The sequence below is a fragment of the Patella vulgata genome, chromosome 9 (assembly GCF_932274485.2).
Source record: "Patella vulgata chromosome 9, xgPatVulg1.2, whole genome shotgun sequence".
Classification (NCBI taxonomy): domain Eukaryota; kingdom Metazoa; phylum Mollusca; class Gastropoda; family Patellidae; genus Patella; species Patella vulgata.
Genome location: NC_065887.2, coordinates 16,571,934 through 16,707,350, shown reverse-complemented (window position 1 = coordinate 16,707,350; position 135,417 = coordinate 16,571,934). Strand labels below are relative to the sequence as shown.

The 135,417-nt window shown below is 33.6% G+C and overlaps 4 protein-coding genes across 6 annotated transcripts; 2 read left to right on the top strand and 2 right to left on the bottom strand.

Annotated features, from left to right (window-relative positions):
* Positions 1-3,970: 3,970 nt before the first annotated feature.
* Positions 3,971-23,548, bottom strand: LOC126832697 (kinesin-like protein KIF28P). Its single transcript, XM_050563564.1, has 22 exons — positions 23,359-23,548; positions 19,938-20,153; positions 19,452-19,566; positions 17,978-18,089; positions 17,450-17,557; positions 16,662-16,795; positions 15,893-15,963; positions 15,687-15,747; positions 15,184-15,363; positions 14,357-14,472; positions 12,084-12,198; positions 11,691-11,754; positions 10,777-10,905; positions 10,092-10,264; positions 9,618-9,766; positions 9,065-9,202; positions 8,337-8,472; positions 6,528-6,613; positions 5,940-6,008; positions 5,395-5,514; positions 4,474-4,644; positions 3,971-4,021 (listed from the first exon to the last, which is right to left on the bottom strand). Exons 1-22 carry the CDS (start codon positions 23,509-23,511, stop codon positions 3,971-3,973), a joined length of 2,667 nt encoding a protein of 888 aa, XP_050419521.1. The 5' UTR covers positions 23,512-23,548.
* An 11,845-nt stretch (positions 23,549-35,393) lies between these two features.
* Positions 35,394-92,910, top strand: LOC126831716 (transformation/transcription domain-associated protein). The gene is made up of 89 exons (XM_050562362.2): positions 35,394-35,491; positions 35,701-35,750; positions 36,478-36,588; positions 37,020-37,124; positions 37,643-37,726; positions 38,918-39,112; positions 39,583-39,749; positions 40,130-40,226; positions 40,682-40,820; positions 41,102-41,180; positions 41,610-41,814; positions 42,482-42,573; positions 43,073-43,241; positions 43,874-44,012; positions 44,257-44,401; positions 44,928-44,985; positions 45,373-45,426; positions 45,854-45,989; positions 46,396-46,490; positions 46,789-46,954; positions 47,370-47,536; positions 48,007-48,096; positions 49,036-49,146; positions 49,473-49,562; positions 50,242-50,393; positions 50,731-50,831; positions 51,380-51,475; positions 51,835-52,010; positions 52,322-52,519; positions 52,904-53,089; positions 53,761-53,910; positions 54,565-54,651; positions 55,491-55,587; positions 56,075-56,196; positions 56,454-56,624; positions 57,172-57,255; positions 57,827-57,946; positions 58,579-58,698; positions 60,829-60,921; positions 61,193-61,327; positions 61,710-61,769; positions 62,041-62,108; positions 62,820-62,931; positions 63,116-63,205; positions 63,913-64,160; positions 64,877-65,030; positions 65,460-65,567; positions 65,805-65,878; positions 66,505-66,604; positions 66,837-66,926; positions 67,875-68,003; positions 68,482-68,790; positions 69,208-69,440; positions 70,024-70,190; positions 70,820-71,001; positions 71,139-71,281; positions 71,745-71,847; positions 72,100-72,210; positions 72,824-73,006; positions 73,753-73,902; positions 74,314-74,433; positions 75,055-75,198; positions 75,514-75,654; positions 75,826-75,984; positions 76,405-76,496; positions 76,863-76,998; positions 77,381-77,482; positions 77,674-77,769; positions 77,989-78,107; positions 78,689-78,806; positions 79,445-79,563; positions 80,150-80,261; positions 81,434-81,645; positions 82,150-82,338; positions 82,929-83,077; positions 83,521-83,661; positions 84,187-84,377; positions 84,746-84,845; positions 85,435-85,642; positions 86,028-86,117; positions 86,559-86,652; positions 86,863-86,970; positions 87,240-87,347; positions 87,829-87,945; positions 88,288-88,503; positions 89,044-89,185; positions 89,661-89,857; positions 90,340-90,445; positions 90,820-92,910. The coding sequence occupies exons 1-89, from the start codon at positions 35,398-35,400 to the stop codon at positions 90,927-90,929; spliced, it is 11,676 nt and encodes a 3,891-aa protein (XP_050418319.1). The 5' UTR covers positions 35,394-35,397; the 3' UTR covers positions 90,930-92,910.
* An 869-nt stretch (positions 92,911-93,779) lies between these two features.
* On the top strand, positions 93,780-101,755 carry LOC126832330 (glycosyltransferase-like domain-containing protein 1). Of its 2 annotated transcripts, none has more exons than XM_056103496.1 (8): positions 93,780-94,013; positions 95,085-95,252; positions 96,105-96,752; positions 97,632-97,741; positions 97,999-98,143; positions 98,993-99,063; positions 99,850-99,941; positions 101,668-101,755. In XM_056103496.1, the coding sequence occupies exons 3-8, from the start codon at positions 96,145-96,147 to the stop codon at positions 101,734-101,736; spliced, it is 1,095 nt and encodes a 364-aa protein (XP_055959471.1). In that variant the 5' UTR covers positions 93,780-94,013; positions 95,085-95,252; positions 96,105-96,144; the 3' UTR covers positions 101,737-101,755. The 2 variants fall into 2 exon arrangements, with proteins under 2 accessions (XP_055959471.1, XP_050419042.1); XM_050563085.1 differs by having other exon boundaries at positions 93,780-94,039.
* A 1,852-nt stretch (positions 101,756-103,607) lies between these two features.
* LOC126807998 (WAS/WASL-interacting protein family member 1) lies at positions 103,608-127,204 on the bottom strand. Of its 2 annotated transcripts, XM_050533026.2 has the most exons (7): positions 127,041-127,204; positions 124,800-125,001; positions 122,411-122,512; positions 113,180-113,347; positions 110,958-111,659; positions 109,033-109,137; positions 103,608-108,262 (listed from the first exon to the last, which is right to left on the bottom strand). In XM_050533026.2, exons 2-7 carry the CDS (start codon positions 124,972-124,974, stop codon positions 108,219-108,221), a joined length of 1,296 nt encoding a protein of 431 aa, XP_050388983.1. In that variant the 5' UTR covers positions 124,975-125,001; positions 127,041-127,204; the 3' UTR covers positions 103,608-108,218. The 2 variants fall into 2 exon arrangements, with proteins under 2 accessions (XP_050388983.1, XP_050388984.1); XM_050533027.2 differs by lacking the exon at positions 122,411-122,512.
* Between the last annotated feature and the right edge of the window lie 8,213 nt (positions 127,205-135,417).

Genomic DNA, 135,417 nt, shown 5'->3' with positions numbered 1-135,417 from the left:
TTAAAAAATAAGTTCCTTAAACTAAAGAAGAAGAAACAAAACTCTTTAATTGCCCATTGATTAAGAATACTTGTGTATTGCAAATTTTGCTTAACCCTTTATGTACCAGAGTAAAATAAAATGCAAATGACGTGAAAATACTGAAGCATATTCAATAAGGCTCATATCCATTCCTTTTAAAAGATTACATGCTTTGTTTATAAAAGGGTTGTAATACAATATAAACATATTGTAGATGCTGCAATTGTGACAGTAAGTTGCTAAAGTAATGGCATTCATTCAACCTTGAATTTCAATGTCAATTTTCTCCAAAACTTTAATTAGCTTGCAAGTCAATTTCAAAAGCCCATACAGAACCTGTAGCAGACGTTAAATTTATCTGGTTCTTAATGTCATCAAATGTAGCGGTGATCTAAATGATTTAATGGGTTGATTAATAAATATATGAATACCTGCAACTTAACGATATTTCATCATTAGATCATAGTCAAGATAGCTTTACACACCTTTTTGTTTTGTTTTTTTTAAAAAAACTGAGTTTGACACGAAAATCCCATCCCCTAACCTGATTATTTTAAAAAAATTATTCAGTTATTGTATAATACATGCTTTAGAAGTTTTTGTTGCTCCTCCATCATTTTTGTTGTTTGTATAGTTCTTCTGCGTTTTTCCTGCCGTTGCTCCATTTGATTCCAAACTCAGCATTTTTTCAATATCACTTATCTACAATCAAACAATAAAATCAATATAAAAATATGGATATGTTAATAAGACATTTTCTCAGTTTCGATCAGTGTGATAAACCAGGGACTGTCCAGGAATGGCCAACCTCTGGAGCATAAAATGGCACATTGGATTATCAGAAGTGGCGCATTGTATCAATAGGATAATAATAATAAAGTAAGCCTACTTTATAGGCTTCACAAACAACAACAAAAGAATACTCTTTATTTTTAGCGATTCTATTATTTCGTGCACACACATCTGTTTTTAGAGTATTAATCAAATTAGGAAAGACAGACTTTTGTAAATTGATATAGACAAGGGTATAAGGGTTGACTAAATTTGGTTTGCTTGTAATGCTATGGTAAGTCACAAAGATGATTTGTTTCTAGGAAATACTTATAACTCCTTATATTTATACTTTTTGAAACATTATCTATAAAACCCCTTTTTATTGACTTAGAAATATGACAAAAGATGAACGATGTGCAAGAATATTTGGATTCTGAAGAAGTAAGTAAATTTTGTAAAATATGCAAGACGAATAGATATAATACACAGTTTCATACAGTACAAGTAAACATTGTTCAATGTCATTTATGTAAGTCTTCAAAACACTGGAGTTATAACTTATAAATCAATATTACATGTACCATAATATATATTTTTACACATTATTAATTTATTTACTCAGCAACACTTTATATAGGGTGATTTTTTTTATCTTAGAAAAAGCACAAAAAGACGATTGAGCAATCAATCACAGCACAGCAGATAGTGAAATAAAAGAACTGTGGTTTAATATTCACTGAATTAGGTCAATTATGGACTAACTTATGGTACATCTATATTAACCCTTTGGCACTTGGTCCACATGTAACCAGTGCTCCTTAGATCATCCTAAACTGCCTGAACCACACAAATAGAACTAGTATATAAAGCCATGAAATAAGGCACCTGTCACTGACAATGTCAGGCACAAATTTGTTAGGCACTATTCATTTGATTCTAGCCATTTTGTCCAGTACAGATTAGTCTATTTTCTGTAGGATGTTAATAATGTCAGGTCCAACTAAAATCATTATTTCCAAGCCTGAATATATGCTCCAACACTATGGAGAGCTATTCACTCGGGCAGTCTAAGAACCACCATTTCAGACTATCCAGAGGTATACCAGTATGAACTATATCATTTTTTTCTAATTTTCTTAAAGGATTTCGGGTGATCAATATTAACATGTACCAAGTGCAAAGGGTTAATTTGAATATTTGTAAAAACTAAGAGGTAAGGCAAAAGCCCAAATTTTAATAAATACAAAAAAAAAGAAAATCAATTATTCATTGTAGGACATCTTTTGAAAAAGATTTCATAAAGAAAAAGAATTTAAAAATATGTATTTGATATTCAATTATTTATTTTATTTTTTTTTTGAAAAATAAAATTGAAGTAGAAGAATATAAAAGTTATGTCTCTAGTTTTAAGAATAAGGAAAACTACTTGTTGTTATGGTTGTTAGTAAAAGCAAGGCAAAGACAGTCACTTCATAAAAACATACTATATAGTTACAATAAATCCTTCCTATAGAATAGCACAAGTTGAACTACTCTTGTTGCCACGGTTACCAGGATGGTTTGCTAGTAACGCCTCTAGATCAGATGCCTGTTAAAATTAGTTTTAAAGGTAAGCACAATACTCCACAACCATTCAGAGAAATAAGAGCATAAGCATACTATTTATGCATAAAGTTAACACACGCTATATCACACTATAATTTATCTAATCTCAGAATACAGGGTTTGAAAGCTCTAATGCTTAAATTAGTCAGCTACCAAAACAAATTTGTTTACAGTAACTGATATTATAGTGATAAACAATGGACAATTGCAAATACTGGATTTAGAATTTCTAAATTGATATACTATATTTAAAATTCAGTATGATTAAAAGCTGATTTATGATGACAAATTATTCTGACTTGCATTGACTTATTGTAAGTTTAAATTGATTAGGCACAAAATATATTTTCTAATTTCTCCATAAACTAAAGTTCTATTGAATATATCAATAAATCAATTATAAAAGAGAATAACTCTAAACTTACCTGTATTGTCGTTTGTCCACTAGCTTTTGCTGAATCTAAAAATTCTTGAATCTTGTGCTAAAAAATTGTACATTGCGGTAAACATTATTTTGAATTAAAATATGAAGAGATTTTTTCCAAAATGTTTTAAGGACAATTAAAATCTCCAACTTTTTAAAACCGTATTTATGTTTTTTTACAACAAAATCACCACATGTACATTTTAAAAATTATAATTATGTAACCATGGAATCTCTACTGCATATTTTCTTTTAGACTTTGATCAAATTGTCAGGGTATTTCAACATGTCATGTATCTGTTAAATCGGAAAAGATTTAAATGAACTATACATCTCTAAAAGTTTATCATTCACAAATTAAAAACTAGTATGAGTCGATATATTAACTATATTCAGTAGTTGTTTAGTCAGCAAGTGAATTTGTATGTACTTTTACTATTTGATCAAATCGTTGGGGCATTTCAACATGCCATTTCTCTGCTAATACGGACTGCACTGATATGAACTATACATTTCCAAAAGTTTAATCATCTACAAATCAAAAAGTAGTACAAGTGGAAGAATTAAATATTTTGGGTAGTTAATTAGTCAGCCAGTGAACTTGGTAGACCACTGAAAACAACCATCCAACAAACAGTTTAATTCAAACAATATTTTATTCCATAAACTCCATCGGATTGAACAACAGGCAAAAAGAGATCCATCTAAACTTTATTTTACTTACAATTTTTGCTTCTTCCTTTTCTGCTTTCTTTTTATACATATTGACCTCCGACGCCGATTTGTATTTTTCTTCTTCCTATAAGTACCGATATATTTCAATCATGCACAGTCAACAATTGTTCAATATAAACCAGGATTTAGGAAATAGTTTTTACATCAAATTCTGTCATTTATCACGAAAATATAAGACAACAGAATACAATTTGAAATCTATATAGTGGTGGTTAGTTGTCCCAGGCAACTCTTGTAAAGCTACTTGTTTTGTTCTTTTGTGAACTCTTCGGTGACAATGTTTGGCAGGGGACACGAATACAGGTGACATCACTGGTGGACTGGAGTTGTTTTGCTTTCAGCAGACTCGCTGCTTCTGTGAACAGAAATGTGACTTAAGACTTGCCATAAAGAATACAACCAACTTGAAATTTAAATTATATCTTCACAACTTACCTCTTTAATCTTCTCATCTTTAGATACCTAAAATATTTAAATAAAAAAATTAAACTCAATTATTGTTTCAGCAGGTCATATCAGAACTGTAAAAAATTTATGGATTGTAACAGATTTGAAGTTTATGCGGTTAAGTTTGGTCTAGAGGATTCAATCTTTTTTAGGAATCCTTTTTGGGCTTTATTTTGACTGAGTAGTTCACTCTGATCTGATTACCACTACAATTTAACCTAATAGTTCCCTCAATCTTCAACAACTGGCTTTTGGTTATTGTTAACGTTGGATAAGAATTTTTTTAAAAGAATATGACAATTTTGAGGTATTTTTACACAAAAAATATAAATGTAAAATTAATAAAATCACTGAAAGGGTAAATGGTTAATTTTACTGCCAGTTAATCAAAACTGGTCAATATGTCTGAAATAAGAGTCCTGCTTCAACCTATCATGCTCATACAATTTATATGGAAATAACCTTACCGTAACAGTTGTAGGAGAATTTACTATTGTCTTTTCTCTCTTCATCAATGCTTTAGTTTTATTATTTTTATTATTCTTATTATTAGTGGAGGCTTTAGACGGCGAACTGTCACCTTTCTGCATGCCCCATATTTCTATGACCAGTGGACTGTTTGCTATATACTCAATTAACTAAAATAAACAACATATTTAGAAATATAATATCTGTAACCTCATTATATAGAACGGGCCACACTGTATCTAAATCTTACATAATGCATCCTTAATTTTAGTTCTTGATGACTGATTATATATAACTGTTTGCAAAAACTATACTAAGTGATAAACAATGCAGTCTTCATTTATAAGCCAATGTTTCCCATATTTTTAAAACTATAAACATATGTTAAATACTTTACACATGCACCATTTCCAATATCATGTAGACAGATATTCTATCTATTTTTAAGAGTAAAATAAAATGGGGCTTAACGTCCTACTGTTCTGCTCAGAAGACAGGCATACAGTGTGCTATGAGGGAAATTTTGCCCAGACAGTGGTGCTATGGCCTACTCTTATGTCGAATTCCAACAGCCAAGGGTTCTTTTAAGTGCACGATAACATGTGTACACTGGACCTTGAATTTTCGTCCCTTGCCAGACTCTCTGTCCTGCACCACTGATATGGTTGAACAGTGCCAGAAAATCCCAATGAAGTTTTTAAGAGCAATGGATACGTTTTAATTATGACTAACATTATAAAACTAATATTATAAGCTCTTTTAAATACAATGTAGTATTCTATTCAATTTAAATAAGGTTACGCATTATTTTTCAGAATGCGAGTTTCAGTAAATCTGGCTCCAAACACACCTATGTTTTGATGTTTCACTATCATCATATACAGGTAGATCTTATATAATCAATGAAAACACTATTATACCTGTTTAGTAACATCTAATTGATATTTCTTCTCATGTCCAAAATCTGGATTGATTGTCCCCGAAACAACTTGTGTCTGAACATTTTTATCTTCTAAATAAAACTTATATCGACAAAAACTCTGAAATAATATAAAATAGCAAATATAAATCACAAATGAAGTCTCGAAATGAAGTGTCTCTCCCATTACTTCAATATACAAGGTCTTCTAAGTTTTAGTGTACTAATACGGTGTATTGTATATTAGTTAATAGATTCAGTGTATTGGTTTTCTGATTTGGTGTATTGTGTATACTACTCATGAACACATTTAAAAGTTGCACATTTGATCCCTTTCAAACTAACAACATACATGTGATCAATAAGGACGAGGACTGAAATTGGTGATAAATTGTTGATGATGGCATGTAATATACATTTTGGGTAGCTAATGGAATATGTTTGATAATGCCATCAAATTTGGTATTTTATCTGATGAAATATTCTCTAAACAATAACATAATAACGATATTAATTGGCACCAATAATTGGTAATTCAACACTCACCTGTACAAATCTTTGAGGTAGACCTCTAGCAAATGGAATCTTTAGTTTAAAATAAATCTTCTTACCAACCTTAAATTAAATAAATGATGATGTTTCAACATAATTATATGTAATAATCAGTGGGGGACCATTACAGTGATGCTAATTTTCTTACAGATTCAATCTCAAAATAAACAGACGACACGCATTAATTACTTGCATATTTATCTTTTTATTAGTAATCAAATTGTTCATCACACTGCTTACAAAATGTTCATTGTTGAACTTATATTAGTTACAGTACTGATGCAATAAACAAAGACACCAAGTGTCACCCCTCCCCCTCAAATGGTAGCAGAGTTAATGTGTTATAAAGTCTCAGCCAATCAAATTTCTTAGCTTGAGAACAAAATTCCCAATCAATTTCTTAGCTTGAGAACAAAATTCCCATTACAATCATTCACCTAAAGAACAGCTACACCAAATTTGAACATCATGGCTCAAGCAGATTTATAGTTTCCCCAAATGAGCGACAAATGGACAGTTTGTGCGTAAAAGTAGGATGTTAAACTTGTTTCATTTCATATCTTTCCTCACATCATGACTTACCAATTCAGCTGGATTATCAACAAAATAGTCTTCCTCTATATTGTCCCATTTCTCACTACATGGTTGTACCTCTACAGTTAAATGACCTTTAAACAAAAATCAAAATTAGCATAATAGTTAAATAAGTTCAAAACATCTGATCTCCACATGCGTGAATTAATGGAACAAGTTTGAGTATGACAACCCTGTGGGTTTCGTCAAGTTATGGTAATAAACAGCTTATTACAGTCATGAACTGTTTCTTTCGGAAACAAACTAACTGTCCATTTGAAGAGATGAGACTCTGAAAACCATGAGGCTAAAGGGGCATTATGTATGATTTAGATGAGGAACTGGTAGTTCTCCTTATATTTTAAAAATAGATAATGTTAAATGAATATATTTAAAATTATATTCAAATTGCTTTATTTTGAGCAAAGTTATCAATGTTTGCAGTTTTAACAAGATATTTGATTGATCATAACCACCGTACTGGTCATTCGAGTCTTAGCCTTGCTTCTCCATTTTTAAATTGAATAATTAAATGGCTGAACCATTCTAATCTACTTAAAATCAGAACCATCCGATGGCATTGAGAGTTGATTATGGTCTGGTCATGTTAATAAATGTTTAATTAATAGTTTATATAACATTTAAGGCCCAAAGAAAGACCTGCAATAGGCTGATTTTTCTCTTAAATAATGCCTGTTTAATCATATTTCAATCTAATTAGAAGTTCTTGAAATTTAATCTGGTTTCGGGAATGCAAATCACTATATTTTTCTACAAATCTATCAATATGGTGTCAAATCATGATACCAGCGGCTGCCAGGCAGGATACGCCCACATTTTCGATAGATGGATAGAGAACAAGCTAAAAAGAAAGTGATTTTTCCTACAATCAAGGGCCATAATTCAAGAAATTACAATTCGATATGCGCCAACATCGAAAGGAACCGAGATCTTTGTGTTATAAACTTACAAATAAAAATTGTGACCTCTATTAGTAAGTGCAGGGGAACAAGCTAAAAACGCGATTTTTCTTACAATCAGGGGCCATAATTCAGGAAGTTACGGTCCAATATTATTATTATTATTATATGCGAGAATATTGAAAGGAACCGAGATCTTTGGGTTATAAACTTACAATTCAAGTTTCAACAAAATCGGATTAAAATTGTTACCACTATAGGGTCCACAACCTTGATATACCATATTTTTACGCTATTTGAGAACGAGCGGTGGCCATTTTGTCTGTCAATTTTGGGCCGATTTTCATGAAATTCGAACTCAGCGGTCCTTGGGGTGTAACGGTGATATAATAATATGGTTTTTTAAATCGGATAAAAATCATGACCTCTATAGTGTCCACAAGCTAAAAACGAGATTTTCAGGGGCCATAATTCAGGAAGTTACGGTCCGATATGCACGAATATCGAAAGGAACCAAGATCTTTGGGTTATAAACTTACATTTCAAGTTTCAACAAAATCTGATAAAAATTGTGACCTCTATTGGGTCCACAAGCTAAAAAAGTGATTTTTCGTACAAACAGGGGCCATAATCCATGAAGTTTCGATCCAATACATGCCAATATCAAAGGCAGCCGAGGTCTTTTGGAGATAAACCTATATTTCAAGTGTCGTCAAAATCGGATAAGAATTGTGACCTGTAGAGCGTCCACAAACAAATTGTGGACGGACGGACGTCCGGACCGATAGGGGCGACGACAATATACGTCCACATGAAAATGTGGGCGTATAAAAACTACTAACATCCTGATAAACCCATTCTCAAAATACGATGGATTTTTTGTTGAGTTAAAGTTTACCTTGTTCCACTCCCTTGTAATCAGCAATGGCCAGATTTTCCTGCAGTTCAATCATATAACCTAACGACTGTAAGTAAACATGGACAGTACCGATCAACGTCTCTGTATCAGCTGGCTCCCAGAATGGATCTCTTTCCTGGTAAAATAACAAATATATAGAAATTAGATTCAAATTAGCTTTACTTTTTTTTACCAAGCACTCACTCCCAACAAACTTTGTTAAGCTGTGTCAAAAATCCAAACAGATACTTGTCAATATCATACCCATGACGTGTATCAAACAGTAGCATCTTATTACATGTCAAGTGTTTTCTGGCAACTCAGATTGAAGGGACCTGAGTTTTTAAACATCTTATAAGATGCTTATGGGTATCTAGCATCAATTTCATTATAGCCAGAAGATATTATCACATAAAGTAATGCAATTTGGAAATATGACAAGCACATTTCATTCATGCTCCAAACTAAATCGTGATATTAATCCTGTAAAATTAATTGTGCTTGATAACAATGAAAGGATAATTATCGAAATGTCATGCTTGTATAGTAAACCAGTGACTGTTGTCCTATATAACTTGTTTGTTTTGTTATGTTTCCAATCGACAAATTCCATTAATTGATTTACTACTACTATTAAAAACAAATTAAGATAAATATGTGTTTGGGAAGAAAACTGTAGACAGGCTATCCCAAACTATTTTCCAATATAATCAAGCTCTTTGATTTACCTTAGGTACATCCCAGTCTGCATCTCCTTGCATAAAATTTGCATACATTTCTTGCATGAGATATTTTCTATTAATAAAATCATTTCTAGAAAACATCCATTCATTTTCATTCTCCATATTCCTCATCTTAACCATTACCTTTAAATATACCAAAATGATATCAATTAAATAAAAATATCAATCACATAAAACATATTAGGCAATATCAATCTACTTTATTTGAACAAATCTGAATATGCATAGGTCAACTAAAATACCTACCAAATTTGGCTGCAGTAATTCAAGCAAAATATGAGAAAAAGACTAAATCAGCAGCATTAAGACAAGATGCCCCTGCCTTGCCACCAACACAACACAACTTTAAATAAGCACCACATAATTAAGTCAAATCCCTACCGAATTTAAACGAAATCCTTTAGGGGAAAATTTCCAAAGGGTACGGTAACAGACAGACAGGAGGTTTGGCTCAAGCCCATTAAATTGTTGGATGAAATTATCTAGATGAAAAAGAGTAACAGATTGTTGAATGGAATTATCTTGTTGAAAAACTTACCTCTGTTTTGCCATCTTGAACACCACGAGCTTGTGAAGATACTAAAGCTATTTCAAATATAACTTTTTTATCCAATTCTTCAGACATGGCATTAGCTTCATTGATCATAGGTAATAACTGAATTAAATCTTCTTGTAATAACAAATCCTCTACAAAATAAATAAACAATAACAATAACATCCTGTTTTCATAATAACACAACTCTATGGATTTACTACTCCTTGGTTTATTACATGCAACGTTTCAATACTCTTACAGGTATCTTTATCAAGCAATGTTTATTTGTTTAAAGTGGAAATATGATAGCTATAAAAAATCACGTTAAGAAAAATTGATTGTTGTTTTAATTGAATTTGTTTGTTTTAACTGTATGATTTTGTTTTAACCATTGTGTGTTAAAAATAATATTCCCTTTTTATTTAAATTCATTGAATGTGAACAAGTTTAACATTGATATATATAAAATATTTTTACCTTTTGATTTTCCATCAGCCCCTCCAATATCTTTCATCAATCCAGATTTTTGAGCAATTTCTTCTTGAGCTGAATCATAAGTTGGTGTTTCTATCTTAATTCCTTCTTTAAGCTGCTTTTCCAGTTCTTGTGGATGATGGAAAGCAAACAGTAAATTTGACCCGAACATAACTCTGAAGTAAAACAAGGAATAAAACATTAGAATACTTTGTGTTATGTGAGATGTTATATCGTGTTATGTGAGAGGTTATATCGTGTTGTGTAAGAGGTTATATCGTGTTGTGTGAGAGGTGATATTGTGTGTGTTATGTGAGAGGTTATACTGTGTTCTGTGTATGAGATAAGGATCCTTTTAATATACTACAAACATACAGCCAATATTAAAAAAAATATAACCTTGGCATAACTCAAAATCCAAACTATATTGATAGATTTAATCACAATTTCTCTTATTTGCATTCCATCTTCTTTTTCAATTGGTAGCCAAAAGTTTTCAATATGGTTTCCAGTTGTCAGTAGGACAGAAAAGTAGGACTTGAAACTGAATTTCATTTCATTTCCTTTCTGTGTCAGTTTCGTAAGCCATACTAGTTTCTTTCAGTAAACCTTATACAACATCCCACCACATTTTCTGGAAACAACTTTTTGGTAAAACAAAATGTGTGAGGTATAATAAATAACTTACCTATCATTATGGTGTAAAGTTGTCTCCGATTTAATCTCCTGTCCATTAACCATGACTTTAGCTGACACTTGTGGTCGTATTTTAACTGTGTTATTTTTATTGATGATTATAGCATGTTCTTTTTGTATACTGTCAACACATTAAATTTGGCATTATTTACAGAATAAATGTTACATCACACAATTTCTTGTATGTAAAAAGGTTAGAGAGAGAGAGAGAGAGAGAGAGAGAGAGAGAGAGAGGGAGGGTTTAAAGTCCACTCGACACAAACTAGGTCATTTCGGGACTAACATATGGTTTAATTTTATTTCAATAATTCGCTTGCGCGTAGGGGTCTTTAGCAGTGGGAGGAAACCGGAGGACCCGAAGAAAACCCATAAGGTTGGACAGGCGACCCTACTCCTTGTCACGTACAACCGGGGATTCGAAACCACACCAGTTGACTCAATGACAGGCTTTATGATACAGCGTGCACATGCTAACCATTCAACCATCCAACCCTCCCAAAAAGGTAACAGATTCAGGTGATTTTAAATTCTGGACACAACATAAAAATAACTAGTGTCTATATTTATTGTGTATGGATTATATAAATTCAAGACTGTGTCTAATCAATAGAAGGGTGAAAGAATCCCTGTACAGTGCAGGTAAGATTAGATCTCAGTCACACGATTTGGGACCAAAATAAGATATAAATAAAGTATAGGTAAAATTCTTTGTGACCTGTTAAAAATGCATGGTCATTCTTCCATTTGTACGATTTTTCTGACTGTCTCAGCATGATACTTTACATTCCAATCCAGGCACATTAAAACAAGATGGACAAAAAAACCTGACAAATTCTTTGTGATGATTTTCAGCCCAAGAATTGAACCTAACAACAGTAATTATATATTCATAATATATCAACTAACCTTAAACCATTTAATAAAATTTCTGGGGCTGGATCAGCTTTTCGATTACCTATTTTTGATTCTCCTAAAAAACAACATAAAAACAAATGGATAAAAAAAAAGGAATGAATTGTCTGATGTTAATTATCTGTTGATGTTGGTTAAGACAGTTTTATTTTCATTTAGCCATTGTTGCACAAGAAAGTTCCACTGGATTGTCCGGCATGGTTTCCCCTTCTCACTGGTGTAGGAGGGGACTGTCATAGATTGCTATCCAGTCAACACTGGGGTACCGGTACCATGAATTTAAAAATAGAAATATAACTCTTACATAGCATTTTTTAAAACAACGTATATATAATGACATGTAGAATATATAAAGATAAATATAGAGGTTTAATCATCAAAATTTACCTGCTCGACAAAAATGAATGATCATGCGGGTAAGGGCAGGATCCTCATTCAAATTCCAGAAATGGGGTGTAGTTTTCATGTCTTCATGTTCTTTGTTTTCTTGTGCCATACCAGCCTAAAAATAATACATAAACAAACAATGCACCATGTTTACTAAATGAAATGTGTCATATAAATTACAACTTTAGGCCATATAAAAAAAAACAATATTCTGGTTCTCAGATTAACCCACATCACTTCAAAAGGGCCGCATGACTTGTTTTTATTTATTACATTATTTTCCAAACATAAATATTGTACCTCGATTACAGGAAATAAATCTATAAAAAAAATTTGAATACATCCATGGGCTCATTTATCAAGTACACAACTCTGATAAATGTTATGACAATCATAAATGATACTGGATAATCATACATTCCTATAAGCAACGTGATGTGATAAATGCAGTCATTTAGCCCAGTGGTGATCTTTTGACAAAATTAAAAACACAAAAATAAAAAGCTCCAGCCCACATCAGATGTTTGGTAAAAGATTGTCTGAAAACAAGAATATTTTTATGTATCGCCTTAGATTTTAGGAAACAAGTTTATCTGAAAAATCTTAAAATTTTAATTGAAAGACAAGCCAACAGTGAGGCTGATGTCCCCCGCCGAAATAGGAAAATAATTAGAGAGTTATTGTGTTCCAAAGTCTCAGCAAATCAAATTGCTTATCGCTCTGCTTAATCTGAGCAGAAAATGCTCATTATCGATCTTAGTCAAGGTATTACTGTAATGAAACTATACACCAAGTTTCATCACTCTCACTTAATTAGAACTAAAGTTATAGTGTCCCAAAGCATCAACCAATCAAATTGTTTATCTCTGCTTACCCTAAGCGGAACGGACAGACAAACAGACAGACGGACGAACCCATTTTAATAGTTCCCTGCTTTCTTCGAAAGGCGGGGGACAATAAGCATGAACATTTACTCAATTCGAAGATCAACCAATCAAATTGTTTATCTCTGCTTACCATAAGCGGAACGGACAGACAGACAAACAGACAGACGGACGAACACATTTTAATAGTTCCCTGCTTTCTTCGAAAGGCGGGGGACAATCAAAGTAGGAGAGTTATTGTTTTCCAAAGTCTCGACCAATCAAATTGCGTATCGCTCTGCTTACCCTGAGCAGAAAATGCTCATTATCAAACTTAGTCAAGGTATTACTGTAATGAAACTATACACCAAGTTTCATCAATCTCACTTAATTAGAACTAAAGTTATCGTGTCCCAAAGCATCAACCAATCAAATTGCTTATCTCTGCTTACCCTAAGCTGAAAATGCTCATCTTCGAACTCCATCAAGGCATTGACCTAATCAACACATACACCAAGTTTGAACATTCTAGCTCAATTAGGAAGAGAGTTATCGTGCCCCAAAGTATCAACCAATCAAATTGCTTATCTCTGCTTACCCTAAGCGGAAAATGCTCATCTTCGAACTCCATCAAGGCATTGACCTAATAAACACATACACCAAGTTTGAACATTCTAGCTCAATTAAAAGTTATCGTGTCCCAAAGCATCAACCAATCAAATTGCTTATCTCTGCTTACCCTAAGCGGAAAATGCTCATCTTCGAACTCCATCAAAGCATTGACCTAATCAACACATACACCAAGTTTGAACATTCTAGCCCAATTAGGAAGAGAGTTATCGTGTCCCAAAGCATCAACCAATCAAATTGCTTATCTCTGCTTACCCTAAGCGGAAAATGCTCATCTTCGAACTCCATCAAGGCATTGACCTAATAAACACATACACCAAGTTTGAACATTCTAGCTCAATTAGGAAGAGAGTTATTGTGTCCCAAAAAGTGTGACGGACAGACAGACGGACAGACAGAAGGACAGACAGACGGACAGACAGACAGACAGACAGACAGACAGACGGACGAACCCATTTTAATAGTCCCCTGCTTTCTTCGAAAGGCGGGGGACAATAAAGATCAATGATAATATACTATCATTAATTCTGCAATTTAATTAGAATATTGGGTCGCTGAAATCAAAAGTAAACAATGTTCCCAGAAATTTCAAGACTAACATGGTACAATTTTATTTCAATAATTTGCTTGTGTATAGCAGTGAGAAGAAACTGAAGGACCCAGAGAAAACCCACAAGGTTCTCAAGTACAAGCTTATGATCTAAACCACACCACTTTGACAGACCTTATGATATAAAGTGTATGTGTTAGCCTATTAAATAGAAAGAGATAAATAACTACCATAGTTTGTTGTTGTCCTTCCTGCATTTTTTCTGCCCAAGATTTCTTCATATCTTCTAATTCTTGTGCATTTTGTCTGACTTGCTCTTCCAAAGCTCTCTTCATTTCGGCTACCTCTGTTAATTGATAAGTCATCAAATTAATATTGCTACAGATATTTTTTGAGTGTTATAGAAAAAGAATATTCATGTTTCTTCTACTCTGCATAACCGATAAATTTATTTCTATCTTAAAAAAAGATTCCTTCAGTGAAGAATTAAGTCCTAATTAATTTCAATAAAGAGTTTATTTAATCTGATTGAAGTCCTAATTAATTTCAATAAGGAGTTTATTTCATCCATTTGTGTATATTTATAATGTCACTGAGCACAAGGCCCAATACATGAGAGGTGTACAATCAAGGAGTTGGCCTCAGACATCACCGAACTTCAAGAGTAGGGAGAGAGAAACAAATGGGATTTAGCAACCACTTGACAGAAACTAGGTAATTTCTGGACTAATACATAGTACATATTTTTTTCAATAATTGACTTGCACTAAGGGGTCATTAGCAATGGGAGGAAACCGGAGTACCTGGAGAAAGCCCACGAAGTTGGGCAGTTAACCCTACTATTTGTCATGTATAAGCGTTGCGACTGAAACCATGGCACTTATCTCAATGACAGACCTGGTGATCTAAAGCCTACACATTAGACCATTCAGCCACCCCCCCCCCCCCCCCCCCCGATCAGGAGTAGGAATATTCTTCTGTCCAAGCTGCTCAGCTATCGCAACTGTCAGCTTTTAAGTGACACATGTTGAATAAATTATATTTGAATGAAATTTACCATCCTCCGAATATCCACTTTTTTCTTGACCACCACCGCCCATTTCTAAAGAAGCCCCTCCTCCACCAGATTTTAACATATCCATTAATCTTTGATTTTCTTCTCTTAATTCTCGGATCAACTTGTCTGTGGGACTTTCATTAACAATAGCAGATGTTTTGATAGCCTTCGCTCTATCAGCTGAAATGAGAAATTTAACAAATAAGTATTTAGAAATAAGGATTTGATGCTTTACGGATGAGTAATTTTAGTCTTTTAATATCATATTTGCTTTCATCTGTTTGCAAATTGATAACTTTTACAAATTTACATAGGACTGCAATCTAGTACACTGTTGAATATTAAAGACAATTAGTGATACATATTTTAGTAGATAAATCCGTCCTTAAAGCAAATTTAAAATGGAATAAAAAAAATTCAAATAAATCAATACCTCGTTTACTACTACGATTCGTTTTCAAAAACTCAAAATAATTTGAATAACAAATGAAAAGGGTAATTACCAAATCTAAGAGTCGAAAGTGTTTCTTCATAATTGATGTCTGCAGGACTCAAAGCAGCAATCTACAACCAAATAAAATATACTCTTTATTGTAACACTCATAATGATAACCAAGTTTCAAAATTTTCCTTTAAACATTTAATTCTAATGAACAATAACATTGAATATGACTGATCAGTGATTTGAATTAAAATATGAATAACATACCATGACAGTTTTACTGTTTCCACCCAGAGCATTTTGTAATAGTTTGGTTAAAACTGAATCACGAAATGGTACTGTAAAAAATAAAACAGGCATTCTTTAATAGCTCTCTTTACAGATTTCTGGAACATGTAATGTCAGGCTTGATAACCATTTTGTTAAAAAGAAACCATGTCTTCAAATGATTGATAATAACAAATGACCTAAAGATGCATTATGTACAAGCTAAATCTGCCTATTGCAGGTCTCTCTTCTAGCTTCAATTGTTATATAAAATATTATTTAGACATTTATTCACATAATGCATCATACAGAATGCACCTTTAAGAATTGGTGAGATCTTCAAAATCATAATATTATACTAGACTTATCATTCAACATCTTGATTGACATCAATTGTAGTTTAGGTGTTCCTTTATTTTATTCATGACCTCAAAAAAATTGTTCAACTACAACTATATGGTCTAAGGGGAGATAATATTGCGTTTAGATCATATTACAGAGTTGTGCCCCTTTATTACATATTGGTATAATTGGCCCTTGCAGATGAATGGTTGTGTCAATGCCTCTGATCGACAGCTCTGTTTCATTGGTTGGAGAAAGAAGACTACAGCTCGATAGAAAATGACATATATTTTATCAATGACGTAATGAACATTAAAAAATATGCACAATATTACCAAACCCTTCGAAGCTGGGGTGCTGAAATCCACCGCTGTTTTAAATTGTAGAAAACATATTATTTTTAATAAAGAAAATCAATTTAGCTTACCAACAACTTTTTTCTTGCCCTGTGATATATCAGCTAAAGCTTTAATACAGTTACCAAGAGAACTGAGAGATTGATTTATAGCTGAACCTTCCTTTAACCTATCACCCGTAGCTCCAGTAGATTCTGCTCTTTCACTAAAATAAATAACATTCAAATAATACTTCTCTATTGAAATTTACAAAAAAAAGAAGGGATAAGGATAAAAAAAAAAACCCTTTACCAAATATTTCTAACATCTAAGCAGCATCAGATACATATAGGAATCAAATCAAAACCCTTTTTGCCCCAACCACAAAAATTGTCACCATTCATTTATAAAATGATTTTCTTATTACATATAGGTCTCTTATACTGCCAGTAGGACATATTAACATGTGTTTACAGTTACAATGAGTAAATCACACGTGTTCTGTGACATGAAATTTTACATCCCTAGTCAAATACACTCAGACATCAAAATAAAGACGGGCATATTTTGAGACGACATTGTTTTTTTCACCTGTTCTTTATCGAATTCCATCTGTCAAGTTTTCTTTAACATGCATGCCTAGCTGTTCATGGGACCTTCTTTTTTCCATCCCATCTGAATGACTAGACACTGTTCTTGCATCATTGGCAATATCGAGATCACTCCCCCAAGAAATAGGAAGCAGAATTAAATGCTTGTTCCAAAAGAACAGAAATTCAAATCGGTGTAGCCTTTTCACTACAATCAATATTTTCACACACCTTCATGTTAGAAATTGTATATATGTATATTTTTTATGTTAATTAAGTATAGTATTTACCTGCCAGCTAAATCAACTAAGTTTATAACAGAGGTTTTTGTCATATTCTGTCCTGCTTCATTAGATGATTTCTGTACGAATGATACGGCTACAATAGTGTGAGCTCGACTGAAATAAAAGTAATAGATTACGGTAATAGTCAAAAATCGTCACCCTATTTAATAGATATTGAACGCCTTGATGAGAAGGCATGCTCAAAAACTCTTCATTCCGTTCCACAGATTGCTTAGTTGTTCCTCCATGCGTAGGCGATTTCTCATTAAAATCTATTTTAGAGAATGCAGTCATACATGGATTTACGACATACAGTTTGCTATGAGCTAAATGTTGCCTGAAAAGCAACTGAATTCCAATTGTCAATGTTAAAATGTTATTTACGTTATGCACTTCTCAAAGTCTGATCCCAATGTTACTTGATTTCACTTCCAATATAAATTTATCCATCACATCTGTGCCTGATTATTATCAAGGAGGATAACTCTGCTGTAATATTTGTACTCTTTAAAAAAAAAAAAAATTTGAATGTACCTGCTAGTTGCATTCATGTTGGTAGAAGCCACAGTACGATTTCTAGTACCCTCGTTAATCTTGTTGTTAATTTCATCATAACTATCAACTGGCCAGTTTGACTGAGATTCAACTGAAAATTATAGAACAGAATCGATAATTCAAGGAACATTTTCAAGGATTCTACTTGTTTTAAAACTGGATAACAGTAAGGCTAATTTCCCTTGCCTTAATACTAAAATAAAAGACACTCATACTTGCACATTTTTTCTTTTATAAAGCTTCAAGCAATCAAATTGCTTATCACTCTGCTTCACTTAGCAGAAAATGCTTGTTATGAATAATACAGCTTGTCTTGATTACATGTAAATGAATAAACTTTGAGTCTATGCCTTAGTGAGTCTAAGAAAGTTTTATTTCCTAGCGACTTTGTCAAACTAACGTACAGTACACCAATATTCTATGGTTCCATTATCTGCAGGGGAGTGAATCCTGAAGAATCTTTCCACTTCTAAGCACATTATCCAAGCATGTAATACACGCTTTGTTAAATTTAGCCTAAATGATTTGTTTCCTTAATATACTACTAGCAGATGATCCAGCGCTGCATGGGTTGTGCCTATAACTCCGAAACAGGTAGTGGTAGAGAGAGAGAAATGGGGTTTAACGTCCAATCGGCACAAACTAGGTTATTTCAGGACTTACACATGGTTAAAATTTTCTTCAATAATTCGCTTGCGCGTAGGGGACTTTAGGAGTGGGACAAAACCGGAAGACCTGGAGAAAACCCATGAGGCTGGACAGGTGACTCTACTCCTTGTCAAGTACAACTGGGGAATCGAAGAGAGAGAGAGAGAGAGAGAGAAATGGGGTTTAACATCCACTCGACACAAACTAGGTCATTTCGGGACTAACATATGGTTTAATTTTATTTCAATAATTCGCTTGCGCGTAGGGGTCTTTAGCAGTGGGAGGAAATTGGAGGACCGGGAGAAAACCCACGAGGCTGGATCGGGGAATTGAAACCACGGCAGTTGACCCAATGACAGACCTTATGACAGCTTGCACGTGCTAACCATTCGGCTATCCAACCCCCACCCCCATTTTACTCCCCAGTCCGTGCTACCCCTATACATCAAATTTATGTCTCGAAACAGCCCTAGTGTAGCCCTGAGCAGATAGACAAACGTCAGTAACAAATATTATTATAAATAGTCACGCTTGTTGACTTAGCAAACTTGTGGGGCTGAATGTTTTAATGTGCTGTTATTGAGCCATGTGGCATGGTTTCGATCCTGTGCTTGTAGTATGTGACAAGGAGTAGGGTTACCTGCCTAACCTAGTGTTTTGTATTGGGTTGTTTTTTTTTCGGATCCTCCGGTTCCTTTCCTAAGTGCTCGAGAATTAATGAAATAAATTGTATGATATCTTAGTCCCAAAATAACCTACTTTGTGCTAAGTGGAAGTTAAACACCATTTCTTTATATTTACTTACCATAAAATCCTTTAGTTGGATGCTGTCGAACTTTCAAACCACCTTTCTGTAGAGTTTTGAGATTCAATAAATCACGTACTTGTTCATTGTAGATTTCCAACATAGATAATGTTACCTGACAATAATGAAGAATTAAATATTTATAAAAAAACAAATAAATATTGAATAACAGAATGTTGATATGGCATTATGGTTATAAAAGGGGCAGGGCTGGCGTACATGGCTTTGAGGCTACATTTAAATTCAATAAATTTAGTTGGGGAACATGTATCTGAAACTAAATTCCTCTCAGTATAGAACACTGTTCTTAATTGGCTAATTTTTGTCAGCTTTATTACATATTAAATAATTCTTATAATGTACTTTTAGGGGGTGGGGGTAGGGTCATCCACCTGGATCCGCTACTGATCATATGGTAGAAAGTGGGCTAATTGATTTTCTGAATAGGAGATTTTTAAGATACTACATGTACATTCTGAATCTTACCTGGTACTCTTCATCTTTCACAGCAGATTCCCGCTTTGCAGTAATTCCCCGAAACAGATCTTCACATGCCAGTGGTACAATACCTTTGTTGACACCATATCCTACCATAGAATAAGATTTACCACTACCAGTTTGACCATAGGCAAATAACGAACAGTTATATCCTTTCCATGCATTATCCAATACACCTTTACCTAAATCTTCAAACACTTTTTGCTGAAATAAGAAACAAGCAGATTAGAGATAAGAAAAATTTAATTTGAAATATTACTTAGTCAAAACTTTAATAATATCGAACCCCCCCCCCCCCAAAAAAAAATTATTCAACAATCAACCACTCTTCACTAAACAGATACATGTACAGCATGTATAGTCTGATGAAATGGCTTTATGGTAATTATAGCATAATACAATGTACATGTATACACTAGGAAATATTCTCGGCTTGATTAGATATAATTTTTTCTTTAGTGTGATTAAATTAATAATTCAATGGTTTAACTGAGAATTCTATATTGCAGGAAATGGACTGTCACGTCATAAAGAGTTTCTGCACCAGACTTCACTCCCAGAAAAATGTCACAGACCTTCTATTAATTGTTGCTAAAATCAGGTGAAAACACAACCTTAAAGATGGGTTCCGCGTATAAACTGGGTGATTTAATAGTATATATGGACTAAAAACATATTCAAACTAATTAATTTGTCATAATTTTGCTTCAAATCCTTCTCAAACATTGTAATTGCGAAGGAATGTCCTGCTATAAAAATCTGATCAAACCAGGTCATGTTTACGTCACGTGACTTACCACTCTTGGAAGTCAGAGGAGAATTCATTGCATACATAAGACGATGTTGTCTTTAATCGCTTACTATTTATTACAAATATCGAATCCTAATTAAATTCTCAGATTAAACACTACCCGCGTCTTTTTCCGTCATTTTTATCTCAGAAAGTGTTGTACGTCTAACTCTTCATCAAGTTTATCAACTTGTACATCAAGCGCTCAATGTTCTCTTTGGACCTTTGACATCACGCGTGCAAAAATTTCTAATCGTCGGGCTGTTGATTAGGGGAACCCTTACATTTTTGTCCTGTATACGCTCCATGAGGTTTTTTCGGGGAATCCAGTATTTTTCTAGTAAGATTGGATATCTCTACTTTCCATATATACCAAAATTGTCATATTTTTACTGGAAATAACCACCTGATAAATACTTTTCTGGGAACCCATCTTTAATGTCTCAGTGAATCATTTGCAATTTTCCGAAAAATTAACATTTAATTAAGAAAACAAAAGGTAATCTACCGGTTTGAAGTCAATTGGATTAAAAAGAGGCCCATCAAAAAATTTTAGATAAGTTTATAGTCATAGGTGACACTAGCTTGCTTTGACTATATTTTCCTCATTGTCTGTGGAGGACGCTAAATGTTGAAAAATTTTCAATTCAATATATCTTTGTAAATACTGAATGGAACTGGACCATTTTTGGACGCAGATATTCCTTTAGAGATTCAACTTTCACAGTATTGTAGTTCGGGATTAATAGATTATTGGTAGATAAATATATTCACAGCCCAAGTTTATTTAATAATATCAAACCATTAATAATCAATTAGTAACAGGATAGAGCAATAAACTATGTATAATGCATACTGATGGAAATAGCTGACATTTCAAAGAATACTATTCTCTCAATGTACATGTAAGTTCGAGGACCGGAAAAGCTATTTAAGATAACGTAAGGTATTATCATTATTTGTTACAATGTCGACTTATAGTGGCCTAATAGAACTTATGGTCTCAAGAATCACCAATAAAAATAACAAAAAGGTCAGGACAATATAATTATTGATTCAGATATAGAATCAATACCAGTAACAATGTCCTCTTACAGCTCTCTCCTGTGTAACTATCTTTTCAATATTTCATTATTCATCAAAACTAACTTCCAAATAGGTATTGATTACGGACTTAAGTCCATTTTAGCATGGGAATTCAGCTGTGAAAAATTAGATATTTTCTGAAAAGTGGGTTGGGTGGCCGAAGGGTCTAATAATAATATATGAAATTCAGATCATAACATATGTCATTGAGTCAAGTTTCATGGTTTCGATCCCACGATCTGCCTAATTTTGTGGGTGTGGGTTTCCTCCCACTGCTAAAGAGTAAAGAGCACTATGTGCAAGTAAACTGTTGAAATTAAATTGTACCATAATGTTACCCTAGTTTATGCTAAATCGTTTTCAATAGAAAGCTTGATCTCTCTTTAACTCTGTACATCTTATCAAGCCCTTCGTGTAATACCTTGCATATTTCGGCACTAATTTCGATTGGGTACTGACCAGCTTGAGAGCATATCAGATTCCTCGATCATCGTGAATACCAAGTCTCGAGTTTTCCAGCTAAAATGTCTGTGATAATCGAGTTGCAAAGTTCAAGATTCATTCAATGTCAAGGTTTCCGAGGAGGTCTCCATGTTTGATTTGAGAGTGTTTGTGACACAACCTCTGATTGGATGCTACTGTTCATGTGTCTGCGGTAAAGGAGATAAAGTGGCTATAAGTTCAGGAATTGCAAAGTATTGTAGCAACGTTTATTGTAAAACTTCAGGAACATGATGTTGAATGGACTTTCAACCCCATCTATCTATCTCTATTACCGAAAAAATCAAATATGATCAGTGGATTTAATGTCCACTTAAAGGGACTATCCCGATTTGAACAGCGTCTAAAAAATAAAAGTCTTAGTACGTATGGAAGTTAAGCGCCAAAATATGGAGGAATGGCGTATTTACCTTGTCTTAAAATCTCAGCTCAAAATATTGAGTCGTTTGGACGTGAACGTCAAAACTGCTTATCCGGACACATAATCCTTTTAAGATTTCGGGTCAATTTTTTCGTTGGGGTACCTAATATTCGATTCCCGTTCCTTTAAAGGTATATACAATGAATGACCCATGTGCTGTACTTGATAAAGAAAGGCACATTTTCACCTACACATTATTTTTATAAAAAAATGTCTGGTTTTATCCAGACACCGTATAATACAGCTCGGGACGTCAGTCTCCATTTGTAAACGAAGACTGACAGGTTTAAATTAAGTTAGTTGCTCGGCTCTAAGGCAGGGAATTTTATAGGATGTTGACACAAAATTAAGCACTTTTATTCTCCAAAATATTATCGGGATTGGCCCTTTAATATAACGCAAGCTCTTTAACAATGAGAGAAAAAACAATACTGAATACAATTAAATCTGTCATTAATTTCTTATGCTCTATCGACGAAATAGCTTTTTATCGAATAATCTGAATGTAGATTTAACTGGATATAAAACTGAAGTACATGTACATTGTAATTGTATACAATAAACATGACAATACGAAATTTAACAATTTATGGAATTTTTATTTTCCTTACCTGATCATCATATTGTGCTCCTGCCGGTTCCAAATATCCATCCTCTCGTTCATTAAAACCATCATGTGACCAGTACGAATGATCAAAAGCAAATTTCCTTGGTTCTGCTTTTGGATTTTCAGGATCTGTGATCTCGGTCGTTTGACCAGACATATTAATAATGATGGATGCATTTCGGCTTTTTTCTCTTGAATTGTGGGATTAAAGTTAAGGGAAATATTGTTCTGAATATAAAACGTTATTAACCAAACTCACTCAATGAAATAGTTAATCAATCAACAGTTGCTATCTGAATCTTTTGTCATATTTAACTCCCATCCTGACAAAATAGAAAAATTTGCCAAGGGTTTCGAGCCCAACACCAGAGGCTGATCCAGGTTCCTGTGAAGGAAATTTGACAGTCAACAATGCATGATGCCATCATCATCTCCAAATTACGTCGGCAAACATACACACTGAGCTTTTTAAAGAGAGAAATCCAACACTGTTAGACGTCAATTTTTATTATGGATTAATAGAATCACATTGTGATTCAATTTCATTGATGCAAAGCATTAATTATTGTGATATCACATATGTCTATATCATTATCTTGCACTTTGTATGCTCATCCCATCCCACCATCTGATGATAAAGGTTAAAGCACACGACTGTGACACTTTTCTCATAAAAAGTGTTGTTTTACAATTTTTTTTATGTTGCTGAACAAGGTGAGGTGGGGGTTTAACCTGGATCTGCCCCTGAACACCTTCCATATATACATGATTCATATTCATTAGACTTTACTCCAACCCCTTTTGAAATTCTACATTCACTGCACAATATATAAAACCAAAAAAATTTTGTTAAGCCTGTTAAATCATTTGGACAACTAAAATTAAATGACAGAACGTTTTTATGGGAAACAAAATCACTGGTTTATTCTAAAAGCACGACGTTTCAACAAGTATCCCCTTATCGTGCTTTTAGAATAAACCAGTGATTGTTTCCCATAAAAACTGTGTTCTGTTAATGTGTTTCCCAATCGCTAAATGCCACTTAAAGATTAAAATTAAATGGCCGAAAATCGAGTTTAATGTTATCAGGTATGTCACAGAACTACCACAATTTTATTTGTAATACAAACAAAATTAAATTTACTATTCTCACAATTGCTTGTGATTAGTCTTTAATACCCCTCCTTTAAGCCCCTCTCACCTCCGACAGGAGTGAAAGTATCTCCTCTGTTCTCATTCTAAGTTTTTGGGTAGTATAAATAAACTATTCTTACAGCCAGAATTAGGTTTATTATTCACCTCAATTATTAATTCAATATTTTGAAGCAGGTGTGTCAAGTGTTGATATTTCAAATATGGCATGTTTATGTATTTTGAAGGAAGGGTGTTGGCCTATTAATCTGATAAGGATTAAAGAAATGTGGTCAGTTCTAGATAATATGAATTGTTATTATCTTTTTATTAATGACAAATTCATAAATGGGTATCTTAACTATGGGGCTTTAATTTATGGCTTGAGGCTATTCTGACAGTCTACTTTATTGAAAGCTAATTGGAGTTTTGGTAGGGAAATTAGTAAGTAAATAGATCTGGTATCCTGTATGTATGTAAATTTGTGCGGTAAACAAATCCAGTCCGAGATAAATAATACTTATCAAATATTTATATATTACATGTTGACTTGGTTCAAGTAGACTGTCAATATCTTACTTAATACTCTTATTGTTTTATATTGCCCATGGTAACATAACAAATAAATACATGTGTAATTCTGGCTGGATAATGTTCAACTATATGGCCATTAATTACTGTTATCGAGTCCCTTGAGCTTCAGTGGTTTTATTATAATGATTAACTTTGATACATGATACCTTGATTATGAAATTAAAAATCATACAGCATACACAAGTTATTTATATGACAAGAAATAAACTTGGAATGTCATGGATGCCAGTCATTGGAATAAATAATATATATATACATGTAGCAGTGCAGTTTTTCACCACTGACATTGTAAATGAGAATAGTTGTACAAAAGATCAATAGCAATCTATCAATTTCAACTGTCAATCCTTCTGTCTTACATGTACATTCAAATTTAAAGGAGCTAATTAAATCACTATTCTGTGGAAGCTCAAAAACACATATTGATGTAATATGTCAATGTATATAAACTGCTTTTTACAATCATATATTTTCATTTTTATTGTAATTTCTGATGAGTTATACTTGTAGAAATATGTAAACAGTCTAAATTTAATTGCATTCGCTTGTGTCTGGTTAGTTGAGTCCACATCGGGAGAACAGTTGGACATTTCTCTTACGCACTGATGTTTTGCCTCATTACAAATGGCACTCTGGAGCACACCACGTCACTGATGTGACTTTAAAATTGTTCATTCTGTTTTAAAGGGACAATAACACTCTAGCTGGCTTGAAAGCTCCAGAAAATAAATAATATCTCTATCTAAGTACTAGATGTTTACGTGTCCTACCTGTTGTGTAAATTATCCATTACATCCTATTTTACTTGTCCAGAGGGTTCAAAAATATTTTTAAATCGAAGTTTCATTTGAAAAGGTTTACGTTAGACGTTTCAAACCATTATGTTGAATTTTTCAAAATTTTTAAATAAGGTGTGTTAAGATGAAATTTGCATCCTCAATTAATTGAAATATTCTAAAATAGTACAATTTGTTGACCAGAATAAAGATTGGGACATATTATTCAGTTACAAGAAGAGTGGTATTGAGCCTTTAAATACTGGATATGAGAGGCTCATATTTTTACCGTAAGATAACATCAATATTGATTAGAATGGACCAATAATTTGTGTCTTTAATGTAGATGACTGTGGATAAAGCTAAGTTAGAGTTTTACTACCTTTAAAGAGAAGAGAAGGAAATTTATTCTCTATCTCTAATTTTATCTTAAAGGCTCAATACCACTCTTGTTGTAACTGAATAATATGTCCCAATCTTTATTCTGGTCAACAAATTGTACTATTTTACAGTATTCCAATTAATTGATGATACAAATTTCATCTTAACACACCTAATTTAAAAAATTGGAAAAATTCAACTAAATGATTTGAAAAGCCTTACGTAAACCTTTTCAAATGCGACTTGGATTTAAAAATATTTTCGAACTCTCTGGACAAGTAAAATAGGATGTAATGGATAATTTACACAACAGGTAGGAAACGTAACCATCTAATACTTAGAATAAGGCTAATATTTATTTACTAGAGCTGTCAAGCCAGCAAGAGTGTTATTGTCCCTTTAATATAAGAGTTTCTCAATATAGTCATATTAGAAAAATCTGGCAATAATATTTAGTGTGGCCATAGATAAGCTTTTCCTGGGACATGTATGTGTGAAATCTACAATCACTACATTTTAAGATGTTTGTGAATTTGGATAAAAAATTACTAAGACTCTGTGTTACCTGGTATACATGTATGTAATGAATAAGCAATATGACACTGCAATTGTATTGATTTTTATCTTTTCGTACAGTGGAAACTTAAGATACATGAATATTGTCTATATCACAAATATAGACTCAACATGTATTACCCCATCATAGGTCAGTCAGTTCCCTCAATTTTCAAAATTGTTCCTAAGTTGGTGGAACAACTGGCATTAATCAAGTTATCTCCCTCATATAATTGAATTCTAAATATCAAGGGTTCTTTTACATGTGTACACTTAAACTTTGTTTTTAATCCCATCCGCCCAATGACTTGATCCTGTTCCTTACCAGGCCCCTTGTCCTGCACTTTCTTGACCAGGATGGGGGCATCATTTGAAAAATATTGGAAAAACAGAGGCAATGAGCCACCTCCAGATAAATATTACTGATGTCAATGAATCAGAGTATGCCATGTGTTCAACTTCAAATAATGTGATAGAGATGGCTTTATTTGATAAGTATAAGTATTTTTAACAATGATGTACCAACGAAAGCTGAATGATCAGGACTAATAACTTGTTTTAATGACACTGAAAGGTGGTTTAACATTCGATTGTTCTGTACTGACTTTAATAGCCTAATGAAGGTGGGCATACACCATACAGTTTGCTATGAGAGATATTTTGCCAGGATAGCAGCGCTACGACCTACTCTGTCTTCTTATTTTTAATTCCAAAGTGCACACCAATGTGTGGCCCACAATTAAAGGACCTTGTCAGGCACTCCATACTACACTGTCTAACAGATACATGTAGCCTACATGTAATTTAACTGGAACAATGAAATCTGATTACCGGTATATAAATAATATATGCTAGCCAGTTTCTTATCCTGTTGCTGATATTATGTTGAAACAAAACATGCTAATCAGTACATACATGTACATGTAAATGCTTATTTTACTTGTCTAATAGCACTGTTATCTACAAGTACCTAGTCCAATATGTCTGACACTGTTCATTCGATTTGTAGGGCTTAACTTCCGCTTGTAGGTGTGATATCACGAACCAGAAATGTCCCTTTCCCTAGCTTTTTATCCATGTATAGTATTTTATAGTTATATTGTGATGGTTGATGTCCACGCCAAGAAGAGTCAGTGAGACATACACATCTAAGGTCGTGTTTCAAGAAGCATCAAACAATAATATATGAGAAGTTTAATAATTACTGACATTTCCTCAGATGTATCTCAACAAAATATATTATTCTTTTTACCCAAAATAATACCACCCCCCATCGATATCACATGTTGGTGTAAAATGTCGAAATATCAATACAGCATATTTCTGTCGGTTTGTATTATATATCTCCTGATATTAATAAATGGTAAATAATGAATTTCATAACTTGAATGTATTTTTTCTAAATGTGTAACCATGACAATTAATTGTTATAGTCTAATAAATTGAGAATACAATGAGATCAATTAAGAGCCCAAAACATTTGATAATAATGCTAATGGCAGTATTAATTAATTAACAGGTTGGGGTTTTTTTTAAATTATTTTAATTTATAAGTACCGGGTATCACAGATCATATAAATAATGAAATGAAATGGGGTTTAACGTTCTACTGTTCTGCTCTGACTGGGCTAATGAAGAGGGGGATAGGCTACGCATACAGTCTGCTCAGAGACAAATTTTACCCAGAAAATGGCGCTACATCCTACTCTTACATCTGCCAAGGGATCTTTTATGTGCACGCCAATGTGTACATAGGACTTTGGTTTTCCGTACCATCCAAACGACTAGACAGCATTCCTTGTCAGGCCCCACCGTCATCACCACTGACGAGGGGAAATGCTGGAAAATCATGATGAACTTTCTCAACCAATGCCAGGAGCCACCCCACCCCCCCTCGACTTCCAGACTAGTGTCAGAGTCAGTGTCTTAATAATAATCCTAATGTCAAGGTTGGTCATAAAAAAAAAATATTTAAATGAATGTACCCATCTATATATTATTTGTATTTATGTAATCTTCATGAATAAAAAGAAAAGCCCATGGTTTTAAAATTAAAGGATCCGAATAATATTTACTAGTTACTACACATACCTCGTTTAATCGCCCACTCCCAGTGTCGGCAGTGTTGAACTGAAGTCGAATATGTTTGACAGCTGACTTACTTATTGGACTTCCAGTTTACCGTTTTTGTCACTCAAAATCACTTATTTGGAAATGAAACGACAGCAACACACTAAGCTTTAATTTTCCCCAAACTCTTACCACATGACAGACATTTTATACATAATTTAAAAGGATATGAATGGTCTCACACGGACAGCAACTTTCACGTTCTCCGCCATCTTGTTCAAGTGGTTAATCAATGACTGTTGAAGGGATAATGCTCACCCCGTCGGTTTGGTTAGTTCGGAACAAGATTAAACACGAATTTCTCGTTACGTAACGGTTGCTAACCTCTAATAGACCTGTGAAAGGAGTGTGAAAATTATAATCTTTAACTAATCATTGTCTATTACATTGACCCAATCAAATCATTTGTTAATTTGTTGACGATTTTACGGTGCTAGTGAGGAAAAAGTAATAGCTTGTTTTGCAACGCCATGTAAACAAAAGGGGCACAACTCGCATTAGCGATGCTTGAAAAAAGTACTGGATATCCAAATTTTATTGGAGAATAGGATTTAGGATTTATTTCTTATACATGTATATTATTTTGTATAGATTTACTATAATTGAATAATATATTTTAAAAAAAAAAATCAATTGATTTACTACACCTGTCTACCATGACAAGGTCAATTTCCTCAGAAAAAATTAGTTTAGATATCTTGATGAATAAAATAACAACAGCAAATTTAAACCACTCTTTTTTTTTACTATAAAAACTTTAAATTTTTATTCTATTAAATGCTCTACAAATTAAACAATGGAATACTTTGTCATATAATTTTATAGTAGGGTTCACCAAAGTTCAAAGTAAATCAAATAACAAATTTCTCACAATCATGTACATCACTTGAAAATACACTGTTGTTAGTGTTAAATGTGGACTACAGGTGGGAAATCTTATATGATTATATGTAAACCTTAAGGCTGGTATATTAAGCTGTGTATTTAAAATTTTAATTATTGTTCTTACTATTAAATTAATAATAGGGTGGTCCACAGAAAGAGAGAGATAGAGAAATGGAGTTTCAATTCCATTGACACAAACTTATGTCATTTCAGCAATGGGAGCAAACTGGAATACCTGAAGAAACGCCAAGAGGTTGTACAGGCGATCATACTCCTGGTCACACTCATGTAAAAGTGTTGGATCAAAACCATTTCACTTCACTCAATGACAGACTTAATGATCTAAAGCACCAATCGCCCACATTATCCCCAGTAACCCACAGTCTCAAATACATGTATGTGTGGAAATAAAAAACACAAAAATTTCCAAATTGTAACATGTATATATATCACATAAAATCATAAATGGCAATATTTCAATTGTTGATTAATGTTATTATTTGCGTATTGTATTTCTGTATGGTCTTGGACCACCCTACTATTAAAATTATATACCGGTACGTAATATTACATATTATACCAGTCTATCAATTCTTTTTATTCAGCTATTTATTTACATGAACAAAACCCCAGTTCAGTTTACAAAACATATTTATCTTCTTCTACTTGATATAGAAAAATTTCTGTTAAAATACTGATTTTCAACTCTCATTTGACAATTACAAATATGATTCAGTGTAATAATAGCAAACTGAACATCAAAGTGCATTAATGACAATAGGCCCTACTCTTACAAAACTTATCAGCGTATGTTACCGTACAGGTAAATATTCCATAAATAAAATATCTGTCAAATATTTCTCATGGATGGAAGCCTATCTTTTAAAGATAAGAATTTTTCTCTTGGAAATAGATTTTGCAATATTGCAATGAGTGCCATACATGTACATGTACCATGGGTATTGCAATACATTTTGTTGTATTTTTTCAATACCAGTACATTTTTTGGATAAATAGATACATGTACCCAGTATAAGATGAGAAAAGGTAAATACTGGTATTGAAAAGATTCTGGCATCAAGCCATAATGACTTCTATAAATCAATATTTACTTGATTCATTTTATGCATTTATTATCACTTTCAAAAGTCTAAATGATGTACAATAGTTCATATATTTAAATTATTCAGAAATTCCATATTACTATTATATTTTACTATTCTCTAAAGTTTTGATATCAAATCAACCTATAAGTTATAATAGAAACGCAACTTGACAGTGGAAGTTACTGGAACCCAAAACACACAAATGCTACTAAATTCGAATTATTGTTTCTCTTCCACTTGTCAAAATCACAGTCACAACAGTAATATTATAATATATCATTATAATCTACAATAACTTTGACTTAAAACAATTGCCGAACCGGTAGTTGATTTACTAAATAGTAAAGAGTTAGTCGGCTAATAATAATAATGTTGATTTCCAATCACACGTTTAGTTATCATTATTTTGGAAGTCCTATTTTGATATTTGAAATTTATCTACTTCTTTCACGTTGAATTCTACTTCCATAAGCTTTAGAAACTAAATTCCAGGAATCCATATATCTATCCATACACATTGCTATGCATTTCTGTTCGGAACTATCTAAGGAACTTCCAGGTTTGGTGATACACTTTTTGAAACATTTTTCAGACATTTTTTGGAGGAGTTCTTGGGCATTAGCTAATGCTATTTGTTGTTTTACTTGATCTAACATTTGTTCTTTGTTTGCTGACCCCATACCGCCACCCGGTGAAGACGAAAAATCCATTTTTGAAATCAGACTGGTTTGGAAATGGCACTTATTATTATTTTAGACTTTAGTATTAGTTCTTGCATCAACCCACGTGCCGAATCCACCATTAATGATCAGAAACGATGACCTTGACGTCTAAAATAAGATGCCGGATCATACGCATGGTTTTCCCCGTTTTACAGAACGTCCACTACTAATTTTTAGACCAATATGCACGCTGTGTCTTTTATGTGAAAAGTTATACATGAAATCTGTTCCGTTCCAGTCGTGTCCTTCTAAATAGTAAGGACGACAGCACGCTCCTACCCATAAACTTTTACAGAAGACAAATTAAAGTCCAAAACAGGACATAAAAATATACAGAAATTTCAAGCAATAAACAACAAAAATATCAATTAGAAGTGAATAGACCAGGGGACCTTGGACCAGGGGACCTGCTGTAGGCATCCACTGTGCTGCACAGTCCCGTAGTAATACAGACTTCAATCAAAATGAAAAATGTTGGAAACATTCTAGAACAGGAGGAATAACGTCTGTCGTTCGGTTGGGACGAAAAAAACAAGGTGTCGTGCATACTTTTGGCAGCAGGTTAAAGATCCATGACTGTTTTTAAGGAATCGAGCCAAGTGTATACCGAGGATCACGGCCAGGGCGAAATTATGCTGGTGCAGAAAAGTATAATAAGACATCAAACCTCATGGCGCATTTAATTTTATATAGCCTACAACAGTATATTACGCAGAATTTCCGAATTAAATTGATAATAGAGGGTAAGGGGTGTATGAGAGGCACGATCCCTACAGACAGATTTTGGAATTAAATATACTCTGCCCCTAAAACTAAAATAATATTAAAATTTGCTTGATTAAAGAACCTAAACCTCTAACTCAATCTTGGTCAAAATATTTGACATTGAAATGAAATGGGGTTTAACGACTGCGTCGCTACGGCTACTCTTATAAATGTCGAATTCCGGCTGCCAGGAGATCTTTTACGTACACGCGAATGTGTAGGCGAAACATCGGCTTTTCATCCCATCTGAACGACTCCGAATCAATGTTGGCGTTGTTATTTTAGGCTACTGTGAGACACAATGAACATTTTAAAATCAGTACACGACATCGTGTACTCTATGGTTTCGAGTGTCATTTGTAATAAACAGGAAATACATACCACAAGACAACTCAGAAGTACTGAAAAATGGCTGATTCACAAACGACACAATAAGTTAAAAAAAAAACGCGTATATAAGAATGTAGATAACAAACCTCATCTCTCAGCCCTCCGTGTTTCGAGATAAGAGATGGTTCTATATAGTTCCACGTAGCAAAGGCCAACGCAAATCACATCGGGTCTCAGAAAGCAAAATTGACAATACTTTTCATCAAAACGACGGTTAATTATTGTTATTTATAATATTTCTGCCACATCCAACTACATTTAAGCATATAATCCTACCTGAAACGGGTATAAATCATCGTATTTAAAATCGAGGCATTAAGCCCTTACTAAGAACGCCATTTTTAAACGAGATATGAATGACGGTGTATGTCGGGGAAAAAAAACAACGTTTCATTAATTTAAACGCGAATATTTGGAGTTTGGCGATAGTTGTGCCACTACATTGGCCTCTTTAAGTTTAATTAGTCATACTAGTATAAAATTATCTTATTTTTAAGATGCTACATGCATTAAGAAAGAACCTGTGTTTGCCACTTGGAACTAAAGGCACCGAATCGTAGCTAAAAACAAGCACATCAGTATATCTCAACGTTTTTAGCTACGTTCTCGGTAGCTAATAAGAATGGAATATTTTTAAAAAGGCAAAAACTACTGTCGTTCAATTTGGACTATTCGCGTATTTAGCCGAACATATTTGATTAGACATTTCGATAAAAATGTGGAAAATTGAATGTAAATCACTAGATATACACTTGTATTACATTGATTAATACTTTTAGCTCCATTCTCGTCTAATGTAAGGTTCTCAAAAAATGGAGCTATACGTGCCCCCTTTTAGTTAGTTTTAGGCGTGTCGACTAACAAAAATAATTATATGAATGCGCCCCATGTCTTAAAACATGTTATATTCAAAAATATTTACATATGAATGCGTCCCATGTATTAAAACAAACTAGATCAACGAAACAGAAAAATCAAACAAATTAAAATTTGATGGACTATGTCAAACAATATGCTATTTAACCTACGGTACCGGACCGGTATAATTATATCAAACACCGCAAATATGAAAATATGTTATCTATTATGTGGTGCTTTAAAATTACTAATAATGGTATCTCCGATATGTACCTTCCATTCCCCTTCTCGATTTAAATAGACATCTACGCATTTTAAAGTGAACTGTCTGCTTGATCCACTACCACATTTTAGACTAGAAAAGGGAAGATAACCCATGGAAGAAAATTGACTAAAGAGGGCGCTAGCAATGCAGATTGAAAGATTTGCTGCGATTTTTGTGAAATTTTCTTAGGTTTTATTAAACGTTTGTGATAATTTCTAATTTGACTTTGCAGTATTTGATGAATTATGTATCTGATCTATCACTGTCCTGAAATGTAGGGAGAAGGTAAGTAAAACGAAGAGGTGGGCATTGGACAAAGTCGACTTTACCGTAAAGTAATCCATTCTGACCACGGCCACTCACACTGACACAGGCTTTGCAAACTGAAACTGCGGCCAGTATCGGGGATCCGATACCAATACCAAAATTACTGGGATTGCTTCTGAGAACTGGGGTTATAGTTCATCCAAGCCATAAAATGTGTTTGATCATTTGGTCTAAATCCCAAAGGAATATATGTATTCACTATTCACAGCAGGCAGAAGGCTTCATCCATTCGTTAGTATTTGATTTGATCGAAGAGCCTCTAGGATTGTGGTAAATGATTACCGGTACTGTTAATGTGTTAAAGACAATGATCTATTATTTCAACAGCAGTTGGTTGTCATAAAGTGAAGCAATTGTCAAACAGAAACAACCATGCAGAATTGTTGATTAATGACAATGTCATGCTATTGTTGGCTTGTCTCCCTTTAAAAATGATAGGCCTGTAGGCCCAATATGAATAATGTGCATTTGTACATATCCTTTTCAAATAGAACTTTATTCACAACATTTAACTTCTCAGTTTTAGTTTATACGTACTTACAGCACATACATGTATGACCACATTTTGTTAATGGGATGCTATAAGGGATACCTGACAACTCATCCCAAAGACAACTCATCCCAATATAAGACAACTCATCCCAAGTTAGAAGACAACTTATCCCAAAATAAAATACAACTACCGGTAGTCCCAAGATAAAAAAAAAAACCAACTCATCCCAACTTTAAAAAAACACTCATCCCAAAATAGTTTTGTTTGGTGTAATACATGGACAGGTCAAGATATATTTGACCACTCGTACCAAGTTATGAAGATTACAAATAAATACCAAAACAAATATTATGTTATTTATATGTAATAAATTCTTATATTACTGATTAATGAAAGAATTTATTACTGATGAGTTGTCTTCTAACTTGGGATGAATTGTCTTATATTGGGATGAGTTGTCTTATATTGGGATGAGTTGTCTTTGAGATGAGTTGTCTGTATACCACTTATAAATGTTTTTCTTTTTTTTAATGAATAATAAGAGTCAAAAACTTTTTACTATTATCAACAAAGCACACTTCTTTATTATTGAAGTACTGGCATCATTTTATAATTTTATTTTAGATCAAGAAACTTACACACAGTTAACACTGAAAGACAACAAAATGGGGTCTCCATTAAGTCCCCATGATGCTGCAGCACAGCTGACAACATTCAAATCATATGTCTCTCTAATAGCTGATGATTCCACCCCAGGAAGTAAGTAGCAGTATAATTTATAAATTTAATTGTTTTTACATGTAAGTCGGTACACCACCATTAGTTGTAAGGAATTTGAATTTCTAGAACATGTAATAAAAGTTTCAAAGCTAAAAATATGTTGGCGAAAGCATCAAATATAAGCCAATCATTAGGCCAATTGTCAGTGTAAGACTAACTGTTTACGAGTGTATTTTGTTACTTTTCAGTTGTGGAGAAAAAATTGAAAGCAGCCCAGGAATTGAGTGAAAACTTTGAGGTTGGTATTATTATTGACACTAAGTTCACATTAGATCAAGATTTCTAAGTTAATTTACATTAGAGGACATTCTACTTCGAACAAGATTTTGTTGATTGAAAAAGGATGAAACAGCATTCTCGTGTGTGATTTCCAGTGACATATTGCAGCACCACCAAACAGATTAATCCTTTTTTTTGAACGCAAAACCTTATTCCAATGAGGGGAATATTCTGGATAAACTATTTTTCACAAATCTCGAAAGTTTATCAGAAATTGTCAGCTATAGAGCTATAGTGAGCCTCCCATACAGATGAGATGTGGTGTTAGGTTAGTTAGTAAAACTAACCATACCTTTCACAGTTACATAATAAGTCCATTATATCTTGGATTAGTATTTTGCAGATAGGGTGGGGTTAGTGGGAAGATAGACAGAAATTGCTGTGTACTAGATAAACAAATGAAGTTTAGGAAGCAGCAGAGTTTTCAGAAAAAAAAATATCATTAAAGAATTGCCTGTCTGTGGCCATCAATAATTGCTCTAAATCAGTCCTCATCAATAACCAGTCTTTTTTTTGTAAGATATTAGTGTTTGATTAAGCCACAGGGTGATATATAAGAAAGGTCCTCACTGCATGGGAGTATTTTTATACCCATTGTCCAACTACTTATTTATTAAATTTGTAACCTTTTCTCTTTCCACTTTTTAAAAGCTTATCTAGGTTTGAAGAATTTGTTTTATTTTCAGACTGTGGTTTCATCACCACAATATCCCCAATTCCTAGCAGAGGCTATGCAAGTTTTCCTGAAAATTCTGAAAGATGGAGAACCTTTGTTTATAGCAGAGCAACCAATGCAGGTAAAATTTTCCTACCTTATTTTATTTAAAAAATTTGTGAATAACTTCAATACCGGTAACAATAATCTCTGTAATCATTTTGTGTTTAAAAAAAATAACTTTATATAAATTGTTTCGATGGCATTTAATAAATAAACTGGTAATATTTATATATAGTTTGTGCATTTTATAAGATATCTCAGAATCCTACTAGAGCATAAAATGACTTTACTCGTCTCACTGTTATACTGTTCTTATAACCATAGCAATTTGATAAAAGTGAACATGTTTTAGAGCCAAATTTTTTTTTTTTTTTAATAAAGAAAAGTGACCATGTTTTAGATTTGCTAGTACTAAAAAAATAAGCATGTTTATGTTAGACTCTTTGTATTGATGAGAAATTAAATTCTTGTATTATTCTCTTGTTAACCTTTACGTAATCTTATTTTCAGCAACTGAGAAAACTATTACTAGAAATAATCCACAGAATACCATGTAATGATCATCTCAAGAAATTTGTTCAACCCATTCTATCTCTGATGTTCAGACTATTAAAGGTAAAAATTACTTTGATTAGGTCTTCTTAATATGGGGGTGTTGGCTGTTAGCATGTGGCCGCTGTATCATAAGATTTGTCATTGAGTCAACTGGCGTGGTTAATTAACTCTCTATCTGCTATTGTATATCTTAATAAGTGTTGGTGTAGGCCTTTGATCATGTTGTTGCTAAGTATGGTTTCGGTTATGTTGTTGTATTTTGTCTATATATATTTGCCTCATACCTGTTTCACTGTATTAGCTTGATAACGTTGAGAGAATACTCTACAAAACGTCGCCTTAAATACACTAGTAGCTGTTTTCCATAAGTATGTGTTTTGTTGTTATTCTATCCAGTTACTAAATGCCATTTAAAGAACATAAATAGATCTGAAGTTGATGTTGTTAATTTAATGAAGACCTATAAGCTAGTCTTTAAAATCTGTCCACTACTCAGATTAGATTGTAGTGTGTGAGACAAAGAAGGTATACATATACTATTGAACATTGTTTATTTGATTTATATTTTGTTTGTATAGGTAGAGAATGAAGATAATGTATTAGTATGTATCAGAATTATACTAGAGTTACATAAACAATACAGACCACATATTAATGATGAGGTAAGTACAATCAACTTTTATTGTCCACTATTTCAATTTTTGTTTTAATGGATTTAAAGGGGTTTATCACCTACAATATTAAAATAAACAACCCTTTACAAAGATTGTTAGGATATTCTCCTACTGCTTTATTTATAGGGGGGTTGGATGGCCGAATGGTTAGCATGTGCGCGCTGTATCATAAGGCCTGTCATTGAGTCAACTGGTGTGGTTCCCCAATTGTACGTAACAAGGACTAAGGTCGCCTGTTCAACTTTATGGGTTTTTTCCAATTTGCTCCCCTGCTAAAGACCCCTATGCACAAGCAAATTATTGAAATAAAATTGAACCATATGTTAGTTCCGAAATGACCTAGTTTGTGTCGAGTGGACGTTAAATCCCATTTCTCTCTCTCTCTCGAAGAAAGCAGGGGACTATTAAAATGGGTTCGTCCGTCTGTCTGTCCGTCTGTCTGTCCGTCACACTTTTTGGGACACAATAACTCTCTTCCTAATTGAGCTAGAATGTTCAAACTTGGTGTATGTGTTTATTAGGTCAATGCCTTGTTTATACTGTATGTTGGGGGTGGAGAGGGGGGTCCAGTAGTGTATAGCGTGTGTTTTAGATCAATATGTCTGTCATTGAGTCAAGTGGCATGATTTTGATACTAAGCTTGTAAGTGACCAGGAGTAGGGTAACCTGTCCAACATTGTGGGTTTTCTCTGTGTCCTTTGGTTTTCTACCACCGCTAACACTGTAACCTTGTGTTTAATATTGTGTATATAGCTCTAATTTCTTTCACATTCTTTCCATATCAAATCTTTATTTAAAAATTCGTAAATATCTAAAATCACCCCAAGTCATCTTGTTTGTACTTGTGTCCAGTTTAAAGTTGGCCGTTTAATTTTGATCATTTAATTTTGATATTATGATAACGACTGTTCGATATACAAGTGTTTAATTTCCTGACCACTATTCAAAAATAACGTTCCAATTAGTATACATTAATACTCAACTCAGTATCTGGGTTACAGTGTAAAGACTCCTATAGTCAATCGTATTATTGACAAAAATTAAATCATGTGTTAATCCCAAAATTTTAATGATTGTGTTCGTGTTTAGTGGACGATAAACATCATTTCTCCCTCTCTTCATTCATAGCTCATGTATGACACCTGTCGGCTAATCTATTTTACTGTATTTTTTCGACAGATTCAAGATTTTATGCAGTTTGTGAAAGGTATTTACAATAGTTTACCAGCTCATCTGCCAAAAATATTTGAACCCAGGTCATCTAAGAAAGTAAAAGATGTGTCTGAGATAAATGTTGATATTTGGTTACAAGAGATTTACACGACAACCACAATACAGACAGACAAGAAGAATGCTGATAATGCTGCCATCTCAGTTAGTATAATATGGGAAAATAATTTATTATTGGTTTAAAGACTCTATAAGTCATTATTTTACAATACCATAAATCTGCAATTGGTACGGGTATAAATACTCAAGCGTGGTTGTTAGTTGCATTTCTTTTTTGTGTATTGGGAGCCATGGCTCAGTGAGTAAGGCACTGGTTCGCTTTTTTGGGGGAGGGAGGAGCAGGATTTCTCAGCACTATTTCAACTTGTCAGTGGTGTAGGTACTGTGTCAGGCAAGGAATGGTGTCTAGTTGGGTCGATGGGAGGAAGAAGCGAGGTCCCACATACAGTTTGCATGTACATAAAAGAACACCTGGCAGCTTAAATTCGACGGACAAAATTGGCGCTGTCTCTGAAAAATTTCCCTCATAGCACACTGGTGTATACTCGTCTTTCTAAGCCTGGTAGACGCAGAAAAATATTACATTGAATTTCAATGTATTTCCTTTATTTCAGTATAATATTATACCTAAAGGAATGCAGTCATTAAAAGTTTTAGCTGAACTACCAGTAATTGTTGTATTAATGTATCAACTATATAAAACTAACGTACATCCTGATATGGCTGAATTTATTCCACTAGTCATGAACACCATAACATTACAACCATCACCTACTCACAGGTTTGTCAATTTTATTGTGAAAAGAAAGATTATGTATATGTATATATGTAATGAAATATGTATATATTGAAATTTTAATCAAATTATTTATTCTGAGCAAAGTTATGAATGTTTGAAGTTATGACAAGAAATATACATAAATTGCTGATCGTTGCAAGACGGAAACTCCACCAACTGTTTATATTCTCAATTGTCAAATACCATTTCCACGATAAAGTCTCAATTGTCAGTACTAGGTCTGTTGTTGCTCAGCCCGAATTCTCCTCTTGCACAGAAAGTCTTAAAATCAGTCCTATAGACATACTCTATAGGTAGAGAACATTAATAATATTTAACTTGGTTTGCTTAAAATGATTTTCATTATTGTGGGGTTTTTTCAGAGCCAATCCAGCATTTAATAAAGAAGTATTTGTTGATTTTATTGCTGCTCAGATTAAAACCTTATCTTTCCTGGCCTACATCATCAAATTCTTTCAGGTAACTTGTATTTATATCTCATCTCTACTCATTCAATCCTGCCTTGAGCAAAGGAAAATGTATATTAGGATTTTCAAGTCTGGTAACATTCTGTGGGGCTTTCTAGTGTTTATAACTGTTCAAACAAAAACAGAGGCTCTGAGTACAAAATCTGTAGTCCCATGTACAAAATCTGTAGTCCCATGAACAAAATCTGTAGTCCCATGTACAAAATCTGTAGTCACATGTACAAAATCTGTAGTCACATGTACAAAATCTGTAGTCCCATGTACAAAATCCGTAGTCCCATGAACAAGATTTGTAGTCTTGTATACAAAATTGAGGCCTGTGCACATAAACTGTTGTCATGTGCATAGAATCTTAAGTCCATGTACAAAAACTGAGGTCCTGTGAACACAATAGGGGTTTAGTGTCACTTTATTTCTTAATTGGTTTTTTTTTTTTTTTTACTACAGAGTCAAGTGAATAATCATTCTCAACAAATGGTACAGGGTCTTCTAGGATTGTTGTCATTATGTCCACAAGAAGTAGCACAGTATAGAAAAGAACTGTTGATAGCAGCTAAACATATTCTCTCTACAGATCTCAGAAATAGTAAGTAGAACTATTCCTTGATGAAGTCAAGGTCTTTTCTATATAAATTACTACCTACCTAAGAATGGAGAGGCAAAGTCAGTACCCAAGAGGAATAACTCATTTCAAGGCAGCCTTTAATACAATCTAATTTTAAAGATATCCAATGTAAAAATAACTTAAATTAAATTATTTACCTCTTCCCAACTGATTAAGACCTCTGAAGCACGAATTCCTTTTACACTGTTCTATGGATAACAATCACTATTTAAAATACACATAAAATATGTTATTTATTTCAGAATTTGTACCATGTATAGATAAATTATTTGATGAGACAATATTGATAGGTACAGGATGGACTACATATGATTCACTCAGGTAAATATATTTGATTTGTAAAGAATCAACTATAAATTCATTTTACAGTGGTTTATTTTTGTCCTCTTCTCTGTGACAGTATCAATTTGAAACATTGAATTCTTATCAATGGGCATCCTCGCTAGAGATAAAGGGGCATAATTTATAGGTGACGCCATAGAGGTGGTGGTCCCACGTGACCTCATTGTTTACCTTACAGCATTGTTTTTCTGAACATTCACTACGTCCTGGTGTGTGGACAAACAGTTCTCTTACCATCAATAAGGTCACGTGGAACCAAGTTTTTACTAGCGACGCCAGTTGTAAAAACTTAAAATTAACGTGGTTGATTTAGTAAACAATTAATGCTTGAAATTGGATGCATTACAAATTGTTGGTTGAACATTAATTTCTCGTATCAAATATTGAAATTTGTAAATTTATTTCCAGACCTTTAGCATACAGTACATTAGCTGATTTAGTTCATCATGTGAGAACAGCTCTACCATTAAATGATCTGTCACTGGCTGTTAATCTCTTCTCTAAAAACGTCCATGATGAATCACTACCCAGTAGTATACAGACTATGTCATGTAAATTATTATTAAATCTGGTAGAATGTATTAGACAGAAGAGTGAACAAGAAAAGGGAAATGTAAGTTTAGGAATTATGTTCCATTTTATTTGATAAAGAGACTGAGGGGATACTCTCAAATAATAATAATAATATGTCCAATTGATGGGATACTCTCAAATAATAATAATAATATGTCCAATTATATGGCACAAAATCCACAAAACGTGTTCATGGAACATACAAAACTATCTACAAAATTTCATTGGCTTTAAGTTTTTGTCAATTTTTAGAATGAATTTTGAAAAGATGAGTTTTTATACATGATTTGAAGATTGACGATGAAGTTTTACCGGGAGGGAATTCCATCTTTCAATCTCTCGAAACGTGTGAATCGAGAAAACAAGGCATGCACAAACTGAATATGATACCATCACGACCAATCACAATAGTTGAAACATTTGATTACGTCATGATTCCGAGGTTTGGGATCCCACACTTATTTGTTCATGGTTCTGCATACACAACATCTGTTTTCAGGACTGGCAAAACTGATGAGACCCAATTCTTTGATGCACAATTGCATTTCCGTCAATGCGCAAACTGATTGTGGTACTATATCAACTAATGGCTGAAAGACACCCTGTTGGCTGTCTTGTAGTTTGTTCTGGAATAAAGCCATGGGTTCAGTAATTATGTAACATTTCCTGCTCTGTAACTCATTGTATCTAATATATCGAAATTTCAGGGACGTCAACTGCTGATGAGAATGTTAGAAGTTTTTGTTCTCAAGTTTAAAACAATTGCTAAAACACAACTTCCATTGATACTACAGAAGTGGTAAGATTTATATTAATGAATATAATTTGTATTGTATTAACATAAGAATTCTAATACTGCTCTATAAATTGTAAGGTAATGTCACACAAGTCCGAGACAAACTAAAAAAAGAAAATATTGCACACTATAGAAACAAATTCTTTCACTAGTCCAAGTTTTACATGAATCTAGATGTACTGGAAACGAAGGTTAATATTATAGGGAAGACTGTTCATGCGTTCACAACATTTGAAATAAACATCGTGTGATATAGAATTGGAAACTGGAATTATCGAATGGCAACAAGTGGGAGAGTAATGGGGTTTTCACCTCAACACAAACTAGATCATTTCGGGACTAGATTTTATTTAAATGATTCTTGTCTGAAGACGTACCTGTCCTGTTTGGACTCGATTACTAAATATTAGAATAATACTGTGGTGTATGAACCTGTATGTGAGATAAGTGGGGTGCTTTATTATGGACATTTATTATTATTATTATGGCTGTATTTTTTCAGTAAACCTCAACAGCCTACACCACCAGATAATAAAAGTTTAGACATTAAGACTGTAATAGATGTTAAACCACTTGTGGCACCTGAAACACCTAAAGATGAAACACCACGTCTATTATCACCTACAACACCATTACCTGTTATACCTCCTACAGATACTAAAGATGAAAAGGTAGTAAAATCTTTAAGTCTTTAGTTTGATTTTATTTGCATCAGATTTTCCTGAAAAAAAAATATACATAATTTTAATTCAGTAATTGAAATTTTTTGTATCAAGTGGAAAGTTGTAGAAAAAGAACACATTTACTACATGTGTAATATTTACTACATGTGTAATAATATTTACTAAATGTTGAATATTTACTTAATGTTGAATATTGAATATTTACTAAATGTTGAATATTTACTAATATTAATATTTACTACATGTGTCATATTTACTAAGTAAATGTTGAATATTTTATCAAATTATAAAGTATTTAAATTGAGATGTGGATAAAGGGTTGTTATAGCTATAGAATGTAGTTTGTATATACAAGATCATGACATGTCAAACAAATACTTTGTTTTTGGACCAGGAACTGGTCATCTTGTTGTTTGTGTTCTTAGGAAAGACATTCTTCGGAAAAAGTCCATGGCTTTGCCAATTCAAGTATGTTCAACATGAAATTTGACATGTTAGATCCTTGGGCAATTACGCATTGATTAAAGATGGCTGCAATGACGTCATTTGTGGTTTGTACTCTCATATCGTTTTGATATTATATAAACCACAATAAGATCTTACTGATGTATATATTACAGACCACTGGAAAGTTAGGAGCTTCACCAGCCCAGTATAATGTATATACCGTAGCTGATTGTAGAAGTTTAGTTAAAACTTTAGTCTGTGGTGTTAAGACTATCACATGGGGTGTCTTATCTTGTAAAGCTATAGGAACAGGTCAGTTACTTTCTATTCTTTAACATTTAGATCACAAAAATTGTCATGTCTCAATGTTTCTCAAAGCATGCTGTATTGCAGAAAAGTAAGATGTCGAACACCATTTCATTTCAAGTTAACCTAGTCATTAAAGAGTGCTACTGGTCTTGTATTTCTGTATAGTTCAAACAGACATGTTTAGAAATGATAAATGTAATAAGGTTTGGTTTTTTTTCTTTTGAAAATGTTCAATTTTATTTTACAGCCGATGTGAGTTTGGTTCAGAATAAGATGTTTCAAGCTAAAGAAACATTAGTGTATGTCCGTCTGGTGAAATATGCGCTGAAGGCCCTAGATATATATACTATAAATGTCACGTCTGCTGGACAAGCTTACATCAGGCCAGCATTGTAGGTTTTTACTTTCATATTTTAAAATATTACTTGGTAAATAATTCAAATAGTTGCCACTTTAAGCCATGGATTTATTTTAGAAACAACATTTTTATACAGGATATCTGAATGGGGTTGGGGAATAGGCTTAGCCTATGTAAAACCCATCTCCCTAAATACATATAAGTACATGTATACAAATGAACAAAATTATACAGGATATATGTTACTTTATGTTACCGAACAACATACTGGAAGAACATGTCTTTGGTTTATAAAATGAACCATGCTCAGCACACTTCACTACGTAGATGTTGATCTTCCAGTGTATTGTCAATTGACTTTATCAATTATGACCCCATTTGAAACAATTTAAAATCTGTTGACTGGCAAGCAGCCTTCCCAAATTCCTCTCAGTAAGCTTCTAGTTTCATTCTAATTCAAACTTTTCAGGCTTAATTGAGAATGTGTGACTCTCAGTATATGTAGTCGTTATTTGATTGATTGCGATTGTTTTGTATAATTCAATGTTTTATTCTTTTAGAGTACAAACAGTTCGAACGAAGGAAGAAAAAGAAGTCTTAGAACATTTTGCTGGAGTGGTGAGTCACATTAAACATGATTGATACTGTTGAACAGAATTGTTTTTGTGCTGATAGTCTAGTTGCTTAAAAAGGGCAGCACAACCTGTTTTATTTTTGCATGTTCATATTTCCCCACATTAATCATTGTTAACATAAAATGTTGACCATATGTTTAAATGTGGTTTTCTTGAGAAGTCATTTAACAACTCATTTCTTTGACAGAATAAAAATAAACAGATAAAAAACTGCCGTCTTGATCAGACTTTTTTTTCTAATGAATTAACTTGAACTAGTATTTATTTTGGATGGCCTAAGTTTTAAAAGGCACTCAGTATAGTACATTTAATCAGTCTTAAGGTGAATGTAAATTAAATGTTGATGTAATGGTATTTTAATTATTTTCAGTTTAATATGATGAGTTCTATTACATTTAAAGAAATATTCGCTTCAACTATAGAGGTAACTATTCAGACAATATTTCACCTTTGAGCACCAGTGCCATCAATATGAGCAGCCTTTTTCTCTTCTGCTACATTCTTCAAGACTATATTTCACTTTTGAGCAACAACTTTTCCTTCAGTGACATAGTGCTATCAATATTTTTCCTTCTGTGACATTGTAGTACATCTGGCACCAAAAGGTGGAATATTTGAGATAAACTATGAAAGCAATGTTGTAGTTAATAGGCAGCGATGAATGAAATATAATTTAGCAATGTTAAGAATATGAACTTAAAGCTGTTGAAAAGAGCGGCCAAGAATTTTTTTTTATTTTGAATTCTTTTTGTTCCCCCAAAAAGTAAGTAAAATTTTAATAGGTGTTTGCAAAAGAAAAAATATTCCAATTAATTAATGTGACCTAAATATATGATGATTATTTGTTACAGTATATGGTGGAGAGAATACACAATAATTACGCTCTACAGATAGTAGCTAATTCATTTCTAGCTAATAATACAACATCTGCTACATTTGCCACCATATTGGTTGAATATCTGTTAGCTAGACTGGAAGAAATGGGATGTAAGTTGACCTATTTACAGGGCCGGATTGAAGAGCTTCCTGACTGGGCTGCAGTCAGGGACCCCAGTATTAAAGACTCCCCCAAATCTGTTCTAAAAATATTTTTATACCATGAATAAATATGTTATTTAATATTTGTGCCAAATAAATCTATCAATCTACCATTTGTGTGAGAGTGACAGACAATGGCCAGAATATGTCCCCTTTTAACTGTTAATGCAAGGGCCCCAGTGACATTTTCAGTCAGGGGTCTCATACAAAGCTGAATCCATCCCTACCTGTTTATGTTGTAATTGAGAAACTGTGTAAATTTAATGTTATAAAGGGAATGAAATTAATGGTCATACATATTTAGTAATTATATCTGGTATCCTCCATACATTCTGTTTTTATTTTATATTTCTAGCTAATATAGACAGATCAAACTTGTATTTAAAGTTATTTAAACTGGTTTTTGGTTCGGTTCAATTATTTGCTGCTGAAAATGAACAGATGCTGAAGGTATGTTTTGTTTGATAAATTTACGTTATAGCAATGCAGTAGAATTAACTTGTAGACCACCGTTTTCATTAGCTCGATTGATGTAGGATCGTAAGTTTCATTTTATTTCAGCTTGTTGACCTTATGTTGTAATTGTTACTGATATATATATATCTGTAATCATTAACATCGTGTATGTAATCACATGTAGAGCAGTAACAATTACAGACTAGTTGTTTGGATTGTATGAGAAAACCCCCCACAGTGTTACTGTATGCAAATTGGTAGTGCACATAAAGATCATTTGATTAATTTTCAGCCTCATCTGCATACTATAGTCAACAGATCAATGGAGTTAGCTATGAGTGCTAAAGAACCTTATAACTATTTCCTTTTATTGAGAGCTTTATTCCGTTCTATTGGAGGTGGTAGTCATGATTTGTTGTACCAGGAGTTCCTTCCCTTGCTACCTAATTTATTACAAGGTTTGTATATTTATATGTAATTCCTTAAACAATGTTTGACAAAAGCCTTCTGAATTTTTCAAGTCCAAAGCCTGCGAGGTTGTCACAGATAGCAAATCGTAGATATTTCAAATTGAATAAGTGTACACATTGGTGGGCCCATTTCTTTTCACAATTCAAATTTAATCGAAGCAAAACAAAATTTACTTTACATGGGGGTTGGATGGTCTAGTGGTTAACGCATGCGCGTGAAATCACAAAGTCTGTCATTGAGTCAAATGGTTTGGTTTCAATTCCCTACTTGATCGTGACAAGGAGTGGGGTCGCCTGTCCAACCCTGTGGGATATCACTTATGTGTTCTAGAGTCGCATAAAGTATTTCATGTGTTAAATATTAAGACGTGAAAGTGTATAATATGAAATGTATATATTGTAGGATTAAACAGTCTACAGAGTGGTTTACATCGTCAACATATGAAAGATTTATTTGTTGAGTTATGTTTAACTGTACCTGTTAGATTGAGTTCTTTATTACCGTATTTACCTATGTTAATGGATCCACTAGTATCAGCTTTAAATGGTTCACAGACACTAGTTAGTCAGGTAATATAACTAGGTTTATTACTGCATTTACCTCATTAGACACTAGTTAGTTAGATTTTTAACTCTGTTTACACTAGTAACATTAGACAGGTGATATTATTAGGTTTTTACCAGGTGATATTGTTAGGTTTTAACCAGGTGATATAGCTAGGTTTTAACTGTATTTACACTAGTTACATTAGACAGGTGATATTATTAGGTTTTTACCAGGTGATATAGTTAGGTTTTAACCAGTTGATATAGCTAGGTTTTAACTGTATTTACACTAGTTACATTAGACAGGTGATATAGCTAGGTTTAACTAGTTCAGTTACCTTTACTACTTTTTTCATATCAATGATCTAAAACTATAAGATTCATCCGAAAATATAAAAACATTGGTCAAAAATTGGTCAATAGCTTTAGTAGCCATATGCAATAGTGAACAATGTGAAAACAATAGAACTTATTAATGTTATATTATTTTACAGGGATTAAGAACATTAGAATTATGTGTAGATAATTTACAGCCAGACTTTCTCTATGATCATATACAACCAGTTAGAGCTGAACTCATGCAGGTATTTAATATACATCATTTCAAACTTATCCCATAGTCAATCTCACTGAATGACAACACCAATCATCTGTTAATCGATGGCTAAAATATATATATATAATCATTGTTTAATCAGTTTTTGTCGTTATGGCTACAACTTTAAAAAGTACCAGCATTTATCAAAAGTGCTGTCAACAGTAAAAACATATGTTCAAACATTTGTGCTAAGTTAGCTGTACACGGCAGTCAGTCAACTCTGGGTAACACTTTCAATTATATTTGTCACAGATATGGTATATCAAAATACGATATAATATATTTCTTAGTAAAATTTTATCTATGGTAAATAAAATCAACATCAATTCAAAATCAGAGAATGATAAAATTAAGGCAGGCACCGTCAGAGATTTTATATCTTTAAGAGAAAATGGTAACAATTTAAATGATATAATTAATGAACTCTGTACGAACTGAAATTAACATAATGTATATATTAAGGTCAGATTTATGTTTGTATTGATACTTTTGTAATTGTACTTATTTTGTACGAATAAATTATTGTTGTTGTTGGTGTTGTTGTTTTTGTTGTTGTTGTTGAAACTCAGTATAATACCATCTTGGAATTGTGACATGATATCAAAAATACACAGTTGTCCAAGGAACAATCATTCTTAGTTTCATGTTGATCGTACAATTATTTATGAGTTTAATTAAAAAAAGAAGAATTCTTACATCTATTACAATGATTAAGAAAGTGAAAACATATGTTGGCATTTAATTTTCAGGATTTTTCGAATTTTACTCATTTCTGTTTGTGACATGCATTTAATTTTCAGGGTTTTTCGAATTTTACTCATTTCTGTTTGTGGTATGTATTGTAATGAAAAAAGAATGCTGATTTTAATAAAAAAACAAATTATATATACAGATTGTATTATGTATAAACTTAATTTTGTTACAGGCTCTGTGGAGAACATTACGAAATCCTACAGATAGTATAGCACATGTAGCGTTTAGAGTTCTGGGTAAATTTGGTGGTGGAAATCGAAAAATGTTACGAGAACCACAAAAGGTAACTGACTTGTATACTATATGTTGATTTATATAAAAGTATATCTGAAATCACCACTGCTGTTGAACTGATGAAAGCTGAAGGCAGTTTTGATCGACTGTGCAATAGGTCTTGTACATTGAACACAATTTTTTCATGGCAATCTTCAAGAATAGTCTGAATTGTGAGATGTTTTAAAGGGAAGTAACAGATTCTAAGAATCAAGACAATATGTATATTTAATGTTAAGTTAAACTCTAAGTAAAAACCATAGCGGTTCTTTAAAGTCTGCTGTAATAAAAATTATGTATAAATACATTTTAATAGAAGTTATTTTATTTGAACAGTTAATATTTAATGATAAAGAAACAGTTGGACCATGTATTACAATTCACTTTCAAGATTCTAAAACAGCTCTGTCGTTACCAGTAGAAAAGGTTGGATATTGTTTTATTACCATAGGTGACTCTGGACACACTAATTTGATTTTCTGTTCTGCAGGAACACCTGTAAAAAAAATTCTTTATACTTTTTCAGGAAAAAGACTGATTTAAAAACTCAGATGCATTGCATTGTTCAAAAGCTTTCAATTCCAAATTTTTGAGTTTTGAAATTTAAAACAAAATGTATGTGATTTAAATGCCTTTTTATTTATGAAGAACATAAAAACAAACTGATGTGGCCTAAGTACTGAATGGAATGTAACCATATTTGGACTGATATTTATATTAGAGATTTAACTTCCACAATATGGAGGGAGCCACTACCCTGGCTCACTACCCTGGAGGTTGCATGTTCGCACATGGTGTTGACCAAGAAAGTTTTTCAGCGTGGTTTACCCTTGTCAGTAGTGCAGGACAGAGGGCCTGACAAGGGCAAGGGCAGCCGTCTAGTTGTTTGGATGAGATGAAAAACCATAGTGCTGCTGTCTGTTCAAAATTTCTCTCATAGCACACTGTATGGCATATGCCCGTCTTCATTAGCCCAGTCGGAGCAGAACAATAGGACATTAAACCCCATTTCATTTCCACAATATGGTAGTTTGCAAGGGAAATAAAATTACTCAAATGACAATCACCAACTTTTAATACCATTCCATATGTTTGATTTTTCTAGGCTATAGATGCAGCATTGACATCTCTGAAGAGTAGTTCAACTGATACATTTAGTAGACGTCAAGCATGGGAATTAATACGATGTTTTCTAGTATCAGTGATGAATCTAGAAGATGATAAACAACTAATGACTCATCTCTTTACACATCCTAGGTAAATAATATATCAATATAACAAGTTATTGTATTATCATTTATTACACTTCCATAATTACAGTAAATTATATTTGAAAATATTACTACCTGAAATAGGTGTATTAGTAAATTCTGTCCTCATAATTGATAGTTAAATGGTATACATACTGAGTAGTTATTTAATAAATCATGTTATTTTAGTTTGCATTTATATCAACACTCTTCAGGTATCAACACTCTTAAAATCATGTTAATACACGTCTGTATCAACGTTTTAGAAGTTTGCATTAATATCATTTTGCGGTAATTTGTTGTTTCAAAGTATTTGAATAATTTTCTGATATATTTACTTTCAGTTTTGTTGAGAAAGATATACCATTCCAATCAGCTCCGCTGTATAAAAATCCTGATCATTATTCACGGAAAATACATGAACAAGCTCTGACTGGCATGTTTGGTAATTATAGCTTTTGCATCCTCCATGTTGAATTCACTTACTCCCTTTCATTGTAAATAATGCCAAATTCTGTTACAGTAAAACAATGTGTCAAACACCTTTCTGGATTTTTAAGGTAAATCAAGCAATTTTATTAGCAAATCTAAGTATATGTACCAACTTACTTTAGACCTGGAAATGAGTATAATTGTGAAGTCATATCAAAAATCCCAAATTGTCCAAGGAACAAGCATGTAAAGTTTCATTTCGATCGTATATGAATTGTCAAAGCCTTAGACTTTTTTCGAGGGAGCTTCACCCACAAATAGAACAAGTTCCTGGTCCAAAAATCCCACTACAAAAGTTTTTTTATTTTATTTATGTGAGATATGCAGAGTTAATATGAAACTGGCTTTTAAATAACGAAACTTTAAGTGGGTATCATGTTTTTGAAAAAAGCCCTTATTATATAATTTATAAAACTACTGCTATGTTCCATTTCTATCATTTCAGTGGCAGTCCTTCTTATATTTATAAAACACTACTGCATCCCTATTCTATCGTTTCAGTGGCAGCAGCTATAAAAGAAATCCGACAAACAGCCTTGACATTTATGGCATGTATGGTACGACATTATACCATGATAGCCATATCACAACAATGTGGTGAGTAATAGATCAAAGTATTTCTGATAGCTAAAATATCTTTCTGTTTTTTTCTGATAGCTAAAATATCTTTCTATGTTTTTCTGATAGATAAAAGTGTTTTTCTGATAGATAAAAGTGTTTTTCTGATAGATAAAGTGTTTTTCTGATAAATAAAGTCTCCATCAGTGTTTTTCTGATAGCTAAAATATCTTTCAGTGTTTTTCTGATAGCTAAAGTCTTTAGTGTTTTTTCTGATAGCTAAAATATCTTTCAGTGTTTTTCTGATAGCTAAAATATCTTTCTGTGTATTTCTGACAGCTAAAAGCTTTAGTATTTTTTTGATATGTAACGGTTGTATTTACTCTGTTTGATTTCAGGTCCTTTCCCTGTTAGTGATAAACAAGACAAGTTACAAGGAATGGATACCCAAATACTCATAGATGCTCTAGCTGTTATAATGGGACATGAAGAGAAAGAATTGTGTAAACCAGGAAATCTGGCCTTGGCTCTCATATTAGACACAGCTACCACTATACTTGGTTCTAAAGAAAGAGTAAGTTCCAAAATGAATTCCGATAATATATAAAGATTAAATTAAGCTTTGGCTGTAAAGTATGGCAAATTCACTCACCTTAGAACTATATACTGTACACAGTAGAGCTCACAGAAATATTCAAATTTGAAGACCTATCGACATGCCTATCTGGCCGAAACTTCTGCCCTTTAAAAATAGTATTTAGAAAAAAAAATTTGCAACCCAAACTATGTATGACTTCTGAATCTTATTGACATTTTTTATTTTGTCTGATTGTGATAATTTCATCTAAAATACCTTTAAATGAATCATGTTTTGTTTAATTGCAGGCGTGTCAGTTACCATTGTTTGAATATCTAGTAGATAGAATGTGTTCACTATGTTATGATAGAGCATGGTATGCTAAATACGGTGGATGTCTAGCCATTAAGTTTCTATATGAAAGAATGGCGTTAAAATGGGTTTTAGAGAAACAGTTTTTGTTTTTAAAAGCTTTACTCTTTGTGATGATGGATCTAACTGGAGAGGTAGGAAAAATTTCTGTTTGTATGATGCTCTGCCAAAGAAAACGAAAGGACTGGATAAAACAGAATTCCAAGCTGTATGCAGCCAATTCATACTATAAAAGAAAGTGATGAAATGCATAAAATATAATACTGATTGTCAAATATTTTAATTATAAAATATAAATTATTTATGATAGTGTATTAAGAATTTAAAAATCTTGAATAATTAGACCTAAGTTATAGCGATATAATATATGCCTATTAATACACTAGATAAATGTAACAAAACATTTTGTGGATGCAAAAAATTGAGTTTTGATTTGTTGCACTTCCAATAATATCCAAACATTTGAAACTTTATTATAATTGATAGCTGATTTTGAAATGAGTTAGTTTTATCATCAGGTATCAAGTGGAGCTGTGGATCTAGCTAAATCTAACCTAGAGAATATGTTAAAACTCTGTTGTAAAGAAATAGAACCTGAAAATGCTACAGAAGATTTACTTGCTGTAAAGAAGAAGTCATTCCATGATGTGACATTTGAATTAGTATATCAAGTTTCATCACCTAATACATTAGTTCGAGAACAGGTGGGTTAAATTAATTAATTTATTCATTTCTTTTATTTTTGACTTGATAAGAGTAATAATCTATTACACATACCTTTGAAAAACAGCTACTTCATTTTGGCAACCTTTTGAAGAGAATTATCTCAACATTATTATTAGCATTTGAATTATCACCAAAATAATTAATACTAATTCATTTGAGCAATGTTTTGAAGTGTATTCTCTCAACATTATCATTAGCATTAGCTTGATAATGTTAACAGAATACTCTTTGAAATGTCCCCCAAATAATTAGTAGCTGTTTTCCAAAAGTATGTGCTATATGTTATATAGTTTATCACTCTATCTAGTTACCAAATGTCTCCAAAAAATGATAAGAACCTTAGGCACTGGAGTTGATGAAAAGAAGGCAAAAATGCTGAAATGACGAATTGCAGTTCTTTCACAGACTATCAATTGACTTGGGGTGTTTTATTTTCCAAATTGATGAACTTTTATGTCAGTCTAGATGTGGTGATTAGAGAAAATGCTTACTTACCCATCTTTGTCCCTTGAAATTACTGCATTCTCACAGTGGGATTGGGGGGAGTTAAATCCTTGAATTTTTCATCAAGTCCTTCTTACCCTTAACAGTATGAGTATTATAAATTATGCTATTTTATGGCATAATTATTGTTATTTGATTATTTCAGGCAATGAATTCCTTACGACTGCTGGCTGAAACAACCGGTAAAACTATCACTGAAATAATGGAACCACATAAAGATGTTTTACAAGATATGATACCACCTAAAAAACATTTACTACGTCATCAACCTCTTAATGCTCAAATAGGTTTAATGGTCAGTTACATTTACTCTTAATAGATATGTGATCTCATATTGATGTGTGACTGAGTGTTTTAACATGTGTTGTAGATCAGGTCTCATGTATTACAGTGTTGAGAGTTTGATGTAATGCTATTTATATGACAAACTTATAGTTCCCGCTAACAAAGACCCTGCACCAGTACAAATAGCGGTTTACCTGGCGTTGCACGGGTAGAGCCCTGCAACACTTCCTTACAAGATTCTGTGATACCATAAGTGGTAATGCAACACTACCAGGCCTATGCCACATCCCTGATCGAGCTGCCCTTATACCCGCATACCCCATACAGATAAACAGCAGTCATAAATATAGATTGACCTATAGATTGATCAATACTTTATGAAAAGATAATTTATTTTGGGTTAAGACAGAGGACATCAGCCTCAATGTTGGTTTGTTACATTCATATTTGATTTATATCTTTATTTTACAAAGAATTATGTTTATACAATGAAATTAAGTATTTAATTAATGATGTTTATTATGCAAGAATGATGTTTATATTTGAATACAATATGAATGATGTTTATATTGTAATACAATATGAATGATGTTTATACTTGAATACAATATGAATTATGTTTATATTGGTATACAATATGTATGATGTTTATGTATATTTACAGGAAGGGAATACATTCTGTACAACATTAGAACCTAGATTATTTACTATAGATGTTAATATTGTAGAACATAATGTCTTCTTTACCGAGGTACACTATATTTTAATATTTAAATTCTTAAAATAATTGGGGGATGCAGTATTTGTGTGGTGATGGTAGTGAACATCAAATAGAATGTCTTGGATTTCAGTCCTAAGCTTGGTTATACTTTCCAGACGTGGTGTCCGTAGGACCGACAAGAAAACTGCATAGTCCTTCAGATAGTGACAGTAAATAAATGTCTTTCTGTGTGCACCTAAAAGAATTCTGAACATTTGGCATTCCAAAAAAATTAGACAGGCAACACTGTACACATTCACATTACATATATAACCCAATGTTAAAGTAGCTAAGTCTTTAACTCAATATCATCCCAAATCTTCAACATTGAAAACACAAATTATTTGTCAATTTAAATCAACATTGATGCTGTGATCTTACCGGAAAAAGATGGGCTTCTGATATCCAATATTTAAGACAAAATAAACATTTTACCATTGGTACACGAATCGTGTACCATAATGCGTTTCAGCCCCAGTTCTAGCAAGAGACTCGAGGAACGAGGCTAGACATATTGGACCAAACAAAACGGCGATTGGGACTGCTGGCTTATTTTGCGGAACATAACTGATTTGAAATTAGAGTAAAAACTGAAACCATTGAATGTATATCAGTTTATATACATTCATATTACAGTATTATATGAGTTCCGACCCACTTGTGTCAATTTCTAGGTCCCAAATGTTAGCGATTTAGCTCCTTTAATAAATATTCTCCTAACAACCTAGGTAAAATGTTATCTAGACATTGAACCGCAATTCAATTGTTTAATCAAGGATATGTAGTTTTGAATATCTTGAATAATATTTTTATTTAATTTGCATTTGCAGCTGCAGAACCTGTGTGAAGCGGAAGATACAAGTCTGTTAAAACTGCCATGTTATAAAAATGTTACCAATCTAGTTCCACTTAGAAAAAGTGCCATAAGTAAGTATAGTTTTGATAATTAGTTTATAAACGTTTTACGAAATTGGTGTTGATTAGACAAAAGTGCATGTCATCCAGAAATATTTATAAATGTTTGATGTAAAAGTAGTGATGCGTCCTTTGTCATTTTTCACTAAATCCATGTTTATATGTACTCAAATTGATTATTCAACATTTAATTAAGAAAATAAAATCAAATTACCAAAGCTAGATAATATCCAGACTTGGATTCAATCAGATTTAAAACTGACCTATCAATTCTGTTCACCCATAACAAAATGGTGGCAGGCTTTTTGCATAGCGAGCAGCATAGTTCGGTGAAATTTCAATTCAACATATCTTTAAAAAAATGAACAGAATTGAACTATTTTTGGACCGATTAGAGATTCTTCTATCACAATATTGTAGTTTGCAAAGGATTCCAGTTGCACTAAATATCACAATGAGACTTTAAGAATAGATTATATAATATTTTGTTTTATTTCAGGAGCGTTAGCAGCTTGTCATTATATACCGAATAGACGAGAGAAGATATTTAATATATTATATAAAGCTTTAAATAGTACTAACAGTGATTTACAGGAAGCTGCTCACGAATGTATGAAAAAGGTAATAACTCCCACACAGCAATCGATCCCCTGAAATTCCTTTGGACTAGTTTGAGATGTATAAGGCTTCCTTCATCATCATCATCATAATATTAATACCTATTAATTACAGTCATTTTAACAAGGGTTTCTCAGGGCAAAATGTTATATGTACATTTGAAATGGATATTAAGATTAGAGTATTGAAAGATAGTAAAGTATACATTTTGTCTTCAGACAATGATGTGCATGTTATTATGATCAATGTTTATTTTACAGTTTATACTGGGTGCGTCTATAGAATCAGATGTTCTACATGTAGCTATACGACCTCTCTTGATGAAACTAGGAGATTTCCGTAATGTTAATCTCAACGTAATACAGAGATTATCCAGTCTTGTTCAACTATTTCCCAATGTTTTTACTGAAAAACTTTGTGAACAGTTATTGGTAAGTATAAAATGAATATTGTATTCTTCTTTAATAAAAATTTAAGACGATCATGAACATTTTTATATGCCAACCTACATTTCAGTGGGAAACTTTTAAGCATTAGAAACGGAAAACACAAACCAATAACAGATTGTTTGATGGGATAACTATTGACCAAGTCCAATTGATGTATTTGATATCCAGATAAGTTGAAATACAATGATTAACATAATGTCACAATCCAGTGTAGTCATATTATATTATCATCAATGTCCGCCTGTCCATCCATCAACAGTTGGCTTATTTTTTACATTTGATTGAAACAGATTGTGAATATATATTTTTTCATATAAACAATATTTTATTTCAAATAAATGAAAAAGGATCAGGGAACAGGATAGCCTATATCACCCCCTCATATTTTGATCTATTTGGATAATTCTTTGGTTTATAGTTATACTGCCCAGATAACAATCTGAAAGTTTTTATCATGGTATTACATGAACACATGGATGACCCAGCTTATTTTGTGTAAATATTAAATCTCATTTCTCTCTCTTTTCAGAGCCATTTGAAAAAATGGCTAGAAGTTGCTGCTCAAAATCAAAAGAATGGAACATCAAATACAAATGGACAAGTTATTTCACAGGTACGATACATTAGTCTAATAAAATAATTACTAGGCCCTATACTTGAGTCTTGGAGGCATGCAATCCAATAGTTGGTCCAAGTCATCACCAAATCTCATAATACCACTGATTTTCAAATGAACAATCTTAGTTCACCTGTTTATATAAGGCCATACCCAAAAAATATTCCAATCCTCAGACAATCCTTCCTAAAAATCTAATGCAGGAGGGAGTTTTTTAGGGTTTTTTTTATAAATTTTTGTCAAAGGATCACTACTGGGCTATATTCATTTCATCACATTGTATGATTATCCAGTATTATTTATTATTGTCAATAATATTATCAGGATCACATATGTGATAATAGAGTATGGTACATTACCGGATTCAATTGAATTTCTTAATAGCATCGTTTCCTCTTGGCCAGTGAAACCATCTGCGTGCAGTAAATAATGAGACCATTTTTATGTTTTTAAAAATAAAAACTGGTAATGCACCTCTCTATAGGTGACACAGGAGTATCCGAGAACCAGAATATATTTTTTATATAGTGTAAGATTTTGAATATTTTCTTTAATAATTATATTACAGGAACTAAAGACATGTGCTGGTATGATTAATATATTTCATCTAATACCAGCAGCACGATTAACTATCATGGAACCTTTAACAACACTTGTATTACGAGGAGAAAAAGCTTTACTCATGGAGGTTAGATAACAATTCAAATATTTTCACTCATATTGAGAAAACTTATGTGACAAACGTTTTTAAGTTACGTTTATTGCGCTTGTCGTTTTCATGATTTTAGATAACAATTCAAATATTACCGCTCATAGTGAGAAAGCTATAAAAAAACAAAATACAACATAATGTTGTGTGTCTCCCATTTTGTTCCAAACTTTATTATGCTACGTTTAGTGTCACCACTGTCACCTGCTTATAGGGCCGGTTTATATTCTAGACTTTTCTAACAATAGAGTGATCTCCATTGTTCACATAGTGACTGGGCGTCTCATAATTAAAAGGTTAATGAATTATTGTAGAGGGTTAAACTTGTTTGTTTATGTGTAGTGCGGTCCTCCTGAACTTAAGCACATACCGTTAGTTATATGAACTTGCCAAATAAATGGGAAGTGCTATCAGATGTTCAAGAAAGTAAGCATGCTATTTCATTGTGTGTGACACCAATTTACTTCTTATATAGCTTGACACAAGAAATATCTGTGGGATTATAGATTAGTATTACTGAGAGCTATAAAAGTTACGTTTTGATGTATAATTGGCCACACAATATTAACATCTGATGTGGAAATATGATTGTTATCTGTTTTAATCTCTAGGCTGGCAGTCCATTCCGTGAACCATTGATGAAATTTTTGTTACGATATCCAACTCAAGCTGTTGATCTGTTCCTGACAGAAACAGCGCTAAAAGATCAACAATATACTAGATGTCTAGAGGTAACATAAAATATTATTCATTCTTCCAGATCTATTATCTCATTAAAGCCCCAGTCACACCGTTCCGATATTTGCTCACAGTAGTTCTACAGTAAGCAAACTGGGGCCAACAGTGGGGATCTGTGGTGAGACCGTAGTGAAACCTAGGTGATCTAGGACGAACCGTGTTGAACTGTGGCTTGCTATGGTGGTTTTCCACCAAGATGGCCCCAGTTTGAAACCTGTGGAGAACCTGGGTAAACATTGACCAATACCAGGAAGGTGTGACCTAGGCTTAATATGTAGACTCTGGGGTCCTGATAGCAGATACTTTAACTTCAATAAGTTTAACGTTAAGAAAAGTATTTATTAGTATGCAAACCTAATTTACCAAATACTCTGAATTATGACAGAGGCAACACAGCCCCCATATATACTATTCAAAAAAAGTAGGGGATATTTGATTTTTAAGTGTTATTAAAGTCACCTAATGAAACTGACGAAGAAACAAATGACAAAATGAAATGAAGTTCACATTCATCGATTTATTCCAAATGATCGTTAGACTAAGTAAGGCACAGACTGACCATTATAAGGGTAAAATGATACCCGGGGTCAAACAGCAAAGTTACCACAGCATAACAACCAAGTCAGTAACGGGTAAATCCTCCTCTGTTTGCCAAACAAGCATTGATCCGACGTGGCATACTCCTAATGAGACGTCTAAGGTCATTTTGGTCCAGATTGTCCCATTCCTGTTGCAACGCAGCAGCAAGTTCTTGGACATTGGCAGGACGTTGTTGACGTTGACGTAACCTCTGTCCAAGCATGTCCCAGACATGCTCGATGGGGGAGAGGTCGGGACTCAGTGCTGGCCAAGGTAATGTGGTGATGTTCTGTTGTTGGAGGTAACCTGTAACGATCCTGGCCCTGTGACATCTTGCGTTGTCATCCTGGAAGATGAAACGGCGGCCATGACGTTGTGCGAACGGCACAACATGGACTGCCAAGATGTTGTCCCGGTAGTACTGGCCTGTAACACGCCCTGCAACAACATGTAAAGCCGTTCTTCCAGCAACAGTGATGCCTCCCCACACCATAACAGAACCACCCCCAAATCGATCATGTCTGATGACGTTAACGTCTTGGAAGCGCTCGTTTCGACGACGCCACACCCTCATACATCTGTCCAAAAAATCAACAGTGAACCTTGACTCATCTGAAAACATCACATTGCTCCAGCGTCGATTATCCCAGTGTTGACGATCCCTACACCAACGACGTCTTGCCTGAATGTGATGATCTCTCAAACAAGGGATCACGTGAGGACGTCGGGCGCGAAGGTGACCCCTTTGCAGTCGATTCCGAATCGTCTGGCCACTCACTCTCACACCAGTGTCTGTTTGAAGACGAGCGCTGATCTGATTTGCTGTGATGACATGATTTCTCAAGGCCAAGGTACGGATAAATCGATCCTGGGCTTGAGTTGTCGCCCTTGGTCGACCTGAGCGTGGTCTGTCCTGTACAGATTGTGTATCACGGTATCTGGACCATAGCCTGCTTATGACAGACTGAGAAACATTCATCGTCCGCGCCACAACCGCCTGTGTTGTGCCGATCTGTAGCATGCCAAGGGCACGTAACCTTTCATTTTGGGTAAGCCGACGCATATCAAAATTTGTTTTCTGGTCACTAAAACAATTAAACTGATGTTTCCACCCTGGAATTCAATGCCACAATGACTGTAACATTCAAAGTCAGAGTCGTGCAAATCTTGGGTTGGACCCCCATGATGATCCCAAGCATCACCTGCATTCCATGCGGTAGCTATTGGTGTGTTTGGGCGTCACATGTAACTGGAAATGTTTCTTCTGTTAGGTTCTATAGTGACTTTTTTCGTAGTCATTTGCATATTTTAGTATTATGCCCCCAAAATCAAATATCCCCTACTTTTTTTGAATAGTATATTTTTTGGAAATAATTTCTTATCCATTTAAAACAATCCTAAATATTGTCTATATTCGATTATCATTTTAAGAAAGCTTAATTGATTACTTCCATGAACTACGATGGATATGTGATAAAAAATGTCTAGAGTATGATTGAATTCTTATTATAATTAGTTATTAATTTTTGTTTTGTTTTCACCAGTATATAATAAAACATGAACAAGGTAAACCAATCCGTGAAGTTTTAAAATCAAACCCTACCCGTCTCATCTCTATTACTAGTGGACAAGTACCGGTAAGTTATTTAAACTCTTATGGTGTTTATGTTATGTTATTTTGATATCATTTTCAGTATCCACAAATTTAACATGGCATTTTTGTATGAATCAATAAATATTCGAAAAATTAACATCTAAATATATTAGAAATAGAGCTGTTTTATTAAATTTTGGAGTTTTTATTCTGTTTGAGTTTTTGAGTCTTCTCTGATCATTTTAATCTCTATGGGTTGTATATTTGTTTTATTATTCACAGAGTTATTTATTGATTGTTTTATTTTTTTATAGGGTGTACCAGTAAGACCTGTTAGTCCTACAGATATGACAAAGTTTGATTTAGAGTATCAAGGTATTAGACTCATCAGTTTATTAGCTAAATCTGATGGGGATGATGGAGAATGGCTGTCTCAAAATTCACAAATTGTAAGTTCTGTTTTTAATGTATTCATATTATTTGTGTACAAGTCTGTCTGACACAGAGTATGCTGAAACTTTACACCTGTAACCTCTTCTGATTTGGAATCACAGTGGCTCAGTAAGTGGCGCTAGCTCACTAACCAGGCTATGATAAGTTTGATGCCAGTGTTGTCCAAGAACATTGCTCAGGATTTTCCAGCCAGTATTCCTCTTCTCGGTGATGCAGCGGGGCGAAAATTGAGGCTTACCCATTAATAGTTGGAATTCGATGAAGAATAGACAGAAAATGCTGCTGTCTGGGCAAAATGGCCCACATAGCACACTGTATCACATAGATCTTAAACATTGATTTAGCTAAGGGTACATTATTTTTGTTTATTTTTTTTAGGTCTCCCATCTGCTGACCATCTGGATATCAGATTCCTTTCAAGAAAGACATAAGAAAGTGGTAAGCACTTTTTGTTATCGTCAGGTAAAAATCATTTATATTATGAATCAGTAATGAGTATTTATTATGTAGTAGTGGTCCTTATATAGTGTCCATCATCCGTCATCCAACACCGTTTAGAGTCAAACCCTAATGTATGGTATATAAATTCCTCATCCAACAGCCCTCGTGTATAGGATCTAAGAATCTTAAATGTATAGCAATACTTCAATACTTGCATTATATTTTCAATATTTACAAAGATTTTTATGTAATGTTTATATAATTACAGGATAGTATGGATTATAAACACTGGAAGGAACCAGCTTTACTTGTTAAATCTTTACTTAGTTATTTCAAGTAAGTTAATTTTATAACTTTACTAGCAGAATGCCCGGCTTCGCTCGGGGGTCATAACCCCGGACGTGGTAGACTAACGCCACCTGGCCTATGTTACTCCCCGGTCCGGGCTACACCTATACCCCAAATTTCAGACTCGGGGCAGACCTAGTGTAGCCGCCAACCATGAACAGACAGACAAACAGACAGACAGACAAACGACAGTCACAAATATTAGTATACATAATAGATCTATAATCTATGTTGTGTTAACTAAGTCTTAAGAAATTAATCCTCAAATATAATAGTTACTATTCACCTTGCATTGTTTATTTATTTTGACTCAGTGAGTAAGGCACTAGTTCGCTATCCAGGAGGTCCTGAGTAAATTCCTCAGGATTTTCCTATGTGGTATCCCCTTATCACTGGTGCAGTACAGAGGACCTGATAACAGCAACTAGTCATTCGGATGATTACGAAAAAACAGACGGTCCCCTACACCTTGGTGTGCACGTAAATGAATCGTAGACAATTGGAATTTAATTGCTGTTCAGGCAAAATTTCCCTAATAGTACACTTCATGGCATGTGTCCATCTTCGCTAGCCCGGTTAGAGTAGGACGTCAAACCCCATTTCATTCATTCTTTATTTATTTTGAATGTCATTCTTTCAATTAACAGAAATATCTTGTTAGATGAAATGTTCTACATAATTATCTTTTTCTATTTTCAGACATCATCCCACTGAGATAGAATTATTATTTAATATTTTACGATGTTTTACTAATCGCTATATACCACAGTTTCAGTTTGTTAAAGATTTCCTAGATCAAACTGTTGCTAATGTAAGTTAGTTATCTCCTCTTTATTCTCGTAAAATGTTCAATTTCTGACATAAATATTGAATGTTTCTTATGCTGCTTTTAAAAACATAAATTTATTTAGTGGCTAGTTGCCATCCTAGACTTCTTCCCACTCTCTTTGTATATTTTTGCTTTAATAATAATTTTATTAATCTACTTTTTACAGAAATATACAGTAGACTGGAAGAGAAGTGCTTTCTTTAAATTTGTTCAAATATTTCACCTTCAAACATGGCCTCAAGATCTCAAAGCCAAGGTTAGTTTTTATTTTGAATATCTGATTGTTTGAATAAGAGAGAGAGAGAGAGAAATGGGGTTTAACGTCCACTCGACACAAACTAGGTCTTTTCGGGACTAACATATGGTTTAATTTTATTTACATAATTCGCTTGCGCGTAGGGGTCTTTAGCAGTGGGAGGAAACCGGAGGACCCGGAGAAAACCCACGAGGTTGGACAGGCGACCCTACTCCTTGCCACGTACATGTTTGAATAAGACCAAAAGGGTACTGTATTAAAAAGGGTATTGGCAGTACAGGAGTAGTTAAGGAAGTTATATGTTCTAGGCTGAATTGTGGAATAAGATGAGAAGAACATAATTACAAACCAGGTTCATGCTTGTTTTGAGTAATCCCTCAGAGATGAAATTGAAAATGTGTCTGGTTGGTGTAATTGACAGGAAACTGACTTCCACGCATTGTGTACTCATTTGGTAATCGGAAAAAAATTCTTGAGTTAGGAATTTCAAAGAAGAGTAGAAATACCACTGCTCAGGCAAAATCATTTCCTTCTGATATTGCACATTTAACCATAGTAAATGAAGAAAATGGTATGTTAGCCGTAAGAAAACCTATGTGATGTGTTCATCGGACATTGAATCCTACTCCATTTTGTATTAGAAAGATTCCAGTTAGAGTAACCAAAAAAAAGAAAGAATTTCTTGGATACATTTGGATATTTTTCAGATTCTTCAACTGATCCTCATTCCTTCGTTCCAAGCTTCGTTTGATAAAGGTAACGGTGATAGATTAATAGGAGGTCCACCATCACCAGAACAAGACAGTGAAGATAATGTTATTAGTGTATTTATAAATCGTATTATTGATCCTGAAAATCCCTTCGCTACATCAGATGCTGTTAGGATATTATTACTCCAGTTCTCATCTTTATTAGTAGAACAAGCATCACCTCATATACATGATGCTGCTAACAAGTAAGATTTCTAGTAAAAATAATTATTTTTATAAATTATCGTGTATATGTATAATCCTTGAACACATTAAAAAACACAACACAATTTATATGAAAAACAATCACTTGTTGTACACCCACAACGTTTGGACAAGTTCTTTGTGATTGATACATCATGCTATGTGTTCAGCCAGTGATTGTTTTCCATATAAATTGTGTTGTGTCTTTTTAGTGTATATTTATATTATGTTAAAGGAGTGTAAATTTATCATCTAGTAGGCCTAATTCATTCCATCAGTGATATACATATCACCTTTTTTTATTTTTAAAAATATCGACAGATATTACCTGTAGATTTAATGTTTTCCACTGGCGATATTACTAAGATATAACAGTATTTTAGGGGAGCACATCAGTAGCTCTATGATTTGGGCACAGTGATGGCCTAAAAGGCCCCTGGCATTTGATCAGGATGGAGGACCTGGCAAGGAATGGTGTCTTGTTGTTCAGATTGGTAGCACATTATTTAAAGATATGCTGATAGTTCGAAACAGGAATAATAATATGACGTAGTGCAACCAGATTTTATTTCATTTTGTTTTTGGAATGATATTGGTTGATACTGGTAATTAAATTATTAAGGGACATTTAAAAAAAAGTTGGGTCATTGTAGCAAAGTTTCCTCTTCAGTCTCATCTTAGAGTATTTCATAATTTCCGCCTTGATTTTCGTTTTCAGAAAACAAGGAAATAAGTTAAGAAGACTGATGACATTTGCCTGGCCATGTCTTCTACCTAAAAATTGTGTTGATCCAGCCACTAAATATCATGGCCATCTTCTATTAGCTCATATTATAGCTAAATTTGCTATACATAAACGTATTGTATTACAAGTAAGTCTATTTAATATATTATGTCAATGTTTCTAATATCCATTTTATGATTTTATTGGTTCAAGATGCATTTTGCCTATTGCAGGTCTTTATTTCTGGCGTCAAATGTTATATAGATTATTATTTAGACATTTATTCACATGAAAAGCCCATAATCAACTCTCTGGATTAGAACAAATGTTCCATTTAATAATGTAATGTTAAATTGGATAATCCAGACTTTGTTTATTTTTGTAGCAATGGTACTTGACAGTCAAGACTATCTTGTCAAAAATTCAAACACTCATAACTTCACCCAGAATAAAGTAATCTGACTGAAATTTTCATTTTTCATTATCTATTTTCGAACTCTTATAGCTAGACACGGACAGCTCTTTGTCTAAATCTTACATAATGCATCTTTAACTATGTGGATTTTATTTTTTTCAGGTATTCCATAGTTTATTAAAAGCCCATGCTTTAGAAGCTAGAACTGTTGTTAGACAAGCTTTAGAGATCATAACACCTGCCATGCCCGGTAGAATGGAAGATGGAAATGTAAGTACACTGCGTAAGTTTGTATCTACTCTGAAAGAATATGAAATTATCCAGCTAGCTAACTTGCCTCATTAAATTGATTTACCAGCTTTTTTTATGTCTTTTAAACTCTTATTATTCATGTTTTAAACAGATGACAGATTAAGTATGATTCAGTTTTTGTCCCCACATAGAATTCATGAAAATATGTGATTTCTTTTGTGGATGATGTAAGGCTTTAAATCTTTTTTTTTTTAGGGAAAGCTTACACACTGGACAAAAAAGATTATAGTAGAAGAGGGTCATAGTCTTGGTCAACTAGTACACATTCTGTGAGTATCAAAAATATTAATAGATGATACACTGTATTACTATACACTCATCAGCAAGGCTATGTAGTATATATGTTGCTTGTTCGTTGTGCGATTCACTGATTGGTGGTAGGGTTTTCGAACGCCTTTATAGTTATTCTCGATTGAAAATCTTCCAGTTTTCTGTCGATATTCAGGGGGGGGGTTGGGTGGCCGAATGGTTAGCATGTGCGTGCTGTATCATACGGTCTGTCATTGAGTCAACTGGCGTGGTTTCGAATCCCCACTGCTAAAGACCCCTACGCGCAAGCGAATTAATGAAATAAAATTAAACCATATGTTAGACCCGAAATGACCTAGTTTGTGTCCAGTGGGCGTTAAACCCCATTTCTCTCTCTCTCTCTCTCTCTCTCTCTGTCGATATTCAGCCAATATTATGCACAGATGGCACAAGGGATTTTACATAGGCTAAGTCTGTTCCTCAATCCCACTCAGAACATCCCGAATAAAAATATTGTTTAAAAATAAAATATATAATGCACAGAACATATATATTGTACTTTATATAAAAAAATAAAAGATGTAGGTTGATTTTACTACTCCTTCCAATAATTTAACTTTATATGATAATTGTTTTATATTTACAGCCATCTGGTAGTTCGTCATTATAAAGTATATTTCCCTGTACGACATCATCTGATACAACATATGGTCAATTCTTTACAAAGACTTGGTTTCTCTGCTAGTGTAAGTTTCTATACTGCATTCTGCTAAAAAAAAAATTGGCACACCCTAAACATCTGGTTTTATGATCGTATGCTCACTATTGTAGAAGATTATCTGAAATTGTCTGTTTATTTTTTTAAATTTTCTACGGTAGTATGAAACAATCGGGAACGATGTTTGACTAGATCAAAATAATTGAGAGATTATCACATGATAAACAATCATATATTATTTGGGGTTTTTTTTTTAACAGTCTATAGAATATCGTAAATTAGCCGTTGATCTAGCAGATGTGATAATTAAGTGGGAATTACAGAGAATTAAAGAAGAACAGGATGCAGAGGTTTGTTCAAAAAATAAATAATTATCTTTTAAGTATATGAATGAAATTTTGTAATTATGTGTTAAATGATGTTATTATGCAATTATAACTATCTAATCCAAAAATGTTCAGAAATGGACAAAACTGGTTATAGGGCAGTTATCAAGTACCTGCAACTAAAATGACCAACCTTAGCACAGATCTATGCGAACATTGTCTCCACTTTTGGGGATGATGCCCCATCATCTTCCACAGTAAAGAAGTGGGCTGCAGAATTTAAGCGTGGCAGAGAGAGCATTGACGATGACCCGTGTCCTGGAAGACCATCAACCGCAACAATTCAAGAAAACATTACATGGGTGCATGGCATGGTGGTGGCTGATCGACAATTGACCATTCGACATATTGCCAGTGTTGTGGGCATCTCTCATGAGCACATTGAGCAGATTATGAGAATTGAACATATTATCTGAAATGAATTAGGAATGACAAAAGTTTTTGCAAGATGGGTGCCAAAGTTCTTGACTGCAGATCAGAAACGTGTCACATTCCTGACGTCCTGTGACAATCTGTGCCATTATGAATCGGATCCTGATAATATTTTGGCCAGATATGTAACATGGATGAGATCTGTTTCCAAAAAAGAAAAAGGAACTAGGCGGTCGTCATTTTCCTAGTAATAATGACATCATGTCAGCTGTGAATGACTTTTTTAGGGTGGCTGAAGAAACTTTCTTCCTGACCGGCATCCAGGCCTTGCAACATCGTTGGCAAAAGTGTGTACACCTCGAACAGGACTATGTAGAAAAATAAATGGAAACCATTGACTTTGTACCGATCTTTCCCAAATAAGCTTAGAACTTTTCAGCCAGCCCTTGTATGTTCTATAATGTCTGCTGTATTGTTTGCTGAGTGTGGTGGGTTTTTTCCCGTTCTCTTGCAGTTATTATTTATGTTTGTTTGTTTTAGTCTGGTGATATAGATGTAACACAGACAGTAGTCGTGGCCAATCAACCAACAAAACGATCAGGTTCTATTGATTCTCCTCAAGATCCTAAACGAGTTCGTAATGCTTCTGGTATTCCTGATAGTCCACATGTAAGTTAATATTACACCTGAAATAGTAAGAAAGCAGTTGCTCTCAACCACAGCAGGGTAAGGGTTGGTTTAGACTTAGGGTAATCCTAAATAAAAATTGGCTCATGATTAGAGTTAGGGTTTCTATTGTATCTACAAGGTAATCCTATATCATAAATACAGCATCTACAGGCTAATCTGTATTCATAAACATTGTGGTTAGGAGATAATCTTTGTTCGTAAACACTGTGATTATGAATACTGCCTTCAAAATATTTATGTAGTTAATCACAAATTGTGTTCATGTGGTATATCAGTTTCAGTTATAAGTTGTAAAGTTGATAAGTAAAATTTTGTTTAAGGTAGATGAAGTGAATCTAATTTTGAGTTTTATATTGACAATATAGATATAGACCTAAAACAGGATAGTTTATTTGGAGTCATTACACACAAGAGAAATTTAATATTGATTCGGATTCCATGATTTGTTTTCTTTCAGAGTCAAAGATCAACATCGGATTTGAATAAACCAATAGATAAGGCATATTGTGATGCTGTAGTCAACTTTTTATTACGTATTGCTTGTCAAGTGAACGAAGCATCAGTTACGATTGGTTCAGCTGGTGAACTGTTATCAAGACGATGTGTGGGTTATCTTAAAGTGGTGTTACGCAGTGACGTATGGCCGAATGTAGATCTAAAATTAGGCTGGTTTGATAAATTATTAACAACTGTGGAGAATCATCAACCTAATTTTGCTAATATTTGTACAGCTCTTGAACTTCTCACATTTTTACTCTCCATACTGGTAAGTTTATAAACTTTATATCTCTTTTGATAAATTCACATCTGTACAGTTTCTGGCAGTCTTGTGGATTTTAAGGATATTCATACCAAAAGTCCTTTAATCGATGTGCATTTGTCCAAGGAACATGCATGCCAAGATTCATGTCAATCTTACTTTAATTAGTGGAGCCTTAGTCTGTCTTTGAAGACTTTCGTGGCCAAAAATGACAACAAGATGACTGGTGCTTGGGGACCAGTTCTTGGTCCAGAAATATATACTTGTATGGAACACGGAAAATAGTATAAAAAGATTATAATGTGCTCAGAATTCTTTAAATTGAAAAAGCATTCAGACGTTTCCAGTAAAAATAATAGAATCAAAAAGCTGTGAACAATCGGTACAATTTTGTTTCATTGATAATATTTTTTATGTTTTCAGAAAAAGGAGACAATACTGTCAAGTTTTAAACCCTTACAGCGAGGGATAGCAGCATGTATGACTTGTCCGAATTCAAAGGTTATTCGATCTGTGCATAGTTTATTGTCTCGGTTAATGAGTCACTTTCCTACAGAGCCTGTTACGTCCAATGTAGCGTCAAAGTATGAGGAGTTAGAGTGTCTGTATGGTTGTGTTTGTAAGGTTGTCTATGAAGGACTCACAAATTATGAGAAGTAAGTTGAACTTTTTAGACAGCCATTGCTGTTCTGTCAAAGAGAGAGAAAAGTTAACACTTGCATATTGCAACTTATTCTGCATACATGTCATGCAGTGTGCTATGACTCTTATTTCGATTTCCAACTGTAAGGTGATTTATAAAGTGCTGTTAAAGTGGGACCTCAGTTTTTCCTTTCATCCAAATGACTAGACACTTCTTCGTGCTAAGCCCTCCAACCTGCACCACTGACGAGGAACTTTCTCAGCCATCATTTGGATCAAATCTAGGAACTCCTGAACCATATTCAGTGAGCTACCAAAACAATTTGGCTTGGAATACTCACTTTAATGTTTCAGGGAGCTTTGCTTCTGATACCTACGTCCAAATTCTAAATCCTGATGGGTGCCATGCATAAGGCAAGATATTCTCACTCTTTCTGCAACACATGCTGAACAATTTTCGATATACTGTTCTAGTGCCATATTAAACATTATTTCTGATTTATAAGTACATATTTTGTACCTGAATGGTTATATTTTTTTGTGCCTGAATGGTTATATTTTTGTATGATTATATGTATGATTGTGTTTGTTTTCTAGAGCTACCAATGGGTTACCATCACAGCTGTTTAGTACACTGATGATATTAAAAGCAGCTTGTTTACATAATCAGTGTTATATTGATCGACTTATTACAACTTTTATGAAGGTTTTACACAAGATGGCAAGGGAACATTTAACACCTTCTACACCAGAAACTAGTCCAGGTAAGTCTGATTATAGGCTAAAGAAAGGCCACATTCTATGATGGTTAATGGTTTACCGTTAAGAATAGTAATTATATAGGTAAAATGGACGTAATCTACAAATTGAAAACACAACCAAATAGAATAAACTGACTAAAAAATTCTACCGTGTTAGTTTTATTTCTTAGATGCGATGGAAAGCATATGGAATGTACCTTTGATGTTAAAATAAATTAACATTCATACACTTGGTAATATTCTTATTCTTTTACTTAGAGTCATGTTTTTCAAAAAAGACTAAGGCTTCGCCAATTTGAGATCAATGGACATGAAACCTGGAATGCTTCTTTGGATAATTACACATCGATTGACAAACTTCAATTTTTGACGGAACATATTACAAGATGGTTGCTATGACGTCATACTCAGTTCCTGAATTATGTAAAACTCATACTTGTTTATTTTACATTCTGTTCGGCATATCACGCATTGTTTATTTTTTAGTCTACTAAAAGTTTAAATTATTAGAAAAATCTTTGGAACAGCTACGTCATTTTAAAATCTTTAGGAATATTAATATTTCGATAAATACTGATTGTCAAAAATTGAAATAATACCTTCATGAGATTTATAAATTTCTTTTCCTTTAGCTGTAGCAAGCGAGCTGTTAATATTAAGTTTAGATCTAGTAAAGAATCGTGTTGGTGTCATGAGTATAGAGATGAGGAAGAGTTTTATTGGTCAGATTCTAGTTGGTCTGATAGAAAAAACACCAGACGCTAAGGTCATGAAAGCTATAACCAAAATGGTGGAAGATTGGGTTAAAATAAAGGTAAGTTATCTAGATAATTATTCTTTGAGATTTTAAAGAAATAATTATCTGTGTATATGTGTATATGCACACATATGTAGATTTTTAATATAGTATTCTTTTCATGTTTTCTAATTCATTCCTGGTTTTTTTTCTAGACACAAATTCAAATCAATCAATCGCCATCGATTAGAGAAAAAGCAATTCTCTTGATGAAACTGATGCAGAATGTGGAGAAACGATTCCCAGATGATCAAGACTTGAATGCTCAATTTTTAGACTTGGTCAACTATATTTACAGGTGGGTATATCTTTTACACAAAGCTTATAATTTAGACGCTGATTTTAATTAATAATATTGAATTATTGCCTGTCTGATTCAACGGAAATTAATAATATTTGGCTCATTTTAAGATTTTTAGGAACTATAATTAAATTACTAAATCACTATACTTTCCTTTAACTGTTTGTTTATTTTTGAATATGAATTGATTCATGGAATTATTATGATATATATTGTAGAAGACAAAAAAAAAAACCCAAACAGAATAACAGATCACATTCTAATAGGTTTTTTTGACCCTTAATAATGAATACTAAAAATCATTTTGAATAACTTTGTAAAGCTACCGTAATAATTTAATGAAGAGATTACTTTATTTCCATTTTCTATTTTATTGATGAAAGTAGGACGTTTACCTTTAAGCTGTGAATGTCAGGATATAGTGAACAATGTATGGATATTTTTTGATCTTTGTTTACAGAGATGAAAGTTTGAGTGGTAGTGAACTGACATCAAAACTAGAATCAGCATTTTTAGCTGGATTAAAATGTAATCAACCACTTATTAGACAAAAGTTTGTTGAGGTGAGAATATTTATATTCTTTTCTTTTTAAAAATTCAAAACTGAATAAAAGCTTCCAGATGTGACACTATATGAGGGTGCATGATTATCAAAATGGAATATTTTTCGAATTGACTGAACTGCAATCGAGTGATACGATTTTGAGTCTGATCATATCATAGTTATGCCAGTCCCGACAATAGATTAGTATTTGTAGTACGTTGACTCTGTATTTTTCAGATTAGTGTTTTGAATATAAATGTTTATATTACAGGTATTTGAGAATAGTATGCCAAGAAAAGTATTTGATCGTCTGTTGTACATCACCTGTTCTCAAAATTGGGAAACAATGGGATCTCATTTCTGGATCAAGCAATGCATTGAGGTATGATATTTATAATTCGGTCATTGATTTCAGGAAATAAATTCACAAACTACAGTAATTGTAATAAACCCAACTGTTCTGTGGAAAGCAATTACTGTATTTTATTCAGACTAACGTTTCAACAATTGGTCTCCATATGGAACTGTTGTGTTTATTTTAATGTTTTTATTTATTAAAATCTGTTCAAACAGTACAATAATTGTATCAATCAAAACTGTAAAGAATGAAATACTGTGATCGTTAGGAAGCAGATTACTTTTTGTTGTTGTCTGGATTGTAGTGTTTACAATGCTTTACGATCCTTTATATGGGATCTAAGAACTTTTTAGGGGTAGCAATGGTTCATAAATTTGCATTGTAACTGCCAGGGATTCTAGGGTTAAGCTAGCATAGCTTAATTAGGCCTACTCTAGATTGCAACTGCCAGGGATCTAGGGTTAAGCTAGCATAGTTGCATTACACTACATCGCAATTGCCAGGGGATTTAGGGTTGGATTAGAGTTTGGATTTTTTAAATTACTTTTTTTAAACCCCTGATTTTTCATCTGGAGATAGACTTCATAAAATATGTCTAAACTGTCAAAATATTTAGTAAATGATTGACTAATTTCAGTTGTTGATATCGGTAGCTGTGAATGGTTTATCTATCCAATCATCATCAGCCATGAATCTCCTACCTTCTGCTAGTTCCGTTGTTAATATGGCTGATATTCAAGATAGAGCATTATTTGCTACTATTACTACAATGAAAGAAGAGCCAATGGATGTAGAATCAGTGGATTCAAACAGAGAAGAGGTAAGTCTCTCTTTTAACTTAAATACAGGGCAGTGATTTAATGGGGTAACAGCTTGTACTATCTATCTTGATGCAAAGCTCTCCACCAGTGCTTTTGTTGTTGATTTCTTCCTAAATGATAGTACTTTACAAGACTTGGGACTATCTGGCAAACCTGGTTTCCTCCCAAAGCCCAGTCCGAAGTTCTGTCATTGATTAAAGTTTTGACGCTTCTATTGTTATATTTGTATCTGGGGGTGTTACACAGTCACTTGTGGGTGAAAAGGAAAAACGACCATTCTCCATTTTAGAATTCCAATCTCTGTCTTTATTACTCTAAGGGACAGAAGAACTACAACATAAGGGAGACAACTTGTGTCTACTTAAACATAAGGTTTCAGACCACAATGTAATATTCACTATACTACAATATGACACTATCATAGGCTTGTGCATAACAAGAATTAAGGTCGCCTGCCTAACCTCTTGGTGTCTCGCATTTCCTCCGACTGCTAATGACCCCTGCATAGAAATAGAAATAAGGATGTAGCAAATAATAATCTCAATTTAAATTAGTTTATGTTGAGTTGGCTGTTAACCCCATTTTTCTCTCACAGCCTATCATTCAAGAAATATAATAACAAATGAAAATCCAATTATTGAGATAAGAGGTTCTTAAAGAATGTTTGATACCGTTAAGAAAAGAATTAAATGAGTTTATATTTGTATGGAATTAAGTGAGTTATGTTTGTATATTTGTTTATCAGGAAGAGATTGATATGGAATTAACTGGTGTATCATCAGATGAAGGTTTAAGTAAAGATATTGGTAAAAAAGAACCTGGTGATGCTAAACAGTCTTTACAGACACAGCTACAGAGACAAGCTAAATTCCTTGAAAGCTGTCGAGAGGTCAAGGTAAGCGGCAAGAATTAAAACCGTATCCAAGTCTTTTCAACCAGTATATTATATACCTTGTGCTTTTTGTAAGCATGCATGGTTTCCCCTTGTCAGTGGGTGAAGGTCAGAGAGCCTGGCATGGACTGTGTTTAGTCATTTGGATGGGACAAAAAAAAAACATTTGTGTGCACGTAAAAGAACCCTTAACTGGTCTAATTCGTATTCTTAGCGCCACTATGCAGGCAAAATTTCCGTCATAGCCCACTGTAAAGCATATGCTTGTCTTCATTATCCCAATCGGTGCAGCAGAAAAGTAGAACATTAAATCCCATTTCATTTAATAAATCATCTTAATGAATTGAATTTATTAATTATAATTGAAATAGGTGGTTTAGAATATATTATAATACACGGTTTATGTTATTTCAGACTCTACAGTATTTAAATGCTCTAGCTCAACTATGTCATAATAATACTGATTTATCTCATACAACATGGTTAGAACTATTTCCTAGAATCTGGAAAATACTCAATGAAAAACAACAACAGGTAAACATATAAATGTACATTATAATAAGGGAGACGTCGTGGCTCAGCGGTTAGAATGCTGACTCACTAACCAGGAGGTCCAGGTTTCGATCCCAGTGTGGGCTGAGAAAATTAATTAGGATTTTACAGCATGGTTTCCCCTTGTCAGTGGTGCAGGACAGAAGACCCATGTACATGTTGGTGGTGTATATGTACAAGAACCCTCACATGTGGAATTCAATATAAGAGTAGGCTGTTAATAAAACGTGTTACATTATGTTAGATTTTCAGTCATTTGCTTCATTCGGAGCAAAGTTATAAATGTTTGAAGTTTGGATAACGAGTAGCCATAATTGGCAGATGGGAACTTCACCCACAGTTCATATTCTGGATTGTCAAGTACCATTGCCATGATAATAAACAAAGTCTTGATTGTCAAAACGTTAAAACCCATTTTCATTTCATTTATAATTAGACAGTTGTCAAAAGTTTATGAATGATTGCTTAAAATTGGTTATTGAAGTTGGACATACAGTGACATTTATTATAGATGCATTGAAATAACATGACGTCACAGAAGATTTAGGAAATATGGAATTTCATAAAAGTTGTAGAATCTCCAATATTTCCCTTTTATTTTAGATGTTAAGTAGTGAACTGGTGGCATTTTTATGTAGTGGTAGTCACGGAAACCAAAAAGAATGTCAGCCAAGTGCTATACATTCGTTTGTAGAAGGTCTAGCCTTGTGTGTTCCACCTATACCAATACGACCCTGTGTTCTTAAGGTATGTACATATAATTCATTTATTTCAATAAATCATAGTGTGGTGTAAGCCAGAATCAATTACAATTAAAGTCTCATTGTGTTATATTAGCGCAATAGAAATCTCTTGCAAACTACAATTAATATTGTGGAACATGAACCTGTAATAAGAATATCAGTCCAAAAATGATCCAGTTCCATTCAGTATTTACAAAGATATATTGATTTGAAATTTCATTGATCTATGCTGCTCGCTATGAAATAAGCCCACAGCCATTTGTAATAGTATACACATTTTATTTGGATTAAAAAGTTTGTGTTGTTTATATTTTGACAGTACTTGGGTAAAACACATAATCTATGGCATCGAGCCTGCCTTCAGTTGGAACAAATGACTATAGATAATGGACCATTAGCACAGATAAAGAATCGTCCTGTCAGTGAATATGAATTTGAACCAGCCAGCAACCAGCATCAGGTATGTGTATTCTACTTGTTTGAGTCTTGAAATCAGATTTTAATGATAGTTCTGTATGGACCATTAACCAAGTATGATGTCATCCAAGGAACAAGACTGCCATGTTTCAGACAATAATGGCCCAATGAAATCTAGATTACCTTTTCAATTTTTGTTATCAATGTGTTTCAGGAGACATTAGATGCTCTATGTGATCTGTACTCGCTACTGAAGGAGGACGATATGTGGACAGGGTTATGGCAGAAGCGAGCTAAATACCCAGACACAACAACGGCTCTGGCTTATAAACAACATGGCTTCTTTGAACAAGCTCAAACCTCCTTTGAAACTGTAAGTGAAATGATATGTATTAATATTTTCTAATGAACTTTTGAATATTTCTATAAATTGAGCGAAACTATCATCTGAGAGTTGTATTAATATAGGGAGCCACGTTGTTAGTGGTGCAGGATGAAGGGTCTGACAAGGACAGCTGTCTAGTTGTTCAAATGGAACAAAAAACTGAGGTCCCATGTACACATTGGCCTGCACGTAAAAGATCCCTTGGCAGTTGGAATTTAATATAAGAGTAGGCCGTAGCCCCGCTGTCTGGGCAAAATTTTCCTTATAGCACACTGTATAGCATATACCCGTCTTCATTAGCTCAGTTGGAGTAGGACGTTACCATTTCATTTCATTTATATTAATATGAGAAGAAAACCTGCATAATTCTGCATGATATGATTAAAAAATAACTTTTTTTTTTACTAGGCCATGGCTAAAGCACGCCAAGATTTGAACTCTAACCCAATGGCACCTGGTTTAGTTCCAGAATTCAGACTGTGGGAGGAACACTGGATCAAGTAGGTTTTTATCTCAACATTATGTTTGTTTTGACATTTGAAGAAGAGCATATGATATGAAACTTTGGTTTTATGTGCTTGTTGATTCACTAGTTTGTGCTGTTGGACGTCCACGTTTAATGCAGACATAGAATGACTATACCTCGTCACCATCAGTTTGTCAAGGATTTCTCATGAACCCGGATCACAAATTTTGAATGTAGAGCTGCTCTGTTGTAGATTTTCAATGGAATGGCTAAAACCTTATTTTTGTAGCCAACCCATCTTGCGTTTGTGGTTGTTGTTGTGTGTTGTGCTGTCTCTCTGCACTTATTATTTGAAATAATAGCTGGTTTCAATTAATAACTGTTACAATTTATTTTATAGATGTTCTAAAGAGTTAAATCAATGGAACCATTTATTAGAATATTCTAAATCTAAAGAAAACAATAATCCTCATCTAGTATTAGAATGTGCTTGGAGAGTTCCTGACTGGAGTTTAATGAAGACAGCTCATGCTAAGGTAAAATCCAGTATCTATATATGGCCCTTACAAAGATGGCATTAAATATGTACCTTTCGTCGTTCGTTTCTAGAGTTTTATGTCCACTTCCACCTAGGGTGATATCGTAGACAAAATGTGTACGTCCTGTGTCGATCTTTTTATACGCCCACATTTTCATATGGATGTATATTGTCATCGGCCCTGTCTGTCCGTCCACATTTTAATTGTGGACACTCTACAGGTCACAGTTTTTATTTCTCAGTCAATACAACTACAAGTATCGAATCTGTTTAACCACCATGGCTCCTTTATTAAAATTAGCTTTTAATGGGTGCTGAGATTTGTTTATGGTATAACATCTTTGTATTTCAGTTTGTTTATGAATATATTTGTATTTCAGGTTGAATTGACATGTCCTAAAGAGTTAATATGGAAAGTAAATCTATATAGGGGTTATATAGCTATATGTCATCCTGATGATAATCATATTAATATGGTCATGGTAGGTATCTTTCTTTTACACAAATAACTCAGACCTGAATTTAAATCTAAAATGTAAGTACGATAAATCAAGATCAGTGATAGTTGTAGAATTTGTGAAATATACAATTTATGAAGATAAAATGAATGGAATTTAGATAAACTAATTAAATGTATTAGTATTTTATAAAAGTATCATAATTGTTTTTGTAGATTGAACGTTTAGTAGAGTTTGCTAGTAATTATGCTATAAAAGAATGGAGACGTTTACCTAGTGTTGTATCAAATATACATATACCATTACTACAGGTTAGTTTACATACATATACCATTACTTCAAGTTAGTTTCTATAATATAAATTATTTAAACTAAATCAGGATAAGTGAGAATCTTAAGGCAACAGAAGGTTGAATGCATCAACTATAATAAAGTTTCATTGAAAGTGGACGGCATCAAGGTTAATCTTGAATTTAGACCTGTGTGTTTTTATGTATAATAAAAATGCTTAAATGGTATTTGTATTGTAGGCTGCTCAACAGATAATGGAATTACAAGAAGCTGCTCAGATAAATCAAGGCCTACAACCCAGTAATATTAGTCGTAGTTCTAGTGTTCATGATATGAAAGCTATAGTTAAAACTTGGAAGTAAGTTCATATACAATATTAGGTCATGATATAGTCAAGTTTCATAAAACCTGGATTACAGATAGAATCTATTCTAGAGTATAAAATTTTTGTTTAAAGGGGAATTATGTAAGATTTAGATACAGAGCAGGCCGTTCTCGCTATAATATTTCAAAAATAGATAATGCAAAATGAATATACTGAAAATTTCAATCAAATTACTTTATTTAGAGCAAAGTAATCAATGGTTGTAGATTTGACAAGATGTGTGCATTGATCATAACCACCATACTAGTCATTCGAGTCTTGGCCTCGCTTCTCCATTTTTAAATTAAATTATGAAATGGTCAAACCATTCTAATCGACTTAAAATCGAAGCCATCCGATAGCATTGAGAGTTGATTATGGTCTTGTTATGTTAGTAAATAACTAATTAATAATTTATATAACATTTAAGTCCCAAAGAAAGACATGCAATAGGCAGATTTAGCTCTTACATATTGTATGTTTAACAGATTTGAGTAAGGTTAATATATTCAACATTTTTATAATGAAAGTTTACGCATCTTCAGGTATTAATGCATGTTGTATTATATTTCCAGGAATCGGTTACCAATGATATCAGATGATATATCACATTGGAGTGATATCTTCACCTGGCGCCAGCATCACTTTCAATTTATTAAAAATCATTATGATAATCATCCACAAACAGATGCAGTAAGTTTTTCTTGATTACTTGATAACTTACAGGAAATTCTCTAACACTACGCAACATTTTTGCATACAGTTTCAGCAAATTTAATTCAGTAGCAATAATTTATCAGTAATCCTTTAGCAGTAATTAGATAAAACAATAAAGTATAAAACATACTTATGGAAGAACAATTACTAATATATTTAGGCAGTGTTTCGACAAGTATTCTCTCTATGGTGGCTCAATAAGTAAGGCGCTGGCTCAATAACCAGGAAGTCTAGGTTTCTAACTCGATTTTGGCCGAGAACGTTCCTCGGGATTTCCAGCCTGGTTTCCCCCTTGTCAATGGTTTAGGATAGAGTCTAATCATTCTGTCAGGACGAAAACCTGGGGTCCCACGTACACAGTGGAAAGTGCGTAAAAGAATGCTTGACGTTGAAATTCGATAAAGAGTAGGCTGAAACGGCTGTCTGGGCAAAATTTCACTTATAGCACGCTGCATAGCATATGCCGGTCTTCATTAACCCGGTTAGTGCTGAAAGTAGGATGTTATCGTTAAACCCCAAATCATTTCATTTCAATTCATTGATAGAAAGATACCAAATGTATATGATTCAAATGAATTTCTGATTCAGTCACATATATGATTTTATTTTTTCAGGCCAACAACAGTACTAATTCTATGTTAGGGATACATGCGTCTGCTCAAGCTATCATCCATTTTGGTAAAATAGCTCGTAAAAATAACCTAACAGGTGTCTGTTTAGATACACTGAGCAGGTAAATTAATATATTACTACAACTAATTTGTATTAGATTGAGAATTGTCCTTACGGACTAAAAGATCTGTCTTATTTTGAAGCCACAAGTTGGATTCTTTAATATTTATTACACTTATTTGTATTGTTAGGATGGACAAATAGACTGAAGAGTTTCCTTATGGACCAAACTATCTGTCCTAATTTCAAGCCACAAGTTCGATTTATATGTAAGGAGTATGGCCAACTTTCTAACCTCATGTACTTTAACCAGGTTTCCCCATATGTTAGACTTGCTGAACCCATGTAAGTTATGCAGGTTCTACACATTTCCCCATACGTAAGACCCCATGTTCTTTTATCCTGGCCCCTACAAGTTTCCCCCTTATGCGTTTATGTAAAAACAAAAGATAGATGTGACATATGTTAGTCCCAGAATGACCTTATCTTGCATCAAACTTACTAGAGGTACATGTTAAGATGTATGGAACTTTTACTAGAGAAAGTCCATTTATCGATTGGACTTTCATAGGAACTTGAATATATTACGATTTTTCAATTGGGGCTATTTATTAAAATGTTATTTTTATTGGGGTTTTGTCCTTCAGAATTCATACCATACCCAGTGTGCCAATTGTAGACTGTTTTCAGAAGATCAGACAGCAAGTAAAATGTTATTTACAAATGGCTGGTGTTATGGGTAAAAGTGAATTACAAGAGGCAAGTATTATATTTGATCAAAGTAGCAATATTATTATAAGTAGTTATAACATACTATATTATGAATCTTGTAAACTTCCATATTTCTCAAGTACAACTTTTGGAGATTCTAATTCTTAAAATGGTAGCATACCAAACTGACGTTTTGTTTATAGTAAGTGACGTTGTGTGACGTCATAGAGATAAACAGTGGGCATTATTCAAGTACCAGAGCTTAAAAACTGTTAAAATTTCTAAATTAATATGCATATTTTACAGTTAGTATGATTAAACGATGATTTATGTCAACAAGTTGTTCTGACTTGCATAGACTTATTGTGGTATTGTGATGAATAGGCCACACGATGACCAGGATTGTTTAAGACAAGCAGAAGGGCTAATTAAAAACAGCCATCTTTCATTTCATTCCATCCCAAAATTCCATCTAGGAGCAAAGCCTTTTAATAATAAAGGGAAATAACTTATTTAAGACAAAGAACTCATGAAGGCTGCAGACCACTATTCCATAATAATATGAATAAGTTGGTTTAGTAATGGACTATATGACAACATTACCGCTTTAACAACTTTGTTGCACCCCTGATTTATGGAAGGAACGAGTTTGTTTTAGGTGTGAGCTCAGTTAAATATTATTGTAAATGAAGTGTTTAGTTTGCCCATACAGGTATCTTTGGAAAGAACTTTCCAGATCAATTTTGTTTGATTTATTGAAATTGAAAATATATGTATGGTTTTAATTCTGACTAAATTATTGTGAGCAAATAAAGAAATATTTCTGTTTTGTTGGGATAAGAAAAGATGATATATTATGGGTCAGGTTTTATTGAAATGTCCTTGCAATATAATATTAAATCTGTCTATTTTGTAATTGTTACATTTTGTCAACTCTAATAGTAAGTGCAGGAGGAATACACAAACAAAACTGAAAAGACAAACCTGTGGACAATAAACAATAAACAAAATACACAGACATTGCAAGCAATATACAATAAATATCAAATCAAGTGAATGGATCCAGGGCCAAGCTGTAAGCATCCACTGCACTCAAAGTGAAAACAAACTACCCAAGTAAAATGCGGAAATATTCCCGGACATTGTATCATACTTGTGTAAGTCATGATCAGTTAGTGCTACCAAAAAACTTACCCTATAATTTTGTTGGTTTATTTCAGGGACTAGAAGTAATAGAATCAACCAATCTACGTTATTTTACTAAAGAAATGCAAGCTGAGTTTTATGCTTTAAAAGGAATGTTTTTAGCTCAGATAAACAGATCAGAAGATGCTAATAAAGCTTTCTCTGCTGCTGTTCAGATGCACGACACTCTAGTTCGAGCTTGGGCGTTGTGGGGTGATTATCTTGAAACAATCTTCACACGAGAAAAGTAAGTTGCCGTCTTTTTGATAATATTTAATTATGAATGGGAAATATGTAAAGCAGACCAACTTTGTACATTCTATATGTGCCAAATATTATTCAGATGTACCATATAAACTCAAAAGATTAATAACAAATGAAGGATAGAAGCATTATTCACCTTAGTAATTTAACTTTTGGTCATAGTTTCATTTCGCTAAGATGTTGATATTTGGAGTCATTATTTAAAATTGAGATGTGACTTCATTCTTTAATTTTTGCATACGATTATTTCAAGTAAACATAAAACAATATAATACTTTAGTATGGATACAGTCACTTGGTTTATTATACTGCAGCTTTTCAACAAGATTTCACAAGTCGTTTTCAAGGAAAAACATAATGTGCTGATTATTGTAAGGGGGTGGGGGTATTTGCTAATTTTGAATTAGAACAAAATTCAGACATGAGATTTGTTAAATAAGATTGAAGTGAGATATCAAAATGATTAATGTTTGTTATTTTCTGTCAGGAATATCCAGCAAGGTGAATTTGCCATAACATGTTATTTACATGCCTGTCGTCATCAGAATGAAGGAAAATCACGGAAATATTTAGCTAAAGTTTTATGGTTATTAACATATGATGATGATAAATTAACGTTAGCTAATGCTGTAGATAAACATTGTGTTGGAGTACCACCTATTCAGTGGTTGCCATGGTAAGTAGATAAACATTGTGTTGATAGTAGTTACCATGTTAAATATATAAACAATGTGTTGGAGTACCACCTGAATGGAATTGTACCATTTTTTGACTGATCTTTCTTAGGTTCAACTTTCACAATATTATAGTTTTCAAAGGATTCAAAATTCCTCAAATGATGAACATGGGATTTAACATGAAAGTATGTATATGATTGCCTTGTGGTATTTTATGATTTCATTATATAAATAATTGAAATAAAGAATTGCCATTATGTGATTGCAGAAATTACTTAGTTGTATTCAAGGGTGATCTGACACCTACCTACACAGTACATCAAAAGATCTGTCTTTGATGCAAGAGTTTGATCCAACGCTTGTTCATGGCAATGAATAGGGTCGTCTGTCTAACCTCATGAGATCTCCAGGGTTTGCATTTTTCTCCCACTGCTACAGACCCCTGTTTGACAGATAATTATTTAAATGAAATATACCATGTTTCTGTCTCAAAATAACTGTTGAGTGAATATTAAGATTCCATTTCTCTTTCTCTCTTGTTTTGATTATTTAATTGTTGAATATTGAGTATCTATATGTTTTATTACAGGATACCCCAGTTATTGACATGTTTGGTGCGGAATGAAGGACGTTTAATAATGAATTTATTAAGTCAAGTTGGTAGAATGTATCCACAAGCAGTTTATTTTCCTATACGTACCCTGTATCTTACACTGAAAATAGAACAGAGAGAAAGATGTAAGTTATTTATTTAAATATACCTGAACATCACTATACCTCTTTTTACTATGGTGAGAGGGGGTTGGGTGGTTGAACCCAGATATTGGTTTTATAGTGAAGCGTTACCACTGGGAATCGGCAAAATTTACAATCAATTATCACTTCAGAATCATGTGAATGTTCTAGATCAGTAATCATTTTTCATATATCGATATATTTCTCCACAATTTGTTTCATTTTTGGAATGCAAAACCTATGTCTGCATGTCCTTTCTGCTTTCATCTTCTATTTGTATTTTAATGGATTCAGGGTTTCAAGAGATAATTAATTTTTGTTCATGACCCATTTTTTGATATATTTTGTGTTAAGAAATTAGTTGTATTTTGTGTTAAGAAATTAGTTGTATTTTGTTTTAAGAAATTAGTTATATTTTGTGTTAAGAAATTAGTTTTGTATTATAGATAAGAGTGGAGGAAGTGATTTAAGTGTTAGTTTAAATAGATCTCAGTCTATTACTTCTACTACTGTACCATCTACTACTACATCTATAACTACTGGTACTATTAGTGCTCCTACAACACCTGAACCTGCCACACCCACAGGTAATATCCTTTATATTAGCTACCTGTACCTAAATATGTTGTTTGGCGGAGGGGCTTTGCATCATAAGGTTTGTCATTGCGCCATATGGCGTGGTTTCGAACCCATGCTTTATGAGTGACAATGAGTAGGCTCGCCCACCCAACCACATGGGTTTTCTCTGGGTCCTCTGGTTTCCTCCCACAGCTAAAGACCCATACACATATGCAAATTATTGATATAAAATTGTACCATATGTTAGTCCTGTCATGACCTAGTTTCTCACTCTCTCATGCTCAGAATGAATATAGCCTTTAATCCATACACATACACTTGAGTTAATTACTGGTAACTGTTTCATTCATTCTGTCATTTTGGAACTAACATATGGTTCAAATTTATATCAATAATTTGCATGCATGTATGGGTGTATTGTAGTGGGAGGAAACCAGAGGACCCAGAGGAAACCCATGAGGTTGGGCGGATGACCATGCTCATTGTCAAAAATAATTTAAAATTTAAGAAGAGATTATTGTTTTATATTGTAGAAAGCACACCATCATCAAAGACGACGGCAGCTAGTTCAACAACAGCTACTGGTAGTAGAACTTCAACTGGTGCATCTGATTCTAATCCTATTAAAGCACCAGCTCCTATGTGGAGATGTAGTAGAATAATGCACATGCAGAGAGACATGCATCCAACAATATTATCATCATTAGAAGGAATAGTTGATCAGGTAGCTTGAGTCTTTCTTAATAGAAGTGTGCTTTAGATCAAAAGGTCTGTCATTGAGTTAAGTGGCAAGATTTTGAGCCTAGCTTGTGTGTGCAAGCAAATTATTTAACCAAATATCATAAGGTGTATCATTTAGTCAAGTGGCGTGGTTTGTATGTGAAAAGGAATAGTCTTGCCTGTCCATCTTTGTGAGGTTTCTCTGGTTTCCTCCACTGCTAAAGACACCTACAGACATCTGAATTATTGAAATAAAATTGTACATGTTAGTCCCAAAATGAAATATTTTGTGTTAATTTGATGTTCAACCCCATTTCTCTGGAAATTAGTAAATTAAATTTACCCCCCACAAAATTTAATATTTAATTTTAGATGGTTTGGTTCCGTGAGAATTGGTATGAAGAAGTATTAAGACAGTTAAGACAGGGATTAGCTAAATGTCATGCTGTAGCTTTTGAAAATAGAGCCGCAGGTAAATATTTATAATGTTTAACCTTTTAACCCTTGGACATCCCGAAACTGCCCTAACTTTGATTCCTTGGCCTACCCCAAACCACTGTGGCTCTCTGCCATAGTCATGTAAACAGCTGTGGCACTCCAAACAACGACTAAACAGTCCTATGATACAGAAAGCTATTAACATATCTCGGTCACATTGAGGCAGTTTAAGGAACGGTACTTTCTGGTGGTTTCAGACTGTCCAGGGATATACCGGTGTGAACTATATCATGTTTCTCTTATTAACATCCAGGTAGTCAATATCTACCAAGTGTTTAAGGGTTAATTTAGTTTTTACGATAATACATATGTTAACCCTTACAGATGCATGTACAATTATAAAACATATTGTGGAAGTATATTGCTTTTTCAATATTTGAGTAGCGGATCCGGAACAAATACTCAATTTAAACCGATAAAATAAACAGATTCTCCTCAAATCAGTTTCACCATCTGAACATGGGTTACTAAACTATAGCTAAATGATCTGGGTTTTTTTAAGAAGAAGTATTTTAGTTCCATATAATAAATTTGATTAAATTCTTATGTTGTCTTTTTTTCAGTAACTGATGCTACCATTACACCTCATACATTAAACTTTGTAAAGAAATTAGTCAGTACATTTGGTGTTGGTATAGAAAATGTCTCTAGTGTATCTACAACTTTCTCTAGTGCTGCGTCTGAGTCACTGGCTCGTCGAGCACAAGCTACTGCTCAAGATCCCGTCTTCCAGAAGATGAAAAGCCAATTTACCACAGATTTTGATTTCAAGTAAGAATTTATATATTTTATTTCCTGTCAATTGCCCAAGTTTTGGGGGAATATTGCCCTTTCTCATAGTTTGCCTGCCTTATTGTGAGTTTGTTTTCATTTTAACTGAATCCTGGGACTAAATTGGCCCCAGGATCCATTCTTTTTATCAGATGGATACATTTGTTGTTTATTAATGGCATTGTCTGTGTTGGCTAGCTTGTGTGTCTGGTCTGTGGTTTGTCTTATGGGTTTTGTTTATATGTGGTGCAATCATCACCTCTTTCACTCACTAATACTGCCATGTAATTATAACACTGAGTAAAGATATGTATTGATAATGAATTAATTTTAAAGGAGTAAAGATTCAGTGATGATAGATTTCTAAATAATTTTTATTTTCCAGCGTACCTGGTTCGAAGAAGCTTCACAATTTGATCAATAAGCTGAAGAAATGGATCAAAATCCTTGAAGCTAAAACTAAACTTTTGCCCAAGTAAGATTTTTTTTTGCTAATAAAGTGGGCTTAATACATCATAAGACCTATTGTCTTTGTGGGGGTTGGGTGGCCGAATGGTTAACGCATGTGTGTTTGATCATAAGGTCTGTCATTGAGGCAAATGGTGTGGTTTCGATTCCCCGCTTGTAGGGTTGCCTGTCCAACCTCTTGGGGTTTTCCCCGCTTTCTCCGTTTCCTCCCACTGCTAAAGATCCCTACGTGGTAGCAAATTATTGAAATAAAATTGAACCATATTTTAGTCCCAAAATGACCTTTTTTGTGTCAAGTAATGTTAAGCTAGCTCTCTCTCTCTCTCTCTCTCTCTCTCTCTCTCTTTTCCTGTTTCCTCCCACTACTAAAGACCCTTATTTTATGTTTATCACCCTCTCATTTATTACATGACATGACATGTACTTTATTGAAATGTACTTTTTACAGATCATTCCTAATAGAAGAGAAATGTCGTTTTTTGAGTAACTTTTCCCTGAGTTTAGTTGAAGTTGAATTGCCTGGGGAATTTTTATTGCCAAAGGTATTTTAATTTGATTGTTTTATAAGTCTCGCATTCATCCAAATATATGTGAATGTAGTGCAGTTGCATGAAGATTGCAGAATAAAATCAATAACAACTAATGTAAACTTCAAATGGTCATTAACATTTCCATTGATTTTGGGGGAATTGTTGAGAGTACCTTCTAACCAGCAGGCAACAATAACATTATTTTATTTATTCTATTTTTAGCATAGTCACTATTATGTACGCATAGCAAGATTTATGCCCAGAGTGGAGATTGTGCAAAAACATAACACAGCTGCTAGAAGACTTTATATTAGAGGTCATAATGGAAAGGTCAGTAACATCAAAATATGTAACTTTTTTTTGATAATTAGATAGTGCTTATTCTGATATATTTTGTCTTTTTAGAAACATGCTACATTCAATGACAAAATCTGTAGATTATTGCTTATTGCAAAATGTTAAACACTCTTTAATTCATTTATAAAGAAAGAATTCTGTCAAAATTTAATTTATTATGAGAGATGCTGTGTTTTCTTGTAATAAAAGCTCACTGATTTCAATATTTGTTTAATAAATTATTTAATTGTATTACATTTCAGATATATCCATATTTAGTAGTAAATGATGCATGTTTAACTGAATCAAGAAGAGAAGAACGAGTTTTACAGTTGTTACGAATGTTAAATCATTTCCTAACTAAACAAAAGGTTTGTTGTAAAACTCATAACTTTTTTACTCTAGGGAATCACAGTGGCTCAGTGAGTAAGGCACAGGCACGATGATCTGGGCGCCCCAGGGTTAATCCCGATGTTGGCCAAGAAAGTTCCACAGGATTTTCCAGCATGGTGGGCCTGGCAAGGAACAGCATCTAGTCGTTCGGATCACACAAAAAAAAACCCAACAAGGCCCTGTGTAGTGAAAGAATCCTTGACAGTCCAGGCAAATTTTACACTCATAGCACACTGCATAACGTATGCATGTCATAGTTAGCCCAGCTGGAGAAGAAAAGTAAAACATTAAACCCCATTCCATTATTTACTATATTCCGTAATATAACTCAGACAAGACACTAAACTAATGGTTCAGAAGTCTCCACGAGTTTTAAATGAAACAGGGATATAGATCTTTTTAAGGTTGGTATATAGAAAAGAGTTTGACACTATTCATAGTGAATACGTTGTTTTATAGGAGACATGCAGGAGACTACTATATTTTACTGTACCAAGAGTTGTGGCTGTTTCACCACAAATGAGATTAGTCGAAGATAATCCAGCATCTATATCTTTGTTAGATATCTATAAAAGTGTAAGTACAATTAATATCAATCAAAACCAACAATATTTGATTATAATCAATAATTAAAGTAGCTAAGTCTTTAACTCAATATCATCCAGTCTTCAACATTGCAAACACGACTTTTTGGTCAATTTAAATCAATATTGATGTTATTATCTTTAATGTAAAAACAGAAACGATTGAATGTAAATCAGTTTATATACATTCATATTACATTATTATATGGGGTGCAATCCATTTGTGTCCATTTCTAGGTGCCAAAGAATAGCAATTTAGCACCTTTAATATTACAAAATATTCAAATTAATAAGTTGTAATTTTGACTAATGTTTGCCTGATTATTATTTATAGAGATGTAGTAAAAGAGCAACAGAACATGATGCTCCAATAGCTAGATATTATGAACGTTTAGCTACAGTTCAAGCACGAGGTTCACAAGCTAGTCATCAAGTATTAAGAGATGTATTAAAAGATGTACAGAATAATATGGTACCAAGAGGTTTATTAAAGGAATGGGCTTTACATACCTTCCTTAATGCTACAGATTACTGGACATTCAGAAAAACAGTAAGTTACAATTAAATTGGTTCTATTCATCTATAAATAGCTGTTATCATTCTGTACCAAGACATGGTTCTTCACAATTTTCATGAAAACATATTTTAATTTAGTAATATCGTATTAATCTAAAATATTATATTAATATTAAAAATATTAATTAAAAGATATTAATCTAAAAATATTATATTAGTCTAAAATTATCATATTATAAATTATTATATTATAAATTATCATTTTAGTCTAAAATTTATCATTAACTCATATTAATCTAAGAATATTATATTAATCTGAAAATATTATTAATGATCTAAATATATAATATTAGTCTTAAAAGACATTAATCTTAAAATATCATATTAATCTAAAAACAAAATATATAGTCCAAATACATCATTAGTCTGAAAACAAATTAAGAAGAAGTTTTGAAATTTGTTAATAAAGCAGTACTAAGTGTTTGTATTTTTATACAGTTAACCATACAGTTAGCTTTAATGATTGTATTTTTTACAGTTAACTATACAGTTTTAAAATGTTCGTATTTTACAGTTAACCATACAGTTAGCTTTAATGGGATTTGCTGAGTTTATATTATATTTATCTCGTATGAATCCTGATATGATGTATCTACATCAAGATTGTGGTTTTCTCAATATCTCCTATTTTAAATTTGATATTGACGATCAAACAGGTTAGTTTACTTTAAATATCTGAAATCTTGGGGGATTTTGAATTCCATGCAAACTATAACATTGTGGAAGTTTAATCTCTACTAAAAGGAATATCAGTCAAAAAATTCCTTTTAATATTTATAAACATAATATGATAAATTGAATATATTGCTACATTCTACATCGTCTACAGATGATTTAAGCAAGCCAGCATTATCTATATATTTCAACATTCTACATGGTCTGCAGATGATTTAAGCAAGTCAGCATAACCTATATATTGCTACATTCTACATCGTCTGCAGATGATTTAAACAAGCCAGCATCACCTATAAGTCTTTGATAAAATCTCTTGATGGTAATTGCAACCATATGACAACAGTTATAATTAAAATTTGATGGGCCATTAAGAGACTTTGAACTTCTTGAGGTTTTTGTATTATTTTTACATTTTTATAGTGATTTGGATTGTTCTACTAATATGTAATTTTACAGGTGAACTAGATGCTAATAGACCTGTACCATTCCGTTTAACACCAAATATAACTGAGTTTTTAACAACTATGGGTGTAACAGGACCTTTAACAGCCTCAATGGTAGCTACAGCTAGATGTTTTGTACAACCACAATATAAACTACCCAGTTTCTTACGAGCTATTCTTAGAGATGAATATATAACATGGCATAAAAAGGTTTGTAAGCTGTCATTTACCCACTTTCCAGTCATTATTGTTAACAAGTTTTGTGTTGGGAATGTAAATGATATATCCCTCATCAGTTTGAATTTTAAAAAAAAAAGGTCAACATAATTCTTCTCATTGTGTATCTCACAAACACAGAAATAAAATAAGCGGTTCTGTTGTGGTTTGTCATACAAAGGAAGGCCAGACCAATTGACTATTTAGTTCTTCAGAGTCTTCTTGAATAAAAAGCCACTAAATGAGTCCCATAAAAAATGATTTTGTAGAGATTTAAAAACTTGAAAATGTTGAACTAAAGTATTTTTTAGAAAAACAACCAAGTATATTTTTTTTTAAAATTGATATTTTTTCTGAGAAAATGGACAAATAATTTTAATAGGTGTTCCCGAAGAACAAAAGTTTTAATTGATCCAGCCTAATGTTAAACCTTTCATTAATGGTTTAACTGTAGAAATATCAATGTCTATTTATAGAAACAAGAAGAAACTAACCCAGGTGCGGAACCAGTAGATATGGAAGGTGCTCAACTTATAACTATGGTTAATAAAGCTGTACAAGCTATAACTACTAGATTACAGAGTAAGTCCTGGCTTCAAATATAGTGTAATAGACAAGACAAGAAACCTGTATAACAAAAAATAGACAATACAAATGATACTAGACCTTACACACCTCGAGCAACTATTGATGTTTTCAGGGGGCTAATTGGGGTTGATGTTGATGTAATATTAACACCAAACCAAGGTGCACCTGGTTTGAGTTTCACATGAACAAGCTATGGGGTTGATATTGGACAACTTGGACTTCTGGCAATAATCTTTATAGTTTGGGTCGATTTGTAAGTCCAATAGCAACCAATTTCCACAGTTGTTATTCAATATAATACCTGTTGGCTTTGTACTTTGTGGACTTTAAGCCATTATTTCATGAAATTTTTTATTTGGTAATTTCAGATTTAGCAACGTTTGAAGGAGCTGAAAGTCGAGTTAGTACGTTAGTAGCAGCAGCAACAAGTCATGATAATCTATGCCGTATGGATCCAGCCTGGCATCCATGGTTGTAAAATATCAATTAATAATATCCTAGATACAATTGTAGTTTAGTGTTTAGTATATCTGAAATTCATTAGTGAAATAACTGGATGGGTAAACTGAACTAAACACCACAACTATTTTTGTTATAGATGAAGATACAATATTTATTTTCTACTGCAGCTTGTCAGATTTCCATAATGATGATGAATAATTTATTTTTGTATTAAAATTGGTAGTCATGTATTGATCAGTTATAGACAGATGTAGGACAGCTTATAGCTTGGAAAAAAAATTATTAAAGATATTTTCCCCACAAGGTTAATTTAAGAGGTCACTTTTTCAAATCTAAAAAAAATAACGAAACAATAGTGTTGTTTCTGTCAACCAGAGGCAGCATAAGATTGTATATTGATATAGTGTAGTGTACATCGAAGAAACAATTTTACAAGTTTACTGGAAATTACTCTTATTTAAAAGCATTTAAAGTAGTGGAAATAAAAATTGGTTTTTATTATGTAGATTTATCACTCAATAATACATTCTACAGTAGATATCGCTTGTGTGATATATTTCATAATCTACAGCGATGTCATGAATTTGATTGGTCAGTTGAAAAGGAACTGTGCTTTACACGAATTTGATTGGTCAGTTGAAAAGGAACTACTTTTTTTATTTTCAAAGAACAGTTCATTTCTTATTAAAAGTAACTTTTTTTTTATTAAAAATGAACTATTGTTATTCAACTGACCTTGATGGAAACACTGGGTCAATATAAAGGACTTTGCAATGGTTGCATTGCTGTCAAAAAATGATGTATCACTACGCCGTAATGTTCAGTAAAAGTGAAATCTACAGCAAAGAATTATATTTATCTATTTGTGCATGTAAGAAGGGATTGGGTGATAAATAAAATCTCCTACTTGTCTTTTTTGATATCAAAAAATATCAACACTCGTTGATAAAGTAAAAAAAAAAACTCGGGAGAGCCTCGTTTTTGTTACTTTATTTTTGATATCAAAAAAGACTGGTAGAAGATTCTCTATATATTATACAACAAATAGTAATATAAAATTTTGATAGTCAAATATTTTGAAATGCCCACTTTAACATGCAAGTACGGCATTATGCAATACCACCAATTTCTTTTGCTTGGCGATTGCATCTGTTACTAAAGTGAAGAACTTTCTTATTAATAACAATACACAGTATATTTTCAAGGAATAAAAGATGAAAACGATACGTCAAATAGACTTAATGCCCAAGTTTGATTTTTTAGTGAATTGATGACAATCACACATGATTATTGGACCATTCAAATTCAAGATTTATTGGGACACCTGCGTCATTACCATCCTGATTCCCATATCTCACATTAAACGAAACATATTTGTTATAAGTCGTATGTTTACTGTTAAGTTATTCTTAACTCGCAAAATGAAATTAATACATACACCTGTAAATTTCACAGTACTTCTTAAATGTAGATAAACTTTATATGTTTGTTTGGGGAATATCCCCTGTAATATCTCCATTATTTGTACTAATTTAAAGAATATTGAAATCTAAAGTTTTATTGTATGATAAAATTTCAGAAAGAGAATTAAAAAGAGTGTATATATGCCTATTGTCTTACATTAAATGGCTTTTTCTATTTCTGTAGATTGTTTTGTTTGTAGTGCTTGTAAAGTCCATATATAAGTTTGTACTTTACTTCATTGTAAATATGTACATTGTAGAATCATATTATAAATATATCCATCATTGAATCATTGTAAAATTCATTTTTTATACGGTATTGATGCATTTGTTTTTTTTACAATGTAAGATACTGAGAAAATCAAATAATGCTTTATGTTATTGTGTTTTGTACATTCAGCCAAACGAAAACCAAATGACCATAGGTGACTTTAAAGAAGATGTTTTGTATCATATTTTCATACATTGTGTCTAGATTTCTTAGAAAAATATATACAACATGTCGTTAGTCATAAAGAATAAAATATCATAAACAAAAAAATGTGTTAAAATTTTTTGTTTTAAAACTTCTGTAGTAGTTGGCCTTATTTATGGATAATGTGAAGTAAAATTAATTGTTTAGAAGATTTTAATTGCAAATGTTCATAGACGGACTAAACAGGAAATTGTGAAAAGAAATTAATACAACAATGACGTATCAAAGTTTACGGTCTTGTCTGATTGCTGTGAATGTGAATAAAAATTCTTGCCAGATACAAATACATTCTTTTTGTTTCCTAAACATTTCCAAATTCAAATTGTGATAAGAAATGAATACAACGATGACATATCAAAGTTTAAGGTCTGTCTGATTGCTGTGAATGTGAATAGAAATTCTTGCCAGATACAAATACATTCTGTTTGTTTCCTAAACATTTCCAAATTCAAATTTAGACACATGAATCCCCTGAATTGGGTTGTGGTGTGGTTGCTTGCGATTCAAAAGTGCCAATTCATAAATAAACAGCACAGAATGGCAGTAATCCATGTACTTGAACTGAAAAACAGTGACTGGAATAGCAAAATAAAATCAAAATTATCACTTTTATTTAAAGTGACATATCAAAAATATACAGGGCAAAGAAATCAAAAGCCTGTTCAACATGCAACTGGGTCCCATGGTGTTTTTAAGTATTTACACAGAATTAACTTGTGGTAGGTCTAAACATTCCTAATATAAACAGTACCGCCCAAAAACTGCAAGAATAGATTTCTTATTCCCTAAATTCATGCACAAAATTTCAACTTGGTTTCCTCGATATCAATGGAGAATAAATCAGTTGAAGTACAGCACTCATTTTTTTTTTATTATGAAGAGTTTTCTCCCTTATAATTTGTAATACACAGTTATTTCCCTTGAAGAATTTATGAATGAAATTTGTCTTCAACAAGTTCAGAGCATATTTGTTACAAGCTACTCATATAAGCTAAACATAATGTCTATGGCAAACAAATTAATAATAGAACCTTTCTATGGTGGCTCCCATAAACAATTAATTGACTTATTATGCAGGGAAGTGAGTGACTGTCAATTGTTTACTTTGCCAGCTAAAAAATGGCACTGGAAAGCCAGGACTTCCTCACTGTATTTGAGTCAGGTTATACCAGTTTCACATAAATATAAGTATGTAAATATTAATATGAAATTATGGAAATTAATTGATCATAATTATGTCAATCAAATTCTGTTAATTCAAGAAGGATTGGGAAAATTCTGAAAAGTTGTGACAATTTTGATGGGACTTAAAGACCAAGGCAGTGTTCCAAGATAGTTTAGATACAGTTACCGGTACTCACTCTTGGGTTACCTAGGCTAAACTGTACATTTACAGGAAACCAAGGGAAGGGTGTGATGGGATATGGGGGGAAATGAATATGCAAAAAAAGGTCTACAGGTACATTTGGCACTACTAGCCCCATGCCACCCATAAAGACCTATGCGTGGAAATGCGGATTGTAGCTGGTAGATTATGTGTTGGTTTCACCTTGTTTGGGCTGGAGGACAGAGGGTCTGACAAGAAACATTGTCTAGTCATTTGAATGGTATAAAAAAAACTGAGGTCCTGTGTACACATTTGTGTGCATGTAAAAGAGTTGGGGATCACGTGGCTAAGTGAGTAAGACGCTGGCTCGCTAGCCTGGAGGTCGGGTGTTCGATCCCTGGCTGAGAAAGTTCATCCAGATTTTCGGGCATGGTTTCCCCTTATCAGTGATGCAGGATGGAGGGCCTGACAAGGACAGCTGTCTAGTCATTCGGATAGTACGAAAAACTGAGGTCCTGTGTACATATTGGCGTGCACGCAAAAGATCGCTTGGCAGTTGGAATTCGATATAAGAGTAGGCCGTAGCGCCGCTGCCTGGGCAAAATTTCCCTCACAGCACACTGTATGGCGTAGGCCCGTCTTCATTAGCCCAGTTTAGGAGCCGAACAGTAGGATGTTAAATCCCATTTCATTTCATTTCCTTTCGCATGTAAAAGAACCCTTGATTGTGGGAATTTGATGAAGAGTGGGCCGAGTTGGCAACATACGCTGCTGTCTGGGCTAAATTTCCTTCACGGAACACTGCAAGGGATATGTCTCCATGCAGAAATGTAGGATGTTAAGCCCCATTTCATTTCTCTACATAAAATCTTTAATCTTTAATATTTTAATTATTATTTATTTCAGAGTGTTGTTTGCAAGTTCTGTGTTAAATTTATCTGAGTTGGTAGCATTACGACCAGATTTACTTCCATTAAAAAAGATTATCTACTTTCATGAAAACCAACTTGTTTATCCAGTTAGAAAGCAGCAGAATAGAGATTTTCAATATGGCTATAATCAGATTTTAACATGGTGAGCTCATAATGTTAATATGTCGTCAAAGACAAAATAAATTTGGTGATTTGCTAATACATTTTTGACATTTTGAGCTTGTGGTTTTTTTCCGGGTCCTCCGGTTTCCTACCACTAGTGATTTAAAAATAATTTATTTAGATTACTTATTTACAATATGGCTATAATCAGATTTTATCTTGGTACAGTATTAAAAAAAACTACTTGCAAGCAAATTACTGAAATAAAGTTGTACCCTTTGTTAGTCCCAAAATGACCTGTAATGAGTGAGTCTTACTCAATGTTACAATCACTGGATGGGGTATGCCTAGCAGCACCATGTTCAGACTAGGTCTGAACTAATTTTTGTTGAGAAAGTTTCTCAGGATTTTTCAGCTTGTTTTCCCCTTATCAGTGATTCAGGACAAAGGGCCTAGTTGTCCAGATGGTACAAAAACTCAGGTGCTCATAAAAGAATCCTTGATAGCTGGAATTCCATGAAGAGTAGGTGGGAACACTCAGTGTCCAAGCAAACAAAATTTCACTTATAGCACACTGGATGGCGTATGCACATCTCATTAACCTGAATGATGAAGTATGAAATGAAATGGGGTTTAAGGTCCTACTGTTCTGCTCTGAACTGGGCTAATGAAGACAGGCATACGCCATACAGTGTGCTATGAGGGAAATTTTACCCGGACAACGGCGCTACGGCCTACTCTTATATCAAATTCCAACAATCAAGGGATCTTTTACGTGCACGCAAATGTGTACCCGGGACCTCGGTTTTTCGTCCCATCTGAACGATGATGAAGTATGAGGTTAAATCAAATTTCATTTCATTTCCTGTAATGGTAACTTTTTTTTTTTCAGTTTGGTAGCAGATGTGATTATATTCAACTCAAAATACAATATGGAATCATTTTCAACATCAATAAATTCGTTTCTAAAGTTAATCCCAGATCATCGGCCAAAAAAACTAGAAGAAAAGATTCGGCCTAAATGCAAAGTCATTTACTTTCCACTTAAATTTACTGATAATCTATCACCTCAATCAACAGCAGTTGAAGATTTGCATGAAAAAGATGTTACTAATGAAATAGTTATGTTAAATAATGACATTACTAATGAAACTACATCCCCAAATTGTGATCAGATAGGGGATGAATGTGAAGATTTAATCAAAATGGAAGTAGCTGAGGAAACAAGAATATCAGAAACTGATAATAATAAAATCACTAAAGAATGTATGACACATATGAGTGAATGTCAAGAAAGTTCTATAATACCTCAAGTAAATATTGAAGAAACTAATAAAGATGACAATAAGGAACCAAATCTCTGTGACCTTAAAAGACAGAAATTAGACAATATTGTTAGTAATTCTCCTGGAGATAGACAATGTAATTATTCTGTCCACCTCAGCAGTAACCATAGTGATGACGTTAATTCTACAGATCAATCTGTTTTAAGTTATAAAACACCTAGTAAAGTTTTACATATTTTGTGGGCTCATAGATGGTAGGTATTTTATAGTTCTAATCAATATCATTGAAATAACTGCCAGAAGGCAAGATATTTCTCAGGCGTATCGACTGGGGAGGGGGGCAAAATCTTTTGTGGGGACTATGAGAAGACTGTGTATAGTCAGGATTTTTAAGATGCATAAATCAGACTTAAGGCTACCATGGCATAACTAAGCCTAGCATGGTGAGATTAAGACTGAGGATTCTGTGAAGAGACCAAACTCAGACTATCTTGGGCAGACTTCAACAGTTCGTCACGTTTAAGGGGAGCTTTCGCTCCTGCTCCTCTCGATGCACGTCGGCTTTCCTTCGAAGGAGTCATTAAAGACTCCTGCAAATTAGCTAAATCGCTCTCCTAAATATTGAGATTAATAAACTACTTTCAGTTTTTGTTTACTTTTAAACTGCATATATTCAAGGTATCAGGAGCTTTTTATGGCTCCGGCACAATTTTATAAACATGAAGGACTGCTTCAAAGACTTTGTTTGGAGACTAGGATATCTGTAAAGAGACAAAACTAAGACTACCAATTGGAGACTTGAATTTACTACTAAACCAAGACTTTGTGTTGACTCTAAAAAAGTCTGTGAAGAGACAAAACAAAGACTACCATGGGGAGACTTTGATAACTCATAATTAGACCAAAGAGAGAGAGTTATATAAAGAAGGTAGCGTAGAGATAGAGAATAAGGCTATAGGCAGAAACAAAGACTTCCTTGGGTTGGCTAACAGTGCTTTGGATATAGGCTATCATACAATCTAACTATGATATTGGGAGGCTAACACTGATCGAAATTATACTGAAGTTACTAGATTTTTACAATTAAAGAAGATTTTAGACTTCAAAATATTAATATTTTTTCTAACTTACAGGGAACATGATAAAGATCCTGATACATTATTTAAAATATTATATCAACTAGATGAATCAGGATTATCCTTTAATCTGTCTGTATTAGGTGAAATGTTTACGGATGTACCAGGTATGTTAAATATATTTACATATGTTGTGAATATATTATTAAAGGTTTTTTTTACAGATATATTATTATACTTTTTACAGATATTTTATAGATATGTTTTTTATATATTTTTTTAAAATATATTATATATTTTTTATAATAGCTTCGATGAAGCTAAATAGAAATTATCATGACATATAACAAATTATTATATTTTTATAGATATATATTTTTATAGATATGTTATATTTTTTATAGATATGTTATATTTGTTATAGATATATTTGGTGAAGCTAAAGAGAAATTATCATCACATATAATAAATTGGGGATATTTAGAAAGTAAAGATGAATATTATAAAGTTTTACAACAGGCAGACATCACAGTATCAACTGCTCTTCATGAATTTTTTGGAGTAGCCATGTAAATATATTTGAAAAAATGTTTTGTGACCAAAAGAAATTCTGCATAAAAACGTAGTACATGTACAGTTTTGTTTTGTACCTTTTTTTCAGAGAATTTTTTTGTTATTTGCTGATTCTGAGAGCATAAAATATAGAGAGAGGCTGATTACTCCCTTCTCATTTTTGAAACTCCCAGCACTCTGCTTTTGACAGTAAGGTATTTTGTGTTGAAAACCACTAAAAACTTTGTACAATTCATGAATCTAAACATCTCTATCTGCAGTAATTTGAATCTTCAACCCTAAAGTCAAGTCATTGAAAAAAACAAATTACCATCGTGCAAAGCATTCACAAAATCTCTATTGCTTTAAAGAAGCTAATTAACGCTGCTAAAGCATTTTGATTTTAGTCACAATAAATTATGGATTTGAATTGATCTAAAACCTTGTCAGTCACCTATGGGTGAAACTACTAATGGTTATGCTGCTGTCCATCCACCCGTCTGTCTGCAGTCCGGCATTTTTCTTTTCCAGAAAATAATTGAAAATTAAATTTTGAGATATTTGATTGAAATTTATCACAGTGTACATGTAGTATATTGCAAAGCTTTGCTTTCATGAAATTCTGTTGACTAAAAGTCAATGACTTGTCTGTTTTCGGTATATTCTTAGTTCTTTGAGATATTTGGATTACATTTTCACAGAAATGTATTTGCAGTATCAGCCTCTTCTAAATGCATGGATTGTAATAGAGTGTTGTTTATCTATACATTGAAAGCTGTAGAAACATGTTGTCTTTCCACTATATAGTGGAGGGCCTTTAATGTAATATAAAACATTGAGTATTTTTTCTGTGTTTTTATTTGAAGGTTAGAAGCTACATATTATGGATGTTATCCTTTATGTCCAAATAGACTTGTTTATCCAGAAATATTCCCAGGTAACTATGACTGGTTGTTGCATTTTAAGATTATATGTGGTTTATTGGGCTCGAGGGAGACTTGAGTAATATATTAATACTGCACGAGAGCATTACCCCAGATGTTGTTTCAATATACGCAATGTCTTGCTTGAGACCATTAAACAACTTAAAATACACACACTATCCCACACATGCATTTCCAATAATTCATCTAGTATAAATAATTACATTTGACATGTCGCGGGTACATTATTTGGTAATAATGGTATGCCAACATGAAAAGATGACGTCACATCTGTATTTCAATGTGTCTTATTCAACAGCATTTGTCATTCTAATAGACAATACAAGAGAACTACAGTACACAACTAAATAAAGAGAAAGTATACAAAAATACACCAAAATTGAAAGATTCCTATTATATCGAGATATATCATTGAAATAGAAAAAAATTAAATATTTTTAACAATCTCATGCTGTCAATGTTTCTGGCAATTAATTAAAAGAAATTGTTTCATGTTTAGCACAATTATAAAACATCGAAATTTCTAATGAAATTAGCGTGTATCAGTCTCTTAAGTGGATTTTAAATTATAATCCTTGAGTGACATTTAACACTTGTACACAAAAAAAAAACACAACACATTTTATATGGAAAACAATCTATACATTGTGTTGTGTTTTTGTATTATTTTTAATTAGCTGTATTATTATAATAATAAGATACTATATTATAGCACTAAGCCTAGCTGTGAACAATAATATCAAAGAATTATAATTTAATATTTGTTTTATATTCAACAGCCTCCTGTCTATACAACACACCAAATCAACTCTATAAACAACTAAAAAACTTCTGTAGAAATCCACATTTAGTCAAAACAAAATTACCAAAGGTAGTTATAAATTATAATTTGATTAAATTTAAGTTTAGCCAACATAGTCACCTATGAATGAATGAATGAAATGGAGTTTTATGGCACGTCAGCTCCAACTGGGCTATTTTGTGCCAAACATTGGTGAATTTAATTAGACAAATTAAACACTATTAAATAATTGACGTTATGACTGACTAGTCACCTATGTAAATTTCCCAAATAATAAGTGCTGTGGTATCAGTTGTTCTAAGAATTTGAAGTTTACCAGTACTTGTACACTGTCGTTTGTAAAGAACCAATAAGTAAGTCTGTTAATAGTTTGTATACTTCCACATTTTCATGTGGATATATTTTGTCGTCAATTGCCTCTGTTGATCTATCAAACTTTTCTTGCAAATCGTCAGTGAAGTGTCAAAAGGGTGTATCTCGGGAAATTAGTCAAATACACTTTTTTACATTTTTAAAATCTCCCAATTAATATGCACATTTCTGTCTAAGCTGTGTATCTGTACGCCAATTATAACTGTTCTGGGTATCATGTGTCCAAATGTTGTATCTTGATTTGTGGAAATTTTGAAATGTAAAAGGTTCTATTTCTTAATCTTTAGAAATTCTTAGATACACCCTTTTGACACTTCACCCACGAAATGCTTTACAGATTGTTCCCTTTTTTTGCCTATTACGTCCTAACTTATGAAAGCTTGCGAACACAATACAGAAGAAAGTTCTTAATGGAATGTTTTAGCTAATAATATTGGCAGAATTATTTTTACATCTGTGGATTTCAATCATGATCTCCATGGAAATCAGTTCGTGGCCATATATTGATATTAATAAAAACACTGAAATAGTCAAATAGTACCAGATAAAAATGAAATGAAATGGTGTTTAAGGGTTAAACATCCTAATGTTCTGCTTCAACTGGGCTAATGAAGACCATACAGTCTGCTATAAGGGAATTTTAGAACAAACGGGCGCTAAAGCCTACTCTTATATCGAATTCCAACTACCAAGGGATTTTTTACGCACACATTAATGTGTATACGGGACCTAGGTTTTTATTGCCCCATCCGAACAAATATACATTTTCCCTTGCCAGGCCCTCAGTCCAGGACTACTGACAAGGAGGAACCATGCTGGAAAATCCTGATGAACTTTCTCAGCCAACGTAGGGATCGAACACGAGACGTCCAGGTTGGCTCCCCAGCATCTTACTGAGTCTCCGTGGCTCCCCAGTGCCAGACAAAATGAGGAATTGTGCCTGACAATGTCTGTGTTTCCAAGTTTGCCTAAAAAGTTATAATTGTATATATATTGAAGGTGCTTATTGGAGTTTTTGGCTGTTTATACCCGGAGGTTGGATGGCCGAATGGTTTGCATGTGGTCTGCCATTGAGTCATCTGGGGTGGTTTCAGTTCCCCGGTTGTATGTGACAAGGAGTAGGGTCGCCTGTCCAACCTTTTGTGTTTTCTCCATGTCCTCGGGTTTCCTGCCACTGCTAAAGACCCCTATGTGCAAGCGAATTATTGAAATAAAATAGAACCATATGACCTAGTTTGTGTCGAGTGGACGTTAAACCTCATTTCTCTCTCTCTTTGTTAATACCCATTGTTTAGCTTTTAACATTTTAACCTTATTATTCTCTCCAAGAGCTTCATCATTCAAGAAGTATTTTGAAGAAACATTTTTAAACTTCTTCAAACTTTTACCAAATGTATACTCATGTTTCCTCTTGCACTTTCAGATTGATGTGAGAAAATTTTTATGGGAGAATCTTAAAGAAGAATTTATGTCATTATTTTGTACAAATTGAATAAATCATTTAAAAATTATGGTTTAAGTTATTCCAATATAAATGTTGTACCATGAGGATCTTCAGTATATGTGTACAGGGTATGGGAATCTTCAATGTGTACCTGGTGTACTGATCTTCTTATAGATGTACCTGGTAGGGGGATCTTCAGTATATGTGTACCGGGTAGGGGGATCTTCATATAGATGCATCTGGTATGGGGATCTTCATTATATGTGTACTGGGTATACTGATCTTCAATATATACTCTTCAAAAAAAGTAGGGGATATTGAAATGCAAATATCTATGCAGGTTGTGATATGATAAATAGTCATGGGCACTTTGAGAATATGCTTTGAGAATATGTTCACAGATGAAGAACTTATCACTCCAACAGAACCACTGAGCTGCACATGCGACACGCAATAGCGCCATACACGTGGGAGGGGTTCATTGTCAAATTTGATACTTCAAGGAAGGATTGATAAAACTGCCGCGTGCTGGTTTATCGTAACCATGTTTGCTTTCCTATCGGTTCTTGCATAAGATTTACTGTTTAGCATATCTTTGCTTTAGTGTGTTACGTTTAATTTTATCGGAAGACATGTTCGTCGACGTCAACGTCAACACTGCAAGAATTGGCTGTGGCACTGCAAGAGGGGTGGGTCTGATTGCCCCAAATACTGATTGGACGGTTGATTAGGAGCATGACACGATGAATTGATGAATATCTGAGGATTGGGGGAGCAATTACTCATTATTAGGACAAAAATTAAAAATGTCCATTTTCACTTTTGACAGTGTATCGTTTTGCGAGTGAAATGAGGCCATCAGATAAGCCGCCCATATGAACTGTTCATGTGTAGGCAATTGGCCTGTTATTAACATACACTTGTTACCTCTAATAAAAACAGCAGTGCATTTCCCCAGTTTTGTATTGTTTCTGAATATCCCCTACTTTTTTTGAAGAGTATATATGAACCATGGGAATCTTCAAAATATGTGTACTGGGTATGCTGATCTTCATATAGATGTACCTGGTAGGGGATCTTCAATAAATTGAAGTTTAAGAGACTGTTCTTTATAATGAGTTATTTAACCTGGTCATGTGATTAAGACACAGGACTAGAATGTTCTCACTGGCATCAAACCATTAAAATTCGGTTTCAATCTTAAGGACAAGCAAGCCTCATATTAAATGACAATATTGGTGTCAGTCATTATCACATATGTGATAGAACTAATTAAACATGTTCCAAATATAATTTTAACAGAGATCATTGCTACGATAGCTGAGTAATACAGGTTTCCTGAATCGGAAGTCACGAACGCCAAAGGAAAACAGTCCTATATAACAACTTTTGGTCTTGGAAGGAATTATTAGTGAGCAGAAATTCGGCTGTGTATCTGTTATCACTCGTCACATCAGTCAGTTATATAGAGGTATGACTCATGTTTTCCTTTGGCGTTCGTCACTTCCGATTCAGGAAACCTGTATTACTCAGCTATCGTAGCAATGATCTCTGTGTTAAAATTATATTTGGAATGTGTTTAACCAGCTCTATCACATATGTGATAATGAATACCACCAATATTGTCCTTTAAGTCTTTTCAGTGCTCCCATATTGAAATGATATTTGCCATTTTGAATATTGTGACGATTGTTCACATAAAACACACACAAGACTATGATAAAACTAGGTTCCTGCGAGTTTTTAACCACTAAAATATATTTGAGACTGCCCCTTTAAGCAAATCAGACGACCAAGAATGTGTCTATTCCATTGACTAACGGTTAAGTTTTTCACGATCGTTTCAAATTTAAAAGACAAAGGTCCAATCAGAACCATGTCAAAGTAGCAGAACATATCCCCCCACAAAACAAACAATATTCTATTTTGAAAATTTATTTCAAAAATTACTTAAGAATCATCTTTTCCCCCAATTAAAGGAGATTATATATATATATATATATAATATCTATACGTATTTATATATTTATAACTTAGATATATAAGTAGTAAACCTATATATCTAAAGAAGAGATAAAACATGAGGTTATATTACAGTGTCTAATGAAACTTGACATTATAATCCTCACTACCGTGTACTTAATTACATCGTATACATAACAATGATTGAGTTTTAGCGCTCAGTTCAATTTATATTGTAAAGCATGAGGTTATTTTACAGTGTCATATATGACACTTGACATATAAACCTCACTACCTTGTACTAACAATAAGACTTTTAGCGCTCAGTTCATTTTCTTTTAATAATAACCCTGTTAAAATTCATTACGAAATTTTGTTTGTAGAAATTCAATATTGCAAATGATCCAGTACCAGTAATAAATCATAATTGTTTTTTTTTTATTCAGCAGTTAAATGTTATCACTTTGTAAACTATTACGATATTCTTAATTCATTGTTAATAACATATGTATATTACATCGTCTCCATCTGGAAAGACATTAATCTTTACAGAAACTAGTTATTGTCAGACTCGTCTTGAACCAATTTGTAATACATGTACCTTTAATTAGTAATTTAACCATACACAATCCTTGGGCGTATTTGACAACATATCTATAATCACATAGGGTATACTTGACAAAGTGAGAAATTTCAATATGTCAAATATATATCATGCCATATTTGTACAGCGTACTGATGTAGCTTGAAGTGATACCATGTGACTAGTCGATCTGGGAATTAAAATGTCGGTCAATAAACTTTTTGTCTGTTCTCAAGGGGAGTTAATTGTAGACGGACAGCTTAGCTTTTGTATAACAAAAAATACGCCCAAAATCAAATTACAAATAGTGCCAGTATTTTAAAAAATCATGCATTTTTAAACTAATCATTGTGTAAACAGATAACATGCTGTCATTAAACGCAAATACCTGATGATAATTGTTAAATTAAATGCTTATTTCTCTTGGGTCAAACCAATTTAATTTTTAGTTTTCAGAGGCCTTGATAAATAAATAGCCAACCATCAATGATGTTTTGTTTATAATTTCAAAACTTGAAACATTTGGAAAGTAAAAACTACTTGAGCAATCAAGTATTTTTGCTTTTTGCAGGAAGTAAAATTTTAAAAGGTGTTCCTGATGAACAAAAATTTAAATTGGTGTGGCCGTAATACTCTAAAGTAACATTCTTAATACAACTGTATATGTATTCATTTAAGATCAATGGACATTAACATATGAAGCTGCAAACATTGATTTACACTGCACAATACTTGTTATACTAGTGATTTTCTTTGGGACATGCTTGTGTTATGCACACATTTACTTGTAAAATGGAATCATTAATAAATAAATTACAAGTTACTTTTAATAGTGCTAGAATTAATTACACATAGGGTAATGAGTTGCAGGTCTGTACGAAAAAAGGTCTACAACTTTCATAAAACGTGGCATTAAATAATTAAGTTGAGCACACAGGTGAGCAGAGAGGAGATACATTAAATAGGATGGTTCATATCTAAATCCACAAATAAGCATGAAGCGAATACCAAGGCCAAACTTCACAACAACAAAAAAAAAAATCAAAAAAAAATCCAGCATTGCTATTTGATAAATAGAATTGTGACATCATATTCTTTGATATATATATATTGTATTTGTATTCCCGTATTTCCCCTTTTATATTTATAGAACAGGAAAATCCACATACACTGTAAATACTTATGTATGTAATTAAAATACTTACAAGAGGAGAAAAGATATAAAATTGATAGAAATATATACAACATTTTATTGAGATATTTTATATAAATAAGATTAAAATCACATAGGTATATAATTTATAGTACAGTTATTATAAACAAGTGCATAATTTCTTCATTCATTACACTTTTTCTATGTACATAATGTTTTACTTTGTATTAGATCTATATTACATATATTGTAAGTAATTATTTATACCATCAAGGTAAACAAACAGATATACATACACTGTTCAAATAATGGTTTATATACTACAAGTAAAAGATATGGAATGAAGGTTTTGTTATGTTTATGCTATATATATATGTTTTATATACCGGTACAATAAAACATTAGTCATCTTAACAGGTCTGCGTAAATTACCCTCTGACCTTCTGCAAAAAAATGGGACTCGATGATCAAGCGTCAAAATCATGCACCAAAAAGTTTTTTAGGATCATCAAGTCTTTTTATTACTTGAAGGACAGGGTGTTCTGTATTTTGCATTAGCACAATTTTCAACTAAAAAGAGAAAAAAATCCAAACAAAAATTTTCTTTTCAAATTTTGTGCTAAATTTCCACAACAAAACCCTCTAGCTATGAAATATTATTAAGCCACCTATTCCTTTGATAAAAAGGTTTCAAAAAGCTTTTGTTGGCCTTACAGCAACACACTTTTAAGATATGACAAGGAATCAAGATATTTCATTAAAACAACTGTTGATAGTTTTTATAAAAGTCTACTTCAGTAATTTGTTAATCAAGAGATAATAATTCTCTTTCCTTGAATTTGTTGCTCAGAGTGTGAAAGACGGGAGTAAAAACTCTTAGAGCCGAGTCCTAAATGGCATTTAGTAATTGAACACATTAAAATAAACACAAAGTTCTATGGATAAACAATTACTGTATTTTAATCAGAGCTATGTTTCTACAATGATTATCTCCTCGTTTTCAAGCACAATGATTCAAATACAGTAATTTGTTTATTTATAGACGTTTTTTGTTTATTTTACTATAATATCATTTATATTATTATGTAAATATACTCAGATGCAATGAAAAGCTCCACTGATTTGACTGGAAGTGTTAGCCAGAAATCTAACATTTGGCAGGATTGTAGAATGGACACAATGATACAAGAAATTAAAAAAAACCTGGGGATGATAGCAAGTCCGAACGGGTGTATGTATAGCAGGTGTGCGAATAGCGTGTATTGTACAATCTGGCAGATGATGCTGATCGAACCGAGTCATAGTGAACCATTGCTGTCCAGGCCTTGACTGATCTCTACTGGAAACAATCGGTCAGTCTCATGATGGCATTCAAAGTTTCAAGCGACGACTCTAGCCCCCATGCCATCCTGAATTAATGTGCTGTCGGCGTTTTACTGACCCTAACTTTTTTAAATCAAATTTTATATCCCCTGTGTACACCATAAAATCCTGATTTTCAACATATTCGTCCAGTAATAATATATGTTATGGTACATTGACATGATCATGAAAACACTATTCCCGTGAGTTATCATCGTGATCTGATGTTGTTACATTCTTAATTGCAATCAAACTATCATCCATAAAAAAGTATTTTCATTGCATCTCAGTATATTGAATTAAAACGGGTTGATTACAAAAATAGGGAATTAACATGTATATGGAACAAGTTTGCAATTAACTATTTAAGAACCACTAAAGGAATGCCAATTTTTATATGGGATCAATTGATAAAAAACTTGCATAATATTAATATTGAGACTTACACCCACCAGCACTAAAATCATTGTCAACAAATCCTACAGAACAAGTTTTAAATAAAAAAAAATACATTGTTAATTTCGGACTAAGCTCTTAAAGTAAAAAAGTTGACAAAAAGAGAACTTCACAAAATATGTTTGCAATTTATAGTCTGAAAACTACGAAATTCGATTAGAATCTTGCCTGTTCTATGAATATTTGCACTAAGCATTTTAAAAAAATATCATCAAGCGCTTTATCCTCTAATCGTGCTCACACGATTTCATGAATTTCAATGTAAATGAAGGATATACCTAAATAATATTCTTTATTATAACCCAATGAAAGCTTCCATGAGTTTTCAAAAATTCAATTTAGAACGACATACATGTCCATTATCAAGATTTCATAAGTATGAACATCAAAGTCGAGATAACTCTGAAATTTCAATAAGGTTCATCTCTACCTTAACATGAATAATCCTTCAAATATGAAAAAGAACCTAACAAGAACTGTAGTACCTAGAGCTTTCACAAGAAATGTTTGATGGACCTATGGAATCAGGTGACAACAACAGACATCCACATTAAATGTGGGCATATAAAAATGAGCTATACATTTATAGTCATACTGTTTTTAAGACTATCAACAATTGCTTAATAGCTAAAGAGCAGAATTGCTCAAATAAAACGGAAGCCATATTACACCGAATCCTAATATGTTAAAAATATAATCTGTATCAATAACAATTCTTTCTCGGTATCAACGACATTGTAGATCTTTTAACAGAATCTAAAAATATATATCAGTCTTCGTATTTAGCGAGTTTCAGTCACATTGTATTAATATCCTGGGGTTTTGAACAAATCGTTCTTGAGCTATCCTCGACACTTCTATCTTCAACCCTTCTATAATAATGACAAGCTCGAAGAAGATATAAAATCACTGATTGCACTCATCAAGTTTTCTATATAAACACAGTAACAAAGTATTTTTTGACGTCACACAGTTTGTGCTAATAAGACTAAAGGTTAAAGATCAACACGTTTATTATCGTGGTGGTGGGGGTGGAGGAGCTCGTCGCTGTTGATTGGCTGAAAAATAAAGAAAATTAGTTGTCATTAAAAAAAGAAAGAAACAAATAAGGTTTAACATCCACTTAACACAAAGCATTCTTAGACTAAAATTAGGAATTTACTCCAAATTGTGAGTCGCCTTATTTTAACTAATATTATAGTCTTTTATAAAACTTTTGTTGTGGTAATGTATCAAATACATCAATAAGAAACTATGTGCAAAGTTTTGTGTTTCTGGATCAACAATATTTAATAGTGATTGAAAGTTGAGTAAATTCTTAAGTCTAAGAATGCTTTGTAGACTCAGGGCCTGGTCAATTCAGGACAAACATGGTATATTTATATTTCAATAAGTCTGTCAAATGATGCACAATTCCCTTAAGAATAAGAATGCCAAGTTCCATGTCCATCGTAGTCAAATTGGTAGCGTCATTGGCCCTTTTTGAAGATTGTCGCTACAAGAACACGGGAAGAATACCAAGAGTATGCAAGCAGTTCTTTGTTCAAAAAGGGTTAGAGATGCTCAACAAATATTATTATGTCCTACCATTTGAATTTACATTGTAAACTAACTGACAAAAAGAATACTGGATAAATTGAAGCAATTTTTGCATTCTTGGCACCAGCGCTGACATAAAGGATCAAGATATGAAAAATCCTTGAAAATAGACAAAATTACTTGAATGACTGTTAGCAAATGGTTCATTCATCATTTTAGAATTTAATCAACAAAAATATTCCTTCATGCTACAAAAAAAACAACAAAAAAATAACAACAATCAACTTACAAGGCCTTCGTGTGCTCTCACTAGGAAACGTTTTTAAACCAATGTTTAGTTTTTCTGGAGGAGGAAATTCATTTGAACTATGAAATTTAAATCTTTGTTCAAAACCTGAAAAATGAAAATAAAAATTAATAATATCAGTAATAGCAGATACAGTAACAGAAATTAAATCTCTTCTATTTTAAAATGTCAGATGCCACTGTCCTGTAGACCTCTAAAAAATTTTCAACCCACATAATCAATTATTTTAGCTTAATCTTCAACCTTTCTTAAATAAAGTCATTATTATCATTTTATTTAAGATGCAAAAAAATGTAAGATAGGTTGCCAGGCAACAAAACGTACGCCCACAGCAGCTAAATTGTCCGAGCGATCGACAACGGTTGTCCCATATTTATTCTTTTAAAGGTAATTAGGGGCATTTAATAGACAATTTCATACAGATGACATTATAATTTTCGTGGTTTGAGGGTTCACAAGGTTCTAAAAACTAAAACAAGGGCCGTAACTCTGGAAGTAATCTACAGAAATTGTTGAAATTCGACAGGTTTTTTTGTTTTACTAATTCAAATAATGCATATAAATTTCATACAGATCGTAATTAACGGAAATTGCTGAAATTCAACAGGCTTCTTCGTTGCACTAATTTAAATGATGCATATCAATTTCAAACAGATCGTATGATAACTGTTGTCATTAGAGCATTCACAAGATTCAACAAAGTGAAACAAGGGCCATAACTCTAGATGTAAATAACGGAAATTGCTGAAATTCAATAGGCTTCTTTGTTTTACTAATTAAAATGATGCATATAAATTTCATACAGATCGGATAATAACTTTTGTTATTAGAGCATTCACAAGGTACAACAAAGTGAAACAAGGGCCATAACTCACGGCGTAATTAACGGAAATTGCTGAAATTTAATAGGCCTCTTCGTTTCACTAATTTAAATGATGCATATCAATTTCAAACAGATCGGAAGATAACTGTTGTCATTAGAGCATTCACAAGATTCAACAAAGTGAAACAAGGGCCATAACTCTAGATGTAATTAATGGAAATTGCTGAAATTCAATAGGCTTCTTCGTTTCACTAATTTAAATGATGCATATAAATTTCATACAGATCGGTTGATAACTTTAGTCGTTAGAGCATTCACAAGGTGCAACGAAGTGAAACAAGGGCCATAACTCCAGAAGAAATTAACGGACATTAAATAGGCTTCTTCATCTCACTAAAGCAAACAACATATAACAATTTCAAAACAATCAGATAATAAATGTAGTCTGTAGAGTATTCACAAGAAATTGTGGACGACAGACGGACGGACGGGGGCGACGGCAATATACGACCACATTTCAATGTGGGCGTATAAAAATGAAAATGAAATGAAATGGGGTTTAACGTCCTACTATTCTGCTCCGAACTGGGTTTATGGAGAAGGGCATACGCCATACAGTGTGCTATGAGGGCAATTTTGCCCGAACAGGGGCACTACGGCCTACTCTTATAGACAGCTGCCCTTGTCCGGCCCTTCGTCCTGCATCACTGACAAGGGGCAACCACGTCGAAAAATCTGAACTTTCTCGACCAATGCAGCAACAAAATGTACCGGCAAATCTCTAACAGTGAAAAAAGAGCATCTAAAAGTATGTTTACTTTCATAAAGCAGAGAAAGCGACACAAAACAACATGGTACAATTTTATCTTAATATTATACTTGCATGTAGGGGTCGTTAGCTATGGGAGGAAACCAGAGTACCCAGAGGGAACCCACAAGGTTAGGCAGGCCTCCCTACTCCTTGGGAACAAAACCATGCTGTTTGACTCAATGGCACACTTTAGACCATTTGACCACCCATCCCCTCTTCATTAAGCAATGTATCAAATGTCTGTCCTGATAAATATGGAAAGAGGTTACTTACTATCGGCACCATATATATTAGATCCTAGAGATGCTCTACTTCTATTGGCTGAAGGAGGAACTGGTGTTACAGGTGGTGGTGGTGGTCGACCACTGTGAGGAGGGGGAGGTGGAGGGGGATCTTGTCGTGGTGGAAGAGGAGGTCTGACTGCAGGGACGACAGACCGCCATGTATTAGTGTTCCCTCCACCCTGGGTCGATGTTGTTCTAACTGGAGGTGGTGGTGCAGATGGTCTTCCTGGGGGAGGACCTGATGGTGCCTGTCTTGGGGGAGGGGGAGGTGCCCCTCTTGGAGGACCACTAGCTGCTGGACCATTAGCGGTCTGTGGTGTTGGGGGTAGTGGTCGACCAACCATACTAGATGGACGACCTGTGGCTGGTGCGGGTCTACTAGGAGGCGGTGGGGGTTGAGTCCTAGTGGCGCCCCCTGCATAATTTTGGTTGTTGGTATTACTCTTTGCCGCATGTAAATTGGTAAGTGACTTGGTTATGTTGGCTACGCTGGTATTAGACTTGGCTAAGTTTCTGTCATTTTCTACACTCTCCCTTCTTCCCAGTCCTGAGGAGGGTCGGGAAGGTTTACTAGATTGTGATGGTGGTGGGGGTGGACCAGTTGATCCACCATTTACCATGCGTCCACCATTTTGGTGATGTGTAGGACCATTACTGACACCTGGAGGACGTAATGCTGTATGACCACCAACTGTAAGATAAAATAATAACAAATAAAATGCAATGCAATGGAAGGGAACAAAACAAATCAGTATCATGCAGAATAGAATAGAATGCAAGAGAACAAGCTAAAAAAAAAAAAACATTTTTCGTACAATCAGGAGCCGTAATCCAGGATTTTACAGTCTGACTTGCGACAATATCAAAAGGAACAAAGATCTCTGGGATATTAACATATATGTTTTAAGTTTCATCAAAATCGGATAAACATTGTGATCTCCACAAATATTTTTCGTACAATCAGGGGCCATTATTTATGAAGTTACTGTGTGATACATTCCAATATCGAAAGGAACCAATATTCTTTGGATATAAACCTATATTTCAAGTTACGTAAAAATCAGATAAAATTTGTTATCTGTAGAGTGTTCACAAACAAAATGTGGACAGACGGATAGGGGCGACGACAATACATGTATGCATACATATGAAATTTGGGCGTATAAATATGCATGTTGAATAGAATAGAACAGATGTAGAATAGAATGCATGTAAAATAGAAAAAAATAGAATACATGTAGAATAGAAAAGATAGAACAGAAAATAGCTATTTTGTATCATTTTCTTGATAAAGACGAGAGTATCCTCATCCCAAATGTCGCTTAGTATTAAACTTAGTAATTGTGTATCAATAAAAATTGTACCTTGTGTTAATATGTTCAATTACTAAATGCCAATCAAAGAAGAATAGAATAACAGAATGCATGTACGGCACATGTATGTCGACCGATTAAACAGACGTAATTTTGTTATCTAATTTCTTTTTCAATCGATTTATAATAAACTTATTTAATCTAAATATTGTACTAAATCTGATACAAAGTTATTTCATCATTATAATATAAATCATTTGAAATCACACAGAGCTGACACCATTCAAATCATTAACAACACAGGTCACTGCATACAATGTACATATAGACAGCAAATATGAAATATTTTTTTGAGTTCCTCTTTTGACAATTTTTTTCAATCATATTTGTCATAATCAGCAAGAAGTTGGGTGTTTTATGGTCCTTTACTGATTTGAATATTTTACGGTACTGTACTTAATTTTCGTATCAACACGTCTTTGTCTTTGAATGCAAATAAACAAATTTTTTATTGGGCTACATTAGATTTGTATGGATATCATTTAACATCTACTTTTTTACTGATATGACATTCAATTTCATGTTGGCCTCTAGAATCTAATTATTACTTATTTCTTTTTAGGACTGTATGCAGTCATACTTATGCAAATATTCAAAGGTCAATTTAAAATAAACACTGGATCGATAATTGTTTAATGTCAATTATTTTTCAATTTTAAATTATTAATGTCAAGGAGGAATAAGGAAGAATTAATAATGAACAACGCTGAGTGGGACTTCCACTTAAATAAGACTGTTGTACATGGCACTTAGTGTTTTTGTCAACTCATAATAAACAATGGAATCACAGCTGACCAGATCATGGATCGACATATTATTTTTTTTTTCGCTAACTTACATCTTTTAGGAGGACCGCCTGTGTTTCCCCCTTTATTTGGTAATCTTGGAATACCTCCTGCAAATAATCCTCCTAATCCTGCTGGCCCACCACCACCACCACCACCACCTCCTCCTCCTCCTCCTCCTCCGCTGCCCGGGGATGGGGCATTTCCACGATTAGTGTTTCCTGAAACAGATAAAATATAAGAGTTTTTATAAGTTTTATAAGAGTTTAAGGAATCACCACTTAGTGTATCACTGGTGAATGGTAAAATGGAGTAAAATTTCCTGTAAATTAAAGTATTAGTCATTAAAACGTTAACAATTAAACTTCTATTTCCCTCTTAGTTTAAGCATTTAACTATATTGTTATTATAATTTATCAATAAATATCTTACAAAATAATATGTTGTCAATAGTAAGCTTAAAACAAAATTGATGTATTATTCTTTCCAAACTTTATATTTTATGACCCTGACCAAACAAAACAGTGCATAAGAAGAACCTACAAACTCAATCTTCTCCCCATAACAAACCATTTCGACCTTCTGGAAAAATTCCAAGAAGCCCATGGCATTAGAGAGAGAAATGGGGTTTAACGTCCACTCAACACAAACTAGGTCATTTTTATTTCCATAATTTGCTTGCGCGTAGGGGTCTTTAGCAGTGGTAAACCCACAAGGTTGGACAGGCGACCCTACTCTTTGTCATGTACAACCGGGGATTCGAAACCATGCAATTGACTCAATGACAGACTTCATGATACAGCGCGCCGAGCTAACCACTAAGCCACCCCCCCCCCCCCATGGCATTAGCTATAATAATATTACAAGTATTTGGGCTATAACATATCAAAATTTGTCTTCAATTGTTATCCATTTTGATTATGTACTTTACATGCAAGTATAAAGTACATGAGTAAAAAGATAAATCAATCTCAAGCATTTTAGAATAAAGTAAAATCTTATCTTTAAAGCGATATATAATAACAGACAGTTTTATGGATAATATTCACCAGGTTGATAACGTTACAGTTAATAAACCTAGTGAATGTAAGATCTTGTTTTTATTTAGTAAGGAAATAGTGTGATTATTATTGATTAAAGACTTCTCTTCATAACACAGAAATAGTAAAAAATTATAAATAAGTAAAAGTGTGTTTATATGGTGTATATATTAGATAATAGTTTAAGTACAGTATATTAAATACAATAATATATACAATAATTAAAAAAAACATAGTTTGTTTGACAGTATATAGACACTGTTCCTTCCAGGAACATCCTTGCCAGACCCTCCGACCGGCACCACTGAAAATTCCAGGTTCTGGAAAATCCTGGGGTACTTTCTAGGCCAACATCTTACTCACCGAGTTACTGAGGTTCCACATGGACATGAATATTGAAACATACATGTAATTAATTACTTAACAAGTGCCTAATATGCTTGGATTATTAAATTTATCTTAATAAATTGAAATCTAGTCGGCAGTACTCCTGACCTGATACATGTAATATTTGTACACAGGTGACTCATTATCTTTGATATCAGTCATTTGTTGGTTAGCTGGAAAAAGCACTTGAACTCAATCAAGTGCCTTAAAAAAACAATGTATATAATAGATTAAAGATTAGATTAATTTAATGTTGAGTTGTTTTTTCTCACGAGGAAATTAAATGTAGCCCACTGATTGTTTCTCCTTAAACGGGACAAGTTTATTAGTAACAACAATTCTCGATTGTAATTGTGTACAATACACAAATACTAATATTGTAATCTATGGATACAACTTTTGTCATTAAATCTAATATAATTCATGATTTTGAAAACTCATAGTAAGTTAAGAGTTCATGTATCATAACATCCGTCTTATCATGTTATATCTGTATTCATTGACCTTCCTCTTTTATGTCTATAAAAGGTCACTGTCTGTTGATATTATTAATTATATATATGTATATATATGTTAATATTTACTTACATGAATACACAAACAGAGCTTATCACAGCTATTTATGTCACTTGACTTAATGGATCAATTATTTTCTATTTTGATTTAAACTAATCTAATTGACTTTGTCTTTTAAATCTTATGAGCTGTTCATATTCATAATGTCATAATTGAAATTGAGTTTAACAGAGAGAGAGAGAAAGAGAGAGAGAGAGAGAGAGAGAGAGAGAGAGGGGGGGTTAACATCCACTGACACAAAACCAGGTTATTTCGGGACTAACATATGGTTCAATTTTAATTTTATTTCAATAATTCGCTTGCACGTAGGGGTCTTTAGCAGTGGGAGGAAACTGGAGGACAGAGAAAACCCACAAGGTTTGATTTTGTACACCAACCAGGTTAGTGGTGATTGAAATGTGCCATGCAGTGTGCTATGAGGGACATTTTGGCCAGACAGCCAAACTACGGCCAACTCTTCCTCGATTCCCAGTGGATCTTTAACATGCTGCCAATGTTATAAACAGGACCTGGGTTTTCACTGAAAAAGATGAAATCAGGCTGAAACATCCTGATGCATATCTTGAGATCGATCGAAGCCAGGACCTCCTGGCTAGTTAGCTAGCACCACACTCAACATACTACATGTACCTTGGTAATATCTTACAATAACTTCAATATGTAGATATTAGTGTTATCAATTATAAACATATCGAAATGTATATGTACAACTATGTCATCTGCATACGAGTTTAGATACTTTTCTAACAGGTGCTCATTGGACAGGAGTGACTTACTACTGTACCTCTTAACCAATGCAAAATTGTCAAATTTGAAGCGAAACAGTTTGGATAAAAGTTGGTTTGAATTGGAATCAAGCATCTCTAATTTTTAACACATTTTGCAATTTTTAAATTAATATTTATCTTGAGTTGTCTCACTTAATGTATTTTATATTAAAATGTTTGATTGGAGACAGAAATTATCTATTAAAATATTTTCTGATTGGTAATCTTTTTTGATTAATATCTTTATCAATTGGACAAAAACAAACCTCTTTTGGAAAAAATGATGGGAAATAAACTAAATACTGTTTAAATCAAGTAACATATACATGTTGATGTTTAATACATGTGTCGTTAAGTTAATTGATGTGACTCATAAAATGGATTTACTTTCATGAAAATATTTCCCACTAAAACATATAGCAAATAATCAATATCTATAATATTAAAAACATACATATTTATATCATCAAATAATTAAGGTCATTAAACTAGATAGAACATAGTATTCAAAAAAGTTCTGTTGAAGGTAGCATATGAGTAGGAAGAAGCCATTTATGAATAAATATAGGCGCATATTATAATGGGTGGTTTAATAATGGATAGGTTTCAAGTAGTGTACAATGTTCTTCAATGGATCTGCATCAGTTATTTTCTTTGGACCTTGAATAATTTTACCAAAGCTTGTACCTGTATATGAACAAAGCTGAAAAAAATGCAACGATAATGTTTTTAACTTGTATTATTAAGACATCGATGTCTGTTTTACTGTATCGACCGTACAAGAAAGTGTATTCTTATTAGGACCATCAGATCTCAGAACAAATTCCTCCTCCAAGTGCCTTAGAATCAATTAAAAGAAATATATCCTTCTTTCAATTAAACAAGTACATGTATATCCTTCTTTCAATTAAACAAGTATACATGTATGTCCCTGTTTGATGCAAACATCTCTCTTCAGAACTAAAAATTTCCACATCAGTATTAAATCCAAGATCAAGACTTTTTTTTTTATTAAAAGTTTTATTGTGTGTTGATTTATCATTGAAAATGTCCTACTTGTGTACACCAAAACCCGGCTGATGAAAATGGCCATACCCCACGAAGAGTGCTATGAGTATAAGCGATATTTTGCCAAGATAAGACTTCTACAGCCTCATTATGGGTTTGTCTGCATTCAAAACAAAAAATAATATTAATTTAAAAACTATTTCCTTTTAAGAAAAACATGATGTTTATTTCAATAATTAGCTTATAAACAAGTGTTTTTAAAAGTGGGAGCAATAAGAACTTGGAGTAAAGTCACATCTAATCACTTTGCATAGATGATAAGAGAAAGAGAGAAATGGGGTATAATGTCCACCTGACACAAACTAGGTCATTTCGGGACTAAAATATGGTTCAATTTTATTTCAATAATTCGCTTGCTCATACGGGTTTTTAGCAGTGGGAGGAAACTGGAGAACATGGAGAAAACCCATGAGGTTGGATAGGCGACCCTACTCCTTGTCACATACAACCGGGGAATCGAAACCACAGCAGTTAACTCAATGAGAGACCTTATTATGCAGCCCGCACAGTCGCACACGCTAACCACTCGGACATCCACACCACCAGAACTTGGAGTCTTGGAGAAAAGTCACATCTAATCACTTTGCATAGATGATAAGACATTGTAACCAATACACAATGCGGATCCAACCCGACTAAATATGAAAAATAATTTTGATTAAAACTGATATCTCCACCATAACAATTACTTTATGGTGTTCAAAATCATAAAAAAACCATCTACATGTATAGGCAGACATAATGTAATATGTATCAACAAAATGACACCATACTTTATACTTTCAATCAGTGTATATTTAGTTCCGTCTATCAAATATACTGCTTATGTCATTATTTCTCTTTTTAGACAGATTATCAAAATGCATAACAATGACACTATTATTATTGTGTTCTTTATCTTTGTAAAGTTAAAGGTTCAAATTTATGGTAAACTATGTAGTATATTTATACAGAGTATTATATTTATACTCCCATAACTTCCTTGTCTACCTGTTTTATAGCTCGGTTGGGGCAAAAAACAGTCTAAACCCAATTTCTTTCCCTACCCAACAGATACATTAATACATACATGTGACTTTAAGATGTGCATAATTTTGTAATGTTAAAGGACAATATTGGTGCCAGTCATTATCACATATGTGATAGAGCTGGTTAAACACGTTCCAAATATAATTTTAACACAGAGATCATTGCTACGATAGCTGAGTAATACAGGTTTCCTGAATCGGAAGTGAATCACTTATCTAGTGGTAGTCAATTCTTTTTATGAATTGTCAGATATCCTCTCACAATCTCACACAACAACTTTTGGTCTTCGAAGGAATTATTAGTGAGCAGAAATTCGCCTGTATATCCGTTATCACTCGTCACATCAGTCAGTTATATAAAGAGATGACTCGTGTTTTCCTTTGGCGTTCGTCACTTCCGATTCAGGTAACCTGTATTACTCAGCTATCGTAGCAATGATCTCTGTGTTAAAATTATATTTGGAATGTGTTTAACCAGCTCTATCACATATGTGATAATGACTGGCACCAATATTGTCCTTTAATACAGAGATTGAAATTAGAATTATCTCTAAGTCAGAGACCAATATGTCTAACCCTAAGCATCATACTTTTTTTGAGATATTTCTATGATCAGTGTTATTCCAATGGACGATGAATAAAATATTCATAGAATGAATACTTTCTTTATTTGTGTTTTTGTCAAATATTTAGGTAAGTGTACATGTTGTAATAAATATTGATTCTACACATCAACAGACCTATTCTCTGTCTGGCTTAAACACAGATTTTAATGGTCAATACAAGACCAGTAGTTAAAACGCTGATTAAATCGTCTCCTATTCATTTTCTTTGAGAGTTTACCCCACCCCGGACAACCCATCTGCAATCTACCTGCCAATTAATGTAAAATTTCTTTATATGTATTTAAACATACATTATTCAAGAGCTAAATCTGCCTACTGCAGAAATGTATTCTAAATTATTAATTAGACATTTACTATCCAGACAATAATCAACACTTGATGTCATCGCTAGCCTGCGATATTTACTGGATTTGAATCCGATTTGCTGCTCCACGCTCATTGATGATTTAATCCAAAAGTGGATAATCAGGACTAAGTTTTTTTTATCATACCGACTTTAGTAATGATGATCGAGGCTAGGCCTAAAATTCAAAAGCTGATATCTCAGTTCATAGTGGATAAATTTTAATGGAATTTTCAGTAAATTCCCTTTACATTATCTAGTTTTTAACTATTATAGTGAGAACTGCCAGCTCTTTATCTAACCTCTAATAATGCCCCTTTAATGCCTGTTTTAAAATAGATTTAATATAACAATTAACTCTCCTGCAATTAATAGTGCTAAGAATTTCTCTGAATTACATGTACATGTGGTTCCAATCTTTATCATATACTGACCAGATTCTATTATCTAAGTCTTAATCTACAGATTTAATTATCATCCAATTTTCTACAGTATGTTTAGAATCACCTTAACCACCTCATATTACAACTTATAGCCAAAGAAGTATGAGGTTTTATATACCAAGCACTTCAAGAAAGACAAAAGCATACTGGTATATAATTTACTATATTGTTCTTTTATAAATGAAGATCATTGTATTTGAAAAGGTGTAATGTTTTTTTGTGTATTTCTCTTTTACATGTACTACATCAAAGGAAATGAAATGGACTTTAACATCCTACTGTTCTACACACCATACAGTGTGCTATGAGGGAAATTTTGCCCAGACAGTGGCACTATGGCCCACTCTTATATTGAATTCCAACTGCCAAGGGATCTTTTACGTGCACGCCAATGCATACACAGGACCTCAGTTTTTTATTTCATCCAAATGACTAGACAGCTGTCCTTGTCAGGTCCTCCGTCCTGCACCAATGACAAGGGGAAACCATGTCAGAAAATCCTGATGAACTTTCTCGGCCAATGAAAGCGAGCCCTCATCCTACCCACTTAGCCACTGTGGCTCGCTACATCAAATGTTTGGTGTTTTTTTGTTTCGTACTATTTCCATTTTGTTTTAATATAATGCATGCTGGTCTTAAAGGGTGTATTAATACAATTAGATCTTATCTTATTAGTTTAACCATACTTCCTCGCTAGTGACACTACAGTAGAAGTTTATCAATCTATAGTAGCCGGTTAACAAGAATATCTATTAAAATATTGACCTGAAGATTGAAGGATAAAAATTCAATTATAACCTAGCAGATTTCTTTTCTATTAAGTGTTATTACATGTAGAATACAATAAATCACATACATAATTTGAAATTCAGTAGCATTTCTGTTCAAATGTTATTGAAGTCAGTCATGCCATAAATGTCTCATAAAGATGGAAGACAAAATGAAATAAAGCTATAAATTTAATTAGATTGTAATAAATATATATTCCCAGTATTATCATGTTTTCCTATCAATGGTTAGATATAAGAATTGTGACAGTCCTGGAAGCATATATCTAAGTTTAAATTATGTACTTAATACAATGAACATATATATTTATTCTTTTATCATATCTGGATTGTTAATTTTAAACTTCAGTGATTAGCATGTACACATTATTCTTTTAAAACAATATTTCTATTCAGACTTTGCCTATGTAAAACCCCTCTCCCTTTGTTTAATTTTGAATGCAAACAAAACCAATAGAAATAATTTGTGTGATCGATATCAATCAAACTTATCATTATGTATTTATAATAGTAATATCAGATAAGTGTGTATTAATATCATGTACATGTAATCTACATCTTGATAAAGAATGGTGTACATGTACATACTGATGACAATAAATTACTGATAACAGGTAAATTTAAAGATACATGTACCTTCCGTGTACAAACTGGGTGAATTGATGATATAATTGGACCAAAAACATATTCAAACTAATTAATCTACCAAAATTTGCTTCAAATCGCTCTCAAAACGGTGGGATACCTCAATCTATCAATAAACTGTTGTTAGAAGCCATTACTGTCGCCTCACTTCATTGAGGGAGGGTCCATTTTTCAGAATGTATTTTTCATTACTTACTGTCCATTTACAATATATATTGAGGCCTAAGAAAATTCTTAATTATTTTCTGTCAACTTCTTTTTCTGCTGTTTAATTACAGATTTTTTTGTATGTTGACACCCCTCAATGTTCCCCAAAACAGCCTAACCATTTGATCAAGAAATAACAACCACTCCCTCAGTCAAGCTAGCACACAATAAGCTGTCAAACACGGGTTGGGTTGCCAGTTGGTGATACCCTGACATTTTTGCCCAGTGCTAGCCCCATGGGTGTTTTTCGGGTAATCCAGTATTTATTTTAGTAAGATTGGGTGTCTATCTTTCTATATATATCAAATTTGCCATACTTTTAATGGAAATAAACACTGCTTTAAACACTTCTTTGAGCTACATGTTCTCTAATTTGCATAAAAATACACACAAACCAATTCCGCATTCTACACTGCAGCACAACCTAGCTCTAAACTACCAGATAATATAATAATAACAATCAAAGCATCTTTATGGTTGCATGTACTGTATGATACTATATGATATGTGGTACTATATGATATGTAGTTATTCTCAATTATATGTTTACATGTTACAATCTGATTATACACTGTACATGTACATCTCCACCACTTGTATATAATATCTAACTACATGTACATGTATATTTATCAATAAGGGTATGTAATGTGTAAGACCTTATATTCATGTGCTTACAGTATATTTGCAGGTAAATATAGGGGTATATAATGTGTAGGATGTTACTCCAGGTAAATATAGGTACATGTACATGAATATAATGGTATTGTACCATTCCTTAAAATATGGACTTTCCTTATACATGTACATTCTTCTACTATGACTAAATGTACATTTATATTACTTAAAATACAGATGTGACGTCATCCTTTGATGTTGGAGTACCATTATTTAAAATAATCGTACGGGCAATGTGCCAAGCTTAACTTGGTAAAATATTGAACTCGAGTGACGTATTTCATTGCAAAGCACGTGCAAGTGTCTGTATTTTAAGTTGTTTAATGGCCCTCATGTTGTTACAATATATTACTTAATGTCTCGCTCTCGACCATTAAACAATACTTAATGTCCCTCTGTATGATTTAATTTTAGTTGAATTCATCCATTAAGCCCCATTCTAAGCTTACATACATGTATGTGTGCATGTGCATCATTCAACTTAAATAAACACCTTTAACACACCATTATTACAGATTATACATGAACATTAACAATATCATCTTAAATATTATTAGTTGAAAAGTTGTTAGTAAACAATCATATATATACAGGGCAGGCAAATATATATATATATTATATATGTACAGACAGGGCAGGTAAAAAAAGAAGGAATGCAAGGCAAGCATGCGTTTAGTTAGAATAGTACCGTCATCTTGTGTTCGACGCCAGGCATTAGGTAGGTCTCTACTTGGAGGTCTTCTTGCAGGACTGGCAACAGTGTGGAATTTGTTGCCGGCAGGTTTACTTCCTAGATTTTACAATCACAAACATCATAGCAAATAAAATAACACACTTTTTAAATAACATGCACAACACAACACCACAACACACTTATCATTCAATTAGTTTCAAACTTTAAAGATGCATTATGTAAGATTTACATAACGAGCCGATACATGTAGTTCTCTCAATAATTTAAAAATAGATACATGTAATGAAAAAATACATGTAGTGAAAATTTCAGTCAAATTACTTTATTCTGAACAAAGTTATGAATGTTGGAAGTTTTGATAAGAATATTGAGCGTAGTCTTCTTGGTTTTCATGTCTATCACTGTTACTATAACAACAAAGTCTCGTTCATCCATTTTTAAATGAAATTATTAAATGGTGATTGTGCTTCAGTTCATTACAAATCACGACCATCTAATGGTCTAGTAGAGAGTTGTGCCTTGCCATGTGAATAAATGTCTAAATAATAATTTATATAACATTTGTGACCAAAAAGAAAGACCGACCATAGGCAGATATAGCTCTTACATACTGCATCTTTAAGCTTCCTAGATTGACAAAAAAAAATTGATGGCAATGACATCATGGGGGAGTGAATTACTACATGTAAGTGGTAACTAGAATCTATGGTGTCTTTGCTACAGTAGTACAGGTACTTTATGTTACAATTACAAATACTATTGCCCAGTTATATATACAAGTAATATATTATATATAACTAGTTAGGGGTATATATTATTCCATTTACAGCGATAAATATTGAGGAAAAAAATGTCTAAAGTGAGGATGAAAAGGTACATGTCTGACATAATAAATTGTTTTCTCTTTGAGAACAAATTTCTTCATCCTTCAACTATGACAATAGATATTATTTTCCTCACTTCTCACTTGGATTGGGGGGTGGGGAGGGGGTGGGGAGGAGTGTTGGCTGTGAGGAAGGATATTGTCATCACTTTGTAACACAAAAGCAAACCAAAAGTAAGGCTGATGACCCCGCTGCAATCTCAGAGTATATAAGATGACACAAATTAATTAATTGCATATTTATTTTTTTGAACAGTATTGAGCAATCAGACAGATTATCTACACTTAGTCTTAGCAGAAAATGTTCACAATCGAACTCAGTCAAGGTTCTGAAGTACATGGTAGTCAAACTACATGTATACACTAAGTTATAGTGTCCCAAAGCATCAAGCAATCAATTGCTTATCTCTGCTTAGGCTAATCAGAAAATGCTCATCTTCGGTCTCCATTAAGGCATTCGCTAAATAAACACCTACACCAAGTGTGACAGACAGACAGACCCATATTAATAGTCCAGAAAGGGAGGGGGACAAAAACTCCCCTTTTCCATAGTTACGTGAGGACAAAAAATATTACATCTATGGGGGAGCATATTTTCAGTCTTAGTTGTGAGGTGAGGTTCACAGGGGCAGAAATTTGAGGAAGAACAGCTCTAGGGCATATTGAGGAAAAAAGGGTACATTGTGGAATAATATTACCCCTATTATCACAATACTTGTTCGCACAAAGCTGCAACTTGTTTTCAAGAAAAATCTACTGACTAGTTAAAGGAAGCAAAAAGTGTGCATGGTCCTACATGTATAATTAGTTATTAAACAAGCCACTGCAATATTATTAATAAACCATGGAATCAGAGTAAGGGCATCATAAAATCTATGATTGACATGGACAGACCAACAAAAAACATCTTTACTCACATTGCCACATAAATGTACATGTATTAATGTTAGCATACATTGTACATAGTTTAATACTATTCAACAGAGTCTATACCTGTACCTTTATACATGATTCTCTTTTCGTGTGTATACATCATTGTATTGGAAACAAGTAACAAAAATAATTGAAATCTGACTAAAAAAGGAAGACTGCCCACCAATTCCTATATTCTAACATGTACAATAACAATGACAGCTATTACTACAGGCTTTACTTTTACGCTATGCTAAATTAAAGATCATGTTCATGAAGTCACTAGCAGAACCAGAATTACATGTACAGTACCAATCGTCAGTTGGAATGGGTAGAAATGCGGCTAACAGTTAATTTCATAATAAACAAATCTGACCGGACATACACCATTTTGATAGATCTCGTAGTATTGATGACATTTTTTCAAGAGGATTGATCAGTGTAGCTGTCTTCAATATCAGAATAGATACGGTTGAACCATCTACATGTTTTTCTAATGGTGACAAACCACACTTACATTTTTAAATTATACAATAATAGTCCTACATATGTGGGCATATACATGCACAAAAGAAATTTATAACCTACCTCCTACTACTGGTGCACTTCTATCATTTGTCACAGTCTTTTTTAGCCTAGCTCCAGTCTGTATGGAACTTAATAAAGCTGATCGATCTGTGCCCCCACCACCTGATTTCACTTTTGGTGCCTTTGGTAAGCCTGAAGGAGCTGGAGGCGCAGGAGGAGGGGGTGGGGGTGGCATGACCAAAATAAACTTCTCTAATTTCTCCTAAAAAAAAATAATAATAATATATTATCAAATTGTTATCTTTCTATTGTATAATTGTAAAGTATACGTATGTATTTACTACTTCCCACTCCCATCCAACATAATATTATGGTTCTCTCAAAACAAATAGAGTGCTCACAGAAGAAGTTACATGTACATGACACCAACACTGAAAATAAGGAACCAGTCACAGACATTGTCAAACACAGATTCAGACTTTGTATGACACAACTTTCAGTATTTTTTGTCCGGCACAGCAGGGTATTTGTTTGATAGAATTCAATACATGTACATGTAGGTCATTGGAGCCTAGTATTTTTCCAAATACAACAGGATCATTATATACATGTACTACTGTAGCCTGCCTTACACACAGACTACTTGTTTAAGTACCGTAACACAAAACATCCGCCAATTCCAGACAAATAAAACGCCAAAATCAAAAAAGGTGAGAACGAGAACAGGTAACTTGAAACATTTAATAGTTGTACAAATGTACGAGTACAATGTATGTTGATTTTATGTGAAGTCCATGTACATGTAAATAAAACTTGTTCGATTTGTAGAAAGCCTTATTATACACAATCACAAAAAAAATGAAACTTTTTTTAAGGTTCTTGCTTCATGACAATATATAAAGCTTGTCAATTTTATTAAAGGGTGTTACTACTGTTACAGCATTGCGGATCATTGAGGATAGGCTGCCCAGGCCACGAAACATACGCCCACATCACATCATATACATGTAGGTCACTCCTATAAGGAGGGAAGCCAGGGTGGCTAAGTGAGTGCTAGCCCAGATGTCACGAGTTCAACAGGATTTTCCAGAGTGGTTTCAACTCGTCAGTGCAGGACAGCTGTCAAGTCATTCCGATGGGATGAAAAACCGAGTTCCTGTGGCAGTTGGAATTTGATATAAGAGTAGGCCGTAGTGCCGCTGTCCGAGCATAATTTCCCCCATAGCACACTTTATGCGCATATGCCCTATCTTCATTAACCCAGTCAGAGCACAAAAGTAGGACATTAATCCCCATTTCATTTCCTATTACTAGGATATGAGTCTTGACCGGCAAAATCTACACTAACTGCCAACTATCTCTGGTTATGAGGTGTCCAACATCCCAAGTTAAAGAAGCTTGACTGTTTATTTTGATTAGCATGCATTATCAGGTCTAAACAATTGTAGGGAGCTGAAAAAAGCTCTCCTGGGATCGGAAATTATTGGAAATCGCTCTCCGGGAATTAAGGACAGGAGATATTATGTGAAATCATATACATCTGTAGGCTAGCTAATGCTCTTTATTTGAAGAACAAAACACTGTTCTACCAGTAAGCTTATTGCTATAATTATGTTTTTTGTTATTGAATAATAAAGAAAACTAGCCAGATGCACCTCTATCTATGTAATCCATATTTCATCCATGTAGGCTACCGATTTTAAGATCCGGTCAATAATATTCCTCAATAATTGCCTTGGTTTTCAAGGAATTACAACACCAAACAGCTGGTACAAACTGCCTTACTGGTACTCTAATTAGTGCTTGGATTCTTGTTACTTACATGTAAGAGAGTCTTTAACCAAGTTTATAAATATAAATGATGTTAATTGTTATTAATTGAATTAATTTTCTTGTTGTTTGAGAATGCCCCTTTAAGAAGATTCAACTCTTACTGATATGACATTGATAATACATGTATGCTTACTAACATTTTTGGATAATGCTTTTTTTTTCTTTAATGAAATGTCACTCATGCAGGGCTGGGTCTCAAGTCAATCACACCATGAACATGTCTTATCAATCATCAACTTTGTAAACTTAGAAACAATAACGAATGTCGCATATAGTGCCGCATTATATCTAAGATATTTGCTCGATAAATAATTTGGCAAGTTAGAATAGATCATCATAATAAAGAGTCATTTGGGTAAACATAGTGGAATAGAAAAGCTAAATTACAAAACTCAACACGTCAATTTCGAGTGTCATCATCGTAAAATTTACGAGTGACATTTTTGACATTCATGTTCTGATTCTTACCTGGTTTGACTTTATTCAAAAAACACCATTTATTTTTTTCTAGTAAAACGTGTCATTCTTTACTGGAGATAAACAATATTCCAAATCAAATTAAATCTACACCAAGGAGTTGGAAAAATAGCTGAATTTTACGTAAACCCAAAGTTGGCCAATATCAATATGGCGTACTTCTTCCTGTTTCGCTTGCGCATGCGCATTAAGAGTCTTGATTACCTAGACTCAAAACGTCTGTAAATTTTAATGGAAAATAATAATTAAAAAAACCAATATTCCACTAATAATATTTTATTTATACATTAACACCAATAACAATATGTCAATGCAATTTTATCATGAATAATGTCCAACTCCTTCTTTTGCATACGCCTTAGCTTATTTTCCGAATATTTTATTTATACAATGGCAATGCAATTTTAACATGATAGTGTCCAACTTCTTCCTTTGCATACGCTTTAGTTTATTTTCCGAATCCACACCACTTCTCGACATCAATTTCACAAAAATTACATCGCGTACAATCGAGCGATGCTTATAGCAAAACACTCAACTTGTAATACACTGTATAGTAATGTCCATGCATAACAGGATTGCCAGTAATAGAACAGTCTATCAAAGAATAAATTTGCACGTAGTTACTATTTCGACACGTGTTATCTTTAGATGTTCAGACTACTTGGCGCCTCAAATAACCCAACGTTAAAAGAAAGGATGCAGTGTCCACCTTACAGTACGGGTTCCATTGGTTTACGATTTATTTTATAATTTTCACACAGTTTAGACCACAATGTGTTACGATTCGCATTTTGGTATTCTAAATGAATTCTTATTCGGAATTCTGATATTTGGAGTTGTTTAGTTTCATTTCGTGTACGGAAATTAAATCAACGATCAGTTTTAAAATTAATTATGGTTTCGAAATAATATCAATCTAATTTGTGTTATTTAAAAGGGGCCCCTGCGCAATTTAGTTGATTATTTGGTAATACGTAGAGTCCATGATGTATTTTGGCGAGTGATTAAGCTGTCAATATGTAATTATAAAATACCTTTTTATAAAGAAGATAAATGATGTTGACATCATAAACTAACAAACAATACGCGTATACTTTATTACAAAAACATCGGTGAACTAATCTAAAATCATAACGGCAATCAACAAAAATCGACGAGTAAAACTTATTTATTCCATACATTATTGTTTATTTAACAATAAATAATTAACGATAAGTACAACTCAGTTAACTGACTACTATTATAATAACAAGGGGGGTGAAACACCTCGGTGGAAGCGGACGTAAAATACAACTAACTAACAACAACAACAACGAAACAGTCCGGGATGAAACAGCCCGATAAAAAATTAGGTTGGGGTGAAACGGTTGTGGGATGAACTGACCCGCATCCATATAATATGTGCACATGTGCGACAGAAGTAGTATTCCCTTGTTTTTTGTCACTAAAAATGATCAGAACGCATTATTCCCAGTCAGCAAACGACGCCTGTCGATGTGACTGTAATTATTCTACTCCCAATCTTTTGAAATTAAAAAGAATTTATTTTTAGTAGAAGACGTTTTCCTCAAACACAGGGTTCTGCATCAATAAAAACCGAAAAGGCCTAATATAAGTAAGGATCATGTAGGCCTGCAGCCAAAATTCCTAGCTTGCTCAGAAACACAATTCCTCTACACGATCCTCCCTACTAAACAAACTATACATTTTTGGAAAGCTTAACACCAGGAACACAAATCCAGATTTCCAAACAAAATGTTTGCGATAACTCGATTTAGGGCCAGATGACAATTTTCCTTATAGCACACTCTATGGCGCGTGTCCGTCTTTATTAGCCCGGTAGAAGCAGAACAGTAGGACGTTAAACCCCTATTTTATTTTATTTCCTAAAATATAAAAAAATACGTAAGCAAAATCATACGTGTGAAATATATGGTCTGAATCCAAGAGCACATGGAAACTGGGGTAATCTCCCTTACAACAATTATTGTTATTAATCATGAACACACCGCTCGATCTCCTGCGAAAAATTTGAGTCAAAGCCAAGTCCTCCCCCCCCCCCCTCCCTGTGAACATATTTTCGACCCTAAAAAAAAATAGATATACATTGTCCGTCAATATTACACCACCCCACCCCCCGAGAACACTTTCCCCCCCCCCCTCCTCGTTGCTCTCAGCTAGTTACGGTCCCGGGCGCACCCTTTCTCCTCTCTTCTCTCGAAGGCAGCGAAGCGGTCGGAATTCGGGGATGGTTTAGCCCGATCTCTCGTCCAGTCACCACGCACTTTCGTACCACCCAAGACTCGATGGAGAAGATGGAGCGATGCCGGCGCTGTTTACGCTCACACGGCGGAACAGATTGGTTCGTCCAATTGCCAAATCAGCGGTCGCCGCCTTCTTGAATGTGCGATCAACCCCTGTTCTTTCGTACGCCCAGCCTTAGGGTGTTCCTCAACGTCTGCGGGACTGCGCAGTCCAGGTTACTGCCCCCCCCCCCCCGCCTCTGCTCGGTCGTCCCCCTACTCGATCCCGCTCTTCGGTTGCCCCCGCCCAGAGTTTGCGAAAGGTGGTGGGTATATGCGACTGTGGCGTTTAAGCGTGGTTCTCTCACTCGAACTCACGAAGGTTATCTAGTTGATCCTGTCAGTGACCATATGCTTGTCTCAAAGCTTAAGCCATCCAAGTCTAAGTTGAGGCTTGTTCCTTTGGGGAGCGAGCCGAAACTACAAACGGCTCATTGGTCAGATAAGGTTCCTTGGTGAAAGGCGTGTCGGTTTAATGGATAACTATGGTAATTCTAGAGCTAAGACATGTACATGCAAAGCACCGTGCCCCCCCCCCCCTTTCGTTTCTCGACAAAGAGGGGAAACGGCATCAATTTATTCTCAATACCAGATCGCCCTAGCCTGCGAAGCTACCGTCAAAAGTAGCGACGGGGCGAAACGACAAATGTTGAAATCCGGCTTAAAGGAGCTTTATCAGCTGTTGGGTTATGGACTAGTGAAATGCCCATAGAGTTATATATAGAAACTCTATGGAAATGCCTCACTGCATAAAGTTGAGCGCCAATAGACTGTAAACAGCTGTGCCAAACAAGCCAAGACTGTTTGGAAATATATTTTTTTTAATTTGACGATGAAGGGCGCCCCTTTCCCTTTAGGCAGCTTGAACGATGTTCCTTGACTTATTGATCAAGGTTCTTTCATGACTAACTGGATAAGGACTCAAACTGAGATGAGTTTATCACTTGTGTTGAAAGAACCCAAGGCAGTATTAAACTCTTTATTGGCACTGAGGATTCTCGACTTGATGTTTTGATTGATTTGTTAACAAGGGTTTGGCCGACTTCTGGCATAATCCGTACAGTATATCGCCTGAGTTAAACCAATTACTAAAGGCAATATTTGTAGTTGTGCTCCATTAAAAGATAATCCAGCGATGTTCTTTCTCGGTCACTGAGAAAATCTGATGTTATGCGCTCAAGTTTGACTTTCAAATGGATAGATTTAATACTTGGACTACATACGGTCGATTTGATGTCTCGGGATTTCAACTGTACCTCGGTAAGAAGGATTACCTCCATACTTCCATGCAAAAAATAAAAAATAGTCGGCATCAAAATAAGCGAAGTCACTGCAGTCGCTCTCAAAATTATGTATTGGCGACTAAATGAATTAATGAGGTAAACAAACAATGATAAAATAGAAGGAAAAATCTCAAATAAACAATATATGTATGAATATATCTGATTGCTTTGATTAAATAACATAATGCGCGGCAAAGGCTCACCATATTCTGATCTAGTGGGGGGGGGGGGCACTTTATATTTCCGGATCCACTCTTGTTCACGTAGTTTCCAAGATGAATGTTTTAAGACGTTACGACTAAATTAAGCGATATTAGGTCAATTAGATCATTTTCGGATGATATTTAATATTAGCAAAGAATTTATAAATTATATGATGATGAACTTACGAACCCCAAAAGAAGGACTACGGTTTTCACAATGTGATAAATCTCGAATAAAATAACTTATGAAGTTTCCTATACGTTTAGTATTTATATTCTTTAGGCTCAAAAACAAACGAAACTAAAATATTGCGAATTTTATTATTATTTAAATTTGAGCCGAATATGTTCACGTGAAATTATTATCACTTTCATGAGTTGTCACAGATTCACAGTACTTTGTAAGTTCCCGCAAAATTCTTCTTAATAAATAACATGCCGGACTCTGTCATAAGCTGGATGCTGCTGGGGTTCGAGGAGAACATTTGATGTGTTCGAAGATTATGTTTAAAAAAATAGACAACGATGTGTAACAATAAATGCCCACCCTACCCAATCCCACACACCAGAAGCATTCCTGCTGGTGTTCCACAGGGATCTGTACTAGGCACTCTATTATTTCTAATCTACACTGTGAACAATATAAATTCAAACATTGGATTATTTGCTGGCGATACCTCTCTATACTTAAAAACTGAAGACCCAGAGGAAAGTGCTGCTACCATCAGCGATGACTTAAATCGCATCAAAAACTGGGCTGGGACATGTCTAGTTACCTTTAAATCCTTAAAAAACCCCAGAGACACTGACTATTACTACTAAACTCAACCTAGTTAAATCATCAATATTTATGAACCAGGTACAAACCAAAGGAGTAAGGGAACAAAAACATTTGGGTCTAATCTTCCAACATAACTGTAAATGGAATAATCATATAGATAGGACTGTAAGCAAAGTATCAAAACAAGTAAACTGCCCTCGCCCTCGCCCTCTAAAATATCGATTGAATAGAAAATCTTTAAAAACAATATACTGTTCTTTTATTCCTCCACACTTTGATTATGATATAATATCTGGGATGGGTGCAGCGATTACTCAACTAACAATCTATAATCCCTACAATTAGATGCACTACGCACTATCTGTGGGGCGGTTAGCGGTACTAGCCATATATTACTCTGTAAAGAGATTGGGTTTGTTCCACTCTCAGAAAAACGCGGACATCAAAAATTAAAATTAGTTTATAAAATTACTAATAACCTCGCGCAAACATATCCCTTTGACCTATTAGAACTTTCCTCTACTCCTAGTAATTATACTAGGATAAAATAAAGAAATTCAGATGCAGAACCGAAATTTTCTCTGAGTCTTTCATCCCTTCAAGTACACGAGAATGGAACAAACTTAACGCTGAAATTAGAAACTCTCGATCCCTTGCTATGGTTGAAAATTCACTAAAAAATATATGATACCGTCGTGCCACCATATTACTCTCTTGGGAAATGAACATCAATAATAATACACTGTGAATTAAGAATATCCTGCTCAAATCTACAAGGCCATAAATTCCCCAGAAACATTGATGACAGCCCTCCTTGCCTCTGAAGATCCTGAATGCCCCTTACATTCAGATGCAAGAAAACCGACAATCCATAACCCATTCTGAACATCTGAGACACGCTACCTGCGGAGAAGTATCTCAGACACAGTCAGTAGCCATGATATCCATATCACGTGATCTACACATCACAGGTCATGACATTGGCGTCAATGGGTCATGAGGTCAACATTGTAAACAATAGGTTTATCTTCAGCATTGTGTCCGTTGCACCTATAAAGACTATATAATTCGTACAGTCCCAACATGTTCTCTCTTCTTCCAATGATTTTTTCACAAAAATAACATCTACAACTCATAGAATTGACGTTGTCTTCAATGACAGCGTCTGCGAGGGTTGTTCATAGAGGCCGCCATATTGCACTATTTTGTGCGTCGGTCGGGTCTATTTCAGATATACACAATCAATTCTGTTGATGTTTTTAGCGTTGGGATTGACTAATAGTTAATGTGTTTCAGTTCTAAAACAAATATTTTAAACTTTAACGCAAATTTAGAAAATAGCCAAATTCTGGCTGGGATTACTGAGCAAAATGGCCATTCACTGTATACGTGCGAAAAAAAAGCCAGCCACCAATTAATTTTCGTACGTTAGTTACGTACGTCCATAACCTTCAACATAATTATAAAACAATCAGTTGTCTGTTATATGGCTCAACAAAATTTAGTCCTGGGATAAACACAATTATTTTCCAAGAAGTTCAGCAAGTTATCCATTTATCAAAAAAATTTAAACTACCGTAAAATAATTGTCGCGTACACCGTACAATCAACTAATATTCTCGCCTCTTCCAACTCGTTTGTGAAATATGGAGGAATTGGATGATCGTACGCTGTTCAGGTCTTACCATACTCAACATTACCAAGCAATACTTTCAAAATAGATTTCTATACCCACTAAAATACTTATAGAATGTCTCTATATTATCCATTATAGATGTATCCTATATGTTCTATACATTTGGGGGATCACGGTGGCTAAGTGGGTAAGACGCTGTCTCGCTCGCCTGGAGGTCGGGTGTACACATTGGCGTGTACGTAAAAGATCCCTTGACAGTTGGAATTCGATATAATAGTAGGCCGTAGTGCCACTGTCCGATCAATGTATGGCGTATGTCCGTCTTCATTAGCCCAGCTCGGAACAAAACTGTAGTACGTTAAACCCCATTTCATTTCATTTCATTTCTATACTTATGTAATTATGTATGTATGTATATTTATTATTATTATGTGTACATGTATTTAAATCAGGGAGAGTGGTTACACATAGGCAAAGCCTGTTGCCCATTACTGAATACATGTAAATATGATTTTAGAAGAAAAAAGAAGAATTCCCATGCCGAATTCTCAATTTTATTCACATCACAAGTGTTTTCTGACCATCAGAATTCTGAAAAATCTCCCGCAACCCCCCCCCCCTCAAAAAACACACATCACCCCCTTCATGGACTCTAGATTCACCTGCATCACTCGTATTAGGGTCATGTGCACCATTCGGTCTCATTTTTGCTACAAGAAAGCAAAAACAAAATCGATACGTACGCCACTGCTTTCATGATAAAACCGGAATGCCCTGGAATTTGGGGGGATACTAAGATTTGTACTCCTAGTAATTCAAGCCATGTTGATATTTGGGTTATTTGTAACACTATCTTAGTGATAACAGATATCAGTTTAGTAAATATATGATTTATTTATATCGGAACAGGATATAACACATCTACATATACAAAACAATACAGGAACCTAAACTAATATACAGGAACTAGACTCCGACAGGAACACATCACGACGGTACATAACTATATTAAATCCACCATTCCGCTCCTCTGCCAAGGCAGCGACTGAACTCGGGCGAATCCATACGCCGGTCTCTCCGTCTCTCTGCTCGTCTCCACCCCACCCCCCTCTCGCAAGACGTCTGCAAACTCCTGCCTATATACTCCGACAATAGATAAGACTCATGATCACACATGCAATTGTCTCTTTATCACGGCATGGTATGCTTACTGACCAGTGGTATTCCTTTGAAATCATGAAGAGCTTGTACACAGATCATATGTAGTTTGTAAATGACATATGGGATTAATTACATGTTTAATTAGATCACAGCCAGTTCGTGCCTTAACAGAAGAATATACAGAGTTGAAAAGTCAATATAATATGTTATCAAAAGAAGCTTAGGTCAATAAGTTCTATGCACCTAAATGATCGTTCAATTTGATGAAAGTTATAGAGTACTTTGTCACATATTCCATTATAGAGCGTTTACAAGGAAGGGTAAATGACAAATTTATTTGTATTCCAGGTTGGAGGGTAACAGATATAGAACATAATTTAATTGGTTTGCTTAATTATTAATCGTGTATTTATTTATTTATTTATGCATGTAGGTATCAACTGTATATTCGGTAAGCTAACGGAACAAAACGAATATAATCTCAAAAAATATTTAAGGAAGCTTGCAAATAAATTGACAATACAAGAAGAGGTTATCGTTTTTCTGCCTCGGGTTAAAACTAGCAATATGGCGTGTTAAATTCGGGACTATGGAAGTAAAAATATTTCTTTATTTATACCTTAACATTGTTTTGTATAGACTTGGCGTACCCAGAACTAACAACAACCTAGAAGGTTTCAACTCAAGATTGAATATCACACAGTCATACTAACCGCTATAGATCTATTGACATAATCCGAAATATTGAGAAGTGCGAACAATCTAAATATGGCCAATTAACCGGCACCACCAAAAAGACAAAGGGTATATAAGGAAACAGTTTACAAAAACAGCAGGTCCAACTTACTAATGACGGAAAGACAACAATTCATTATTTGGATGCTATAGGACATTTGTTGAAATTAGGACGAACTACTGTATTTGGACTACCAGTGCTATGTTGTGTTTCTATTTTCGTGTAAATTTCTATCTATATTACTTTTTAAGGAAAATTTAGT

What these genes read in the sequence shown, in the direction of transcription:
- LOC126832697 (XM_050563564.1), bottom strand. Translation starts at nt 23,511, where the DNA reads ATGTCTGGTCAAACGACCGAGATCACAGATCCTGAAAATCCAAAAGCA. An exon ending in CATTCATTTTTGTCGAGCAG is followed by an intron (nt 11,755 to 12,083) that starts GTAAATTTTGAT and finishes GTTGTTTTTTAG; the next exon opens with GAGAATCAAAAATAGGTAAT. An exon ending in TTGATAATCCAGCTGAATTG is followed by an intron (nt 6,009 to 6,527) that starts GTAAGTCATGAT and finishes ATTTAATTTAAG; the next exon opens with GTTGGTAAGAAGATTTATTT.
- LOC126831716 (XM_050562362.2), top strand. Translation starts at nt 35,398, where the DNA reads ATGGGGTCTCCATTAAGTCCCCATGATGCTGCAGCACAGCTGACAACA. An exon ending in CTCAAGATCTCAAAGCCAAG is followed by an intron (nt 63,206 to 63,912) that starts GTTAGTTTTTAT and finishes GATATTTTTCAG; the next exon opens with ATTCTTCAACTGATCCTCAT. An exon ending in TGTTTAGATACACTGAGCAG is followed by an intron (nt 79,564 to 80,149) that starts GTAAATTAATAT and finishes TTTGTCCTTCAG; the next exon opens with AATTCATACCATACCCAGTG.
- LOC126832330 (XM_050563085.1), top strand. Translation starts at nt 93,783, where the DNA reads ATGAATGAAATTTGTCTTCAACAAGTTCAGAGCATATTTGTTACAAGC. An exon ending in ATTTTGTGGGCTCATAGATG is followed by an intron (nt 96,753 to 97,631) that starts GTAGGTATTTTA and finishes TCTAACTTACAG; the next exon opens with GGAACATGATAAAGATCCTG. An exon ending in GAATTTTTTGGAGTAGCCAT is followed by an intron (nt 98,144 to 98,992) that starts GTAAATATATTT and finishes TTTTATTTGAAG; the next exon opens with GTTAGAAGCTACATATTATG.
- LOC126807998 (XM_050533026.2), bottom strand. Translation starts at nt 124,974, where the DNA reads ATGCCACCCCCACCCCCTCCTCCTGCGCCTCCAGCTCCTTCAGGCTTA. An exon ending in AAGTGCACCAGTAGTAGGAG is followed by an intron (nt 122,513 to 124,799) that starts GTAGGTTATAAA and finishes TGTAAAATCTAG; the next exon opens with GAAGTAAACCTGCCGGCAAC. An exon ending in TAATATATATGGTGCCGATA is followed by an intron (nt 109,138 to 110,957) that starts GTAAGTAACCTC and finishes TTCATTTTTCAG; the next exon opens with GTTTTGAACAAAGATTTAAA.